The sequence below is a fragment of the Poeciliopsis prolifica genome, unplaced genomic scaffold, assembly GCF_027474105.1.
Source record: "Poeciliopsis prolifica strain line A6 unplaced genomic scaffold, Auburn_PproV2 SCAFFOLD033, whole genome shotgun sequence".
Lineage (NCBI taxonomy): Eukaryota > Metazoa > Chordata > Actinopteri > Cyprinodontiformes > Poeciliidae > Poeciliopsis > Poeciliopsis prolifica.
The window spans coordinates 6,172,501-6,278,617 of record NW_026562408.1 but is presented as its reverse complement, the minus strand read 5'-3'; the positions used below and the strand labels follow the sequence as shown (position 1 = coordinate 6,278,617).

The 106,117-nt window shown below is 37.7% G+C and overlaps 1 protein-coding gene across 1 annotated transcript; it reads left to right on the top strand.

Moving 5' to 3' along the window:
* Positions 1 to 18,955: 18,955 nt before the first annotated feature.
* dchs1b (dachsous cadherin-related 1b) lies at positions 18,956 to 105,840 on the top strand. The gene is made up of 29 exons (XM_055051393.1): positions 18,956 to 19,398; positions 35,051 to 35,890; positions 35,980 to 36,177; positions 36,438 to 37,211; positions 82,137 to 82,319; positions 83,635 to 83,866; positions 84,358 to 84,594; positions 85,498 to 86,550; positions 86,733 to 86,920; positions 87,404 to 87,500; positions 87,606 to 87,763; positions 90,117 to 90,557; positions 90,831 to 91,126; positions 91,272 to 91,387; positions 92,930 to 93,169; positions 94,492 to 94,617; positions 94,723 to 94,932; positions 95,552 to 95,808; positions 95,892 to 96,098; positions 96,185 to 96,581; positions 96,676 to 96,789; positions 96,903 to 97,114; positions 97,237 to 97,388; positions 98,059 to 98,189; positions 98,299 to 98,585; positions 99,345 to 99,486; positions 99,575 to 99,746; positions 100,515 to 100,924; positions 101,005 to 105,840. Exons 2-29 carry the CDS (start codon positions 35,069 to 35,071, stop codon positions 103,047 to 103,049), a joined length of 9,897 nt encoding a protein of 3,298 aa, XP_054907368.1. The 5' UTR covers positions 18,956 to 19,398; positions 35,051 to 35,068; the 3' UTR covers positions 103,050 to 105,840.
* The last annotated feature ends 277 nt before the right edge of the window (positions 105,841 to 106,117 follow it).

The window sequence follows — 106,117 nt, the reverse complement described above, 5'->3', positions numbered from 1 at the left end:
TTGACAACTTTATATCATGTCAAAGTGTAATGTCTTTATTGTTGTACCAAGAACAGACATAATAACAAAAATGTGGGGCATGTGGTCACTTTTGTGCGATACTGTAAATATCTTGCTGGACCTACCTAGTGCATTTCTATTTGAAATGACACAAAAATGCTAAATTGTGAAACAAATGTATTTATCCTGTCATCATAATGAGCTCAAAAGATTTGAGGTTTAGTTCAGAGGGAATAAATAGGGACGCAGGGGTTTCTACTTACAAGAAAAATTAGTTACATCTAAGTACGGAGTCCAGAAAAATGAAGAAGAGAAGACTAAAGATGATGTTGTCATTGAAATGAAAACCACCTGGGAAGTAAAATCACTTTAAAACATCTCTGTTGCCTGGAACTGATCAACGTTTTTGGCTGGGTTAGATTTGCTCTGCAAAATCATCTTCTCTCACACAGCAGATAGATGCGCAGAAGAAACTGTTCCAGAAAACAACAAAATGATCTATATTAGCATTTACACGCAAACAAAAGAATGCATGCAAGCATTGATAACACAAGGTATGTTTTGGTTTTGTGTTTTATGTAATACAATGGCAAAACAGTTTTAAAAGAAGTCCATTGAGTCCTATTTGTAGAGTGAAACCCAAACGTGTTTTGTTGAGAATTTGTCAGAGTCAGACACAAAATAGAACATAATTATGAAGAAACAAAATCAGCATTAAAGAACATTAATGAGCAAACAACATCATGGAGACCAAGAAACACAAACAGACAGGCCAAGAATAATCTTGTAGAAATGTTTAAAGGAGGATTAAATTATAAAGCAACATACAAATCTTTTAACATTTCAATCCAAAATTAAGAAAAAGAAAGCACATGGCACAAGTACAAATGTGGCAAAATATGGCTATCCAGTTACACAAACAGTTTAGGCAGAGCATAAATAAGAAAAGCAGCCAAGGGGCTGATTTGTAATTCTGGAAGAAGGTGGAGAAATTTGTTGACAACTATTAATTTTCCACCTATATATCTTACCTTTGCAAAAGAGCAGCAAAAAAGGAATCTAATGTTGAAGAAAACAAAATTAATCTCAAGATGTACAGGTTAGTTAATTATTACCTCTAAATGTGTAAGGATTAATTTTAGGAATAAAATGCATCAATAGATGTAGACTACCAAACAGGCCTTTGGAGAGACACCACATGAACAGAAAACCTTTTTGCATTATTCAGAGTAAAACCATGCAGCAATGTGACAGAAGGGCAAAATCAAAAGAAGACTGAGCCAAACCACAAACCAAATGAAGAATCTCATGAAATCACAGCTCATTGCCATCCTTATTAAACTGCAGTCATCAGTACCACTGAACAAATCCTGATAAATGAAACCTGTGGCTCAGGAAAGTGTTTCATATAGAATTAGAACGGGTGCACATTGCAAGTCGAGTTGCCATTGCACTGCTTCATAAGTGTGAACAAGAAGTCCTGTGTTTGGTGTCTTTTTATGGTCACTCTGAACACCTGGAACACAGTGTGAGGTGCCTGAACACTCTTCAAAGTACCATGTGCCTTTAGCAGTAGGTTCTAATGGTCTACAAATGAGGAGCCTGCCAGGCTTTCTCTTACACCTTCAACCCCCACATGGCACCCATATTTACTTTGAAACTCACACACACACTCACAGAGCTCTTAGCATTTAGCACAATGAGCTCTTGACTATCAAAGCTGCCTGTTTTCAAACTATTTTCCCGTCTTTGTTGCTAACAGTCTCTGATGTCCAGGAAATTAATCATTTGGAGAACAGGTGAGAGTGTGCTGTTCTGCTTTAGTGCCGATAAAATGTCAAAGCAATGTGTGGGAAACCCCAACTCATCGCTGACTTATGAGAAGGTTCAAAACCAACATGTTATTTTGAATTTTATGACCAGTCTGAGAGAAATATCAGATCTGAAGAAACCATTTGGATTTAGTTTTCAGTGAATGTTAGTTTCAGTGTCAAAACTCTAATCTACTTTCAAAAGATTAATTAAAGAGCTGAAATAAACTTTGAATTTTATTCAATGAAAAAGAAGATAGTTCTTTATGAATCCAGCTATGAGATTTTTTTTCTGGAAGTTTATCAGTAACAAAAGCAAACTCTTTGGATGACCTCATGAGAGAAACTTAATGTACTGTCTCTTAGAGCTGACCCATTTTCTGCTGGGATAAATCATTCCACGGTGATGTTATTGCTTCTATAATTTACACCAGTATCACTGGTGGAGTAGATTCTTTCTTTTTGGCATGATTTACATACCATCTGCATACAGGCTTCATATGCTTTCGAGATCTGTTTTTTTCAAAATCTATTATAAGATTACTGACATGTTTTCATGCAAAGCTGGAAGAAAATAAGCACACTGGATGTATTTATCTTATTTCAGTACAAACTGAGAGAAAAGAAATAAAGAGAAAAATGCAAGTTGTTGTTGTTGTTTTTTTGTTATTGTTGAAATACATTTTCTCTGATTAATAAAGGAGTCGATCCTGAAGCCTTGGATTCAGTTCTGCCATGAAACAGTTGAAGCAGATCTTTCCTCTGGTAGAATTGTTGTCTGGTCTGAAAAGGTTTTGTGGATTTGAAGAAGGCTTATGAAGAAACCCACATGGTATTTTGTAGGGATTGCTGGGTCCTTGTATATCCAAAGATAGAGCTACATATTCTTGTCACTTCCACCATATTCCTACAGTGGGTTGGCCTCCATGAGGGTTTCCACTTACTAGCAATCTAGTTTATAGTTGTCATGAACTGGATGTTAATGTGATGTGATGAAAATGAGGGTGACTAGTTTGCAAAACTCAGGGTTTCTAATCTTTGCTTTTTACACATGATGTGGTTCTGTTGGTATTTTCGAGCTCGCACGGCATGGGTTCACAATAAAGTTTGAGGTGGTGCCTTTTTTTTTGGATATTTTACAGGCATAACATGCATCCAAAAAGTTTTCACAGTGCTTCACTTTTTACTTACATAAATGTAATTCTTGGTTTTCTATTTTGAAAAAATGTGAAAAGCACGCAGAAAAAAAGATTAAAAAAATTGCATTGTCATAAGAAGGTATATGTATGTACAATTTTGAAGAAATTCGGAAACAGATTGCACCATAAAATGTGAACAACATGAAATGCTGTAAGTACTGAGTGTGCTATGTCTCAATAGTAATTGAACTCCTGGAAGTGACTCCTGAGGAGGTTGGAGAAAATATCAAACAGAGTCAGCCAAGTGATTCAGGCAGCTGAAATCAGCTTCCTGTGTAGTGACCTGTTTCAGGTTTACAGATAGAGTGATGAGCTCCATCTTCTGGGGTAAGTTCAGTGTAGAGTTGATTCTCCTCCACATCAAACAGAGTTAGCTGAGAGGAAATGTGCATTCGGACCTTCCTCCTCCTCACCGCTCTGAAAAGGCTTTGTGGGTACATCCCATTGGGATGAGACATAGGAGACATCAGCTAACATGTCCCTTTTGGTTTGGGACTGACTAGAGAATGCTCAGAACTGGAGCCCTGGAGAGTATTGACTTATAAAAGCCATGGCTTGGTAGTGAAAAAGTGTAAGACAATATATAGACTATTTGTAGCACATTGTAATGTGATGTGTGGCAGTAAGACATACTTTTTAAAAGATAAGCAAAACCCAGAAATGGAAGTTTCAACTGGTATTTCAAATTATTAAGGTTTTAGTTGTTTTTTTTCTCTCTGTGTGGATTGTACCACCTTATTTACCTGATACTCTGAATGATGGCCCATGTGTGGCCCTGTGTCTTTCTCTGCTATTTGTTCACATGTGAAGCTGATTACTCTCAGTACTCTTTAGCTGATAGGATTCACATGGTTTCAACACATGATTGAGTGTTCAGGACAGAACAGTTTCCATATTTTTATTTCATTAAGGGGATAATTATTGGGTTGACTTGACTTTAGTGACAGTTGTAACCACAAGCCTCTGTCATTAATTCAGCTCTGGGAAGATTTAAAACAACTTTCTGGGCCTCCAACACACATGTGTGAGCTTGACAGAGTACAAACATTTACGGTGATGTCAGCCTTGTCATTACACCCAACTGATTAATAGCATTCAAGGAAGAAGACTTAAGTTAAACAAGCTCAAGTGGTTGTGAATTAAATCTGCATAAGAAGAAAAAACACACAAAAAATTGATTTTAAAAGATTTGCAACATTATGTTTTATTTAAAATCCCCTTTTTCTACTTTTAAACCAATTTGTCAGACACAGACAACAAACTCCTCTAGCTGCCACCGTTCCCAGGCATTCATGTCTGATCTGAATCTGTTTATTATTTCGTACAAGGAACTTCCAGCCTCTCCATGGAAACTTTTGCTATCCCTCGCAATTTTCTGCCTAATCCATAGTCAGATTGCACTAAAATAGGCCCGTGAGCTGTGATTACAGAGCTCAGAAACCTGTGGTCTCTGTGATGTGGACAGCCGGTGGGTATCCTAAGCAGTGCAGCAGATTTTCTGGTCACAGCTGCAAGCACACTACCTTGCCTTTTCATCTAGGTCTATCTGCATGTTCAGAGAATAATGGGAAACACAGTGACCAGTTGATCCCCAAACAAGTCATGCACACATTGGGGTGGGAAAGATGGGGAACTTACTCATAGTGAATTTGAGTGTGAGAGTATGAACAGAGCAGTACTTACTTATTAGCCTAATGCATGGAAAATTTGAGAATTAAACAGTGGTTGCCTGGAAGAGTGACAAGTGAACCCCCTTCACCACAACTTCAATATTCCCAAATCCCTGCATCCAGCTCCTTGACACACTTCACCAAAAGGAAAAAGTCTGGCTGAGCGCAGGGGAGAGATATTTTAGAGGAAAGTATTAAGCCAGAACTATATGGAAAATGAAAAAAGAAAAACAGCAATTAGTTCAGAAAAAAAGGACTAGCAGCATTCAAAAGCACAAACAATAAGAGAAAGTTGCCAGATGAAAGCTGTGTTGTAAGTATTGCTTAATCCATGACTATCAGGTTTACAGATCACTTTGGATGACTTGCACATAACAAAATAAAGCTATTGCCTCGCAGTCAAAAATGTTGGTATACATTCTTAATGCAACCATTAATATCTAAAGCTAAACCTAGAGCATTCCCTAAAACACTCAAAAAGTACACCATGTCTGTTTTCTTATGAAGAATTACCTGAAACAAAAGAAAATGTCAGCATAGCCACATTGCGCCAGTTCTATTTCTCCAAGTGCCTCTTAAAATACAAAGTACTTTGTGTCAGTTGGTTGGATCTTGGATTGTTTTTTAATTTGATTTGAGTTTAATTATTATTCCCTATTACTTTCTTACTTTAATTAGCTTAGTCTTGTTTCTGTTTTTCTTTAGTTCATACCTTTCTTGGTGATTGTAGTCTTATATTTATTTCTTGCAACTTGTTATTCTTAGTTACTCTAGTTTATTAGCTACTCTAAACTAGCGTAATAAACTTCAGTTTTGCTTTAGTGTTAGTTTCATTTCCTAGTCCCTTGTGTACTCTACCTGTGCCACTCTCTCTATAATTTTCTGTCTCTCTGTCTGTCTGTCTCTCCCTCTTCTCAGTCTGCCTTTTGCTCTCTTTCCTCACACCTGCAATCAGTTAGCTAATCAGCCCGGGTTGTTCCAGCGTTCAGTCTCCTTTTGCACCTTTTCTCCTCTCTCTCTCCTCACCGTTTCCTCCTGTTGGGCTTGTTAGTCGTCTTTTCCTGTCATTTTTCTGCTGTCCTTTTTCCTTGGATTTATGGTTTTTGTTCTTCTCTGGCACCCTTAGTTCTCCAATTTTTGTAAGTTTGTTTTTCATCATCTTTCTTTCATTAAGTCTTCAACACTTCTTGATATCTCAACCTGCTGCCTTAAGTTCCATCAACAACACATAACATGACAGTCAATGTGAACAACGGCATCTTTTACCACTGGACATTAGCAGAGTGATGATACCACTTTAACTTTTTTGTGCACATTTGGAAACAAGTTTGTTTTGTTGTAATTTTGCCAAGTATACTCTAATACCCCTAACTCCAGTCCAGCATGGTCAACTGCCTTTAAAAGTAAACAAATTGTAAATTGAGCCATCAGCATATATCCAGCTCTTCTTTAGCCTAACTCAATAGTTTAGACCAAAAAAAGCATCACAGAGATCAAGGAATAAAGCTAACAGGTCAGGGTTAATTTGTGGAGTAATTTAAAGCAGGATTTGGTTACTGGACAAAAACTCAAGCTAAATACAAAACAATCATCCAAAAAAAAAAAATTATGGAAGAGGGTACAAAAGATTAAAAACTGAGACAGATTTAGATCAAAGTGTATGTGTTAGAATGACCCTGCCTAGATCTATATTCAGCTCTCACTATAATGGAAAATTGCTGTTCACAGATCCTCTTCATTGAATCTGACTGAGATTGAGCTATTTTGCCAGACATTTGGAAAAATTCTAGGCTCTGTATTTGCAAACTGATAAAGATGTATCATAAAGTAATGCAGCTGGAACTGCAGCAAAGGAGTCTCTGCAAAATGTTACAGAAATAGATTATATACTTTCATTGCATAAGATTTTGCAAACAGTGTGCAGTTGTAAAAATTTAAGAAAGATTAAGGTGTGAAAATAACTTTGTAATCAGACTGCAGCTCCCTCGTTACTTTCTTATTTATGTTTTGTACTCTGGCTTTATCTTATTTTAAAAGTCCAAAAATACGGGTTTGAAACTAATATATATATATAACCAAGCGGAAACGGATTTGTTTTTCTGTTGTACAAACTACAATTTTAAACAATTTGAAATCTAGGCCACACTGCACTTTGGAAAACTTAGCTTCTGTGGTTTAGTCCAGTTTAGGGAATGCACACTGAAACAATAAACAATTGCAATAACATAGAATTATGGCTGTAAATAAGAAAATACCTCCCTTGTGTAAGCTAATTGCTGGTAGCTCATACAGAGACCTTTGAAAAGTCCTGAGCCTCATTCCAAAAACACTTTTTATTACTGCCAACTCCAAGTTGAGTACCTGAACCAAGAATTGTGCAAATGTAGTATTAATGATTTCCTCACCAGTCAAACTGGTTTACAGTATGCATTTAACAAATGTCTTACAAGCATCCAAAGTTTCTGTCCGTCTGTTTTGAATCAGAGCTGTACTTATTGGTGGAAAACGCTCAAGACTTGGCTCGAACCTTAAGTGCTCTTTTTGTCTCTGTGAAGTGAAGCATAATTGAAGAAATATGTCATGTAGGACGGGTGTTTTGATGACAGAGAAGGCGTTGCGAATATCTTATTCTCACAGACTGCCAAGCTATGGTTGGAGAGACTTTAAAAAATCTCAGGATGAATTCACTGGGCAAAACATACTAAGGACGGGTTCACATCTTTGTAAAATATCAAAATATAATCCTTCATTTGAACATCACTGTCAAGGCTGAATAAGGATTTATGTAGAGCCATAAAGATCAGTGTTGACTCCCTTCAGCCTTTATCTTTCCTTTTACTTTGAACATTGAATAAAGTTAAAAATAGGAGACAAGATCAATTACCTTCAAATTAAGTTTAGTGAGATAATTTTGAGAAGAGTTGCCGTCAGTGGAAACTCTGACAGACCCACATATCTCTTTAACAGTTTCTTGTTCTTTTGAGAGTGGAGCCAAAAGTTAACCTTGTTTATCTTTTTTTTTTTTCGTTCTCTGAACTTACTTTTTTAAACATGTTAGAAAACGTAAGTTCCTCTGAGTGCATGTCATTTACAAACCATTTGATGAGAGAAGAAGCAACCCAGATCAGATAGAGTGCACAAAGGGAACATCTCTACATGCATTAACACAAAACTGATTATTTAAATTTAAATGATGCATATGAGTTGCATCAGATGCCTTGAGCTGAAATGTGCTATACAAATAAAATTTGATTTGATTGATTTGACCAGATACTTGTTCACAGACCTAAAGAAGACCTAACGACAATTCTCCCCATACTGTGGTGATGGGCATCTACAACACAAAAATAGATCTTTCTGAAACAATTTTCTCTTGAGAAATAAAATCCACTGGGTTTCTATGTTTTAAACTTGGAAAAAAAAAATTGTGTTAGGCGACTCTTTTATGAGTGCTGCCTTGGGCAAGCTCTGCCATTTGTAAATATTATGCCCTGTATACAAAGGCCATAATATTGGTGTCATTAGAGAGTTGGGAGAGCAGGACATTCTCTGAGAGATTAAAACTCAGCTGAAGACAGCAGCTCCAAGGAGCTTTTCTGGAAATAGGTGGCTCTTTGCATGTGCAAGCGTTTAAGCCAGGGGTGGGCAACTCCAGGCCTCGAGTGCCGGTCTCCTGCAACTTTTAGACTTTTAAATGGCTGCTCAGGGAGATGCAAAGATTTTTCAAACACATAAGAAATGATCACTTAAATAACACTTGATTTGTCTTACTTGATTCCAGACAAGGCGAGTAAGTTTAATATTGGAAGACGTGGATTACATTCGGAGATTCCAGTGATTATAAGACGATCTCTAAATAAGCTAAAGTAGAAAATATAAAAAGGACCAAGAGTGAACTCAGGTGGGCTGAGAAGGGCATTAGACAAATGCTGTAAATATTGTTGATCTAATATGATGATGACTTGAGCTAAGGACCCAAGTGGATAGTTCTAAATTATAAGACACAAGCTAAGTGTTGAGGAAACAATGAAAGCATTTCACAAAGATGGAGCTTGATTAACTTAGTCACCATTGACAATCGGACATTGAGTGAGAGTTATGCTGGTTCATTTGGACTTAGATGTAGGTCCTTTCTATAATGAGCAACTTGGAACTGGAGTGGGGAGAGAGAAATGGGAGAAGATGCATGAAAAAAACAAAGAACCACCACAGATTATGACCAACTCATGTCTGGAGGAGATAAAGATCAGGGGGTGAGATTTATTGAGTTCTAAACAGGCACACACTACATCTGAACTGCTCTCTGTGTTTGGGTTGGCAGAGATTTTAGACACCCAAATATGTGGTTTCAGTCCCAATCCAAATAATAAAAAAATTCAACAGCTACCAAAGGTGAAGATACTGAAATCAAAATATAACTTTTTATTGTTTAAAACTCCTGTTGTTTTTAAATGTATAAACAAATGTGATTTTTGTCTTAGCTTTCTATACCCTGGTTACAAATACTCCCCAGTTTAAACATTTCTTCAGGAGTATTGTGTATGCATATATGTGTATGTGTGGCATTCATGGTGAACTAAGCACCTTATCTCCCTTATAGGAAGATATTTGCTGGAAAAAATTTGAAACGAATGAAGAAAAAAAAAAAATCAGTCAAAAAGACAGACAATAAAACAGTTGGAAGGGACAGAATTCCCAATCCAGGATTGACCTCAAAAAGTCTCTGCATTCTGCCATAACTATAAAAAAAATTGACTGCTAAAAGAGTTGGTGTCGATTTAAAAATTTGTCTGGACTACAGACACAAAGTGGATTTGATTTCTTGACCTTCGATAGTTTGTTGGCAGCAAGTTTCTGAGTATTCCATTGTCCCTATCATAAGGTAACACCTAAAGTAGCATACTAGAAAAACACTCTTCCTCAAAGTGTAATACTTAGTAGTAGACAGAAAACTGTTATTTGTATAAAACTATTTGCAGCTTTGTCCTTGGAGCTGGTTCTAAACCCATGCCACACTTTCTAAATCTTATTTGTAAAAAAACAACAAAAAAAGGTAAAACTTTCTTTCCCTTCAGAATTGTTGTGCTGAGTATGCAGAAAATCAAAATAAATATTCATCAGAGCTTTGTTTGAAATTTGACACACAAATGATTAATTTAGACTTTCTTGTCTTGATAAGACTATTTTTTTGGCTGTAAACATGGCTGTTTGTGAAATCTATGTAATGCAGATTTGAAATTGTAACTTCTGTTACACTGCGATCCTGTGTGATGTGTTGCTTCTCTCAGAGTGGTGGGCAAGTCATAATTACATTTGGATTAGATGCGTTGAGTCAGTGAACAGTGTGACAGCCATTGCAGGATGTGCTTCTGTTCCGGTGGAGTCAAAGGTGAACGCCTTGTTATCGTCATGGGACAACACTCCTCACACAGGAGTAAACAGGAAGCAGCTGATCCAGAAGGCCATCAAGACTGACAACTTATCTCCTCTACGCACTTGACCTTCTCATCTTCCTCTTCCTCAGAAGTCTCGGAGGGTTGGCCAAGGTTCGAAAGTCCCAAAATGCATGCATCACACACGTACACATATAGGCAAAACTGTAACTGTTGCCCAATAACACAGTAAATTTAGTTTTGGGGAGACTTGGAATAATAGATTGAGGAAGGGAGTGTGCTTTGTGTGTGGGAAGGCGCAGACCATTCACAACAGCCAAGTCTATAACTTTCTCTGAATACAATGAAAGATCAGCTCAGCTAAAAGCTAAAAAAAAAAAGGAAAAAATTGTAACAAATTAGTTTTGAGCTCCTCTTTCTAAAGATGCTTATTTTCTCCACTACCTCAGACTTCATCACTGACAATAAATCCAGAGCATTAACAGTAATTGTTATTAAAATGTCACTGCAACACATCTGGCACAAAACACCCCTTAAATCTGTCCTCGACGAGTGTGTGCTGAGGTGCAAATCACGCTTTCCCACGATGCCGTGCATCCGCAGGCTAAAAAGGCTGAGGGGAAGGAAACAGAATGGACGAGCATTACACGCACTCACACATCTACACACACGCCTACACGCATGCACATGTAGGATCCTCCTGTGCTGTGGGCACAGGAGTTGGCTCATATTTAGGAAGTTCTCAGCATTAGCTTCTTCCTGTTTGTTGGACGCTTACAAGAGGAGCACAATGTTGGGTAGAAAAGCTTTTCAGCAGGTATTCATGCTGTGCAATGAACCAGTGAAAAAATCTTAAGGAGAAAGTATTCCAGCAGCTGTAGCTGGTTCTCTGAAAAGAAAAAAATTGTAACAGGGACATAGCAGCTTGTTTAGAGTAAAGAGTAAAACAGAACAAAAGCTCTCGGTTTGGATTCCATGCTGGTCCAGCTATCACACACCACACATTTACAGTGTGACATTAATGAGATGAACACAGCTGCTTTACCATGACAAAATAAAGGCTTTTTTGTGGAAAACATGCATTTAATTTCAATTGTATCAATACATTACGCCCTCTTTTGATCCTTGCCAAGGTTTTATGGCATGTAAGTAAAAAGATTTCCTCTTAGTGTAAACAATTTTAGGTCTCATATAGAGGCCGTCCTGAGGTGATCTGTCTGTCTGCTTTGTGAATTTGCTTTGAAACAATAAAACATTCTGATAGCAGCAGGAAGAGGGAGGAAAGGAGGTGACATGCAGAGACAGATTAGTGAGAAAGGGGGAAATAAGGGTGCAAACGTGGAAGGCGAGATCTGCAAATATTTGAGTCCAACAAAGACTGGAAGCTAAATAATGATTAGAATAGAATTAGATGTGTAGAAAAAATGCTTCGAGAGACTTGAAAATATCCATACGCCTTTAATCATTTCAATTTGTTGTCACATTGCAATTATAGACCTTAATGTTTTTATTGGGACACAAAGTAGTGCATAACATTATATTTTTTTTCAGTTTCTTAACAAATAAAAATGAAAAAAATATTGATATTCATTTGTATTCAGCTTTCTTTATTCTGACACCCGTCAATAAAGTCCAGCGCAACAATTTGCCATAATAAAGACTTTTTTTTTAGCCAAGTTGCTCCTATTGCAATACAGCATTTCTTCTTCCAGGAAGGGTTAGTCAAGATAACATAATTCTAATGTAAAACAAACCAAAATAAACATATTTATCACCAATAAAAGCAAAAATAGAACAATTACAGATAGGTCAGGGATATATCTGTGGTGAAGTTCAAAGCTGGGTCAGATTATAAAAAGATATTCCTATGGAATATCCTAGAGCACTGTTCAATCAATCATCCAAAATTGGAAAGAGGGTGACACAACTGCAAACCTACCAAGACATGGCCGTCCACCGAAACTGACAGAGAGGACAAAAAGAACATTTATCAGAGAAGCAGCCAAGAGGCCAGTCGTAAATCTGGAGGAGTTACAGTGATCCACAACTCAGGAGGGACAATCTGTTAACACAACAACTATTAGTCATCCACTCCACAAAGCTGGCCATTGAGCAAAAGTTGTTAGAAGAAGGTCGTTATTGAAAGAAAGCCATAAAATTTTTGTTCACAGTTAAGAAAAAAGGTTCTCTGGTCACTTCAAAACTGTAAGGCTTAGCCTTCATGCTAAATATTGTGTATGGGGCAAACAGTACTTGGAATAACACATAACTTGAAAGACATCTTCCCACAGAGAAACACAAGAATTTGGAGGCTGCAAATCAACATGAAAGCAGCAACCCCACAATAAATCACAGAGACGGTGGCAACATCATGCTGTGGGGATTCTTTTCTGATAAGATTCAATGGATGTAAATAAATATGGAGAACAAACCTGAAGAACATGCTAGAGGCTGCAAAACTTTAGACTAGATGTAGATCTTTCCAGGATGACGACAATCCCAAACATACAGCCAGAGCTACAAGAGGAGGGTTGGATCCTAACGGTATCTGTAAGAATGGGCCATCAGTAGGATTTGAGTTCACACTTAACTCCGACTGAAAATCTGTCAGAACTTGACAACTGCTGCTCATAGATGCTCTCTTTTTAATCCAACTGAATTTAAACTACTTTAAAACAATAAAATAAAAACGAGGCAAATATTTTAGCGTCAAGTTGTGCAAAGCTAGTGCAAACTCTAGATGTAATTTTAGTAAAATCAGGAAAATTGACTGAAAAGACACATATAAGGACACAGCAGACTCTTTGTCTTTTTTTTGTTGAAAGCTTGAAAAACTCCACTTAAACTTAAACTCCACTTTGTGTTTGTCTATCTTACAAATCCTACTAAATACCCTTTGGTTCATCTTTGAAGCTTATTTTTCAAGGCGGTGTATGTGAGGTGCAAGGGCAACACTTACCAACAAAGGCGAGAAACAGTTAGATGGATAGTGTGGCGTAATCTGTCTTTATTGTACAAAACCTGGAAACTCGTCAGAGGAACTGCTCCTTTATCAGTCCTGCATGTAAAAGTGCAAGGGGCAATAACAGCTGCAGCAGAAAATCTAAACTGCTTCTTGCCCCTGTTCACCCCTTTCTCACAGGATCATGCAGAGGATAAAATTCTCAGCAAATGTTGGGCTGATGGAGCAAAGCTTTGTTCAAATGAAGCTTGAAGAAATGGAAACAGGCCATGCACTGACATGGGTTTTCAAAAAGTTAGTGCGGTTGAGTCAGAGACAGACAACTTCTTACATCTTCAAAACTCCAGTTATATAATAGAGATTGTGTCATTCAAAGCAGCACATGAAGCTTAGAATTAGCATAGAATTAGTGAAAAGAGGATTTTGTAGGGTGAACAGCTGTCATGACTGGATATAATTTTTCTTGACACAATTCCTTATGCAAAGTGTTTGCCAAGTACAGTTACAGAACAAAATAAAATTACATGTCCTAGTCTATTTATCCACAGACTCTTTTCCAGAAATGGTTCAAAAGCTGTAGGAGTTAATACCCATGTAAACAATATGCTGTTTAAATTCAGTGAATGAGTTAAAAACCATTCACAGGAAGCCACACATAGCAGGAAATCTGGCTCCAAGTCCTAAAATTAAAGCTGAGTGTTTGTTGTTAGTATAATTCAGTGTTTCTTAATGTCTGGCTTTCAATCTGCATTTTGAGAAATAAAAAATGTAGCACAACGCGCCAAAGGTATTGCATGGCATAGATTAGCCTTGCGTCATACATTTCTAGACTTACATTTCCTGGACAGTTAATCCTTGCTGGCTATTTTCTAAAGTAGAAACACAAATGTTCATTGATTTGTTTACATATATTTAAAGAGAGGTCTGGCTAATGGATTAAAAAAAGCAATGGAAGGAATGAAGAAAACTAAAACAAGTAAAGATTCCATTTGGTTCATTTTGAAAGCAAAATTTATAGAAGGGTGCTATTCTAATACTGATATCAATTGTAATCAGCTGTGAGCCGTCAATTTAGCTATAAAAATAGAAGCCTGTTCAAGAAATGGTTTTTAAATGCCAGATAATTACAAGGAGGGTTTTACTCCGTTGTAAAAGTCAGGTAGCAGATTTGCAGTGTTACAGAAAATCTGTTTGAATGAAATAGACCTCATTCAGGCTTTCCAGTAATATTTTGGTCATGGGAAAGGAAAGCCTAACCAAACCACCCCCTTTTTCCTCTTTTGACACAGAGTCACAAAGCAAAGCTGTGACCTCATCTCATCCCGCTGCGCAGGAAAAGGTGGATCAGATAGCTGGGGCCGACACCTAAATAGATTCAGGGTTACATTGGACCATTGGGAGAAACAGCAACAATATTAGAAAGTGATGTAGTCAAACCATTTTAAATCTTTTTTTTCATTAGCACATTGGAAGGCTAGACAGGTTCATAGTGAGTTCAGAAAAAAAGACATAAACATGCTCTTATTCTCTTCTGTATCTGTTCCAGTGAGATTTTCTATTGGAAGTGCTCAATGACCAGACTAACTCCTGGAAGCCATGCAAAATTGTTAAAAAAAAGCAATGCACATCTTTTAAACACAATATATTGAATAGTTAGTTATATGTGTGCAAAAAATGTCATGAGGTAAATATCAGCAGAAGTGCAAAAAAAAAAGAAGCTATTTTCATTTACTTCTGTGAGTAGGTTTTTAATGCATGGCAGCCATTTCAGATTTTTGAGAAATCTCCAACTTCCCCACTCATAACTTCCAGGAGCTTCTCCAGTATATTTTTTCCAACAACAAACTAGGAAATTTAAATTTCTGAATAAAAATGGAACACTTAATTAAATTGCATCAATCAGTCTGTCATGGTTTTGGGCAGCTTACTGACCCACATTTAGGAAAACTCTCCAGAAGCGGACGGAATAGGTAATTAAGATGTTATAAAAGAACAGGAATTTGTGGTTCTGAGCTTGACTGGTCACTATTTCTTCCAGGAGATGTCAGTGGGAGAAGAGGGGAAGATCTTTGCAGTGGATAACAAAGATAAATCAGACAAGGTATTGGCAAATATCTTACCTTTAATGAGATTCTTGGTCACAAGGAGGGCAACTATGCAAGTCAGACATGACCATATGTAAGTGTGGAACATAGACTGAAATCTATGTTTCAGTCTATGTTTTCTTAACTTTTCTATGAGTTGAAAAAAAATAAGTTGAAGCTCAGCCTCCACCCTGCAGAGGTGGAGTGACAACTCATAGGAAAATCATCACAGATCAGCTTCTCTGTCTCTGTTAAAGAAAAAATTCTCCTCAGCATTACACCTCCACAACAATGTTTCATTAGTTTTCTAAAACATGACAATTTGGAATAGTTAAAGGGATATGGCATTGTAATTCCTAGTAGATGTAGCAGAAAAACAGAAAAGGTCTGTTCTTTCTTGTTTAGCACCTTTGAACTTTATGAGGCTATTAAGAATCAACCAGTGTGCATTGTATGACAATCATTACGGCTGCATTATTGTTAAGAAACATTTTGTCAAAAGAAATTTGTCCTCTACTTTTAATAATGATGCATTTCAACATTTCCTTCAGTTCACTGAACTGGCAAACATTTAATTTTCTCCCATTTTACCGCTTTGGTTCATGTCAGAGTCCTCACAGAGTTGCAGTCAACTGTAGGAGAATGTTTGTATAGCAGAGAAAGTCAGCCAGGAAGTTCAGCCAGTATAGACAGGACCCTTCATTAGATCCTAACAATCCATTTCCAAAGGTCCTCACAGATTTTAGCCCTACTTCAACCACCATGGCACATTTATTTCTGCTTTTGTAAATGCTGATCAAAATATGAGATATGTCCAGCATCGGTAATCTTGGTTCTGGACATCTTTTCTAGTCCGGGGGACTTCTTTTTCATTATTATATAACTTTAGCTAGGTTTGTATGAAATGGGTAGAGTTGTAATACATTCAAATCTTATTTAGAGCAAAGAATGTAAATCAGAAATGTTTTTTAATACAATGCAGGATAGTCCTGATCAGATTGTCAATTATTGAGATTAGAGGGGGGAACTAATGAACAGAGGCTAAACAGGAGCCAGAATAAATCATTGTTCACTATAAATGTTTTTGTGTATGTGTGTGCAATTATACTGTATGTCTCTCTATATTACAGAAAGTCAGGAAGAGGTTAGATATATGGATGTGTGGAGCACTGATATGAATCCTGTACTGGTCTCCTTCATCATAGGGAGCCAGCCCAAAAGTTTCACTCCTTATCCATCTGTTCTCAGTTAAAACTGTGTCACTGTCTCTGTGGCAAATGTTCACACAACAGCTGACACTGAGCAAATTTATAGATGCATACATTTGCACATCCAAAAAGATTCATTTATTTTTCTTTTAAGTATGAAGTATGAAGTATGAAGAGCCTCCTGTTGTCAGCACAACAATCTGAAATTGTTAGATAAATGTATTCGCTTTCAGAGCTCCATATTCAGGTGATCCAACAGCACTTCTTATCACCCTAATAAAGATTTTTGAGTCACATTTAAATTTGCCATCAATAAACTGCAAAGAGTAGTAAAAAAAATCAAATTTATTACATAGCAATCAACCCTGAGTCTTGAAATAGTCTTCCATCAAAAGCAGTACTTACTAACATTTATAACTCCACCCTTCCTTTTATTTATTAAGTTCTAGCACCTGAATCCAAACCACGAAGTTGGCTTTGGTATAAAGATATTGTGTAATTACAACATCATCAACTTATAAATTTCCCTTTTCTCTTTTGCATATAAATATCCTTTTCAAATGGTAACAACTTATCCTGGTCTGGGAACAAACTGGGCCTCACACATAGTTAAGTGGTTAATATATGCAGTGTCTTGCTGTCATGTCATGGCCGGTGTTGTAACACTCAGTGGTTAAAGATTTAAATGCTTAATTTCCCCCACACTGCCTGCAACATATCATCTGATGGAACGTCTCCTAGAAAAATAAGAAACAAATTGACTGCTGTCCTTATGCTGCACCTCTAACACCCATCTTCAGACCCACGCCCAGTGCTAAAATCCTGTATATGGTGTCACCCTCCTCCTCATCTTCTCCCTCGTTCTGCCTCAGTGAAGAAGTTAGAGGCTTGACCTAAAATCTGGGGTGATGAATTACTCCCATCCTACTGAATCTAGTAGTCTAAATAGTGTGTCTCTGCTCAGAGCTCAGCTTTGGCTGATCTGCTGTTTCTGCTTCCAGGTTCTTAATCTTATAACTATATAAGGTATTGCAATCTCTGTATTGGTATTTGGATTGAGCTGTTCTTGGGGTTTTTAAATACGGTGGCTTGCAGGAATATTCATATCACTTGAAAATGTTTACATTGTCACGTTGTAAGACAGGTATAAATATTAGCCTTGTGCTTTTGGTTGTACCTTTTCAGTCAAGTTGTTTAAATTGTTGCTAGTGCTTTAAAGCATAGATAACAAATTATTTGACGAATGAATAATAATAATAAAAAAATCTATCCTATTATCAATCAACCAGTCGATCAATTGACCAGTCAACCAACCAACATTGTAATTTCAAACTTCAATGTATTTTTTCTGGATTTTTATATACACAAAGAAACTCATCATTGTGAAGGAAAAGAAAAACTATATCTAATTAATTTTCAATTTGTTTCACAAATAAAAATCTGAATAGTGTGGTTTGCCATTGCATCCTGTCATATCTTCTTTGTTATCTCTAAAAAAGTGCAATCAAGTGCAACCAATTGACTTCAGAAGTCAACTAATTAGAAAACAAAGTCTACATGTGTATTTCATCTCATTAGATAATAGTAAAAAAAAACCACTTCAAAGATTGACTAGAAGAAATTAGTGGAAAAAAACATCACAAAGATCAATGAAAACAAAAAAATTAGAATAAGTTGAAGGTAGGCTTAAGTTTTAGATTGTTGTTCTCAGTTTTCAATGTTTGGAAAGAGTATGATAAAACTACAAACCCATAAAATAATGTCTGGTCATCTCTGGAAGAACATCAGAGATCTAAAGGTGGAAGAATCTGTCAATAGTGCAACTTTAGAAATACACTAAGCAAAACTAGCCATCGAGAGCTGAAGAAATACACTGTAAAGAAGGGTAAAATACGGCTCATTTACAGTGGGCCACAAGCAATTTCAGTGTCGCAGGTCAGGAAGAAGGTGCTCTTGGCTGATGAAATCAAAGCTGAACTTTCTGACCTTCACGCAAAGAAGGTGGTGGAAAGCTAACACTGCACAGCACATGGAGGGGGCAGCAGCATGGTGCAGAGGTTGGATGGAACAGAAGTTCAATGTCTGGGGTTCTACCACAAAATACTTAGGCTCTTAGAATGGCCTAATCAAAGTTAAGAACCAAACTGAGTAAACAATCTGTAGCTAGAGTTGAACACTGCTATTCACATATGATCTTTGTCTAACATATGAGATTGTGTTGAATTTCAAAGCTGGTAGATTGATGCCAAAAACTAGTTAAAGCAACTGCCATCCATATGCTTAGTTTATTATCCTGTAACACAAAAAGGTTGACGACTAATTCCAGTAATTCATAGGGAGCTGGAGCTCCTTTAGAAGTGCAGGCACCCTCTTTTGTCTCTACAAAGACTACTTCCACTGAATGGAGCTGGGGGGCACCAAAGTCTGCTCTCTCATCTCTCCACTGTATTCAACAGCCTTCCTCTTGCCTCCCTGTCCTCTGTTCCCCCCTTTTGTGTGTGTGGCTACCCGAATAAATTAGCGGTCGGTAAACGAGGGGAGGATGTGTCGGAGGAGGGGACGAAGACGAGTATAGGGGGCTGGGCCTTGTGGCGGAGGAGTCGGCTTTCAGCAAGAGAGGTGCACAGCTCCATTAAGCGGCTGTGAGGGACTGGATGCTGAGAGAAGGAGAAAAGGGTGAAATAAAAACATTTAAGACAGGCGGCAAGATCCCGGCTTGAGCTGCGCAGGAGGATCTCTGTCTCTCTCCTTTTTTAATATTTTGCTGCAGAGCAAGAAGAGGCAGATCAGCTTCCCAAATGATCCAAACGCGCTCACCTGACAGAGAAAGAATCTTCACCGGTGGAGTAGCCTAACCTGCTGTTCTGTTTGGCCGGATTAGACAGTCTGTGGAATTGGCACACTTGCCGTCTTTGTGTGGATGTTATCAAATCAACCCCAAAAAGCTCTCTCCATTCAAGATTTTGCCTGGGCAGATTGGCTCTCGTCTGGGGGGAGATTGGAAACCCGTTTGCATACTAATCAGGTTATAACCGGAGCGCACATCCACAGCCGGATTGAGTCCCATGAATGTAAGTGACTCTTGTTTTTTCACCTTCACTCTATTTGCTGTTAATTTTTTTCTGTTGGGACCTAGAATTGAAATAAACTCTTGATGGCTGGGCGGGGGCGTTAGATATTTCCTTATAGGGGTTCATCCTGCATCTTCACCTTGCATGCAGAGCTGGCAGCTGTTCAGGCTGCTGTGCAAAGCCACAATGTAGTAGAGGGGCTATAAAAGCAACTCAAGATCAGTGGATCATAGTGAAACATTTAATATTGACCTCAGGCAGCAAACAAATTGAAGAGCATGATTCCTGTTTTATTGAGACCTCAATGGAAAAATAAAACAGTCCTGGCATGCCAAAGAAGGTTATTGGACCATATGGAAATATTTGCTACCACTATGTTGATTGTTTTTTCTCCAACATTGGCAGCATTCAGTGACCACACATTACAAAGTTGCTCAAAGTGTGTCAAAACTTGATTGGATACTGGATGCATCGGTCATTCAGCCATAAATCAGAATCGACCAATTCTCACTTGAAGGTTTCAGATCAGTGAACCACTGGTTTAATAAAGAAAAATCTGCTCTTTTTTCGTCCCTACACATTGAATGCATTAAAACTAAGAAATTCCAGGTTTTAAGTTTCAAAACAGATATGGTGCACTTTTTGTCACTAATCATATATTTATGTTTTTGAAAATGTGTGATCAGCAGCTCAGATTGAAAGGAAAACTGGCAATGTATGAATGTTGGCAACAGAAAAGGCTGATTGGTGCATATCTCCTGGAGATACACAAATCACAAGAGGAAAGAACTAAAAACAAAAGTCTATAAAGATAAACTACATCTTTATAGACTGAAAAAGCAAGACATTGAGAGAGCTTTGACTTTGTTAGGCTTTCTGAAAAACTGATTCTGACTCAACTTAATTTTTCTTTTGTCATAAAAATGTATTTATAGCTGCCCAGTGATGTCTGTATGCCCAAAACCTAAAAATGGAGAACCCAGGGTTACATTTGAGTGCCTGACCACAACAGTTAGGCATATCTGATGTCAGCTTCACTTAATTCCACAGCTTCTGCTTTTCTGCTGCTCTGAAGGATACAGACGTTTTTCGCATTGTTACTCTATACTTTTTCAACAGTTCCTGCACGCTCCAGCTCAGCAGTCCGCTGGCCTCGATGTCAGCCTCTGGTCTGCATAAAAACCACAGCGAGTTTAGTTTAGTTCTTTTTTTTTTTTTTTTTGTGGAGTGATAGGGTGTGCAAGAAGGACGGTTTCTAACATGAACCATATGGATATCTAGTTGGTACAGCAGTGACTGTATAGGGCCTCTGTACAAACAACTTATGGTTCCTCTTATCAGCAGCTTAGAGGAGCAGACTTTTCTTTGTATGAACATGATTTGAACAGCCAAGTATGTTTTCTCAACTATTTCACCGTGAACTCATTTTGGAGTTTAATTATCAGTAATATTTTCAGCCAAGATTGCATTGCAGAGTGATTTTGATGGGTTGGTTTTGAAGTCTGGTAACTCAGCTGTCTGCCTGGGCCCCTTTTTAAAAGGTGGTTTTACTCATCTACATCAACATATCTCAAAAGGATTTTGAAAATAAATGTCTTTAATGGTGTCTGTATCAGCTTGTCAAGGCAGAGAGGTCAGTTCCTTCAGTTTTGAGTCAAGTCCGTTTAGAGTTTATCAACAGAATAAACAGTCTGCTGTTTGTCTTGCACTTTCTGTGGTTCTGCATTGCTGAACGAGTGAGTAAAGAGTCAGATGGGGTCACAGGCTTGATTTTCAGCAGGGCCAAGCTGGAAACTCACACACTTCTGTGACAGAAACATCTGCTGAATGACTTAATATTACAGCTTTGAGCTGCATCACATCCATAATAGCTGCAACTTGGCATCAGCCTTGATTTGTTCTTTGGATTGTATTTGATGAACAACATGAATTAGATTTTCTGTCTGAATCTTGCTGATGTATACAGGTAAAGTTTGTTTGATGAAGTTTGTTTGATCACATAGATTTCTGTAGTTTCAGTTTTATTGTTTGTGCTTTTTGTCACGTTTGGCTGATGTTTTCTTGCATTCTCAAGCTGCCTTGGGAGTTTACTTGGAATCGGAATACACATTGCAGATTGCACATTTGCCACCCACTTTGACACTGAAATTCCATGAGTGTTGTATACAGTTTAGGCCACCACATAACCCACATAAAACGTACAAATATGTATTTGCTTGAAGTGTTTTTATCATTCTATATCATGACAAAGACAAAACAACTTCTTACAATACACAACTCACAGGAAGCAATGTGTAAAATGAAATACATACGAAACGGTCATGTATGAAAGCTCTTGTGTAAACTCCAGACATGCATCAATTAACGTTTAGTGACCTTTATTTGTACCCATTTTTGCGAAACTTTGCAGATAGACATTTATTAATTTAGGAGCTGTAATATGATATTGGAACAACAATGAAAATGTATGACATACTTGATGTGAATGGTCAAACAGGGTTGACATCTTAACCAGTCCTGAGCTTTGACTAACCGTTAGAAAGTAGTGTTTTATCTTAATCTTGAAAGCAATTGGAATGGATGATAATGAAAAAAACATATAAGCAGGATTACATTGGTCAATGCACTTGAGAAACAGTAATGTGGTCTGAAAGGTTATATTAACTGTTACATACTGAAAGTCTTGCTCTCTCTCGCTATGTTACAGCCTGCAGTAATTACAGACATATCTCAATTTGAGGTTCCTCTGGACATAATTTAAAATAGTTACTAATATTGGAATTGGTAACTTTGAGTCTTTTCCTCTAAGTGACAACTGCCATAGTGAAAAGTGCATTTGTGCTACCTGGACGCATTTGTGTTGCATTCAGTGACTGGCAAAAGACCTGACTTTAGAGTTTCTCTCAACAGCTGATTTCTCGGTGCATCTCTGGTAAAATCTGCCTTATCTCTCTTTGACATTGTTGCCAACGAGAAAAACAAAGGAAGACGGGAGGGAAAAACAGAAAGCATTTTCATAACAGAATCCCACAGTTTTGGACCGTTAGTTTAGTTGCACTTCAGAGTAGTTCTTTTGTGGCTTTAGGTTTACTCTTGAGGCATAACCATCTGTATACAAATATCGGAAAGTGACTCAGAGACTTCCCTCCTTCTTTCTCAATCACACATACGCCTGCACAGTAACCACAACCCTAACATTACCTCACCATTATATTCTTAACTGTGAAGCCTTCTGAACGCATATCATTCAATTCCTTCAAATGCAACTACAACTCAGTTAAAATGAAGCAAAAATAAATATTAGCATCTTCTCCAGTAGATTATGCCGTATATTACAAAACGGTTAGCTCTACACTGGCAAATATCTAGCAGATGACAGCCAGCAGAAAGCAAACATGAGGATTAATGGCAAAAAAAAAGAGATTGTCTCTCCTCCTCCTTTGCTCCCCAAGTAGCCAATGGAAATATTTACCCTTCATCTTTCACCGACTGGTTGATGCTGAACCCTGAGGACTGTGTTGGGGTTTAAAAAAAAATTTTTTTTATTTACCTCTCACCCACCACTTTAGACATAACACAAGGCATAAACTCTATATACTGTGGGGGATTTTGATGCCATTCTAATTTATCATGCAAAACGTGGACCCTGAACCAGTGCTTAGCGGATTTAGGGCATTGTGTGAGGAGAAACGAGCCCTGAGATGTTTAGTTTTCTGGAAAATCACTTTGTGTCTGAGTCATCTGGCCACACTAAAGCCGGACAGTTATTAATAGCTTTACTAGTAGAAAGGAGATCCCAGCTGATAAGGAATCTTTTTTTTAGATTTCACTTTATAACTTTTATCTCTGGGTTTTTGTTGTTTTTGTAATAATCAAATGAACGTAAATCATGGATTTAACACTTGTGATTACGTTTGCAACACCTGAGAATAATATTTGAGTTCCTAAAATGTTTTATGTTGTCTATATACTCTTACATATGGTGTTGAGACTTATTTCTCCATGACTCTGGAGAAGATATTACAGTATGCCTTAGCCAGCCAGGCAAAGGAAATTACTGGACTCTCCTGTTGGATGCAGAGTGGAGCTGGAGCCCTGAGACAGTACAGTCCAATTTCTGTTTGTTCTGAGGCCCATTTCTGATCTACCTGCTGTTCATTACTCAGCGTCTTTGTCCTGGCTGAAGGGATCCTTTAAACTGAATGATGTGCTGAGTTGAAATATGGCACACAATGGACCAATCAAAGACATCTGGTCAGGTGGAATCTGTAGCTGTCATGAGCTGTTCATTCTAAAAAAGCAAAATTTTAGCCTACATTAAACTTCACTTTTACCACAGTTAAACTTTTGGATGTCAGTTGCATGCCTAGTGTTATTCTGCTAATGAAGAGTAAGAGAGGCTATTCTGAATCTGTATATTTCAACGGAAGTGGAAAAAAAATATTTTTTTATATTTTGATAATGTAATAGCAGACAAAATCAAGCTTTGAGGAAAATGTGCTTTGAAGAGGCAGATGACTTATTGGAAATATGAGGAAACCACAGAACAGTTTGTTTTTAGTAAGCTATGCATGACCGTATATAAACATAGTTGGTGACTGTGGCCCAGTGGGTTGAGTAGTTGTCTTGAAATCGGAATGTTGTGTTTGCTTCCAGCTTCTTCTTGTGACATATCAATGCGTCCCGGGTCACTTTACTCTGACTTACCAACTGATTTGTGTATTGGCATATGTGTGAGTATTTGTGAGTGTGGCTGGGTAAAAGTGGATGAAGTAGAAAGCACTTTGAGTGGTCTAGACTAGAAAAACAGGCTAGACAAAAAAACAAATTCAATTTTTCATAAACACATAACTATTGCAAGCTATTGCAAATGTTTCTAAAAATAGGTTAAATATGCCCACTTACAAAGCCAAACCATGCAGTTAGTAATGTCAGAATATTCACTTCAACTATAGACTTTTCCTCTGCTGCCAATCTTTAAAACAGAAAAATTTGGTATTGTTTTACATGTACTTGTTACACCTATTTCTGGGTGAGCGTACTGTACCAGGCAGAAACAGAAAGCCTGATACAAAAGGAAGTCATTTGCTCAATGTCTTCCTTTCGGAGCCAAACTAAAGGACTAGTTCACTGTTCTCAAAGAAGTAAAGATGAAGCATGTGATCATCTCTACTTAAAAATCTAAAATTTTCAACCAATAAAGTCTGAACTGGATACATTTTTATGCAAACTCAATGTTTACTAAAATATTATGTGGATGTTCTTTTTGCCATTGGTGTCTCTTTACATTAAGAAAGCATAACAAAACTTGGACTGAATTTGTCAAAATTGATTCTTTGGAACACCAGCAGTGGGTCATGAAACCTTTACTCCACTTATGTAGAAATATCATTTAAAAATTTAATAGCAGTCAACCTTTCTTTTTTAATGTCTTTGGATATTAATACAACTTCAGGAGAATGGTGTAAGTTAACTTATCTTTCATATGGTAAGGGTTTTATCGCTGAGAATTATAATCTTCTGTTTATTGATTATCCTATCATGAATCTTAGCGCTGTGTCTGTTCACTTTAATTACCTTAAGAGATTCCTGCTTAGAGCTTTTTATTAAATCTTTTTGTCTGAGTCCAAGATGAATGCAGTCATGTGGCCATTTAATTTCACACTTTTATGAATGAAGCTATGTGCTAATGTCACAACTTTGATAAAAAGAAAAAAAGATAAGAATGTGGCTCTGGTTGAATAAAGATGATTTCCACCTGGTTGCTAGATATACTAAAAAAAGTGACTCTGCTCAGAGGGAAGAGGAGAGAGCTTGCCTGTGAAGCACCTCATGTGTTTTTAATGAAGTTAGTGAGATGATCTGAGCTTCTGAACACTTCAAACACTTGCACAGTGCTGAGAAATGTGTAGTTCAGGTAAAGCAGATTTTTATATATACTAAGGGACTTGGATATTAGTTGTGTGGCATGCAAAAAACAAAACAAGGAAAGATGCAAAAGTTTTTGTTTCGTGATACAATTTCGCATCAAGCAAAAAATGATTCATTTAAAGTTTCAACCACATTTGTGTGTCTTTTCATCATGATTTTATATTGTCATATTAACTGAGGTGTTAAACAAAAGCAGACAGGCTCAAACCCCAGACTTACCACAAGAAGGGAAATAAAGTAATATGATACAAAGGCATTTTCTTAGAGAACAGCTGCGGCGCGCCACTAACTAAGGAGTTGATGGAGAATTTAATATCTAGTAAGCCAAGTAACTGTCTCAGTTTCTGACCCAGAGTTAAGTAATTGCAGTTCTTGATAGATTTCCCAGAACTGTCACCCCCAAAGCAGAAGAAGAAGCAGAAATTAAGCTTTTAAGATTTTTCTTCTGACGATACTCACCTCCTTTCACCCCAACAATTAGCCAGCTGGCAAACTCCTCAACAAATTATCTTATCTCTTTGATTATTATTTATGCATTTTCAGAAACAATAACATGATCTGATCCGAATATGGCTGGCTTGCTACTTGGCTGTGTCACTGATTATTTCATGAGATGGAATGCAGAAGCAGATTAGGATAGGTTTGTTCTGCCACGTGTGGTGGAGCTACGACATTGGATCTACTGTTTCCCTCTTCCTGATATTGTTGTGGCTATCATCTGTGTGTTTTGTCTTTGACCTTTTCCTCTTTTAGCTTGATAATTAATGATTCATGTGGTGTACCGTGTTCACGTGTTGTAATTTTCTCATTGTATGTGGAGGAAGAAAGTTTATGGCTACAACTGTGTGTGGAAGAATTAATTTCTGACAAAATTCCTGATCTGTGAAGAAAACAGACATTTTAAAGCCAAGAACAATAATTAGGTGAAGGCTTGGATGATGTATATAAGTATTTGTGGGCTTAGTGGTACATAGATCTGTCATTATTATTCTTTTCTGCCCATTGTTGGAGACCACACGGTTTGATCAAACCGTTATTCCTAGGATTTCTATCGCCTAATATGTGGTTTCTTAGATTTTGAAAATGGGCCCACAATCGGCTGATAGCTCTTAGATTGTGTAGTGTGTGCTGGGCATTACACTAAGGAAATGAGGAAGAGAGGGTCAGTGGAAAGCACCGGAGTTGAGACTTTTTTCATTCAGAAACGATAAAGCTGATAATTGAAATGAGGTCGATAGTTTTACTTTGTCGTGCGATTAATTGATTTATTGTTTATCGCGACAGGCCTAGTGGTACAGACTCTTAAACAAACAGTAATTACAACAAATACCACAGTACTAATATAACCATACAGCTTAATTTTCATCTGAAACAAGTTGACTAATGAGGTAGTTGATTGTACATTTTAATGTCTTCCACATTGCTTAGTTGCTTCCAGTCAAAGTTTTTCCTTCCCCCTGATACAATGCAGAGTTGATGCTTTCCTCCATAGGATACAATTCAAAACTATTTGCTTGACAAGCTGTAAGGACATATATCTGAGCTTCAACATTGGTTCAGTAATATTTGACATCGACATTGACATGGTTCCACTCAACAGCTTTGCCCTTGTGGGATATTAAGCGCACTTGAATGGGGACGGGTGGTGAGTGATGATCAAAAGCAGCTGCTGATTCACCTTGACGGCAAAATTTATTTTCAGCAGGTTACGTTCTGTATTTTCTAAGTTATTGTTATCACACATTGGATGGTTTTGTGGATAAAAACACAAGTAACACATATACTCAAGCAGCCCTGACTCTGGAGCACTGCAGAACTTTGACTTGGTCTTAAAGGTTAAGAGGAAGGTGAAGAACCCCCAGCTGTGTTTTCACTTTCTCTGCGGCTTCACGAATGGTTCACAAGTGCGTTATTTATGTCTGCGCGTGAGAGACAGCATTTGTATGCTCTTGGGAGGACCAAGTTTAACAACGTTTTGAATCTGTGGCTGCTACTGTGGAAAAAAAAGCAAGAGGTTAAAATAAATCCCTGGTTAGAGTCAGATAATCATTTTAGGAATCATAATTCCAAAAATGATTATTTGGAATTTGTAAAAAGTAATGCTTCAAAACAACAGTACTCCAAGTACATCTATAGTTTATGTGTACTTGGAGCTGCCGGCGCTCCTCTAACTAAGGAGTTGATGGAGAATTTAATATCTAGTAAGTAACTTACTAGATATTAAGCCCACTTGCTTAAGTGGGCTTAATATGATTTATATTATAAATATTTATTTTATTGTTATTATTACTTTTAAATAAATTAGATCATTTAGTTGCATGGGTATCACAATGCCTCCATCTCACTAGACTAGAAGAGTAAACATAGATGGAATACCCGTATACCAAATAAAAAAAAAAAAAGTTTACCAAAACTTTTCCATCTTACAGTTCCTGTGGCTTACAGTGGTTTCAACGAGATGACAGAAAGATGTGGAGTGATTTTTCCGCAGCACTCCATGCTTGGCAGTTCCAGTCTTGTTAAGCAGCACTATTGGTCACTCCTACACATTTCTCTTATTTGTGAGATAGGAAGTGAGGAAGTCAGCTGTTTGGAAAGTCATGGGATTGAAAGCAAAGGAAAGCCACCTGTCGATATTGTGTGTTTTTTTTAAAGGTGTAGTTTGTGCTAAAAAGGTAGAGATGCATATTTAGTAAGCAGCTGATAATATGTTTGCTACATGATAGTCCAGTCAATTAACTGGCAAATATAGCTAAATATACTCTCAGGGATATTCTATAAAGAGCAGGACATAAAAGGGACTCATATAATTCAACTAAGCACTTTTGCAATTCCTTTTACAGTATTCTAGGCTTTCTGTTAATTTTCTACCACTTTGTAACTTGAGAAAAAAGAAACTAAACCTTTTAAACAGACTGGCTGTTTCAGATGATTCAACTTTGAATTTATAGAAACACCTGAATCAAACAAATGGTTCATCAGCAGGCCTCCATACGCCTTTGCAATATCAAAGGTGTTGTAATTTGAATATTCAGCAATAGTCAAATTGCTGAATAATAATTCAGCAATTTGATTCAAGTATTCTGGTGGAATATAAAAAAGAAAGTCACCACTGTCCATAAACTGTTTTGCTTGTCCAACCAGCTGTGTTTTTGCTACCGTACCTTCTGTTTTTTAGCTGTTTTTACCCCTGAGCCTGTACTTTATTTGCCCTTTTTACTACGCAGTGAAATAGCATGCAAGCCCATCATCTGCAACAGATGTTTTGTATTTTGTAAAGAAATATTTCCATGTTTAAAACTGAGAACGTATTGTTCTATCCAAATACTTTTATATGTTGGATACGTTTTGAAATAAGCAGAAATACAAGATGCAGCAAGACAGGTCTGCCTGTGTTTTCCTGAAGTGTACTGCAGTGTAGCCTTTACAATTGTAAACAGTGCAGTAGTTTTATATTTATCTATTTCTCATGTTTTTACTTTTTTCTTCTTCTTCTGGCCTGGCTGGCTGTTAAAATCTGGGACATTTTGTCTCTGGAGACTTGGTTTGTGACTGTGTTTGGATTCCTGTTTGGAAACCTCTGTGAGAATAAATAGCATTCATTGTCACAGGTTGTGGTGACATCTTATTAGTCAAGATTCATACACCAGTCACCAAAGCCTTTGAAATGGCAGCTGCCTTTGGTAGATTTCTATTTGTCAGTAATTTTGTTCATTCATTTGAAATTTGTTTAGACAGGGTATAAGTTGTTGCTTCTTGAGACATTTTAGCCTTTTTACCACTTTGTACCTGATATTGACAGACCTGATATTGACAGACAGGCTTGAGTTCAATAATGTATTTACTCTAAAAGTCAGGTCAGATCTAGCTGTGGCTAACCAAAAATGTGGACAATTACATTCATTTATTGACTTTACATGGGAGGCAATTATATTTTCACATACGGTCAGGTGGCTGTGGATAGCTCTTTCCCCTGATCAAATCTTCATTTAGAAACTTAGATTATCTTTCACTGATAATAAAATGTTATTTTGTTAACCTAAACATTTACATGTGTCAAAAAAACTAAAAACAGAACAAATATTTGAGAAATAAATACTTTGTCACAACTACCACGTACTATGGCAAGTATCTTACAGTATTTACAGGAAATACATTTGCTTTGACAATCTGTCAACTTTGACATTTCACATTAAATGGGTAAATAAATTAATGATCACTCTGAACTACATTAATCATGTGAGCTATGAGGTGGAACTACCCAGAAAGCAGTAATTAATTTAAACAGACCTTCTTTAGACTCCTCCAGCCTCCTTGACCCAGATACTTTATGTTCCCAGCTGACGTACTTCCCCTGCCTATAGTATACGAGTTGTATGACATGTCTCTGAACTCAGGCCTGCATTAATATTGATTCTGTTTTGTACTCTGCATGCATGTATATTTCAGCCAGTGTCTAGCTGCCCAGACAGTGGTGTGCAGCTAAAGAAATTGAGGGTGATTCTGTTTTAATTAAGCCAATTGTGCAAACAAATTGAAACTGATATGCAGCTTTGGTATAGAAATGTAATTAGAGGAAATGTGTGTAAATGTATGTAGAGCAAAATATGCTTACATACACTCACACATGCATGCATACGCATGTACAGAGCGACAGCTGAGGTTGGAAATTAGATGTCTATATCCAGATATCCAGGAAAAGGCAACTAAGGAGGTGATGGGGTCACGGTTGTCGACCCCTTACGTACACACTCAACCCAAACTGCATGAAAACTGAGATGCAAAGCACTCCACGATGTACCACCCCCCTGTACTCCACCACAGAATCCTTCCTCCATCCGTTTTATTGCAAAGCTTTCTTTTAAGCACCCTGCACCCGGTTTCATCACAGCATCACAAATCCTCAGTCATTCAGTCACACACTTGTCAAGAAACAGATTTTTGTTACACTTTTAAGTGATGCTAAAACAGGAACCTCGGATCTCTTTACATTGTACTTTGGCTACATTGGAAAATTTTTATGTCTTAACATCTACAGCACTTAGCAGGAACATTCATACTCATTGGACTTCTCACATTAAAGTCACACACAGTTTTATGTATTTTATCGGGACAATTGACACGAAGTAGCACATAATTACAAAGCCAAAAGCAAAGTACACTTGGTTTTCAAATTGTTTTTTTTTTTTTTTAAAAGCTTTTGTCACCTCTACTCTGACACCCATAAACTACAGTCAAATGCAACCTACTGGATTCAGAGGTGAACTAATTACATGTGGCTTCACCTGTATAAAATGCATTTATCTTGTTAAGCCCTGTGCATTATAAAGATATTTGTAAGAAGAATTGTTTGGTCAGAATAGACCAAAATTGATTATTTTGATTTACTTTTAAAATGCTGTGTTTGTGTAAAAAAGAAAAACACTGTACAATACCCTGAAGACATTTTTACCATGTGAATACAATGGTGGGGGAGGCGTCATTCTGTGGGGACTATTATGCTTAGCAGGAACTGGAAAACTGGTCAGAGGTAATAAAATAAGCAGATAGATTTAAGAACCTGTTAATAAAGCTGCAGAAGACTTTTGACCATGCTGGAAGTTCACCTTCCTGCAGAACCTGAAGCATACAACCAGAGTATTAATGAAATGGTTTCGATCAAATCATTACATCTTACAATACTCCTGTAAAAGTTCAGAAATAAATCCAATTGGGAATATTTAGGCAAGGCTTGAAAGTTGTCTTTATCAATACTATCTATCCAATCTAGCTGAGCTTGAGCTGTTCTGCAGCAAGGAATGAGATAAAAATATTACACTATAAGTTGGTAAAGATGCTAAGATTTGCAGATCTGATGACAATGAGTAGTTATTTGTGAAGGTTTTGACCAGTGTGGGAAAAATCAAATTTGTGTAATGTATATCAGACTTTATTTGTTTAAAATTCTACTAAATGGTTGTGCTATAATTTGTGTTGTGTCAAATACAACTTTTTTGAAATACAAATCAGTTTGTAGATGCAATTTAGCAAAATCTTAAAATGTTTGATAAGTATGAATACATAAACTTCTGAATCCAATTTCTGCTTTTTAGGTCTCGAGAACATGTTTTCCCATCATTTTGTTATGCTTTTCACTTCACCATCCCTCTATGTTTGGTTTGTGCTTGTCATCACAAAACCATCTAAAGAACTGGAATATTTAGAGGGGGAGCCATTCCTCTGAGCAATTGTGGAACTATCTGAATAAATCTGCATGCTGTACCATTGAAACCAAAGCAACTGGGCAAAGAAAGATCGGAACTGAAGAGGCCATCTTTGTGACTTTGCGTCCAGTTTAACTTGGCTGTGGGGTAGCTGTGCCGTGCCCAGCAAAATCTGTTAAATCAATTAGAGGGGACTGGCGGAAAAAAAGGAGGTGGAGTGAACATTTCGGGGTAAAAGGGAGATGAAGCTGTTCCTGACTACTGAGATACGACAGGAAAAACGGCAGTGTTTTTAGATGGTCGTGTAGTGAAAACAGTATGGTTTGCTAATATTTAGTAACAGCACTTTAGAGTAGAGGATGTATTTAAGGCTTTGAGGGTTGCACGCGGCGGCGAAGGCAGATTATGGAGGAGTAGTGCCAGATATAATGTGGCTGAGACTGCATGGAGCCCTCAGTGGTTGGTCCTATTGAGGGTGGGGGGTCGCACATGAATTTGCCTTCAGATGTCATGGCCATACAAAATCCCAACACGCCACAAATTTAAATTTAAACTTAGGCATCATATAGTTCTTCACACCTTAGCTTAAATTATTGATGTAAACCTTTTATAGGTTGTAGAAAGATTAAAGAGTACCACTAGAGGGAGTAAATCAAGTGCTAAACTTTGACTCTCCTGTTTAAAGTGGTGTGAGCTCCGAGCGTTTGTTCACTCTGTTTCTCATCAGATCATGTTTTCCAGAGTAAACACAAGTGTATTATAGCACGTGTCAAAGGGGGGAATGATGTCATTGTCCGACTGGTCATTGACAGTGACAAATTGCAGTCATGTGATATGTTCGCAAATATAACCTTTTACTGACTCATGTGAAGTAACAAGGGAGAAATTGAGGATGTATAAAAGTGTGTGCACAAACACATTTTGGAAAATACCCTTTTTGATTTTTTTTTCCAACAAAAAGGTTTGCCTTGCACAGCTCTGTGGTCCCTAAAGACAATAAGGCTGTCAGGCCAAAGCAAACTGTAATCACTCCTTTTTCTGTTTTGTCCTGCATCCAGTTTTTCCACTTGTTTTCTTTGTTCTTTTCTTTACCTTTTCCTCCCACTCGGCTGATTGTTCAGTGCTGTGGGTTAATTTCATCAGAGCTTGGTCTCATAAAGCTTGAGCTCTGACTCTGAGTTTCCCCAGTCAGCGGCGGACTTGAAAGACTTCAACACACCCTAATTGTGTCTCTCACAGATCTTCTTTCAGCTTCTCTTTTTCCTCCCACTCTTACTTAGGACCTGCTCATCTGTATGCATGCAAATGTTGCCATCATTGCTTTTGTACATAGCGAGCAAGCAAGCATGTGACGCAATCGCATGAGTTGTGCACAGTATGAGCTCTGCGCTCCTTTCTTGTGTAGGAGTGCAGCAACTGTCCAGAGCAGCCGTCTGGACCAGATGTAAGGGTCATAGACTGCATTGGAAGGGGTCAGTATCAGTGTCCCTCTGTCTGTCCCAGTGGAGCTATAGCCTTTATTAATCTTTCCTCCCCAAAGTCCACATAAACTACTGTAGGACGTTGGGTAGGAAGACGAGCAAGATAACGATAGGATTCATTAGATATAAAATGATGTATCTTGTATTCTTTTTTGCCCTTTTTATATTCAAATCAATCTTTTAGGATCCATGAATAAAATGAATAAGATTATTTTTTACAGGGAGACAGTGAGCCACGATTAGCTTTGAAAAACCACAGAAAAATGTTCCACTGTATGCCAATTTTGTCTCTGATGCCTGAAACTGCTAGAGCTAAAAATGCATAAATTTGGAGAGGTGCAATTACACTCCATCCAATCATTTAATTTTAAATGATTCTGACTTCTCTTTATATCTTACCATAAGATATAAATGTCTACAACTGTTGATTTGAAATGAACACTATGATATTGTGTATGCTGTTGGTAATTGCAGTAATTGTGCTGAATAACAATTTATGTAAGTATTTCAGAATAATGTATGAGCAAATACTCCAGCTGCTACCAGCCTGGCTTTTGCTTTGACGCTGCAAGACATTCCTACAGTTAACTGTCCGGATTATGCACACGCTTTGGGAGTGATTATCTGGGGTGAATATGGCTGGCCAATGTGGGCCAACACCCACCACTTATAATTCCCATTTTAGTCTGCTACTGCTGTTTTCCTGCAGAGTTTTTTTTGTAAAATATTTCTAGTAGAAGCAGGACTCCTTCACTTCCCAGAGAGTATTGACGTTCAGATCAATGTAGAATATTTCTAAAGCTGCACCCTTTTGTGGTCACACAGTTTTTATGAAGAAATTATTTGACACCCTGATGGATCTCCCTGTTGCAGGATGTTTTAAGCAGTTTCATGCTTGATAAATCTCAGTCTATAAATACAGGCGTAGCATATGTAAACATAATTTAGAACGTAATCTAAATATTTGTAGACCTCATCAAGGGTAAGAATATGCATCCATCTAATGAAAGCTGCTTTAAACTTCTGTAGACTTTTCGGAGCACTTATGAGGGTATTTTTTTCTTAATTTTATGATGGCGTGCAAAAACACTGTATATATGTCAAAGCCGGGTCACTGCCATTTGCAAATAATTATTGATGTTTGTTTTAACTTGCTGGAAGCTCCAGATGGTGGCTTTAATTATTTACTGCTGCAAAGCTGAGTCTTAGGTGAGTTTTGGATGGTGTTTTTGAAGCATTGTAGTGAAGTATCTGTCCATGTGCCAAACAGGAAGACACATCCAAGGCTCTGGCATGCCTCAAAAACCAAAATCACACTTCTACATGTAGTTTCTGATAAAAGATTTTGACTAATGAGATAGAGCTGCCATTTAGACATGAAGGATGTTATTTTTATGGGTGTACTCATCTTTTATGGATTGGTTAACTTAAATGCAGTGATTAAGTTGTTATTTTTGTATTTTAAATGGCTGTTTTTCTCCAATTACTGAAGCTGCTACAGGCTAACATTTCTAATGTATTGAATGGAATGTCTGGGAAAACCTCATTAACATCCTAAATATCCCTCTGGATATCATTGTGTGATGTAGTAGATACTTCACCATGTTCTCACCCAGCAAGAAAAAAAGGCCATCCTCAAGATAAATATACTTTATGGCTCTGTTCTCAATGTGGTTGAAGCTTATGTGGATCCTGGACCGAGTTAGAGTTCCATTTTCATGCTTTTTTCAAAGCCTCAGTGATCCTGCTGAAGAGTTCTTTCCTAACATTATATATGTTAGGAAAAAAGCTGAAATTCATCAGAAAACATCTTTAATATTGGTTCCGGACTGTAAAAGTGTTAGCGCACTGTCAACCAAGGATTTAGAATCCATGCTGAGGTTTGAAATATGGAACATTTTTTATTTCTTTCTGTGCTGAAAGAGCTCAGCAAATTTTCCAAGATGTTTTAAAATGAAACGAAAATAAATTAAAGTGCAAACATTTCTTAAAAACATGTGCTTACATACATTTCTCTTCTCTTCTCTTCCATTCCAGGTATAACAGAAACCAGCCATGCCAAAAACAAGTAAAGGGTCTAGATGTAGGGCTCAGGTTGGCAGGCCCTGTCTGCTTTCAAGCATTGGCCAACACAAGCTCCTTTTTTATGTTTTCATTATCCTATTTCAATCAACACTTGTTTATGGAGCACTAGAACTCCAGCTGGATGAAGGGCAACCAGCAGGGACCATTGTTGGTGACATCAGTGCAGGGCTGCCACCTGGAGAAACAGCGACTCTTTACTTCATCTCTGACCATGAGGGCACAGGCGTCGGCAGCGACCTTCACATTGATGAGACCACTGGCATCATTACCACTGCACGCAGCTTGGATCGAGAGGAGAGAGACCACTATAGCTTCATTGCGGTGACAATGACTGGCATAACTATTGAGGTGTCTATCACTGTCAATGATGTCAATGACCACGCACCTGTGTTCCCCAAAAAGAAATGTGTTCTGAAAATCCCAGAACACACAGCAGTTGGGACAAGATTTTCCCTGGATCCTGCCACTGATGCTGACAAGGATCAGCTGACTACCCAAGGCTATACTATTCGCGAGGGCAATGTTGGCCAAACATTTAGACTTGAGACCAAGAGAGGTGCGAACAAGGTTCTTTATCTAGACTTGGTGGTCAATGGACTTCTGGACAGGGAGAAGCGCTCATCGTACACCCTGGTGATAGAAGGCTTTGATGGAGGCTCACCAAGAAGGATAGGATCTATGACTCTAGAAGTGACAGTGACAGACATCAATGACCATGCACCAGTCTTTAATCAGAGCAGATACCATGCAATCATCTCTGAAAGTCTTCCACAAGGGAGTAGCATTTTACAGGTCAGTTCAAGTCTTTTTAGTATCTTAGCTGTTGACTTAAACTAGGTGGACAGGGCTGCTTTCATGTTTGACCTTCTTTGTGCTTGCAGGTGTTTGCAACTGATGAAGATGAAGGTGATAATGGTTTGGTCCTTTATGAAATCAACCGTCGCCAGAGTGATCCTGACCGTTACTTTGTCATTGATCTTAAGTCAGGAGTCATCACTCTCAATAAACCACTGGACTTTGAGCTGAAGAGAGTTCATGAGCTGGTGGTCCAGGCCAAAGATAATGCTAGCCAGCCTGAGGTAATTCCATTACAGCTATCCACTGCACTGAGCATTAGGTACAATAGACAATTTTTTATTGTAGGTAAAAATGCAGATGCTTATTGGTGATTATTATTGATTACAATTATTTTTTGCTGATTTATTTAGCAATTTTGTAACAAAAACAAAGAAACTGTAGAGTATAGAAATGTAGCAAATGTTTACTGGTTCTATAAAAACAAACAAACAAAAAAACAATTTTGAGAAAAAATTGTGATCATGCTTTTACATCTTCCCAGGTCACCAATGCATTTGTGACAATTCATGTCCGTGATTTCAATGACAACCAGCCTACAATGACCATCATCTTCCTCAGTGAGGATGGCTCCCCGAGAATCTCAGAAGGAGCCCAACCCGGCCAGTATGTAGCTCGGATTTCTGTCACTGATCCAGACTATGGAGAGTATGCTAATGTCAATGTCTCCCTGGAGGGGGGCGATGGGAAATTTGCTCTAACAACCAAAGACAGCATAATTTACCTGATATATGTGGACCAGATCTTGGACAGAGAGGAGCGGGATTCCTATGATCTCAGGGTGATGGCCACAGACTCAGGCACACCTCCCCTCAGAGCAGAGTCATCTTTCACCATCCAGGTGACAGATGTCAATGACAACCCTCCACTGTTTGACCAGCAGGCCTACAGACAAACGATTCCTGAGGTGGTCTACCCAGGATCGTTTGTTCTTCAGGTAACGGCCAGGGACAAGGACCAAGGTCCCAATGGAGATGTGCGGTACAGCTTGCTAAAGGGTAAAAACTCTCGCTCTGATTGGTTTTCAATTGATCCAATTACGGGGATAATCACCACAGCAACAGCTCTTGACTTTGAATCAGAGCCAGCCCCCAGTGTAACTGTTATTGCGATGGATGGTGGTCGGCCGCCACTGTCTTCCACAGTGAAGGTAGATATCGTGCTACAGGACGTTAATGATAACACGCCTGTGTTTTCCAAGAGTTTCTACAATGCTTCAATCAAGGAGAACACCTCAGCTGGAACATGCTTCTTAGAGGTAAGAAAAGCAAGAAGTTTACTTTGACCCCTTGGACATCTTTGCTATCTTACCTACAAGTTTACATTATGTGTCGTCTCACCAATATAATATTGTCCTACTTATAAAGGTAAAAAATCCTAGCATAAATGTCTCCCTGGTGCTCTTATCTTTTTGTTAAGTTTGTCCTTTCTCTTGCACCATCTTCTTGACGTTTATATCTAACACAAAAACCTGATTTATACATGAATTTAAAGCTATCTGGAACTCATACTTGCATATGAAGTAAAACACAATTACAAAGCTCCGGTTCAAAGGTTGTCTAAGAGAATGCTCTATGTCTAAGGTCTAAATTATTCATTCAGAAGCTATTTTAGGAGGAAAAGATTTATAAAAGGAACAAAGAACAGCCATTAAGAAAGACAAGGGAGTGAAACCTTAACTGAATTCCTGAAGCTACTGCAAGCAGATTTACTCAGTTCTTGCATGTCCTTTCTCTAACCCCGTGGGGTAACCATGGTATCCAATCCAGCTGCATACGGTGAACTCTAAGAATCTGTGCGTTATCTCGCTGGAGATTTTCTTGCCTTCCTTTCATCACAATTCCAGCAGCTCATGTATAATAGGAGAACTTCTGTGAGAAATGAAAGCTCAAGCCTGTTTGTTTCCAGCCAGGTCTTAATGTTGCATCATGAACTGTTTAGACAATCTGTTTTTACAGGTTGGTTTTGCTCCTCTGAGAAGCAAAGGGAACAGAAATCAAGAATGGGAGTTACTACTGATTCTCAAGATATTTAAAGAAGCCCTGGTTGTTGGACTGGATTCACATAAAATGTTCTGATCTACTAATCAAACTATTTGAACCAGAAGTGAAGTGGTTATTTATTTATTTTTTTTTACATTCGTTTTGGTTGCTTTCACAAATGTTGTCTGTGGAAATCAGTTTACTGGCCTGCTCTGCCAATGCATAGCATTTTTGATATCAACTCTGTAGTTGTGATAGCCAGCCTGCTGAATTTTTTATAATTCTCACATAAATCATGTGATCCCCCAATCTAGCTGTTGCAACCATCTATCCCTCCTAGCCTAAAGACATTTTGGCATTATGTTCTGATGTAATCCTATGCCAGACATTATGGGTGCTTTTTTTTCAGGAGACTGCAGTATGACTAAGATTTCATGTGCTCATTCCAACACATTTTTCAGGGTTTCCTTTTTCTCCTACCAGGCCAGGAGTCTCTGAGCAAGCGTCTCCCCGCAAGAGTTGTGATTTGCATCATAATGGCAGCTAATGTTAAATTTCCTTTTTCAGTTAGTGGAATATTAGGCTGCTTAGAAGAGACACACATGACATTTACACCTGGTGTTACAGGTAGTACTACAGTTTAATAAATCTTTTTCTAAATTTTTTTTCAAGAACTGTACTGTTATTGTTAATTGTGTAATTTTGGAGCATTCCATATCCTGTTCTGTCAGTTAAGGACAAATTGAAGATCTGGGTCACCTCAGTTTACTTTTTTGTGGATGTTATCTGAAATAGGCAATTCTGTTGTGAGCTATTGTCACATTCCCGGGGGTCAAGACAAATGTGGGCTGTTCTCAGAATTGTACCAGTATTTATAGAAGATAGCAATCAGTGTTAGGATTTTGAAATGATCATGGCTTGACTGCCTTGGTCTGGGGTTTGGACGGTTATATTAAACAGGGTAAGCTAGCCAGTATTTAATATCTAAGCAAGAAAAAGTGTTATCAAAAAAATGTATGGGTTATGCTGTTCTTGTTTTGATTATGGTTCGGTTCCAGGTTTTTCTATGGCTTTTCTTCCTTTTTTGTTCCATTGCTGTTTCTCTTAATATCTTTCTCTGTACATCTCTTTTTTTATTCCTTCTCATTCTTTGCTCAGGCATACTCACTTCCACTCTGTGCATAGGAAGTGTCTTATCAGTTTGGCCGCTCCAGTAATCTTTAATGTGCCGGACTGTTTATGCAGCCACAACACAAAGGGGCTATTTATTTTTCGGTTTCCTTGCTTTCCTTTTCCTTTGGTTCCTTCAAGTATTTCCCAGGCATGAGAGGTTACAGAGCCTTGATAGTGTGTATGGGAAATATATTCTTAATGGCCACTTCCATAATCTGAGGTGTTAAAAGGCAGGAGAACAACCAGAATTTGAAGATGTGAATGAAAAATTGCATTCTTTAGAAAGTTGCATATTTATTGTATTTACATGGAGTAGGAATAGTTAGATAATCCATAATTCAATTCAGGTGTAATTTAGAGTACTTCAAGGTGATTATAGAAGAATTATAATTGGCATCGTGATGCAAACACCCACCTTTTCCCTGCATAGCTATTTGGCGTCCTTTAAGGTAACTGATTTACTCTCCTTAATTTTGAATAGTGGTACAAAATAATTTGCAGCATTCTTGTTTTACTTTGAAAAGGTTTGTTCTAATAAAATCACAGACATCATTAATAACACCATTTGTGGACTTCCAATTATTTTGAACAAAAATAAATACAGACAGACAGATTTCTGTTAGGAAGGAAATCCACCACCATCAGACTTTACTTTATGAGTTGCAAGCTTGATGAAACTATAATGAAAGAAAATGGAAAATTACGTCTTATACAATAAACAAGAAGGTGAAATCAAAAGAGGCAAGTTATTGGAAATTAAGCATGCAAAATCAAATTGAACAGCTCTCATGAAAGCATATGTGCAGGTGCATGTCTATATGTCGTGCATCTGACTGGATGTAGTTGTGTACACTCCTGGGGCCAAGTTTTAACTTTCAGCAGGTGATGCGTCTCCTCTGTGATGTTCAGCATGTGGTTTTCAGGTCAGGCCTGTTAAACAGCACTCAATCACTCAGACAGACACACAGATGTGCTCATTTGGGAGCACATCTGAGGGAGGGATGTTTGCTCGTTAATGCTGCTGTAGAATGTCACCGCGGCAGTTCAGATGGTTCACCATGTATGTGAGTAAAATGCAGTTCCACTGTTTGAAATGTGAGTGATCATAAGCAATAGGAACCAAATGAGTCAGGGATTATCATTATGTGGCTTTGGATGATGCAATTTTCTGCTTCATCCAACCCTGACCCTAAGAATAAAAAGCTTTATTCACTCTTTATACAAGAGTGAATAAAGCTCTGGTCGGCATTAGAAACCTGCCTACAAAGATTTGTCAGCCATTTGCAATGAATTACAAATGTTTTGGTGGCTACAAAATATTTTGATGACATTCTAAGTACAGATTGCACAACATCTGCATTTAAATGTGAAATTTCGTATAACTCTCAAGAACAAGGTTGAGACATGTGTGTGACAAAATTCAATGTAATTGAACCATATTTTAGTGACCACATATGACATTTTCTTTTATTTGCGAAATGAAAAGAAAAGCGATTTCAGCTGCGGTCAAATGTTCTGAGAATGGTGGAAGAAAACAAGTAAAAGCAAACATATGGAAGTGTTTAGACACTTAGATAAAGTGCAAAGTTATTCATACCTCTTACATTTTATGCATTTTGTGACATAATCTTTCATGTATCTATGGGAATTTTATATGAACATCTAACACAAAATAGCGATAATTTGTAAAGCAACAGGAAAAGGTTTCCACAATTTTCAACATTTTTACAAACCAATATACGAGAAGTGTGTTTTGCAATTGTATTCAGCCTACATAAGTCATTTCTTTGAGCTATCATCATTTGGTCCAATTGAAGATACAGGTCTTTTGAAGAACAACCAGAATCTGAAGATGGGCAGATGGGTTAATAGGAATTTTAGCTTTGCATGCCTATTTACTGAGCTATTTTTATTTTCTTTACAAAACAGCTTAGACTCAATCGGAACAAATAGAAAGCATCTGTGAACATAAATGATATGTTCAAGTTAATATTAGTTTTTTTGCCATAAAAAGGATTTAAAAATAAATTTAGGTCTCTCCTAGACAGAGCGACTTATTCCATGTTTGCTGTGTGTCCTACAGGTCTTTTGGTCAAGCACTTCTAATGTTTTTTTTTCTTTAAATAATGGCTTTAAATATGACTTTCATGAATGTCATATTTGTAGGGTACCTGACCACCTGAGCTACAAATCGTTACATCTCCTCTAGGGATTCTATTAGTTTGGAAGCTACTTTTCATTGACTTTTCAGTCAATGAAGCAGGATGGCAATATGTTAGATTTGGAGTTGTGCAATGCACTTTGCATTTTTAAATGATAAATTGAACAAAACTGTGTAAGATGTTAAAAGCATTTTTTTTAATATCTTGGTCAACTTTATTCTCAGGTTAAATCTAACTTTTCAGTAAAAGTTTCAGGGATTTGTTAGAGAACATTTTGTGCAAAAACAGGAACATGAAGACCAATAAATGCACCAGATAGGGCAGGGATAAAATTAAGTTGAAATTACACAAGTAATCTTATTTTGATAACCCCTGAAAGCCATGTGTTTTATTTGATTATATATAAATCCATCAGATAAGCATGTCGCGCCTCAGATTTTTATGTGTAAAAAATGTTTTGAGATTTAAAAAAATATCTTTTACAAGAATCTCAGTCTTGTTTTATTCTGAGAATACCACTTTTTATATGGAGTAATACCATCTGTTCTGCCTCATCCTTAATCAGTCTTTGCTGTAGTTAAATTAAGTAAATCATTGCAGTACGAGTTTGTAATACATGCACATACCCTTGCATGTTTATTCTATTCTATTTGTAAAGATACACCAGAAGAACTGAGTGAACCCTAATGGAAAAATTTTGATTCCAGGTGATTAATATTCTTTTTATTTTGTTTCTTAAATTGTGCCCATTGAATAAATTTGCTGATGTAAGTCTAAAAAAGCAGCAGAAGGTATTGAACAAGAGCATATGTGCATATGGTGTGAAGATGAAGGAAAGGGAGCTTACACACAGGAGAGAGAAAAATTTATTTTGCCAGGTGGTGTTAGTCCTTCTGAATCTCCCACAAAACCACTTAGACAAATACAACACCCTGTTCTGTCAGAGCAATCAGCTCTTTTGGTGTGACAGCCATATTCAAAAAACATTTGCCTGAAGTCTCTGTAGCCCCCATATAATGGAATACTAATGATACTTAAAACAAACTCACATATGCTCTTGAGACTAATTGCATTTGTTAAACCCATATCAATGGAGCGGGAGACGTATGGTGATGCATTGAGAGCAGGGAGGTTATTCATCTTTAGCTTCCCGTAAGACTCAACTGGTCTCCTGCTGGTGTCGTGCGGAATCTGGGCCCTCTCTTTGGAAACCAGAGCCAGAACAAACCACAGTTTGCACTTGGAGTTTAGACAGTCTGTTGAAGCCCAGAGTCACAAAACACCCACTTTGGACTTTATTAGGCTTAAAAATGTGTTGGAAGATAATATTTATTGTCCAGTTGATGTTTCCAGTCCTGCTTGCTTTTGTGAACTGCCAGTTGGTCAATAAAGAGTCGCCATGCTTTGTTTAAGCTTTACCTTTTGTGTGTTTTGATTTATCTGTTAGCATCTTCTCCCTTGGGTCAAGAGCTAAGCGAAGACAGGTTGTGGTTTGCAGTGATCCCTGGAACCAAATGTGTCAGTAGGATCTAACAGGTGATAAATGTTAACAAATGGCAGGGTTCACACACAAAGAGACACCACTGTGATGGAAAATTTGGGGAATCATTCCATGCTGCTAACAGCTGGCTCTGTTCTGACATGCTTTGGTCTCTGCGGTACACATATTGTCAATTTACCCGACTCATTCTCACCAACTCACACATCTCCTAGGTCCGGGCTATGTTGACAGGATGTGTGTGACAAGGGATCAAGACAGTGTGTCTGCTATGTGAGCTATTCTCATAACATCCATCATCACTCAGTGTGAATTCATCACCTGTTTGCTACTGGAGACTCAGATCCCAGAGAGAAAATCCATTATGGTTCGGCTGAGCCTGTGAAATTTACAGATAATAAGCTTGGCTTTATGTTCAAAAGCTGATGTAATATCTGTACTTAAAACTTACTTAGACATCCCTATAAATGGTAAGCCTTGAGTTTGTGGTTTCCCTGTATAGAAGCCCAGATTTATTGATGACTCAATTATGGTTGTGAGGTGTTTGGCTGTTTTGATTATTTAGTGTGCCTTGAGCAAGACAGTTAAAAAGATGTCAACATAGTAGTTTTGTTTAATGCAGCAGCTGTTTTGTCATGGCAGATCGTTAGCAGAATATTCCCAACTGAAGCTGGATTTCACTTTTTCAATTTTTAATCCAAATAATCTTCACATCTTAAAGACCTCCAACCTTCTTGGATATGACAGTTGTTCTAACCTGGATATTCTGTGGTTATGACTATTTGTACTTTAAACACTTTTTACAATTACCGGTTGTTCCCATACCTACTAAGACTGGAATCTACTCAGAGGAGCCTAAATAGTGAAAGCACACAACATTCTTTTTCCAGTGTAGCGACTGGTAAATAGCCCAGATTTTCCACTGATCTCTCTGTTAGATTCATTTCAGAGGTAATTGACTTCAAATGTTTAACTCTTATCAAACAGCTTTCTTTTTGCATGGAACATTTTTCAGCTCTTTTGTGGAAATGCTTTCAAAAGCAGTACTTTAGTTCTATATCACAAGTTGTTGAGATATGCCATGTTTCAAACCTATCAATGTTCATTCATGTGTGATCTGACTTGCCATTGCCTCTGTTGAGGGGATGGCCTTATGCCTCATTAAGCCCAATACTCTGTACCATATGGTAGAAGGAGCTTTCCTTCTTTCACTGACTTTTTCTCTCTATATCTCCATTTTTAACTCCCTTCTCTTTCATTTCTTCATCTCACCTGTCATGGATTATTTCTCTGTTCGGTTTTTCATCTACTCACCCCTTCACCTCAGGTCTCATGGGCTTTTATTCTGATAGTTGCTTTGTCAAAAATATTTCTTTCTTTGTATGTTGTTTTTGCTTTTTGATTCATGTTATCCTAAGTATTGGTTTGTCATTACTTTTTTTAAACTCAGTTAAACTCTGGATGTCACTTTTGAGAAAATGTTAAAGTCATAGTAAAACAGCCGTGTAATAAAATTCGCATTTTGTAGAATTCATGATGTTTTCCCAAAATGAACCAATAAATTTAAAACAATCATCAGAACAAATTTATGGTTTGCCACCCACTAGACTGAGCCTCAATTCCTGGCAAATGTAAAATAGTCATTTGTTTCCGTCTGGGAAGGCCTGTTGTGGTATTCTGCAGATGACCATGGGCTGCCCAGATTTTGTGGCTGTGTGCAGTAATAAGACCCAGTATGTAAAAACATAGTGACAGTTTTGACAAATATGTAATAAACCTATTGTTTATGAAAGTTATCTACTGCAGCTTTAATCCAGTCCAGTTCTTTAACATTGACAGTCCTTCAAAAATAGCTCTAACCATTGAAAACAAAAAGCAAATTTAGAATTTGAACAGAGAGCACACACTTGTCATAATAGACATATTTTCTGTCTTTTTCTTTCTCCATATCTCTCTACACCAGCCTCCCTGCTCTGTTTTTGTTTTTGCCTCTTTAGCACTCACTTTCTCTTTGACTCAGTACTTCATCACTGTCTAGCTGCTTGTTGGTTAAATCATCCATTTTTCCTGTTCTCTGCACCCTGAGAATGGAAGGAACAACGTCAGCCATATAAAAAATGGAAAGTCAGCCACACAAAAAGGTCATAGTCTTACTGCAGTAGAACAGCAGGTGATCCCAAGGTTCTCTGCAGTTCATTAGGTCTTACTGATCTAATTTTCCGTCACACCAACTTAAGTTGCCATAAATTAGCATGCTTCCTCTGTTTCTCCATGTCGCATTTTCTTTTTTAACGGGTTCTGCAGTTTGGAGCAGCAGGTGGTTGGTCATTAAAGAGTGAAGTGAGGTACAATTGCTTTCTTCCCAGTGTATCAGTTTCTATCATTGAGAGATTTCAAATGAGAAGTTAGTGGGGGTCAAGAACAGTATTTTTCATAGTGTGACAGAACAAATGAATTTTTAAAAACAAGTTGATATTTGTGTGTATGAAAGTGTGTTCTACCAAAAACTCTGGCACCAGTTCAACTCAAGCAGTGCTGATAGTGTCCCAGCTTTTTTCACTCTGCTTCAAAAGGGACAAAGACAGTTCAGATATAGGTTCTAGTTTTCTCTTCTTAATCTTTTGTGCATCAGTCAGGCCTTTGTTTTTCCATCCCTAGTTTTTGTGAAAAGATTGATCTGCCAAAAGACATTTTAGCTCATTCCAATTTATCTTTAGGAAGCATATTAAAAAGAATATGTACATCCATTAAAATATTGTTTTCTGGCATTCTTGCCATGAGCAGCCAGTAATTCTTTACATCAGGAATAGTGGCAAATGCAAGATGTTGGGGAGAAGAGTCACTGTAAAAAATATTATTAATAACATTTTAAAACAAACAAGAAATGATAGCGTTTGAGTTTTAAACTGAATTTAACACCTCACATTAGCAATTAATGTGGACAGTCTGGTAAGAATGACTAATAAAAAAGACCTTTTTTTTATTAGAGAAAATAGATCCTTACCATTAAGTCCCAAATGGTCATCAGGATTTCCAACCCCATCTTGTTTTGCAGTAGTCTTTTCAAGTTTAGAAGCTCTCAGCCTGAATGAACTGCAAATATGTTTCAGCCTGTCCTAGAAATTCTTTTAGCTTTTCAGATTTCTGTGTTTCCTTTGACTTAATTTTTAAACCCCTCAATGGCACTAAGCATGGTTGTTGTTCTCACCATGACCAGCTTCTGCACAGATGACTATTGTCAAATTGGTGTCCAGATAACGATGCATTTTCTTATATATAAACAAGTGGAATGTGGAATTTCTGATTTTCAAATCAAGGTAAAATTTTCCCACTTGTCTCTGTGACTTCCTCCTCAGAAACTCAAATGTATATGGATGTTGAAAGAAGAGGAAAAGGGAGTAATATTTCACATCAGTCATGTCTTAATGGTGCCAAAAGACACAGCGTTAAACATATCTGATGTCTCATTCAGCTTTGTCTGTTTAACATCACAGAAATGGCAGAGAGCAATGAAGGATATTTTCTATACAAAATGATCCACATCACTCCTCTTGCCCTCTATATGTCACATCTGTCATGTGTACACCTCATACTGTCTTTTCTTCAGAATTTGGCTTTTATGAGAACAGTTCCCCCCACCAAGATGCTTATTTATTGTTCTAGTTAGTGAAAATTTCCACTTGCCTCCAGTAGAATATTTCACAAGAAATCTTTTCTAACCGCTCACCTGCCCTACCTAGACTTCACTGCTGATTTCTATTTGTTTTCTTCTTTTTCTATAAGTCCATTTAGCTCCTTGGCTGTCCAAGCACTAAAAACTGGCACTTTCACAGACATTTCATGGCATATTGTATGGGATATTAATATTTCTATTTATTATTAAATGTGTGCACAAAGGTTAACTGCAGCACAGGATGAAACCAGAGCATTGGCTTTAAGAGTCAAAACCACATAAAATAGGAAGCTTATTTCCACTGGTGGCTCTCATGCATGCAGCTGTGTGGTTGTAGGCAGCTGTGTCAGACAGGGATGAAAGTGCAACAGGAGTGGAAATAATTTTCTTTCAATTCAATGTGAAAATCTTCAATTGACTTGAATGAATAAAAGACAGATGACAATAACCATTATTTTGCCCCAGTGGCAGAATATTAATTCCAAACATTTTTATGAAGTTTTAATCTGTCATATTTCTTCAATTTTTGACAAATTTTAGGAGAAATTGTTTATATATATATTTTTAAATTGCAACATATTTCAGATACAAGGGTATCATTTGATTATTTATCTAAAACATGTACTAATTTTTCTTCGAACTGCATTTGATCCATTTCATGGTGGTCTTTTTCCTAATTTCAAGCAGACATACTCTAAGTCGTCATTAACAGGAACTAATTTTTCATACCCCCACCACCTTTCAGTATTCCCTTACTGCCATCTACACAGAGTGTAGCTCTTACAAGCCGTATGACAGAATTCAGATCACACATCACATGTTTTTATTGGAGTTGCAAAAGGACTCTGAGATGAATCTCTCTGACATGAAACAGTAGTCGCTATGTGACGTTTTAACTTCGTACTGATTACATTTACAGCCTTCTGGCGTGGCTGAGGTGTTGGCTGGGGAAAGGTAAATCCTCTCATTTATTTTCATTCTTGGTCTTGCTGCTGTATGTGATTTAACTTTTTGAGTAAGGATGTGTCAGATTTAATGTCAATTTAGGAGAACCAACATTTTTCTGAGCATGTGGCCCATTTTCAACTCAGTGGTTTTGAAACTGCTTCACTGTGGCCAAACACGCCCTGAGTGCACTGTGCAGTTTAGGAACCTCTTTATGCTACTTGGAATAAATCTCTTGGCTTTGAAATAACATGTCAGTTGTAGAGAATGTAGCATTTAAAAGCAATCCAAAATGTTGAAGTAGTTGCAAAAACATGATTGTGATTATGTTCCTGTTGAAATTATTAAAATAAATGATAGCAGAAAAGGCTGCATGCACCAACCCTCATTAGATGTCCATGTCTAGTGTCATAGTTGCTGTTTTTCACTAGAGTTTAATGTTTTCACATCCTGGCTCAGCAGTGTGGTTTCTTCGGCATCTGTAATGGGAGCAGTTGGAAGTTGGAAAACTGCAAAAGAATGTTTTTTGTATCAGTAATTTGTCTTTTTTTTTAAAGAAGAGAAAGCAGTATTTTTCTAACTTCAAGCTGTGTTGAGTTTCTGACTATGTACATGTCAAAAATAAAATTTCTCAAAGACATAATTAAAATTATAGATCAGAGATTTATGCAGTCTCTTTTAAACCAAAGAGAACCCCATCCCTGGGATCTAATATTATCTAGTTGGCATGACTAGCACAGTTACCATTACAAAATAGAATCTCCACTGCCCAAGTGTCTGCCCTTCAAAATTCACATCCTTACCATAAGTCTCAGATTTCCAAAAGGCTGCCAGCATTTGCAAATACATCATGTTCCATGACAGATGTTTGAAAGCTAAAATGACCACATCAAATCTGTTGTAATAACTTCCACACTGAAGAGTTTATTGTCAGCATACCTGGTAAATATTCCAAAGGTGTGTTCACCAACGAAAAAAGACTAACATTTTGAACTTTCAATTGGCTGGTGTGCAATGAAGGTCAGTGAAGGGAAAAAAAAGTAGCGGGTTACCGTCAGCAGCAGATTTGTTGATTTCTTCAATCAACACTAGGAATTTTGAACTAACCTCTGCAGGTGAGCCTTGCATTGAAATTTTATTGACACTCCTGTATTTATCGCATGACCAATTGTTCCTGTTAATGGACTGACTGAGTGATCCAGTCTTCCCTTGTGTCTATATTAGTTGCAGACATTTGTGTATTGGCTAGCATCTCTGTCTCCAGGGAAAGATCAATTTAGAATCCTGGAAGGAATTCATGAGTTGGTCAAGTGCTGTTCACACAAATAAACACACATTTCTCATCTACAAACATTTATGTAGAATTGTGCTTCCACACAAACACTGGGACACGTGCATGCTAGTTGACACCCACACCACTGGCTGAATGTACGGCGTATTTTGTATACAACTCCAGGGGACAATTACAGAGGAGCTGCTTGATTGCAAGGAGCTGAGAGTGCCTGCTTCTCTCATGCTGGATGTGAGGACTAATACAAATCTATCGAAGGGTATTTTCTATTCTTTGGAGCCTTTGTATCTTATCTGAAGGATTATTCTTCCAAGTCAGGCAGATGGAGAAAGTGAGATCACGGGAAGTGGAGAAAAGATGATATGCTGTAGTCTGCAATTGATATATACTTTCTATTCTAACAAAATGATGCATTCTGATATTAGATTGCAGTCTGAGTCTGAGCTTCAAGGACTCATGAGTATTAGACAAACAATTAAAATGAAGTACATTTCAAATATTAGGTACATAAACATAGATTACTACATTAAAGAAGTAAGACATTTTCTGTAAAACAGGTTTTACATCTATACTACTTTATATGTTCTCATTTTAAAATAAATCTGTCCTTTCTCAAATGTTACAAAAACACACACACACATGCATCATAGTTAGTTTTCGCTTTTGGCACCTACACTGTATTTGCTAGCTGGTTTTGGCAAGAAGACCACTGTCAACTGCAGGTGTGGGAATCATTAACTCCACTTCTGCTTTAGCTGTACCATCAGCACCCACCTCTTTAGTCTTGGCTCTCATTGCATCAGTCTGGAGGAATTCTTATGTATTCTGCTGTGGATACATGCGCTTGAGCAAGAGCCTCGCATGGTGGCACAATGTGAAGGTTTTAGTTCATTAGGCAGAAAATGGTCACAACAAGTTTAGTGAAAATTTATTGCTGTATGATTCACATTGATGATTTCTTTATAAGCTTAAAAAGTTATGAGTTAAGCAACATCCAGCTTTGTTAAATTACAGGCAAGGGAAACTGTTTTTTCCGTATCTGATTCACATAGTTTTGATTTATCATCAAAACCTGGCAACCAATTATGAAAAAAACAAACAAAAGATTCAGATCACACATCACACAAAGAAAGATTCTTCGAACTGCATTTGCATACACACACACACACATATATATATATATATATATATATATATATATATATATATATATATATATATATATATATATATATATATATATATATATATATATATATATATATATATATATATATGGGAGAAGTGATGCCACACCTTTTGTCTGGAGTGAGAATTACCGTAAAACAGGGTTTCACTATTTAAAAGCGAAGTAAACATATGTGTGCAAATCTATGTGTAGTTATCCTTAAAAATGAACACCCATATTTTAAAACTGTTATACTAAATTTACTAAATTTGAAGTCTCTAAAGGAAAAAACCTTTTGTGTGACATGTTCAGCATTTCTGAACAGAGCCATTTCAAACAGACAAATCACATTCACAAGACAATTTTTTGGTGAATCTTGATTATGAATACCTAGCTTTGTTTGGAAGTAAACTCCAAATTTAAAGGTATTTGATAATTTTATGGTGTAAAATTGCACAAGTTACTAAGAAAGGGTTTGGACTCATGGTCACAAAACATGAGAAAAAAAGGAGCCAAAAAATATCCGTATTTCCTACACAATCAAATTAAATACTAATTGATTCTTCAGACAACAAAGACAATGGGGTCTGCGAGCGAATAAGTGCTACAGTGCTGATTTTCAGCTTAAAAATGATTAATTTTCAAGTGCTTTTTGAAAGTGTGATTTCAAAACATAGAGCTGATTTGTTCAAATGCATTACAAAACCACAATAAACTACCTTAAGATAAAAAATGCCTGCATGTTTTCAGCTTAATCTCAGTATTTCACAATAAACCTGTGAAGGCGGTTTGACAAGAGATTAACTTGTCATATTCTGGTAAAAAAAAAAAAAAAGGGTCTGGAAAGATTCAACTCAGCAGATTTTAGACAGCATCGAGAGGCACATGAAAGGCATGGCTGGTGTGAAAAAGGATGAAGGCAAGAGGGAGCGGCGATGCTGATGGTTACCATGCCAATGAGAGACGTGGAGGGAGTAAAGGGGGAGGTGGTGCAAAACCAATTCATCACCGCTTCGCATTTGTGTAAGTGTGTGTGAGTTTGTGTGTCTGTCTCACCTCTAGCTGTCTGAGTGTGCCCTTGAAACAGTCTGGTTCTTTTTTCCACACCTTTCTTGCACACATACTGTTTAGAATAATTGATAAATACATAAATAAATAGAAAAAGTGGAACATTGCTTAGTCCCCAAAACAATGGGCAATGCTTGTGCAAATTGGTTGTGGGCATTTCAGACTTACAGGGTGTGTGACACTGCTGACTTTTTTAGTCTGGTTCATGTTTAAGCAAGTTCTCTCACTTTGTTTTTCAAAATGAAATCTATTACTGTGATGGACTACATGCAATTGATAAGTTCATAATGGCAGCACTGAGGGAACACCATCTGTCTTTGTGAATTAGAACCAGAGGAGTGCGGATAGAAATCTGTGTGCATGCAGAGAGGAATCTTCCACCATGGCGTATTTTTCATGGGTGTCAGAGGGAGAGTGGGGTCACGTTTTTACGAGTGGGCTCAGAAAAAAGCAGGCAGACAATCCTCGCATGAACACATACCCATGTGAAGGATGACCGCCGTTACTCCATGTAGATAGCGGGTGCACTTGCGCAGTGGGGGGATAAGTGTGATGGTTTTCAAACGGTTGCAGCCATCGTTCAGCAGTAACCAGGGAAACGAGACTCTCAGGACCACAGGGAAGCAAACAAAAAAAAAAAAAAAGAGTGGAGGGAGGAGGTGGGGAAGAAAGGGGAGACAGAGGGAATTACTCAGGACCAGGCTTGTTGTCCTTATTCTCTGATAAGCACACTGTTGGAATTGTTTGGCCTTGTCTAAACAAAGTAGCCAAATAAATACATTATTGAAAATTATATCTAAAAAAATTACACAGAAACCCACAGAATTTCAACTAATGCTGTTTGGGTCATATGTAGCATACATAAAGATGTGCTTATTTCTTGGTGTCAGGCCTATAAATACTTACAATTACATGCAGCTGGTTGAAGAATTACAATTTTCTGTGATTTAGAAAAACGGTTGCATTCCTAACGCCAAAATTTGTTCATATACTTCCCTAAAATCAGGCTTTAACGCTGCATAGTTGTCCATGTTGTATGAAGGATGATGTGTTTTGTTTGGATGTATGCAAGCTTTTGTGGCATAATTTCAGGCAGACCCTGAAAATGGATAACATGATTAATATCGCAACATGCTTCTTTTTTTTTTTTACAGTATCTGAAGTGTGGCTTAATGTGAGGTAAATAATACCCAGCCAGCTGCATAAGAATGCTGTGAGTTGGATTTATTTGTATCACCTTTAAAATGATGTGGTCTACTACAGCTTTGGGGTAAACTGAGGTAATGCCTTATTTCACAACTGTAAATGTGCTGTACTTGAACCACTTTGGCTGGCACAGCAGCAGCCCTGTGGTTTCAATTAGTGGAAAAGTCAGTTCACCTTTAGAATCATTACATCTTTCTGTTGTTCTTCTGTGAAGTAAAGATGCACATAAATCTGTAGCTAAATTTTGGCTTCTGTTTTTATGAAGTTGTTACCTGTTGATAATAATTAGTACCGATTCCAATCTCTCAGTAAGAACTACATTCAACAGCACTGACAATATGTTTTACCAAGCCATTATGCCATGTGTCTTTAATGATGTAAACTAGGACCATAGTTTTAACAACAAATACTGAAACACACACAGAAAAAAATGAAACTAAAAGAAAGACAAAAAATATGGGTATCAGCAAAAAAACAACAAAATTAAAATAATTTTAAAAAAGACTAAATTTTGGTTCTCCATGTTTAATAAGAATAAGAATAATTTCTAAACTTATAGGGGTTTCTCTGTGTGGATTTCTACATGTGGCTCTGCTCTAAAGTGACAATTCAGCTTGATTTGAGCTTTTTATCTTAAGCAGTTTCACATCTGGGTGTTTCAGTTAGCATAAAAAATGATCTTAAAGATACACACATGCTACCAATATCCTCAGCTTTCACTTTGGCTCCGAATGACACCCTTTGTTTTCATGATTGTCAAATTAAACATGTCTCCTTTTAAATGGGACATACACGGGCCAGCTGCCAGCTCATCTCGCATGAGAACAGAGGGTAGCCTTCATTCATTAACCAAACAGTCCCCTCCCCATTCTCCCTGGAACTGCTTGAAATCATTTGAAAAATCTTTTATATTCACACACATATGTGCATCCTCACACACGAGGAGTGAATGAGGGAAATGTCCCTGCAATCTTTTGTGTCACAGAGTAGGGTTAGATTGATGACCTCCCCCCATCTGGTAACAATTACCTCACAGACTGCCCCAATATCTTGCTTGTGTGTGTGTGTGTGTTCAAACTGGAGTAGTAAACCTATTCATGTCAGTTTATGGGACTTGGCTTTCCATGTGTTCATAGATGTGTTTATATGCCTTCATAATCCCAGAGTGACACTGAAAAGTCATTTCTATTACTGTCGTTTCTGCAAAATGCCAAAGCTGGAGACCGCAGCAAGGACTGGACGCTTTCTTTTATTCTCTGGCTAATTAATCATTTGAATTTCTCTTCGCAGCAGACCACAGATTCTTTATCCAGTCCCAATCTTTTGACGTACACTTTAGTCCTGCCTTCCTGCAGCTATCCCTGTTTATCATAGGGTTAATCAGGCTATCGGGTGCTCTACAACGCACACCACACCTATGTTTTGTAAAGGAAGGAATATTTAGCTTAATTAAGGCCTACTCCTCCATCCCACAGCGCATAACGTACATGATTACTGCTCAGGATTCAGAACTTTCTTCAAATGTAGCTGAGTTTTCCTTTATCTTCATTTATAACATAATATCTTTTTGATCTCTTCTTCATTTTTACTTACATTATTAGGGATTCTGTAACATCCCCAATATAGATCAACCTCTGCATGTTGAAATAAAGTGTTTTGGCCTTTTTTCTCTGTTCGCTATTTTTTTTGTGATTTAAAAGATTGCACTGAGGCTGACGTTTTCACAAGGTCAGGTTTGATGAATAGAAGAGATTCTGGCATTACTCTCCGGGTGTCTGAGATTGCATGCATGGGTGCAAATTTTATTTAATTTTTTTCTCTTTCTGGACTCTCTTCACGATGATACACACCAGAAAGCATTTGGCTGAAATTCTAAATCAGATATCCCAAGTCACGAGGGTAGGAGATAAAATGATGCAAGTGCCATTTAAGGATCAGTGCAAGAAGATGTACCGAAACTGTTTCGACATCTGTTAAGAATTTGAAATATTTAATTACAAAGTAAAAAAAGTTAGTACAAAAAGAAAAAGACAGACAATGCACAGATACACATGTGTCGGAGAAAAACTCATACTCAGCTTTTGTTCTAGATTTCACAGTTTCTCTGATCCAATATCTACGTATATGAGGTTAATGCGGTGCTGGTGGTCTGCATGGTCAGTGTGTAAGCTAGCGTGCTGAGTGTTACATTAATCCCACTTTGTTGCATATTGCACACTTCAGCACACATGTGCATACGTGCATGTACACATATGTGAATGCGTGCATGCACACACACACGCACACGCACCCCCCCCACACACACACACACACACACACACACGTACAAGCTGGACACAAACAGAGTTTTCACAGCCAGGATAACAGAGGGCTGTGACAATTTGACAGTTAATATATCCATCACTTTATCATTTTGTGTGAATGCCTTCACTTCATATTCACCATCCTGTCAACATCTGTACTCTTATTTAAACAAGTGTGAGGTTCATAAGAACAGTCCTGTACAATCGTATGCTTTTGGACTCCCTACTGGCCTCATTTCTCACAAATAAAACAAAAACACACTGTTCTTACTAGACCTCCATTTATTTTTCAGCAATTTCATTCAATCTCTTTCTCACATAGGAATTATATTGATGGAGGACATCCCTGTACACTTTTGAACTCTGAGTCAGCTGAAAAGGGGCCTCTTTTTGCAAGTTATTAATAAAGCCATCAACAATGAATTGACTCGATCACTTTCCAACTTTCACAGACAAAGGAAGGTGCAGGACTTTCTCCAAAAGTTCAGACAATCTTTCGGCACAAAGCATGGTGTTTATCTGCGTGTCGGTAAGAACCCATACAACTGCTTCCAAAGGGGTTCCATAAAAACTGAAATGTAGAGTGAGGAGCAATGTTCCTGGAGTTCCCACTTTTGGAAAATCTGGTCCCATAAAACTTCCTTCAGTCTTCATTTAGTTGTGTGTGCATCATTAAGAAAAGAAAATTGCTGTTTTGCTTTTATGTAACAAAACAGCACAGCATTGGTTAATCATGAAAAGTGGGGGTTTTGTGTCACTTTTTTATGACAATGCAGTGTGATGAGATAATTTGGCTTATAAAAGTGAAAACAAAATCATTGAAAAGGAACCAAGGAACACCATAGTGTAGAATGTCTCTTCAGCAAATTAATCATTTGAGCTCATAACAGCCAAAACTACTGAATATATAAACAAATTGAATGTGGGCCTAAAAAGATAAGAGATCACCGCAAATAAATTTTGTAATTTCTTTTCTACTTCTACTTGTGTTAGGGTTAAGATAAGGTTGAAACATAAAAACCTGCTCTTTCCATCAGTGTCCCCCTCCTTTTGAAGCAAACAGTAGCTGAGGGATTGAATTCATACCAAGTCAGGGTTTGTGCAGAGCTGGGCAGAACAGAATGCTTGTGTCAGATGTTCTAGGATTTCTCAGGTGTGAGAAACAAAGGTACATTTACATCTTAAAACCTTGGACCGAATTACAGTTGACAGTTCCATCTGTGAGTCTCAGCTGCAACTTCCATCATATTTAGGTTGGGCAAGCAAGGACTTACTCTTCCATATGTGAAAAGAAGTTTGCAAAAGAATGCTAAGCAAATCTTTGACTGGCATGCAGGAGTAGATGGGCCAACCAAAATAAATAAAAAAAACAGCATAATTCTTCTTTGTGACAGAAAGTGCATGGTGAAAAATAGATGCAGATTTGCTTGACATGTTCTTTGACAATAGAGAGCATTGTTTTTGGCATGTATCTAAGTTTAATAAGGCAGTGCTCGAAAAGAAAACAGAAGAAACAAAATTATTTTTATTTGCAGTTGGTCAATTAAGAAAAACAAAGGAATCTGAGATCTCCAAATATAAATATATTTTCTTGAACCTTCTAAAAATCTTTCTGAATTAAAGGAGAGGAGTAATTTTCCTAAATCTCTGACCGTTTTGGAATTATCTTTTTTGTTATTTTTTAAAAAATAACAAAATTAGATTTTATTTCACCCTTAACCTCGATGACGATCAAAAACTTTCAACATCACACTTGCGTACATTGCAGTTACACTACTTTGAACACAGAAATCCTGAGGGAAATTCAACATCCATCCATTCGTCCATCCAGACATGCAAAAAGCAAAGACAGAAATTTAAATTCTAAAATATGTCTGTCAATATTTAAAACTGTTTTTCCTGAAAAAAAAAAACGATAACCACATTTGGTTTAAAAGTTAAAAATCAACAAAGAAAAAGTATTTTAAAACACTTGGAAAGAACAGACTATGCCTTGTAGCATAACACATAAAGAACAAGAAATAGCTTATTAGATTAAAATTAGATTATGCTTTAAAGAAAGCAGAGAATAAGTTGTAGCTACAGTTAAAACACTAAAAGCTTGAATATCTGCTTAATGGATTAACCCTAACAGTGCTGCTTTTCAGTAATTCCTTAACTTTTCTTTCTTTTTTATAAATGTAATTTTTACTTTCTCTAAAATGCACAAAATCCCCAAAACAAACTTATTTATCTTAAGAGTTTTCTCTTGCCACCCTGTTGGTCTCTTCTCTCTAGTTTGGGAACCGCCGCTCCGTGGTTATTGACACCTTGAGGAGAAACCAGACAGGTTTAGGAGTTGAGAGTCAGGCTGGGTTAGTGAGCAGACCACAGAGTCAGGATGGAGGTAATGCGAGATGCAGACTATAGAAGACCTATGGAAACAGAGACGCTCATTTATAGTCCAACTATAGAGATTTAATCTACACCATTAAATTGGCCAGCAGCGTCCCTCAGCTGGTCCACTCTTATGGGAGTTTTCAAAGAGAACTATTACTGTGATTTACCGTGAGCAGCTTTTATATAGTCCATGCTCTCAGTCTCCATATCGGAGGTCTGTTCTTTTTCCTATTTTTGCTCTTCTTCACTCTGTCGTTTTTTTACTCATTCACTAAGCCAGATGTACAGTTCATAACTGAAAACATTATATGCAGCACGTCCTGCTGTATGTTTATGTATGCAGTAAATCTTGGAGTCTACGTGGGCACACAAGGACCTTTGTAACGTTTCCCCTCAGGGTGTCTGAGGCTTTGGTCTCACTTTCATGCAATCCACCTCTCCCTGTTTTGCCTTCAGTAAAACTCTTCTGGGTTTTTCTCCAATGATCAGTTACAGCTAATAATATGAGGCATGCTGCTTCCTCAGTCCCCACACAATCCCTTCTCACCTCATCTCCTAAACAATTTGGTTGGTGGTAAAGTTGGCAGCAGCAAACTTTGCACCTAATTCCTCAGCCATGGTTTTATGTGTGCTTGAGTGCTGCTGGTTATTGGTGGAAGGTCAACACTGTGCTGCATCTCCCAATGGCACAAATCCTGCAGTGTTGATATTTTATTATTATGCTAATGACATCATTATTTGTGTCATTTTTCCATGCCTCATGATTTGAATTGCACTCTTCGAACACTCCTACGTGTTTCTTTGCTCGTTCTTCCTGCTCGTTTATTGAATGGTGGGAAAAAGTGAATTATCAACAATGATCTCAGCACTGCCACACCGTATTGGCCATTTGCCATGTAGTTTACTACTGACCTTTTTGTGGGTGACTCAGCGTTGGATAAATTAATTCAAAGGTTGGTTTGAATCTGCACAGAACAGAAAGAAAAGAAAGACCAGATTTGAGAATATTTACTCTGTCTCATGTCTTGTCTCTAGAGTATTTGTGCCACTGAGTTGGTTTGCTCAGTAGCACAAATACTTAGCAAACCAAATAATAAAGCTTTTGTTTGGTGAGCAGTTCTACATTCAATTTCTTATTTCACTGATATGTTTTGTCTGACTAAAAGTAATAATCATGTGTTGAAGTTGCTCAGCCAGAGTCCCGACTTCAATTTGGTCAAGAATTTGTGAAGGGAACTAAAGTTTAGGGTGACATGGAGGACTTTCAGCCACAAAGACTTGCAGGTGACTAGAGATATATTCTCAATGTACTCGTGGAAACTTGCGAAAAGCTGCCCAACCATTATAAGAATAATTGACTGTTGCAATACTAAATGATATTTTTCATTGGTCACTATTTTCTTGAAAACTGATACTTCCTCTATGACCAATCAGAAACAAACTCCTTGTACTTCTTCATGCCCTATTTGCCAGAGTATAAAAAAATCTTAGTTTAAATTGCATGTGATTAATCACAAAAACAGCAACATTGTTTTGGTTAGAATCTAAACATTGGCAAAAGTGTACTTTTTATCACCATAAAAATGTACCAAAAGGAAAGATTCTAGAGCGGGTTAGGGCAGTGTTTATTAGAAACACAGTCCTTGTTGCATAATCTGCATTTCTTTTAGCTTGGAAAGTTGCAAAGTCTTCCTATCTCCGTAATTGTGTGCAGTTTCAGGTTATGAAAGGTTTTTTTGAATGGGTCGAACTTTGATGATATTTTTTCCAGAAAGAGAAAAAAAGTGTGAAAAGGTGCAGCTGATTCACACCTAATACTGGCTTTTTTGTCATTTTGATTAAATGGCCTCATATTTTTTAAGAGGATGAACATGTGCTTGTGTTTCTGTGGCCCTGCTGAGGGTCATCACAGGGTTAAGAGGCTTGTTGCAAAGTCTATAGATTGGATCATGTGGAATGTGGATTTGAATGTGAGGAAGAAAAGGGTTTTCACTCATTCTTTTCTGCTAACTAAACATTTTTGTCAGAATTTTCTTGTTTAAATAAATAAAAAAAACTTTTTTGAAAATAAAAAAATGATCATAGGACTGCTGATCATAGGCTTTTCCTTGTGCTACCTTTTCTTTACAATTAACATGATGCAGGACGTCGTCTCCCTTTCACCAGCTCGTACTGAATGAAGGTATACTTTGTCAGAAAAGCAGCCTATCAAGTTACCGGTGTCAAAAAGCTGCGCGCAGGCTCAACTTCCAATGTTGTCATTTAACACTTGTGTCAACCTGACGCCAGGTCTGCCTCTGCTCTGCTGCTTGCATTTGAAGTTTCATGAAGTACATAGTGTAAATATGGATCAGACAGTCAGCCAGTTCATCTGTGAGCAAAAGTGTTTGGGTTTTACTTATATGCAGTTTGGTAGATCCTGTAGAGCCTGTGGTGAGTGGAGTCGTTATAACAAGAGTGGCTTACATAACTTCACATGTCAGGAGTTGGTGAAGGTCCAGCCAGTAATAGCTTATATATAAACAAATTACATGTAGTCTTGAGTCAATTTATATGTATACGCACTGTAAAAACAGAGAGCTTGATAAATGAATTCCCATAAGAGAGACAAGTGTTATTGATGAAATGTTGAAAAGAAAATGGCATTTACCTTTTTTAAAGAACTAAACATGTGAAGACGAAACACTGATATGGTCTGGTCTCTGTTTTTTCCTTGTCCCGTAGACAAGGGATGAGCAAGACGTCCTATGATTGTAGAGTAGCTCATAGTGTGTTTTATAATGTTTCATGGCTCCTTGAACGCAATTCTTCTCTCCACCCACCCACACACACATGCACACATGCATGCACACACTTTACAGTTGTTTCTTTCTCCCATAAGGTTGTGCTTCACTTTGTTGCTTTAATATTTTATGCTTCATGTAGCCCTGGTGCCAAAACATTTACTGGCCTATTGATCACGTGCCAGTAACAAGAGGCTGTTTAGAGGACCACCCTCCCAAAACCAGACAGAGTACTTTAAAGCACCAGTCTTAGTTGTTAGCTGTAGTTTCTGTCTCATAGTTCTTGTACATCACTTTGTATGAAATCTTGGCAAGTCAGGCTCCAGGATTATTCCCAGTCTCTCTGAACTTAGCCACTCTGGAAATCATTATCCAGAATAACTGTTGCTTCAAAGACTTTCTCCCTCCTTAACTCTTAAGACACACCATCCAATTTAGGTCTTCTAGGCCTGAGTCACGGAATAAGAATAGGTGTTTTCTGTCAAGAAAGTAAGGCACCCCTTTTTGAAACCTAAGATGACACACAGACAAAGGTATAGGAGTAAAGATTTTAATTAAATTAAAATTTTACTACGGCTCTGATCTCGTGCCTCATTCTCTAATGCAAACAACTTGTAACCCTTTTGCAAGGCAGTATATTCTCTGACTGGAACAGAAAAAAATGAGAATTGCATCTGAATTTAACAACTTATGTTAACTAAATATGTTATAAATAAACAAGATTTAAATCACTCTTAAAATACTATGCTTAAAAAACTAATTTGCTTACAGGCATGCATGCAAAGTCTTTCCTGTAACTTCCTTTCAACCTGCAATGCTCCTTTCAGAGGTCTAGCACTTGTGGCTGGTTGTGTGATTACAGCTGTATGAGTAATCCAGATGTGTCCAGCAGTGGGTCTGCTCCTCTAATGAACTAATGAAAGGACTATTTCATGTTAGCCTCTGTCTGCAAAGCTTTTCTTCTTTATTGTTTTACAAAGCTGTGGTCAGGGTCGGTCGAGATTGCTTCTCATGCCTAATCCCTGACGCCTCATACGGTCTGCTAGACAAGGCCGGGTGCTTGGTTATGTTGGTGTTTAGATACGCAGTTATTCTATTGGTGTGGATGGTAAAAGTACATTTTAATCATCACAGTCTGACTGACAAGAATACGCTTGTTGCCCTTAATAAGCTTTATTCCAGTGTACAAAAATAGACAATCGGTTAAAGCAGAGCAGAAAGTGACCAGCAAAACACTGGTTGCTTGAGGGAAGTGTGTCATCCATGTCTGCTCTTTTTTAAATCTGTCCTTCTGGCTGTCTGAGAATTTGGGACATTGATAAGGTTTTTAAGCTCAGCTTAGATTTTTAAATCAGTAAATAAACCGTTTCTAACTCAAATCTCTTTATGTGTGTCAATGACAGCATGAGATGAGAGGAACATGTACAAGAACAGTGAGACATGCTTTTGTCTCCTGGGGTGATGGTGAGAAAACGGGGTTAATTAAATCTGTAAAGCAGAGGTGCAAAATGCATGTCAGCAAACATTGCATTGTTGAGTCAGAGCAGAATAAGTGTTAGTGTTATGTGAAAGCTGTCAATGAGTCGGGGGGTCTGTGAACCGTTAAAGTTTATTTCAGACTGTGAGAAAACCAATTTGCAAAGTCATGAAGTCATCTTTGACATACCAACCAGAAACAGGCGGAATCAATTTTATTTTATTTTTTTGTTATAGTTATTAAACCTTTATATTGCAGGACAGAAAAAACACATTGAGATTAAAAACCTCCTTTTTAAGAGAATACTGGCCAAGATACAGCAACAAATACCACACAAAAGTGGCTTTTCGCAGACACACGTTAAAAGAAAATGTCAAGCTATAACAAACAGGTACATGTTGTTGAATTTGCCTACAGAACTTTTAGTTTAGATTTCAAATTAAAAGGTATGCTTTAAAATATCAAGTGTTAGCTCTGGTACCCTCATTTTCAACATTTAATTTGGTTTGTCCCTGGAGTAGAAGGATTTGGGCATCGCTTCCTTTTTGTTTTTGCTTCAGGTGCATCGTTTGAGTACAAAAATGTCTCATTTAATTCATAGAACTAAATGAGACTTTAGTCCTCACAGCATATAAAAATTGTGCATGTTTTTTCTGCATTCATTGTGCATGCCAGTGTCAGAGATTAAAGTCTGTTTTAGGTCAGAAAGAACTTTTTTCACAAAAAATCAACTTTTTTCCTTTGCCTTATGTTGAAACTGGTAGATCTACATATGATAAAACAATATCTTTATGTAGTGGAAAACAAAACAACAATTTAAAGGAATCTTAACTCTAGTGAATGAGAAAATAACAGTTTACCAATGCATTTTGAGTAGGAGCTCAGGGGACAGAAATGCACCCAAATTTATCTGGGACCTTGCTGTTAGCATTATTTGAAAAATAAGACATTGAATTCCTGAGATTCTTTCAAAAAAAATTCCAAACTGAATTGGTGCTGATGTGTGTTCTTACTGTACATTTTGTGTGATGTTAGTTTGTTCTTATGTGATTTCTTCAAATAGACTTCCAGCTCCTGAACATATCGCCTTGAGCAGAGCTTCCGTTTTTACTCCAAACAATAGTAGAAATTTCCTGGTTTATCGCATCACTTCCTGTCTCAGTTCTAACACAGTCTTGTGTATCAATGTCCGGTCACAGACACAGTAAATACACCCCAAAGATAAAAAGTTTTTAGGTAAAAGGTGAAATATGAATAAGTTTATGTTTTTCTTTACATAAATCAGTATTTGTGTTCACGCCATAAGAAAGAGCTCTGGTTCCTCATCCCATCTTGCTTGTCCCTGCAGGATGCTAGTGCATATTTCTCTTTGGGTTAGAAGTTCTGGAAAGTTTGCTAGTCCACCACAGGGCAACTTGGAGACACTCATGTAACCAGTAACACATCTTTTAGTTACAGGTAACACGAATAAAAGGTAGGCTTAATTATTGGAAATTATACACTTAATTTAGGACCATTCAGAAGATCTCAGAACGCCTAGAGGCCTTCCTGAGGCCTATAGAAACTATAACAAATCAAGCTTGTGGATCCTGCCTTATTTCTCAGCTTGCTAGAACTCCAGATCTTGATAATACCAAAATCCTGACCAAACTCAGGCTAGGCAGGGAAACTATTGTCAGTCCTCTGCTCGACTGGCTGTACATCAAATACCCAGTCTCCTCACAAGGTTTACTTAAAGCACAAGGTTAGCATGCTTTTTCCATTACTGTAAAGCTGCTACTGGGTACCTGCACTAACTTGGAAAAGCAAAATAAAGACGGTAATCAATATGATGAGTGTAAGTTACTCAAAACCACTTATTCTATTGGTTGTTAAACTCTGTAAGATATTATAGTTTTGACATGTTTTTAATTTTCAAATTTTAATCATTAAATGTTATGACTTTTAAACACAAGTTTTTATGACACACTTCTGAAATGAAGGGTTTTCTTTAACACTTAATTATTTTATGACAGATTTTCTAATGTGGGTTACACTCAAGACAAACAATCCTGTACACACATACACACGCATGCACTCACACCTAAGGGCATTTTAGAAAGACCAATTACCTAGCAGTCATACCTAGCTCTGTTTCTCATTATGTTTGAAACATTAAGCGCCTCAGTATTGCTTTTCCAGTGTACATTCTGCTTTTGGTCAAGCAAAGTGGCTTCACTGTGACTACTGAATGAATGATATAGTTCTCTTTCCCACTATTTCAAAAACTTTAATGATCTTATTAACTTCCTTCTTTTCCATGATATTGTTTTAAGTTCATTGTCATGCAAGCAACCAGGTAATTATTAGCAAAACCCCCATTTTTGTTTTTCTTTTATCTTTGCTTAATCTCCAAATATTAAGTGATTCCGGTAAGACTGAATTACTCTGAAGGCTTTGAATGCAGTGTCATTTGATACGTCTGGCTGAGAGCTTGCATTCAGCAGCTGCACACTCTGATGAAGGCCGTGAAAATTGTGCTGCAGGATGTGATGCAAGCAGGTACAAGTAAAAAAAGGCCTCACTGACTAAGTCCTTTTCCTTATCTAGCTCTCCTTTTCAGTTCCAGGAGTGATGAAAGATCCAAGTCCAGTACGAATTGAAGAAACTTTTATGTTAAACTGAGTTTGCTTAGCATCTTTTTTTTTTATTAATTAATTTCAGTTAACTTGGTTAATTTGTGTAATATGAATGTTTTGTGTTGCCATATAGCAACAATAAAAATGCAACAGACACATTTTAGCTCATGTTTGATGAAAAATGTTACTGAGCAGTCTGGAAAATAATGTGTCTTTTCACAGTTTGTGGCATACATCCATCCATCCATTTTGTTGGTACCATGAGCCCGATCCTCTTAGAAATATCTGTTATCAGTGAACTTTTGTGTTTCTAAAGATTTATTTTATTCAACTCACTGGGCTAAAGTGTGTCCCCCAGCACACTGGAATTGTGTACTTTCATTTGTGTCATGTTTCACAGATTGTGCTTATAGCCCTATGCTGTACAAGAGCTGTCGAATCCTTACACAATCTTTCAGGTTTGATTAAAAAAGAAAATGTCTCATCCTGTAATAAGAGGAGACACCTTAGTCAGGCACAGTGATGATGGTGAATAACTCAAGGCAAATTATTTTTGCTGCGTCTGAGTGTGTGATGCCCCACTTAACCTTTCTTTGTTTGTTTTGTTTTTTTCCTAATTTGACACTGAGCAAAAAAATATTTGTGGGTTTCTAATGATGCAGCAAATTCTTTACCAATTTATCAAGAAACAAGAATACTTTCACCATCCCCGCAAGGAAATTGCTTTATCCTAGCAAAACAAAACTAATACAGTAAAAATGTAAATAGAGTAAAAAATAAAGTAAAAGTACTGGAAGGCTAATCATTGTTATTTAACGGCCAGTTGCCCGAACTTTTAAATTTTTGGTCTCAGCAAAGAATATTGCACACGTTGTCTTTGGAGCTCACACTAGTAGAAACAACTTGTCAATAAGACAATTAAAAGGCAGCAGAAAAAAAGAACAGAGTAAGACCTAAATGATGGAAGTGAGTTCGACAAGACATCTTAAAGATGAGAAGGAAATGGAGAAATGAGAAGGAGAAAGCCTTTAAGGGAAACACCCTGTTGAGGTGTATATGGTTTAACAAGAGGGAGGCTATCCATGTAAGGCGCCATTGTACATTTAAAGTTGGTGGTTAACTTGGTCTGACAGGATTGTTTTGACAGGCCCCTGAGGGAGCAATGGTTTTGGGATGTGAAATTTACAGGCGTGTGTTGTTTTTACATCAATGAAGCAGTTACTGTCGTTTCCGTCACTGAAACGGCTCTGTTTTCATGCTTCTTTCAAACTGTAGGAGGAAGCCCTTTGTCATCTGGAGGACATTTTTCTGCATGCTCAGTGAAGCCAAAATTAACCTTAGATTAATATTTGCCACTGGAGTACCAGTTCTTTTAACTTAGAAAACAAAACCCTGTTCATTATATACTTGCTTTACCTTGCAAAATTATTCACACCTCAGGAATGTTTTTTTTTTTTTTTTTTGCATTTTGTATGCTACACCCACAAACTTTAAAATATTGTATTTGGATTTGATGTAATTGGCCAACACAAAGTAGTGTGTAACTGTGTAAAAGTGTAAAAATTGAGTATAGCTAAAAACTATGTTTTGTTTACTTGTAGCATGCTTCCTTGTTAGTGTCAATCATATTTAAAGGAGACAGGGCCAGCATCAGTGTGCTGAGTCAACACCAGGTAATAAAACATGACTCCACTATATACAACAGGGACCTCTTGCTTTTATCCACTATCCAGTGTCTGATGTTGCATCTTATTCCATTCCCACCTGACTATATTTCTGCAGCCGTATCAGTTCCTCTCTGTGATTCTCTTTGCAAGTGCTGAGACGTGCTAAATGTGACCCCCCCTTTGAGAGGTAAAGCTTTGCTGGCTAAGGAATGATGCTGGTATCTGATCTTTGATGGTGGTGGTGGGGGGATTAGTGGTAAGAAGAATATCATAATGAGGATCCCTCTTGGAGGTCAAGTAAGTGTTTTAAAAAAAGGCAATTATTGACAACAACAACAATAATGGATTGAAAATATTTAGTTATGAGTGTCTTTTAAAATAAATTCCAAACGTTTTAAACACAATCAGAAATGTGACAATGTCTAGCTGTTGACTTTTAACCAGCCAACATCAACTAGCTGATCCTGGTTGTTCTTTAACATCACATTTATCCAGAGTAATTTTGAGGCTTCTGCTTTTGGCAGTGTCTCCCACACTGAAGAGTGTTGTTGTTAGTGCCTTGTACATCTTTCATCTCACTTTCTGCCTAACCTTCCTCCCATTTCTAAAGCCAAATCTCCCAACATTCCTTAGAGCTTAAAAACCCCCACTTCCCTCATCTTACTCCAAGATAGGCTTGGTGTGACCAGCCACGTGGTAGCTGTGACCAGATCATTTCTCATTATTCTGTGGCTTAGTGCATCTCACACAGTCCCTCCCACAATGAACCCTTTGGCTTACTGTGCTGGAGGTCTCTTTACCCTGTGTCTTTGGGCTAATCTCCCATCTAAGTCTCAGTAAAGCTTCTCAACCCCTTCACCTGGCTGTTTCTTTATCAAAATACCAAATATTTTAAATACATTTCAAACGTCTTTTATGGATATTTCAAACAAACATAGTGTTTCGTCGTCCCTTTTCGTTTGGCTTTCTTTACCTTCTGTTCCATTTCTCAACAACACCACATTAGTTCAGCTCCCATGTGTCCTTCCTGTTCACCTCTCCTCATGCATGCTTATTGTTCACACTCACACTTTCACTTCATGTCATCACCTCGTCTCTCTCTATCATGAACATTTGTGTAATCTCTCTTTCATCCCTGTAAGTCTCGCCTTCTCTTTCCACCGCCTTCGTTTTTTTTGCAGTCTGAGACAGCAATGGTGGGTCAGTTATGATTTATGTGGCGCATTGCAACTGCTCATCTCCAAAGTCCTGTGTCGGACTCCTCATAATTAATGTCAGCATACAACGGTAGAAGAAACAGATTTTGGTCAAATGAAGCTTGGTGTGAAGGAACTATTAAAAAAAGGACAAATTGCAAACATTAAAACAAAACAGAAAGGTAAACAAAATCAGTAAAGTCCTGTTCAGTATGTGACACCTGTTCTCATGTGTTTTTGTGTCTATCATGGAATTATTCCGCTGCTGTTTTTTATTCTTTCATAGTGAAAATAGGGAGTTCTGATCCTTTTTACATGAACTGTGGAATGTAAAGAGCTTGTTTTTTGTTCTTGGGAGCGATGAGGTAATCAGTGTTTTTCTTTTGTCTACCTTTTTGTTTTTTGTCATGATGACATCAGAGGCTGTAACTAATTCAGCACAGTAAATGTAGGCATTTAGATACAAGCAAAGGAAAAGATGGAGTGAGGAGGGCCTAGCAATTAATCATTTCGTTGAATCTCATTATTTCTTTGTTTGAAGCCAGGGAGGCAGCTCGGCTTTAAGTTTATCTACATTCCAACTTATCTCTGCCTTCGTTCCAGCAATTAAGATTTTCATTTTCTCAGCATTCAGATAAAATAACTGTCTAAGCTCTCGGCATTCCTTTGAAAACCCACAGAGCGCTTTTATAGTTTTATTGCAGAACATAGACATAGTTAATGTCCTTCAGCCTTTCTGTTGAATTTGTTTTTATTTGGAATGAGACCTTATTAATAACAAATACACAGTTTATGTATAGTTAAAAAAAAACATTTTTAAAATCTGACTCTAAATCAGTAAATAATTTTCTGTTTTAGGTCAGTTAAGATTACCAAAGTTATTTCTATTTCCTTGGCACCTGAATAATGAACATTTGTGTAATCTCTCTTTCATCCCTGTAAGTCTCGCCTTCTCTTTCCACCGCCTTCGTTTTTTGCAGTCTGAGACAGCAATGGTGGGTCAGTTATGTAAAAAAACATATGAGCTATTTTTTCAAATTAATTTTCATTTAATTTATATGCAATCGGATTACAAGGGCTTTATTTAATTAGGCGATGCCATTGCCTAATTAGTCAAAATGAGGCACACTTGTGAGATAAGCAAAGATATAAGGAAGAGACTTATGTACCTCCAAATGTCTTATTCACAAGTGAATGGGAATGTCCACTGAGCATAATATGAATGGGCTTTGGTGCCAAAATGTTCACGTTTGCAAACGATCAAGGGAAGATGCTGGCTGAAGAGTGTAAGAGTGTCACCGTCCACAATGAAACAAGCCGTGTACTGACATGGGCTGAAAGGCCTCTCAAATACCTTTGAGGCCACAGCGAAGAAGCCATTGCTCCAAAAATAACATAAAAGACCAATTACAGTTCAGTAGTAACACAGGGAAAAAGAGCTTAATTTTTAATACATGTTCTGTGGTTTGATAAAACAAAAATTTTAATGTTTCACCATGATAACCATCATCACCATTTGGAGGAAAACAATTAAGCTTGCAAACTCAAGAACATCATCCAAACTGTGAGTATGTCGATTAACATGGGGCCTGTTCAATTTACTACATAGATTGAAACCTCAGGAAATTTAATTAAGTGGAAACATTGAGACAGCATCTCAACATATCCTGGAAATTAAGCTTGTTCCCAAATTGGTCTTTCATATGGACAGTACACGTAAACATACCACTAATTTAGTTTTTAAGTTCCTTAAGGACAAGTCAACATTTGTGTAGTACTCTACACAAAGCCTTGATTTAAAATCCATAAGAAATGTGGAGGCAGAGTTGAAAATGGGTGTGAGAGTAAAACAACCTTAAAGCCTGACTCATTTACACCCATTCTGTCAGGAGGAATGGGCCAAAAATCCATGAAGCTTTTGTGCAAAAAAACATGGAAGGATGTTCAAGACATTTGACCCTCTTCATAGAAGTTGGAGAAAAATTATTTCAAATATTACAATATATCAAAACATGTATATTTAAATAAAGCTTTGAACACAGTTTAAAAAGATTTTCTATGCTGGTATTTAAGAAAAATAAACTATTTTGGTCATTCAAACTGATCCAACAAAGCCAAGGTTTGGACAGATTTAGTTAGTTAATGAGGGGGGGAAAAGGATATCTGCTTTTATTCATTGCGTTTAAATATCTGGTTTCAATTGCATCTACGTGCTAACCCACTTCACCCGCTTTTCTAACCCCCTGTCTCTTCCTCAAGCACACACACCCCTCTCTCCCTCTTTTCTTTATCCGTGCCTGATTTGCTCCCCACAGGAGTTGGCTGGGTCTTTGACCCCAGCGCTGCATCATGCATATCCAACCTGTTTTTCTTGGAAATTCCAGTTGGCTGTGCTCCTTGTGGAGGATGGGGTCATAATAGTAGTGGAAGAGTGTGCTTATGTATGCTCTTGAGCCTCTGTGTGTCTTCAGTGGACTATCTACGTCATCAATTGGGTTTACGAAGTCTCTGTTAGCTCTGATGTAGCCTCCAGAGTTTGCTTTAATCTGCTAGACCTCCTGCTGTTCAACTGAAATCACTGCCAGAAGTGACTCTTTCATTACGTCAGAAATACCAGTGACAGATAAATAACAGTCACCCACTCAGAAGAGCAGTTGACTGTAATTCTCTCATTAGAAATAGATGAGAAAAGATGAAAAATGTGGAGAGCAAGTAGAGAAAAAAAATCAAAGAAGAAAGACAATTTAAGCAGCTTTCGACATAACAGTTTATCCACAAAATAACTTGACTCCACTTCTAAGTATGGTCAAAATTCAGACAACCTGGATTTGGTGCTGCACAAAGTGTGATTTAACAGGTGTTCTAGGAATTAGGACTGCCTTACTCTGCACTTCCTCATGATAAATTCACATGTGCAGAGTTGGGAAATTAATTTAAAAAGGATAAACCTGTTTTTAACCCCCTCAAGCTGTCTAACAGCAGACTGTCTAAAGCCATTTATTCCACTATTTATACTATTCACTGCCTTATGTAATATGCAGTATTTGTAATCGTTGAGCATTTTTAGCATTTTGTCACAACACAGCTACAGACTTAAATGTGCAGCTGTGATATTGAAATTTTATGTGACAGACCAACATAAAGTAGTGCATAATTATAAAGTGGAAGATCTTGCCAGAAATTTACAATATGATTTAAGTCTGGGCTTTGCCTGAGGCCTTCTAAGGCAAAAATATGCTTTGATCAAAACCAGTTGTCTTCCTGCTTGAAAGCGAACCTCAGCCCCAGGCTCACGTCATTTCCAGCCTCAAACCTGTTTTCTTCCAATGCTGCCCTGCACATAGATCCAGGAACTCTTACCAGCTCCATGCCAAAGAAAAGTAACCCGACAGTCTGATGCTGCCACCACCATAGTGTTAATTTGACCCCTAAAATGAACTTTGTCCGCACATTTGTCAAAAACGTAACACATTGTCAAAGTCCTGATGTTTTCTCTGAGATCTCTTGGTCTAAATGATTTCTTTATGATGAAAGATGTTAACAAAAAGCATAAACTTTCATTCTGTTGATACTGAACAAGCCAACATGAATTAGCATTTTAAAAATATAGTCTTTTAGTTGTTTTGCCATGAAGGACAGCATTGATTTCACTGAACATGCGGTTTTGACTTATAATGACTTTTCTCTGGAACCTTTAGAAGAATCAAATTAATCAATGAAACTCATTAAGATGTCGAAGAGTTGATTTGAAGTTAGCCCTTAGCACTTGTGTGTGTGCGTGTGTATTTTATTTGTTTATCGCTGTGAAGGCTTTTAAGGCACTGACACGTCATGTGCTGTGGCACAACTTTTAAGACACAGAGGGTTTGAATTTGGTCTAAAATAGTTTAACCATCTAAGAATTAAATTTATTCCCCATGTTCAGTCATGACTTGTCATAAACAGTGCTGCTAATGAGCACTAAGGCAAAAACCTCTGCCTCCACATCCACAACCTATGACCCGCGTCTGACTCTTGATGTGGTTCAGTCTCAGTTCAGTGAGGGACTAATCCAGTTATCGTAGAGGACTGTCACCCCATCTGCTCAATCAAGTTACTTCAATTGGTAGTCAAACATCCACTATTATCAGTTGCTGGTCTTCACTGCTTATCGTTGGAACCTTATGGAACACATGACTGCTGTCACTACAACAGATTTTTATCTGTGACCTCATACATAAAGATTGAAAATACTGTGTCGAAAGGGAAGCAACCATATTTCCTTATGTTTGTGTTTCTTACCATTGATGAACTCCCAAACATTTGTAATTAACAAGCCTATTAGATCAGTTTATTAGCTGTTTATGGAGAAAAAATTGGTTTATAATAGAATAAAATTTTTAGCTTTAGCTTTTTTTTGTGTTTTTTTTTTACAAACACAGCACTGTATAAACTGGATTGATTAAGAAGCACTGCTAAAAAATACATAAGAATTGTCCAAACACAATTTTTTCTTACTTTTTTTGTGAGGTGGACATATGCAAAGCTAAACAGATGATTTTCACAGTTTGTGGTAAAATTAAGGAATACCAGATGCTAAGCTTTTTATGACCTCCCTGAGGTAATGGATGGAAGATTTTACAATGAACAAAGGGAAGAAGCTACATGGAAAACACAAATAGGGGCTTTTTTGGAGAGAAAATACACATCTGTTGGGATCTGTTATGTGATGTATGCTACTCTTAACAAAAAAATGACAAGATATAAATTAGCATATTGTTTCAAATGACAAATCTCTTTTATAGTTACAGTGTTCTGCTGCAAATACAAATAAATTCATATTATTTGTACTATAACTATTCCCCACTTGCACAAGAATAACAGGTGTCTCCATTGCATTCAGACCCCATCACGGGTGACTTGCTAACCACCCACACACAAAACACACATGGCGGCTCATCTGTTGAGCAAAAGAAAAGCACAGCTGGAAACGGAGCTCCCCTTTGACCCTTTACGACTCGCATTAATTTTACCTTTCACACACACATGACTTGTACGTGCTCCCATGCACCCTTTTCAATTACATTCTCTCTAAAGCGAATATTGTCAAATTGGAATCTGATCTGTGTTCCATAATCATTCTTGTTTGGATGGGGCAAATTTAGTCTGTCCTCAATAAACACACTTGATACTATGAGCCTCCTCCATGGCCATGTCTTTGTTTATAGTTTGAGCAGCACAAAATATATCAATATTTTACAGAAAGTCTGCTGGCCTAGAAGCTTTTGTCCCCATCTGTACTCACACACTTGGTTTCAATCAGATGTAGTTTGGTCCCTGTGATTCAATTTGAAATGGGAACATGTCAGTATAGAATCCCTTAACTCAAGTTTGCTAGATTTATTGTTTTTGTTGCCACTGGGTACAGATGGTAATAGGTGAATGATGTAATAAGTCTTTGAGTTAAAGACTGCCATCTGGCAACAGATGACAGCTCTGCAGGAGTAAGAAACAAGGAATGTTTGTGGTAATGACAAAACATTTTTTGGAGTTTATCTCTGTGGGTCTGCCTTTTTTACATGTCTTATTCATGGCTTCTTGTGGAGAACATTGGAAAAATATGGTGTTTTTTTCTCTGGCATTGTGCTTACTTAAAATGCTCAAAACACATTTTAAGAGAAATTAAAGAATATGTTTTATAAGGAAAAGTTTAGCCTCTGGTCAAAAGGCTCCATCTTTGTTTCCCTTGTTGACCAAGATGCTTGTGCACCTGGTCAGTGATGGACAGCAATGTACTCCTCTCTGTTCATTTCTGAAGTGGCCTCAAGCAATGGAACTCACCTGTCAGCTGCTCTCCCAAGTTCTCGACTGATGGTTTATCACTGAACTGTACTCTCTGCTCCCTGTTCCTAAAAGGATTATTTTCTTGTCCTTTGTGTTTCATGTGTGTTCATTACCTATAAATGTTTTAATGCAATAGCTAGATTATTGTCCAGAGAATAAATATATCTGCAAGTACCCAAAATCTTTCATATGATATGTTGCGGCAAATAATCCAAATGCAGAAAACAGGCAGACATAGTAATATGAGAATTGTTGATTATTTGAAGCCCAAAACTTACATAATGAAGAACTGTGACAATAAAGAAGTGCAGAACTGAAAGCCCAAAGCAAAAGCGTGGAGCTCAGCATGCAGGTTGCCATTTAGCATACTGACAAAAGATGCACATTCAGCAGAGAATTGCTGATGACAGAATCTGCTTGAGACCAGTTTAAATCTCCAAGGGAGCTATGATCCCCAGAGAAGCTGTCATCAAGGTAGATAATTCAAATCATTTGCATTGATCTCATCCTCTCTCAGGTTTTGGCTGTGAGACATGGATCAGTCAATACCAGCAATCAGAACTCCCTTCTGTTTCTTCATATAAAAACATGAAACACTTTCTAAATCTTGTAAAACAGTTGCCAATTTGCATACATACTACATAATGAATGTTTTTTTTGTTTGTTTGTTTTTTACCTCTGAATCTTATCTGAATTTAGTCATTACTTTATTCTATTTATGTAGAATTTTAACATAATCCAGCATTGACATTAAATATTTTGATGTTGGTTGGTAAATAGTTTACAGATGTATTCATATTTGTACTTGACAAAAGATGTATGAAGAAGATAAGTAATTTATTTTAGACTATTTATTGCCCTACATGAGATATTTTGCTTTTCTGTTTTCTGCATGTTAGTGTTTTTTAACCAGCAACAAATCCATTTTTCATAGAAATATTACTGCTGTGGTCTGAAAGCTTCAAAACTTTTTTTAAAAATAGCATTCCTCTGGTTTTTGATTCATAGAAGCAACAAAGCAGATTCCTCTCTCTTTTTATCTCTTTGTCAAACTTTTATTACACAAACCACAGAAATGCCCCCAAAAATGTCTATCTCCATTGCACATGTTTGCTAAAACATAGATGTATCTACTTAAACACATCTGTAATCTTTCTGCTTTTCCTGATGAGTTAGAGGAATTAAAATGACACAGGGCGGTTTCCCTGAGGCAACAGTGCACCTCTCACTTTTCATCATACATGCCCTCATTCATCCAAAAAGCCGCCAGCTTAGACAGTCTCAGACAGCAGACCTCAGTCTGAGGTTGAACTCCACTCCATCTGTGTGCTCTCATTCTTCCTAATTGCTATTTTCTTCTCATTCTGAAGGAAATTTAAAACTGCAACACAATGAGTGATAATTGTTGCTTACTCTACAGTACAGTAGTGACTTCTCTGCATCAAGGAAATATGATGGCTGAAAGCTTAACCGTCATGAATTTCAATTTTCTTTCTTATTTTAGGATTTGATTTACTTTTTGAGATAGTCTGATATTTTTAAAAGAGAATTAATCAATACGAGTAATTTTAATCAACCCCTCAGCTGAATCTACCCACTGTTGATCAAGGATTATTTGCAAGAGTGTAATGTTCTTTTCCCTAATTAGGTCCTTAAAGAGTCTCAACAATTGTGGACCATATTACGTCTGCTGTGAGCACACACAGGACCATTTAACAATTATGGCATAGTCTCTCTAGGTGGTAAATGTGTACATTTCCCCCTTATTGTTAGCACCTAATTTGAAATTCCCTATTAGCATCTGTGTTAGTAGATTGCCACAATAAAATTCCCTGGTATTTTCACACATGCCCAGATCTGTTACAGGCAGCTGTCGCACCAGTCAGAGTTCCCCCTTGGCCACAGACAGAAAGGCGGGGTTTAGATGGCTATTAATATTTCGCAGTACATCAGGAAAAAACTGACTGACCTTACCTCTAATCAGGACCAAGTTGATTCACGAAAAGTTTCTTTTAAATAGTTGAAGGGCTTGCAGCTTGAAATCCTACAACTCTGCAGAGATATGCAAAAGGATATCACTAGGCTTTACCTCAGCATTCATTCATACAACATCCTGCTTTAATCTTCCTCCAACTTCACATTTATTATTTCAAAAGACTTACTCATTCTGAGGGAGACACATTTTTGGTGAGCTCTGGCGTTACTGGTAACAAACTTCAGCTGGGACGGTTGTCCTGCTTACATTTTTGTGGGATTTTAGGCTTCACCATTATAATTTAAATCTGCTTGTCTGTCTGAACGGTTAAACATAGAGCAGCAGAGTAAAAAAAAGCATAACTTCAGAATGATTGGTAGTCAGTTGAGCTCAAAGCTGCCAATCAAAGTGACGATTGATGGTTTTAGACCAAGTGATGGGTTTTTGCTACATACTGTCAAGGCTTTTAAAAGTTCTCAAGAATTGCTGAGACATTCTGCTATATTATGCCAAAAATGTTATGTAATTTTCATGATATACCACAGAGTGACTGAAATTTTCTCTAGCTGGCTAAAAACGGCAATACGTCTCTCTCACGCACAGCAAATACACATGAATATTCTGGAATCGAACCACTTGCCAAAAAAACAAAAGCAAAAAAAAAAACAAGACAGCCCTTTGTGGAAACTAAGAGAGTAGCACCAATTAGTCTTATTATGGTGAAGCTATCTAAAGACTATATTTAATTGGTGGTGCATGTCCCTATTTCTGTAAAACCGAGCCAAGTGGGGCTTGCCAAACCGGACAAGTTGCAGGGTGGTGTCTGAAAGCACGCTTCTGTTTACAAGCTGAAGCAGGAATACTTTAATATAACATAATTAAAAAGAAATTAAAGGATTTTTTTAAAATAAATTATTCTATCAGAATGACTAACACTACAGATAATGAACTGATAATGCTGACTGCTGTACTTTGAAGCATTGGATGATGGCGTGGAACGCAAATGTGAATTAAATGAGATACTGTATAGCAAATTCTAATAGGGCTGCAAGATATTAGAAAATAAAAAATGTTCACACTATACTGCCAAAATGTCCCATCTCTCTAATGCAATATCCCGCATTGTTTCTTTCTATGAACTGAATGTATTGCTCCATTTCTTTTTTCAGTTTCTTTAGTGTAAGATGCTGCCCAAAGATAACTTTTAATCATACCCATGTTACTCTGCCTTAAAAAGAGCTATTTACTTTTCAACTACATATATTTCTGTTTTTGCTTGCAATAAACTACAAGCATTAGGGAGTTTTTGGCAACCATCATCCCTTATTATGTTCATTGATAATTTTAACCATTCTTTCTTCCAAATATAGAAATCCATCTCTCTTGCGTGGTCTGTTTCACCTCCCTCTCTCTCTCTTTGCGAGGCTTGATGGGCCTAATTATTTCCAGCCGTGAACTCCACATGAAAGACAACAAGCACTTGCTGTAATAGGGTGCTGAAAGAACGAGCGCGAGAGAGGACAGAAAATGGGCAAGAGTCTTTAGACAGAAAAGGGGAGTTCAGCAGAGGAATGGAGATTGAGCGGGTTGGGAGATGAGGCTTTGGTCCTTCTAGTTCCCATCTCAAGGTCTCGTGTTATCATTATCCCTGGCCTTTTGCTCCTCTGCCAAACTATTCTCCCTATTGCTCTTTCCATCTCCCACCTTCTCCTCCAGTCCCTCCTTCCATGTCATATATCTTAACTGTACCCGAAGTGCCTGAATTCATTGGCAAGAGAGAAACAGAAATTAATCTGGAGTTGTCGGAATGCTATTAGGAATGCTGCTCACTGGAGAGCAAAGGAATGTGTGAGGGAAACATGAGTGGGAAAAAAAGGTAAATGAGTGCTTTAACTTTATCCACTTGAAAATGTCTTGTTTTGCTGATCAACCCACCCACACTCTTCATTCCTTTTGTTGTGAATAAGTGGTGTCTATTTGTTCAGCATACATGGATTCCATTTTCAAACTGCTGTATGATCACAGCTATTTAAAACTGAAAAAAACAAGATAAATAAATACAGATGTTTCAGCCTAATCAGACATTTCTGATCATATTCTAAGTCATTAGACTTTCAAATTTATCAAGCTGAGATCCAATCATGTCTAGTAAGACTATTACTCCAAATTCCGACCACCCTTCTGATGCTGCATGCTTTCAGTTGTCCAAACACTTAGCAATACCAGAGAAGAATTGCTCTGGTGTGTTTATCTGGTGTGATAACTCATGCATGCTGTTTTCCTCCTTTCATTTCATAAATCATGTTGACACTTGCCTTGACCAATGCATGTCAGTTTTGTGTGCTCTGCACCTGATTAATAATCATCAAAATTCCACCAAAATTATTTGTTTTTGCAATTGTGTTATTATTATTTGAATTGCACATTTTTTCTCTCTTTTTTCAGATATTTACAGTGGTCAATATCTTAAATTCTTGTATAAAATAACATGAGCAGGTTAAAGAAAATCCCTGTATAACACCAGTGGACAAAGCTGATTTAAAGCCAGTAATCTCTTAAAGATGATTATGAATTAATGCTTAGATTATATGAAACATCCAATCACAGATTGTGTTTTCCTGTTTGGTAACCTATTTATTTTAATTTGCCGTTTGTGTAATTTCTCTTTTTTTTCTTTTATTTAAAGATTACATATTAGAGCACCTACACTCAAGTAATTTTTTAGGTGTTATTTGGCAATAATTATCAATGCTTATTTGCAGCTAAGAAGTGATTTCATTATGGCAGATATGGATAATGTGATTGACAAACAGAAACTGAACATATTTTAGTAATCATTACCATTAAAATTCCAGTTTACATCCTAGTATAAGTCAAAAGACAGTCAAAAGACAGTTATTACAATACTTCTCTATATCATCCAGGTCAAAAAAAGACATATCCAAAAGACCCACGTTCTGCTGTTGTTTTCACACAAAGTTATGTAAGCTTTGAGTTGCAGGACAGCTGCAGCTGTGTCCGAGATGCTGTGGATGAATTTACTTTGACAAAAAACAGTATTTCACAGACAAACAGCAGAGCACAGCAAGACTTATCTGCACCGGCTCCAACATCTGGTGAAGATAAGAATGGAGAAGTTGAAAAAGAGCCGCAATAGAAAATTACTTCAGGAATAAATTTGTTGAATGGGTAAAACATAATAAGTACAAACATAACAAAGAAGAAAATTTCTTTGTTGAAATAATGGCAGAATTATGTTATGTCTCTTGTGAGATTTGAGAAATTATGCAGTATTTAAAAATATATGATTTGACTATTTTTTTTATGGAAAACTGTTGGCAGGACAAAATGGTGAACTAGCTGATTTTGAGTTTCTGACTAGCCATTCACCAAGCTAAAAGTCTGATGATTTTAGTCACCAATTGTTATTTTCAGCTTCATTAGTTATTAAACTTAAAAAACAACAATTTAATGGGCAATCACAAGACCACAGAGAAAGTACAGTGGTGGAGTTTCCCAATGACCACGAAGGGCCTTATATGATTGCAGCAACATCAATTATGCTGCATACTTTGTGCATAATGGTCCAAGGTCAACAAAATGGAGGTTGACGTTTTTGGACTATGTCACCAAAACCTTTGAGAAATTTTCTCTTATTTAAGCTGAAGTGTAGATAGATGACATTAATAGTTTTGATATTTCTCTCTAAAGCGAGATCTAAGAACTTGCTTAAGCATGGCTCATTTTAATGGCAGTTTCTCCAAGCAACAGAGAAAAGCATGAGCTAACTGTATACCATGCTAAAAACCCAATGAGATTTACATGTTGAAAGGAATGAGCTTAAGTCTGAGCTTGCTTTGCTCTGTGCTTGTCTGCTTACCTTTCTAGGATCTCGGTTTGGTGAGGAATGATTTTGCACTCTGAAGTCTGGAAGAGTTGTCATGTGATCAGGGTGCAGGCTCCTCTGAGTCTAACACACCAGATTTATGAAGACTTGTTAAGCCTGAGCTCTTTCTAGATTACCTTCTTTTGCCTTTTGAAATTTACATTTGAGCTGAAAATACAGAGACAAAGTTAAGTGTAAGCAGATTTTGGTACCAAATTAAATGTTCCTGTTGGCTTGTGCAGTTCAGAATGAGTCTTGCAATGCTGGTGCAATGCTGATAACAGGAATAATTTCTGCATGCTCCTGTTCCTGGTTTTCATCTGGTACTGATTTATAAATGTTGTACTTTGTCAATATGGTCATGGATTCGATGCTTAAAAGTTTTGCTTAGACTGCCAAAGTCTTCAATCAGCCTAACCACTGCTCTGTGTGCAGTATACTAAGAAACTGCACTGAAATAATTACATCTTTTGTCATAACTCTGATGGCTTGAAGGCTAAATTTCTTGTCCAACTTTATGTTTCTTTTGGATTTTTTTTTAACATGAAGAATCTGTAACATTAAAGTTTAATGTATGGAGAATTAGTGTCCTAGTTTTACTCCAGCAGTGTTGCAAGTCCTTTCCCACGGATGTCTCAGTCTACAGAATTACTTTCAAGCTTTTTCAATTTTTTTTATATATATAAACAAGGTGGTGTTTTTGCTATGTTTAGTTGGAATCTCCTTTAAAGTCAGAGGTGACAATGAAGTCACTTCATGACCAGGTGGACTGTTGTGGGTGTTAAAATCCTTTTAATTAGATTAAGTGAAAAGGATCCTGATCATATGTGGGTGGTGTGTGGGTAATCTAAAGTCATGCAATACTCCATCACCACAGGTGGCTAATCCATCACAGACAGCTAGGAGGAAACGACGAACACTTAGACAAAAGTCAGGATCGCAGAAGATAGTGTTAGTCTCAACACTGTACTTTAAAGGAAGTTCCACTAATGATCTCTAAGCCCCAAACATCCAGTTCAGATCAATAAAGAAAGTTGATTCAGAAAAACCAAATTGTCTAGCTTTGGCTAGAGCGACTCAACTCCCTAAGAGATTGTCCTAACAGTCCTGATTTAACTTGTTTGTGAACAACTCTTTCTGGGTCTCTGCCTGTCTCCAGCCAATGGGTGTGCATAATGGTGAAGACGTGTCGGTGGAACAAAAGGAAATATCCCATCGGATGTTTATGTGTTTCTCTGTTGGGCTCAGAGCCAGGGTGGATTCAAATCCAGAACTCAGTCCTTCAATAAAATAAACTATTTTTTTTATTTCTATATTTATAGGTTTAAAAACAATGCTTATGCTTGTAAATCAAAAATTAAATCAACACCTGGTTCTTTTCCATCTATTTTGCTAGTATCAGATTGGAGCCTCATTTACCTGCAGAACTGCTGTAACTATTTGTGGCCTAGAGTCAATGATGTATGTTCATCTCCTCATTCTAATGCTTCATTAACACTTTAGAGAGTCATCTTCTCCTAAAGATTCCTGCAGGGATTGAGTTGTTACCATGTCGTTGGCTGATTTGTCAAATGTTATAATATACAACTGAATAGTGTTTCTCAGAAAGTGGCCAGTGAAATTATGTGTCTGAAAGGGGGGCAAATTAGGGGTTTAGTAAAGGAACATCAACAATATTTATTGGAGACTTTAATTCAGTCAGATGTTGTTGAAAGTAAAAATACATAATGAAAAGGGATCATTTTATACTGGTAAATCAAATGCATTTCCTAGACTACAACTTCAATTAAATGTTCATCAAAGGCATAATGTGCATGAAACAGACTTCCGGAAAGGGGGAAAAAAAAGAGAGAAAAAAACTAGATAAAATTGAAACTGCAGGTTTAACAGACATAATTCCCAGCTGTTGACAGCTATGACAGTGACAGTGAAGGATTGATGTTATCTGAGCTTGCGGCTCTTGGCTTTGCTTCAAGATTTCAACATCTCAACAAACGAGCACCAAAAACACCACAAAACTACATTAAAAAGCCAGACCCTTGCTGAAACACATTTCCCCTTTTGTGTGTTCCAAAGAAATCATTGTTATGGAATTTCTGAGTGTTTTTCCTAGATTTGTCAGGACTTCTGTGTATACACAAGGGAAGCTTTTAAGTTTACCAAGTAGAAAGAATGATTTGAAGTGAACAATAACAAATGGATCAAATCAGGTCTAAGAAGGCTCATTTTTAATAGAAATGTACAACAAATGGAAATGAAAATAATTTAAATGACAAGTTAAATAGAAAATTGATTGAAAACTGTTTCAGTCCAGGAAGTCATTCAGCGGTAAAAATAAAAAAGGGTCCAATAATTTGCTAAATAATATGTGGGCAACATTTTCATGAGTTTCTCTCCAAATTCAGAAAGACCAATGTTGCTTGCTGAAGTTATTTAACATTGATCAGTTTTTATTTACTTATCACACTTTGCATGCCAATAATGTAGTGGCATTTAATAGAAACTCACATCTGACACAGTTTGAGCTTACAAGAAGCTAAAGATCAGTTACTGTTGGAAGCATTTGTAATGACGGATGTAAAAATGAGGAGTTAGAAGAATGTGGACTGAACTCACATAATCAAGATTAAAAATAATAATACCATCACGTAATTTCTTAATATCCTGCAGCTGTACTCTGCTGTGAGATCCCTGGGAACTCAGAGGAAATGTTGGGAAATCAGACATAGACTCTAGCTGCCGTCACAACACTGGGCCACATAAACAGCCCTTAATCTCTCCCGGTATTCACCTAAGTATGGAGAACTGGATCTGAAGACATCTATCTTCAGAGCTAGTTTCTCTATCTCTAACACTCAACCAGTAGCATTTCTTGGACACGTGACCAGTACCTCACATAGCCAATGCAGAGATGCAGACAACAAGCAACTATCAAAACACTATAAAAATGGTTATTATAATTATTAACAACATTGCATTGGATTATCCAGAGTATACTCCTATAACCATTTAGATAACATGCAAACACTCCATGCAGACCGGATTTGAAACCTCGACCGTCATCCTGTGAGGAAATGGTTTTAACTACCAGGTCTTCCTTTTGAAGATGAATACTGATAGTTTTTAGTCAACATATCCTGTGGAGATAATGTCTTTATCGGGAAAAAGACTTGTCAGACAACTGACAGCAAGAAAATCAGCAGCATAACTCCTAAAGAAAGTTAGACCTTCAAACTTCTAAAAGCTTGCTTCAACAATAGGCATTTACTTGCCACAACTTTTAATTTTAATTTGACCATGGCAATACTTATGTAAGTATTTTGGCACTTTTATGTGCCAAATAGGAAAAAATAATTAAACTGTGTCCTCAGCTGGAGCCCTATTTTTTATATTCTGTTTGCGTGTCATTTAAAAAAGATTTTTTCATTGCAGTTTATGCCACTTGATCATCAAGTGTTGAACTGATTTTCATGTCTGGACTCAAGACACCCAATAAAATAAATTCTTGTTTTGAAATCCCACATTTCACAAAAGAACAAAGAGGAAATGTATTTTTATTTTAGATAAATTTTCAAAAATCTTTTTACATTTCCGACAAATCTGGGATCTATAATGGAGTGCAATAAAGTGGATTACTTGCACAGATGCTCTTTTTATGGTGTTCTGGAAATCGTAGTAAGTAGTGCCGTGATATGTGATATTTGACCAGGAGCACTTGTGCATGCCTATGAGATGACTGAATTATGGTATACTATTGTGATATGCAAATGTTCTCTGTTTGTGGATTAAAACTGTGACACAGGAAACATTTCTTTCACCCAAATATTTCTGTTTTTCAAGCATGATATTGTACAGCATGAACAATTTGACACTTGTGTGCTTTTCCTAAGTGGTGTGTCTTTTCTATCAGATGTCGGCTACAGATGGGGACCGAGGTTCTTTTGGGACCATTGCCTACACCCTGGGTTCAAATTCTGGAGGCACACTTCCCTTTACCATTAACAAGGAGACGGGCCAGCTATGTACCAGCACAGCTCTAGACAGGGATGAGGGATTGGACAAGTTTGATCTAACTGTGACAGCAACAGATGGAGTAAGAGCTCATTTCCTCTATGACTATTATATTTCTAGTATTGAAAATTACTGTGATATTTTAATTTAAAACTATAAACAGTGCTAGTTTGCACATTTTGCCAAGCTAAAAACACTACTTCTTGACTTTGTAGCATGAATACGTTAATGCTTTGTTGAATTCTTTCTAAGGCACAAATCAACCAATCTATCAAAACGCTATTAGTCTAATAGGAATAATTTGTCCCTCTTCCATTAAGCAGTAATAACCAAATATTTAATAACAAATATTTAGAGCTAAAGCAAACTTTCAAAAAGTTAAATAACTGGATTTGTTGCAGAAGAAGATACACATCAGCTGACATCAGATTTCTTGTGACAAAAGACAATCTTTCAGCATTAAAAAAAAAACTACTTTTGATCAATTTTGATGTAGACAAATCAAAGATGTGTCCCACTGCGCTAAAATAAATCTCATCAAAGTGACGGATGTCAGAACCCAACTTGTTGTTCCTTGACTTGAAGAATCAAAGGGAGCAACGGGATGGCAAAGCAATCATTGAAAAACAGGAAATGCAGGAAGGGACGGGGATAAAGAAAAAAGAAACGAGCATTTCAATATTAACTGCTTCCAGATAACTTTGAACAGGATCTACTGAAAAAAAAAGTTTAGTCTTGATTGTTCCCATCTGGTTAAATACATGTCAAATAAATTGAAATCAAAAGAGGCCTTAAGTGGATCACTTTTAAATTACTTAAATTTAAAGTATCATTTAATCACTGGATACATGTGAAACTGGATCTAATCTGCAATTTTTGTGTAATTAAAAAAAAGTAATTCTTGTGTATCAGAAAATCACTGCATACCCAGCATTCCCAGCTCTATCCACACAGTGCCTATTGCCTTTGTCTCAGGTATCTCTTTTTTTTATAATGGCCTCGTAAACTAACCCTGCAGTTACAGTGTAAACCCGTTACTTTGCTGACAAACACAGCATTTGAAAGGCTCCATATTTAAGGGATTGTCAACAAAGAGCTCATCTCTCTGGTTTTCTTTAAAACTGCTCAGATTTATTGTTGGAGTTTTTAATAAAAGTCTTGATTGTTATCAAGGCACACAAAACAAAGCAAGTAGTATGCTGTCTGGGGTGATGTGCTAAGACTAAAACTTAACTAAAACTTTATTTCCCTAAGTTTAACTTAGGGAAATAAGGGAAATTAGGTGTAATACGACAGAAAATGCTGTCGTATTACACCATGTTCTTCATGAGAACTGTTCTTTTCCTACATATATGAATGCAGAAACTGTTTGCTGAACTATTGTTTTATTTATGCAGGGTGGTCTGAGCTCTGTGTCTCGTGTGAGGGTCACTTTGGTGGACATCAATGACAACCGGCCCACCTTCTATCCAGTTGTGTACACGGTCAGTCTCAGTACCCACAGTGCCCCGGGTACATCCGTGGTGAAGGTGACAGCCAATGACCCTGATGCCGGACAAAACGGCAAGGTGACCTATCGCACTGTTCCTGGAGGGGGCTCCACTTTCTTCACTCTCAACAAAGACACAGGTGATTTTACTTTATGAGGCAGTGATGAGGCAACAATAACTAAACATTTAAACAAACTCCCTCTCTGCATTTAAACTTCAAGACAGAGGAAGACAATATAAAGAACTCATATTTACATTAACTGGATCAATTTTGATGCAAATGCACTTCAGTAATTATATCTAATTGTCAGTGTTACTGTGATTCTGTAAATGGTTTGGCATTACGAATCACATCCGTATAATTTTCTTACTGAAGACAAGAATAAACAACCAACCAAATGAAAAACATCTTAGCTTTAAAATGCTGACCATTTTTGAATTTCGGCTTGCATACTGTATCAAACCGAGCCAAGGTATTTCATTTTATCTTCATTATTTGTTAGATTTTTTAAACACCTAATTCCAGGAAACATAAAACAGTGTACTGAACATAAAACAGTTCATACAGTTGACTCAAGCAGAGTTGATGAGATTGGAATTTCCACTTTTTTTTATTTTCTGTACTTGCAGGAGTAATTTCTTTGTCCCGTTCCCTCCATGGTAAATCCAACACGGTTATTTCCATGGTGATATCGGCCGAGGATGGCGGCGGTCTAACAGCACCAGTTAATGCCAGAGTCAACGTGAGCGTGGTGGGAGGTTCTGTTGCCTCTCCCATTTTTGAACAGGCACAGTATTTCTTCACGGTTTCTGAGGATGTTCTGAGAGGCACGGCGGTGGGAGTGGTCCATGCTGCAACAAAAGCAGGTGGGGATATTAGTTAAGCATTTTTTTAATAATGTTATTGTTTGTCTTACTCATGGTGATTTATTTTTAGATTGATGTGTACTGAGTGAAATACATGGTTCTTTAAAGGATCTTCAAAATGATATAAAAATTATGATCAAATTGGAGGTCTAATAAAAAACAACTTTAAAAGTGTGAACTCTTAAAATCCCAACTCTACATTTTGACTTTTGAATCAAATACAGCTTAATAACCTAATTTGTATGATTTAATTATTTTTCAGAATTTTGTGATTTTTATTTTATTTTATCCACTGACTTTACATATTTGTTAAATGTGTGTCTATGTCATGGCAGTATATTTTGAGATAGATAATCTTTGAAAAAATTCTCCCTGTTCTCTTGTTGGCATCTTCAGAAAAGTAGCACTCCTGGTCAGAAACAATCAATCAGAAGCAGGAGGAGGGTTTTAACGCTGTCAGTCATGCACTGCTCACACCCTTCCACTTGCTTTCAGCAGTGCTACAACTCCTGCTACCGCAGAGCCTGCAGTAAATGTGCAGGCTAGTTAGCACAGCTACCGATGATGGCAGATAAACAGTTTTTCTGCAATTCTTGAGCTTGTACGCGCTTACACTGAGCAGCGCGCTCACAAGAGTCCCCAGAGAGGAGACAGAGGAGATAGATCAGCTGTTTTATATTATACTGTCAGGACATAGTGAGTGCCTGAACAAAATGTAAAAAAAAGTATATGTTTTATTTTAAATAAAATTTACCAGCTGAGGCTTTAATGTGATTTTTGTATTGGTATCTCTCTTACATTGCATTTATGATTCATGTTATGCTGCACTTTGGTGCAAGTTGCTTGTTAAAAAGGGTTATATACAGACTTGACATTGACCTTTAACATTGCTTTCCTTTTCAGGTGTTTCTAAAGGCATCTTATACTCCATCTCTTCTGGAGACCCTGATGGCTACTTTACAGTGGACAGCACCTCTGGGACCATTCGGACAGCTCTTCCTCTTGACCATGAAACCTGCTCCAGTCTTGATCTGGAGATCCAGGCATGCTCCGGTTCCCCTCCTGCCTATGCAAACAGTCATGTTCGAATAACTATTTCAGATGTCAACGATAACGCTCCCATCTTTCTCCCCTCTTCATCGGAGTCCCTCCTTTTGCCTGAAATAACCAAAATGGGAACAGTTATCTACCGTATTCAGGCCACAGACAAAGACTCTGGTCACAACGGTCAGCTCAGTTTTGACCTCATCTCTGCCGGGGCTGCAGGCAGCAGTGGCCAGAGGACATTTGGTGTTGACCGGGGCAGCGGGGAGGTACGCTTGATTGGAAGTCTTTCGTATGAAAGTGTCCCACGCTATGATCTTCAGGTGATAGCGAAGGATGGTGGAGCACCTCAGCTCAGTTCCACCTTCACTCTCGTGGTCCACATCCAGGCACAGGATGCACAAGGCCCCACCTTCGACACCCTCACCTATAGGGTGGAGCTACGGGAGAACACGCTTCTTAACACACGTTTCCTGCAGGTTCGAGCCCTCAACAAAGAGGCTTCAGGGAATTCTGGAAGCTCTCCATCTCCATCCTCAGTATCCTACCGACTGAGGCCTGATGGTGATGCGGCTGGATTTGGCATCATGCCAGACACTGGATGGCTTTTTGTCCGTAGCTCTCTGGACCGAGAGGTTAAAGACATGTTCCTTTTGACCGTCTTAGCTACGACAGGCCCTGGTGGAGCAGGGAGGACTGGCAGCGCCACTGTCAGGGTGACCATAACTGACGAGAATGACAATTCCCCGAGGCTGAGCCAGGAGAGAGTGTTCCTGGCAGTCCGAGAGAATTTATTGGCAGGAACCGGGTTTGGGAGAGTGTCTGCGACAGACAGAGATGCAGGATTAAATGCTCGACTCACGTACAGACTGCTCCACTCAGACAGACACTTTCAGATCAACTCCCAAACAGGTGACAAGAAACATCACTTAATTTTAACAGTTTTAATTGGATTAACATAAAATCTGTATTACAGCAAACCTAAAGTAACTGCATATTAAAAGCTACATAATTTTCCTTCAGAACTTAATGACCAGTAAAATCTTAATGAAACCATTAAATTGCTGTCTGTGTAATTTTCCGTTTTGCTTCAGGGGAGATCAGCACCCGCCTCGCCCTCGACAGAGAGCAGCACTCGAGTTATCAGCTTGTGGTGGTTGTGCAAGATGGGGGCACTCCTCCTCGAAGTGCCACAGGCACCGCTCACATAACCGTGCTGGATGAAAATGACAATGCCCCCAATTTCACTCATGCCAGACCTGATCGGGAGTTGCTATTTCAGGTGAGAATCAAGGGAGATGTGTCAATACATGAGACATACAGCTACATTATTTCTCTTTTCATAATTGACAAATTCTAAATGCTGTATCAGTAAGAATTATTTGTATGGTAAGTTATTTTTTGTCGTCTATACCTTAACATTGCTTACAGTGTGCACACTAATTTTTACTTGATCTACAGTGTGAAAAAAAAGGTCTATATTCTTTTCTGTTTTGGGCATTTCAGTTGCACTTAAGTGCTTCACAAAGTAAAGCTTTTTTTGTATTAGACGAAAATAATAAATATAAAAAGTGATTTCAGATTGATGATTTCATTCATTATTGGGAAACCAACCTAGAGTTCTTTGTGATTTGTGGTACATTTTTCTTCTAAGGTAATCACTTAAACTTGAACAAACTACTATATGCACATGTTAAGTGTAAATCAAATATAAGGAAGTGTTTCTGAACTAGTTTTGTTTGATTTTTTTGATTTTTTATTGCAGGTGACAGAGGGGCTTCTATCAGGGACTGTGGTGGGGACTCTGTCAGCTAAGGACCCAGACGAAGGGGAGAATGGTACCCTGCATTACTCTTTATCAGGTAACTCCAACGTGGTTAAACGCTGATCCAGTGACCACTGCAGTTCTATAACAGAGCAGTGATGACATTTATTTATTTCTGTTTTATCTGTTTCACATTCCTAAGGACCCAGAGCAGAGCGTTTCTCCTTGAACCCCACCAGTGGTGAGCTGAGAACTGCTTCCCCTCTGCGATGGGCGGACAGAGCTGAGTACGGCTTTACCGTGACCGCTGCTGACCACGGCACTCCAGGCCTCAGTTCAACTTGCCAAATCCGTATACAGGTATACATTTTTGTTTTCTGGCAAAATTAGTCGAAATCAAGGGAGGAGCTAAAGCACTTTGTTCAGAGCACAACGGGTAACAGTTTACCTCACTCTTTTTGCTTTCCTTGCTATAGAGTTTTATGAAAACGAGCGAAGCTGAACCCATGCCTATGTAAATAAAAGCATGTATCAAATCTAGTGTGTGTTTCCTGATTCGGAGGTCATGGAGGTAACAAAGTCCAGGGTGAGAGGGTGATGTTGCGCTCTGGGAGTGTGCTGGCCTGTACTAATTTCAGAATTCTAAGCAGTGAAGGTCAATCCTGCATATCAACATACAATATTAGGAATTCTGCTGCAGGAGAAAAATGTCTTCAAGGAAAGGGTGGTGGCGGTTTGCTTTCACTGTAGAGCTTTTAGCTCTTTGTTTTTCTGCCTGATGTGATTTCATAAAGGGAAAGGATGCTAATTGCAGCAGGAGTGCTTGCCTCAGATTTCACTCGTGCGCTGCTTGTGTGACGGTGTGATTAGACAGAGGGGAAACAGGCACCTTGGAATCAAACGTTCCCAGATGAGATTTGATGAGAGCCAGCTGCAGTGAATCATACAAACAAAAAGGGAATGTGCACCACTGTACAGTAGCAGGGAGCAACACATGCATGCACACGAACATCGTGAAACACTTGTTGTGGATGTCCGATACATTGATTTTGGGATAACATTTTACAAAGTAGTGGATAAAATGAAACATGTTAAGAGTTGCACACTATAATTAGTGTCGCACAAATACTGGATGTCTTGAAAAAGCACTGTAAATCAGTAAACAATGGTGGGAACCTTTTGTCTTGATCTGAGTCATTTAGGAACAGACATCAGCTGAGATAACGTCCCTGTACATTTCTTTGTTAAAATCAATATTATGGATGTGCTTGAGAATTCAATAGCTTTAAAGTACCTGTAAAATAACAGATCAGTATCACTTTGAGTAAATTCATTTTGTGATTGTGTTCTAAATATCAACATCATTATTGTTCTGGATGCTGCAGCTGTTTTTCTTGAAAGCAGCACATATTTTGTCCCGACAGAATTTCTAAACATTTATCTCATTCAACATAAACAGTTGAATCTTTTATTGATTTGCGTCTAACTACAGTTGACATTTTTCCATGTAAAACCAGTATAGCCTTAGCGTGTTTACTCTTTGTTTTAATATGGCTTGTTTTTTTTTATTTGGGTCACAACATATGTTTGTGTGTTTCAAGTTAATATTGTAGACAGATAAAGCAAGCAGCACAGATGTATAGTATAAATAGTGTTTCTCTCTCTTCATAAACTTAGCATTTTGATCTGAAAATTCTAAACTTTATTGACTGGAATTTGAGCTTCTTGTTATGTAACAATTCTTTGCACCGACCAATTTCTGGGGATAGCAGGTCACATGACACAATCAGTCAGGAAGTCACAAATATCCCATTATTATCTCTTATATGAACGTTAATGTAAAGTGTTGAAATACAAATCACACTGATATCACAACATTCACCAGTAAAATCCAGTTTTCTGTTCAACTATTTTGAAAAATGTTTTTTGCCAATCTTAATGGCTTCCATGCAAGATGGTGATTTTAACCCAGGCCCATTAAATACCCATCTAGACTGAACAAAGTTAATAATGGGCCCACACACATGTTGCCCTGTGACACGTCGAAGCTGTTGGAAAAACTAAAATGTATCACTTTACTAGAAAAGTTTATGTGATTGAAAAACAGCCCAGAACATGGAGAATCAAGAGTCTTATCAGTGTGTTCAAGCCTCTTTGGTGCACTGTTTTTCTTTTTAGCACAGTCTGAGGTATGTGGAAGTTGCTTATTGCTTTGCTTTATTTGAATTGAAGTATTTACAAGTTTTCCATCAAACCTTTATCCTAGTGTGTTAGTTTACAGACATTTTACTCCCCAGATGTAATCAAATTGCTGCAGGAGGATTTGCTGGACATTTTCCCTCCATGTACAGTGAGAATGCCCATGAGGGTTGTTGAAATTATAACAAAAACAAAAAAAGCAGGCACCAATACATCTCAAGTTCACGTTTAGGGATGTATGTGCTTACAGCTGCACTGTCTCCTGAAATTTAAAAAAATTCCAGTCTTGTTACATACAACAGACTTTGCCTTGATGATTTTCTCCCATGCTTCATTTAAATGATACATTGAAATGTTCTTAAGTTTGTTTCAGTGTGTTTTGGCTCAACCTCTCTGTTGATTGGAGGAAATAGTTCCATGCGATTGCTATCTGAATCACCACTATTAGGTAACTCAGTTGACAGCAAATACTAGAAAAACTTGAGTTGTTTCACTTTATCTGTTTTCATTTCAGGTTCTCAGCAACTCCAGGTCGTCCCCAACACCCAATGTCCTTTCTATGACCCTGAGCACTGTTGAAGGCACTGCTCCTGGCTCCATTATCGGCTCCCTACGGTCACCTGAACATCAGGATTTTACTGTGCAGGAAGGCCAGGTGACCTACCTGGTGGTGGGAGGAACCGACCGGGACGGAACCTTCATGGTGGACCGCCTAGAGGGCGATGTTTACCTGGTGCGCGAGCTGGACTATGAGAAGGGGTCAAGATACACTCTACACATCGAGGTGTCTGATTTCTCTCAGGCATTTCCAAGCAGCCATCTCGTCAAGCTCGACATCAACGTTCAGGATAGTAATGACCATGCTCCTGAGTTTTCAGAAGATCCAGTGACAATTGTGATCCCAGAAAACATAGATCCAGGGGCTTCTGTATACACATTTCAGGCTGTGGACAGGGTAAGACAATTGTTGAATTGTTAACCTGATACTGGTACATTTGGGTAGCACAAAATAATGTGCTCATATTGTATGTTGATTACAATGAGTGAACGTTACTGTCATCTGTAACAGCAGTTATCATCAGTAGTTCCTCTGACTTTTTGATTTTTTTTATGTCTACCATCTTATCAACCTGCAGTGTAGCTATCTCATTTTAGTACTGAAATGGTTTGAAAGTTCTACATTGAATTAGGTATACTTCATTCAATCTTAACATTTTGTGTTGTATAGGATGGCAGTGGGCCCAACAGTGAGCTACATTATTCCATTGAGCATCACTGGCCTGACACATCTGACCTCCTGGTCCTTGACCCTGTTACTGGCGTCCTTACCTCGGGGAAGACGTTAGACCGTGAGACTACCCCGTCCCTCTATCTTGTGGTGCGAGCCACAGACCAGGCAGTGAATCCCTCTCAGCGGCGCTGGGGCTCGGTCACCGCACGGCTGTTTGTGACGGATGAAAACGACAATGCTCCAACATTTAGCTCTCCATCTGCAGTGAGTGTCATGGAGGATCAACCAGTGGGGTGAGTTTATTTTCAGTGGCTTCAAGCACTTTTAACACTTTTCGTTCAAGTTCAGATTGTAAAAGATAAGATTACTTTCTAAAACGTTAAAGTTACTCCTCTGTTTTTGTTGTGATTTTAATTTTGCTTTCATCTTCACCAACAGGTTTGTGATTTTGTATGTGGTGGCACGCGACAAAGATGAAGGAGAAAATGGAAGAGTATCTTACAGAATCCAAGCAGGCAACAGTGCCGGTCGTTTCACTCTCAATCCTAACACAGGTAAACTTATTTTAAGTATGAAACTTCAAACAAAAACAAGACAATGTTCCAGAGACAAAAAATTTTATGCAAAGATTGTATTTAAGGTTTTCAATGAATAGAAGAAAAAAAGCTGAGATTCATTTTCCTCATCAAACAAATAGCAGGACTTCTTTCCTCTCTGGTTTGTGAACAATAGTTTTATCCTGGATATGGATGAGAAAACTTAGATAATAAAAAATACTCACTTAAAGTGATCCATCTGAACTTCTTAAGTAACTCTCATAACTTAATGTACTAGGGGATCACTCAGTCCTTTGAAGAAATGTTTTGCATTTTTAGTAGTTTTCCAATGTTTATTGACATATTTGTTCATGAAACAGTCTTCATTTTGGCAATTGGAATGCTGAATTGGAATTATATGTTCAGGCTTTGACACTTCATATCTGAGGCTGGACATTGGTGGCACACTCAGCTCTGACTGGGATTAAGAACCATAAAACAGACACTTAATGCAACTTCCAGATGGAAGAAAGTCTTGACGTCATTACTTTTGAGTATCTGTTGGGTTGATTTCACTTCTGGGTTGTGTGACGCTAAGTCTGGAATTATTTTGAGATGTAATAGCCGATTAACATGCATTGTGAAGAGGCTTGCCAAACTTAATGGCTTATGTAGAAGCCATTAAGTTAGTAATGACCATTACTAACTTATTAGACCATTAGACTGCTTATTGCTTATAAATGGCCAAGCTTGCTCTTACTTAAGTTTTCTTGTTGATTTTATGAAGTGCTCTGAAAGGTTTTTTTCTGGTTGCTCACATAATACTACTTAAAAATTTATATTTGTAGAAAATTATTTTTGTTACATGAAAGTCAGAGTATAAAGGCAATACTTAACAGCTGCAAACAAAAATATCGGCCTGAATTATTTGGTGGTCTTTCTTATAAATTGCTATTAAATAAGTAAAAAGGAAAGGGCGTGAAAAAACTAGGGTCATGATGACCTATAGAAGTCCATGGTTTTTCTGCATCTGCCTTTAAATGAAACAGACAAAAATCCTCCAGGGTCATTAGAGTCTCAGTGCCCACAAAGACGTCAGCACACAGTGAATCCTTGGCTTGTTGTGGTATTTATAAATTACACATCTCGCAGGCACTGAAGCTAAACTTTACACAATTCTGTGTAAAGTACAAACACACAAATGCAAACATGTACTTTATATTTCCTCTCACTTTGGCTGACCCTTCTTTTAGTTGGTGGGATTGCAGTAGGGCTGAGGGATGGAGACAGAAAAGCGAGGAAAGTAACTGAGCCCAGACTCTGAGCACTCAGGTTGTAATTCACTGATCTATGTGAATTAAAGTGATTCACATAAGTTACACACATTCACACACCAGATGGTGCCTTGCAGATTTAAAGATGAGATTTGAAAGAACTTAAAAGTGTGTAAATTAAATAGCAATTTCAGTGGAAAATCTGTTAAGGTTATAAAACTTTAAGGTAAAGTAATACTTTTTAAGGAGTTCTAATAAACTATTTTATACATTCTTTCTGTTGCAGGCTCCCTCTCTATTCTTAAAGCCCTGGACCGGGAAGAGCAGGAGGTCTTCAATCTAACCGTCGTAGCAGAGGATCATGGGATACCGCAGCTCTCCACCTCCCAGGTGTTGTGTGTGCAGGTTATTGATGTGAACGACGAAGCGCCGGTGTTTCATCAGGCTGAGTTCGAGGCCCAAATAATGGAAAATCGAGGACCAGGAACCACTGTATTTACTGTAACGGCCACAGATCGAGATCAAGGTTTGCTGAAAGAGAGTCTATGATAAAAATAATTATTGTTCTGACTTTTTAATGGGTTAGAGATAGGCTACTGTAGCAAAAATAGTTTGCATATTCATAAATACTGAGAGAAAAGTGTTGAATTACTCAAATGTTGCAGTTACAGGAGCTTTTAGGCCTTGAAAAAAGTATTTGTATCCCATTTTTGTGATACCACATAAAATGTTTTTGTATCCATCCCACCACTGAGTTAGTTAGAGACAACGTGAGCTGCTGAAATTTAACTGCTGAATCTTTTTTATGCTATAATTCTACCTTGCATATCTAGAAACTCTTGTTTTATTTTTAAATTCCACCTAACAGAATAGATCAAGTTCAGTCAGATTGGATGCAGAGTGTCACTAAGCAGCATTTCTCAACTGTTGCAGATTTATGTGTGGACTTTTCTAAAACAGAATATGGTTCCCTCTAAGCCAGATTTGTCAAGCTCAATTTCCACATGGCATATCCTGCTTGCAATAGAATTGTGTCCTGCCCACAAGATAATTTTATATCTTTGTTCTTAACTCACCAGTGGAATACATAATGCCACAACAATCAAACTATGGATTCTTTAACACACCATGACAGCAAGCTTGTGGTTCAAGTAGATGCAAATAGGGCAAATCTTCATGGAGTTTGCAGAAAGCAGAAATGAAATGTCAGCTCACTCAAGGCAATGCATGACTCCTTGGGTTCTGCAAAGTTTCTGCTCTTCATTCCCGAGACGATGTCACAGCTCCAACTAGTACATGCGTGTATGAGGAACTGTTATCAGATGATGGTGTTTCTGTGTCATTATTTTAGCTACAGCACAATAAAAACACCAAACATCTGGCTCCAAACATTGATGAACTTGTGGCAAAAGCGATGCCAAATATCTGTCAAAAAATGGCTATTACTGTTGTGTGTGTTCCATTTTTTCTGCTAAATGACATGTTTTCACCACTCTATTATATATTGTGCTATTGCTTTCATGTATTTTTTTTATACTGTTGGTCCTTTCTGATTTTATTGGAACTATGACTGATTAATGGTATTGTCCAACTGAAAGGAAGTGTTTTACAGCCTCTCGCAGACTTTATTCTAGGACTTCTCTGCATTTAGCTCAATCAAACCCGATAACTCTAATCAGCTTACCTGATCAGAATGAAGCTGTGCCAATTATATTTTTGAATTATAGGTTCAAAGCCATACTTCTCCCCAGTCAGCTGTAGCCTGTATTTCTTGATTTTCATACTGTTTGTTCACTAATGTTTCATGTTTTCATAAATATTTTATTTGTTTTCTTGTTTTTATAACAGGTTCTAATGGCCATATAACATACGGAGGTGTTACAGAAGATGGTTTTGTCATAAATCCTTTAACAGGAGTCATCACCACAACAAAAGAACTTGACACAGAAGTTCAGGATCATTACACACTCACTGGTAATCAAAACGTGTTATTTTACACAACTGCATATGCCCTATTATGTAGAAAAGCTCCCGGCTTTGTGTATCAGCATAAAGTGTCAGCTGACAATTTCTCATCAGTGTATGCCAGAGATGGAGGACTTCCTGCAAATTTTGCCAAAGCTGTTGTCCGTGTCGAGGTCCAGGATGTAAACGACAACATTCCTATATTTGCAAAGTCGTTGTATGAACTCGAGGTGCCAGAAAACCAGGATCCTGTAGAGCTTTGCTTTATCAAGGCCTCAGATCCAGACTCTGGTCCTGGTGGAGAACTGGAGTACAGAATTGCAGGTGAGAGATAACATTTTGTTTCTAATCTTAGACAGTGATTTAAATGATAAATTTTTGTTACATACAGAATTTTCTGTATGTTTCTTCAGATCATAATAATGTTTCAGAATGTGTCCAAGCAATGCTTTTTATTTTGAGGTTTTTTTCATGCTTGAAAGGACCAGGCAATTTTTTTTAATTTGATATGTCTATATATCAGCCCCATTTGGACTCACCTTCTTCCAGAACTAACGCAGCTTAAATGCCTGTTGATGCATGTTCAACATAATACAAGAGAACATTTTGGAAGTACTTTTTGTCATCTAGTGGCCAGTGTGCAGACAACATCCAGTTTTGATTTTACAGTATTAAATGATATCTGAAAAACAATCACATCTGCCCAGACTAGATGATACAGAAAACTATGTTACAGATTATGTGGACACTATAATCAGTAACAACATAAATCAGTTATTTTACAACGCTATCATGTTCAAAATGAATAAAATTGTAGCTGGAGCTCAACTTTTTGTGTGACCGCACAAAAGGTTCTGAGCTTTTTGGATTACTTAATTATTAAAAGATCAAAATTCCATGTAACACAAGACTTTGCTGATGTTTTTCTCTATCATCATTGTAGCGGGAGACTTTGAAGGAGCCTTTCAACTCCACCCTATCACTGGGGTTCTTTCCACCTCACGCGGACTTGACAGGGAGACAATTGCGGAATATAATTTGGACGTGGTTGTCAAGGACCGAGGAAGTCCTCCTCTCAGTGCTACTGCCACAATTAGAGTGAAAGTGTTAGATGTCAATGACAACAGCCCGGTTTTTAAAAGAAACAGCTATAACACGGAGGTCTCTGAGGATGCCTCAGAGGGTTTTCAAGTTCTACAGGTAAGACAGATGTTTAAAAAATAATCAGAGCTTCAAATGAACACTCGTTTATTATTGATGAATAATTTCTCCTTATTTTGCAGGTGTCAGCAACAGATGCTGATGATGATCTTAATGGGAAGATCCTGTATTTTCTTAGCCAGGAGGCACATGGAGCGTTCACAGTCGACGATGAGACTGGTCGTATCACCACGTCAGCACCTTTGGATCGGGAAAAATTTGCATCATACAGCTTTCAGGTGTTTGCTGTAGACATGTCTCCTGCTGTGCCCAGGAACTCTTCTGCTCAGGTGAAAACATTGGTGCTGATGGTGACCAGTTGGTAGACTCACACAAAGATTTTAAACTTTTAACTTATGGGACATTTACTCAACAGGTGATGGTCACCATTCTTGATGTCAATGACAATGCTCCCTTCTTCGTACAAGACCCGTTGATCATCGAAGTTTCCAACAGGCGTTCCCAGCGTGTTTTAGCCACTATGAAGGCTGAGGATAAGGACTTTGGTGCAAACGGTTCTGTGTTTTATCGCTTTGCCACATCTGTGAAGGGCTTCAGCATCAATTCACTGACAGGGGAGATCCAGGCCACTGAACCGCTAAGAGACCTTACTCAGGCTCAAAGAACCTTGATAGTGGAGGCTATGGACCAAGGGAGCCCTGCACAGTCTGCACAAGGAGTGGTGGTAATTTTTGTAAAGGAAGTGGAGTACAATGGCATTCGGTTTTCAAGGAATGCTCGAGATGTCAGCATACAGGAAAATGCTGCAAAAGGTTGGGGAACATTGTTTGGAATCAGGGACTTGCATTGTTTGTCAGTTTCTCTGAGCTCACAGTAAGTAATGTTGTCTCTGATTCACAATTCTAGGCACAGCAGTGGCTCAGACTCAGGCTCACTATCCTGATGGCACACATATGGGGATCAGCTATAGTCTCTTTAGTGGAAACAAAAAGCAGGTTTTCAGTATCAGCTCCTCAACAGGTGAGATTGTCCACTTTGCTTGAAACCTATTGGTGTATAAAGCTGTCCCAGTTTGAGAATCTTCTCTATCAGTCTTGTTAACAGATATTTTCTTTTTACCATCTGTCCTTTAGGGGAAATCTGGGTACAGAGCTCCCAGGGATTAGATTTTGAGGACAGTCCCCGACTCCGTCTTGTCGTGAAAGCTGAAACTGTGTCCTCAACATCATTCATGGCGATTAACTTGGTGCTCCAGGATGTCAATGACAACCTTCCTCGCTTCCAGTTGCAGAATTATGTTGCCTACATGAAAGAGGCACAAGGATATGAAATGCCCATTATACAGGTGTCTAAAAGTCATTAAAGTTGACTTTACATTACTAACTCTTACTATGAGTATTAGACCCACTGACAGTTCTAGAAGTTAAATAATAATATTTTAAATTCCCTCGTCAATTATTTTCCCAGGTGGTGGCCGAGGATGTGGATCAAGGGCAAAATGGTCAGGTGACCTACTCCATCCAGTCATCAAGCATGAGTGGCCTGTTTAAGATCGACCCGATGACAGGAAGCATCACGACAGCTGCCATCATGGACCGAGAGATCTTTACAAAAACCAAGTGAGGATCAATTATTAGTCCTGATAAACATGCACAAAAACAATTAACATACATCTTTGCGGAATACATATTAGTGCTGCACAATATATTGAATATTAATTGAAAAAACATTATAAGTGTTTGCACACTTATAATGTTTCTCTTCTTGTTTTTCACCCTCCAAATTGTTAGACGTCGATAGGCTTAGGTGTGTTGCTAGTTTGCTGTTGCTATTTCCGGACTAATAAAGTTGAACAGATATAAGAAATCCGTAAAATGCATGTTTTGTTGTCTTTCTCATTAATTTGTTTGAATATGAATATACATGTCGCCCTCCATGAAACAGAAGGTTATGGAGTTCTTCCCAGAAGTTTTGAGACACTCTTTTAAAAGCAAACAGATGCTTTTATTATATTTTCATTTGAATTTTTTTGTGGTTTGATTAATTGTAAGAAATGATTGTTATTGTGAAACAAAGAAAAGTCTTCAGGGAAATATATTTTAGCAATGTTTAATGTAATGTTATGCTACTGCAATAAAATATGAATTTTGTTTTAAGAACTATTACACAGCCTAACCATAATGATGTGACTGAGTGCTTTGTATATGCATATTCATGTTCTCTTCGTAGTATATATTTTAATATCCATAATATCTTTGTAAAAAAAAAAATAAAAATCCCAACTCACAGGCTCGTAGTTACTGCAACAGACAGAGGAAATCCAAGATTGGCCGGTTCAGCCACACTGACAGTGGTGATTATTGATCAGAATGACAACAGTCCCACCATCCCCTTACCTCAGGAGGTTCGCATCCCAGAAAGTGAGTATTTTTAATTTTTAAACCATCTCTGTTTCATGTTCATTATGTTCATCATGAAAGTACAACAAACATATTCATGCCTAATTTCTTTAATACCCTTTCTTGTCAGATACATTAATCGGCACAGAGATTACTCTTGTGACGGGCAACGACGTTGACTCCAGTCCTGCCCTGTCCTACTCCTTGCAGCTTGACCCAACAGCTTTAGGCAAATTTGGGATTCACCGTTACAGTGGAGGTGTATCAGTCACTGGCCCGCTAGACTTTGAAGAGAAAACATGGTACACCCTAACCGTCAGAGCCACAGACAGCCAGCACCACACTGAAGCAAACATTACAATTGTGGTGGAGGATATTAACGACAATGCACCTACATTCACTCAAGATCTCTATCAGGTAGGATGACCTATAAAGAAGGGAAATAAAATGTCCTTTATTTTTACTTTTGTATGAATGTAAACTCATTGAATTCATTGTTTTTAATGTGCACTATAAATTACATCTGCATGAGGAAATGCACACGGTCATACTTTTCTTTTACATTTTTGACCTCTTGACACCTCTAAAGACTTGACACCATAATATATTTTACACTAGAAATTGTCGCTGCAGCACACAGCTTTAAAACTGTTGTAAAAACATGCAGGCACATTGCCTGTGTGCACACACTGTGGGCGATAAAAGTTAACTGCCTAATTTTAACTGGTGAAAAGTTGTAGAGATGAGCCTATATAAACTGTGTCAGGAAATTACCTCAACATTAGCACACTCCGAGGAAAAACAGGAATTATGCTATGATATGCGCTTTTCCTCATCTGTGGGGCTACTGCCTGTTGCACTCTTGACTTGGATTCAGAGGATTTATCACAGTATTTATGTAACTGGTTTCCCTTTTTTGCCCTGTGGTGTAACTGTTTGATTCTCACTTCTTCGCAAAAAGACAACAAATCACATTCTCCTGAAAAAAGGTTTTTAACATGTTCACGTTTGTGTTTGTATAGGGAAAACTTACATGTTTTGTTAAGTTATTTGAAAAGTCTTTTTTTTTTATATATTTGCATGCAACAAAAAGCTAGGGCTGTCAATTTATAAATTCAATTTATTTGTTTACTGTTTATTAATTAATCAACTCTTAAATCAATCATTGCTCTCCAGATTACCCTGCCTGAGCACACACCACCTGGAAGTGCAGTTATCACAGTAACAGCAACTGACAAGGACTCTGGGGATAATGGAAAAATCACATACAGAGTGATGTCATCCACTCAGGAGGGTTATTATATTAACCCCAGCAATGGTAAGAATATCTAAGCTTGTCAGTTTTCTATATTAGTTGATCTTCACTGCTTTTTTTTTGGAGTGACTAGATTGACTTTTCTGTCCAGGAACCTTGTTTATCAACCACCGAGCTGAGTTTGACCCTGAACGCCCAGCAGTAAACATTGTCATTGAAGCTCGAGATGGAGGCTCACCTCCACTCTCCACTCTTACTACAGTCCAAGTTCAAATATCTGATGTCAATGACAATTCCCCTGTGTTTCACCAGTCAGAGTACAGGTTAGTTAACATTTATTTACATGTGCATCTGAATAAATCAGAATATCATTAATTTATTTCAGCAGCACATAGAAAAACCTACTATAGCTATTTCATATTATATAGAGTCCATCAAAACAGGAAAATATATCTTAAGTATTCATTTCTAGAATTTTATTTATTTATTATTTTTTGCTTATTTAGGAAAAATCCAAATTCATTTTCTCAGAAAAGTATATTACATCAGACTAATAAAATATTTAAAAGAGAAAAGTTATTGAAAAATATACCCACATATTGTAAATTAAATGCAGTCAGTACTTGGTTGGGTTTGATTTTGCCTTAATTAATACATGAATGCTGCATTGCATGAAGAAAATCAGCTGGTGACATTTCAAGGGTGTTCAAGAAGACCAATTGTCCTTATAGCAACTTTCAGCTCTTCTACATGGTTTGGGTCTGTTATCTTTTATCTGCTCCTTTATCTAAAAATACCTAGAATATTTTTATTTTAATATTTTATTTATGTTTATCAGCTTTTCTGCCCAGACAAATGCAGTAATACTATAAAAAATGGCAGTTAAGGCAATGGCACACTCATAAATAATACTTGTCTCACAATCTTTCCAAGGCTGTGGTTGTCTTTGTTTTATATATATATATGTTTTTTTCTTTTTACTTGAATTACTGGGATAAATTAACTTTGTAGCAATATTGTGTTGTATTAGTAAATCTTGAAACATCTTGGCCTTGTTTCAGCATTAATTCTTGATATTTTTCTGTATGCAGGGCTACAGTTTCTGAAGACTCCATCCCAGGGTCAACAGTTTTGACCTTTGAGGCCTTTGACAGTGACCTGTCACGAGAAAACTGTGGCTTTGACTTTGCCATTGCCAGTGGAAATGAAGGAAATGCATTTCAGATTGAGAGCAGCGTACGTTTCCTGGAAGGACGGGGATTTCAGACAGTCGGAACTCTGCTATTGGCTGAGAGGCTTGACTTTGAAATCAAACCACTTTATAACCTCACTGTGGTGGTGTCAGACCGAGGTGTCCCCCAAAGGAGTTCTAGTGTTGCTGCAATGATAACCATCACTGATGTTAATGACAACCCTCCAGTGTTCACAAGAGCAGAATATACTGTGTCACTCAGCGAGGGAGCAGCCTCTGGGACTGAGATTATACGACTGACTGCAACAGGTGGGCAAATGGTTTATATTCTTACCTAATTTAGTTACTGTTCCTTCTTTTCAATCTGCTTCTTCTGTTTCGATTTGCAGACCCAGACTCAACTCCCAATGCTGAAGTCCAATATACCATTAGCTCCGGAGATGAGGTGAACCTATTTTCCATTGACCAGTGGACTGGAGCCCTTAAGCTTGAGCAAACACTTGACCGGGAACACCAATCTATGCACGTTGTCATTATTCAAGCAACAGATGGCAATGGCCATTTTGCACTTGCTCCAGTCATTGTTGAAGTAAAGGACGTAAATGACAACCATCCATTCTTTCCTGTGGATGTCCTAACAGCCAGTATTCGGGAAAACCAGCCAGCAAACTCAGCGGTGACTGTTCTCCATGCCATAGACCATGACACAGGGGTTTTTGGCCAACTGAAGTACTACATGGTGGAGAGGTCTGGAAAAGGAAAAGACAACTTTGTTGTGGACCAGAATTCAGGAGAAATCCGAAGTAAATTTACATTTGACTATGAAAAGATCAGCTCCTTCAATTTTGAAGCCTTGGCTATGGATTCAGGCAACCATTCAGCAACTGTAACTGTACAGGTGTTTGTCACAGGTGAAGATGAGTATGACCCACTGTTCACTTCCAGTGAATTCTCCTTTGAAGTGCCAGAGGGAGCCAAGAAAGGCCAGAGCATTGGCCAGGTTAAAGCACAGGATGAGGATGAAGGAGTGGATGGTGTTGTTCTCTACTCTATCACTTCCAACTCACCATATTTTGATGTAAACAAAACTACTGGTGTGATTTTTCTTAAGTTAGATAGTTCCGGTAGCAGCAGCAGTGGATCAGGCCGGGCTAAACGGGAAACCAGGGTTATGACCCTGGATGTAAAAGCTCACAGTCCACTTGATGCCTCTCGCTCTACGTCAGCCCAGATCTCCATTGACGTCACTAATACCAACTTTGGCTTGGCTGCTGATGTAAACATACTGCTCATTATTATTATTGCTGTGTCTCTGGGAGTCATCATATTACTTGTAGTTTTGGCTGTGGTAGTTTTTCTTGTCAAGTCACGCAGAAGGAAAAAAGATCAAAATACAGAAGACAGGACGCTTGCATCAGGAACTGCCTTAAAGAAATTGGATCAATGCACCTCAGGGTCTGGAGGAGACAATATTTACCACCGGACTTTGCCAGGTTATGTTGCTGATCAGGGAGGAGCCGGTGGTGCTCCCTACCCTAGAGGAGGCTCTTTGGACCCCTCTCATTCCAGTGGTAGAGGATCAGCTGAGGCAGCAGAGGATGATGAAATCCGGATGATTAATGAGTACCCTCGCGTTGCCTCTATTACCTCGTCTATGCAGGAACACATCTCAGCCAGAGGACCAGATTCTGGAATTCAGCAGGATGCTGACCAACTTTCGGACATATCCTGTGAACCTGCAGCTTTGGAGGGAAGCACTTGGTTCAAAGGGAAGAAACTGGGTGGCAGTCTGAGTGGGACTTTGCTTTCTGGCCAGCTCCCAGTCTACAGGGATGAAGGAGGTGGTTACCTAGGAGTAGGTCGTGGTTTAAATATTTCCCTCCCCAAGGATTATGCCTTCCCTGAGGATGGTAAACCATCAGTTGATGGTTCGCTCACTGCTATTGTTGCAAGTGATGAAGAGCTTCGTGGAAGCTATAACTGGGATTACCTGCTCAACTGGTGTCCTCAGTTCCAACCTCTTGCAAATGTCTTCACTGAGATTGCTCGGCTAAAAGATGAAACCACTCAGCAAAATCAGAACCCTCGCCAACCCTTTCAACCCAAGCCCAAATTGGATCCCAAACCTAGAATTGACCCTCCTCCTCTCATCACCTCAGTGGCTCATCCAGGGGCTATGACAGTGCCCCCTAAAGTCCCTGTAATTGGACGGACATTCCCCCACTTGTCCTCTCTTCGCAGGTCTCCTATTAGTCATGAAGGATCAATTTCCTCAGCAGCAATGTCGCCAAGCTTTTCTCCGTCCCTGTCACCTTTGGCTGCTCGGTCTCCAGCTGTTTCTCCATTCGGAGTCAACCAAGGGCCTTCTGCATCAATGATTAGCACCAGAGAGCCTTCACTCGAGCAAAGTCCTGATCATGAGATGAGAATATGATTGGCGCTACTTACAGAGGGATTTAAGACTAATGTCATGAACAAAGCATGATATCCCTCTAAATGTTCTTTTGAAGAACATAAACTTTTCTGATAGAACTGATTTCATCATAAGAAAAAATGTTTCACAAATGCGCTGATCAATTTTGGTTTCAAACATCTCTTGGACAAACACTGCACATTTACCGAGTTTAATACTTGGGTTTGTTATTTAGACACTTGTCAATGTTGCAGGAATACACAAACGTGAAAACATGCCTGGTTTGACAAGACCAGCCAAACTCTGTTATTTTTAAAGTGACATAGATCTCCATGAACTGAACAGGGTCAGGAGGTTGGTGTTTCCACTGACAAGCCCCTAAAGTCAGAGATATCTTAGTGTGTAAATAGATAGATAGATGTGCTGTTTTTCATGTTTACCTCACTGGCTGGCCAGAGAGCTGAGGACCCTCTCTTTGTGTCAATGAACTTTTTTACACTACAGTATTAAACTTGTGTTGTGTTTGCTTTTTAAAATGGCTTCTGGACATGAGCAGAGACACAGTGATGGACCTGCAAAGGCATCACATAGTGGACATAAATGGAGATTCCCTCCAAGTCAAAGAACACTTGTTTTGATTTTATTTTTCTATGAATATATGATTTCAGGTCTAATGTTCTGCATTGAGAGGTAATTGTTTTGTGTATTGCATGTATGTATATTTGTATGTATCTTTTACATTTTTAGAGACTCTTGTGACAGCTGTGAGAGTGGAAGATGTTTTTGTACAATTATTTATATGAAAATACAGACTTTTTGCCACAATTTGGCAACAGGAAACCAAGCACAGCTCAGTTTGATCTGTTTCTGACATATTGTTCCTTTCCGATTTCTTATTTTGGTCAAGTTATTGATCAGCCCAACTCCAAAACAGTAGTCAAATGAAGATCATCAACACAAACTTAGCACAAAAAATAAGAACATTTGTGTTTTCTGTTTTTTTTTTTTTTTTTTTTTTTTTTTTGCTGTTGTTCTAACTATGTTGTTTGTAAAGAAATCTTAGTGTGTAAAAGTCTGTGTCTTCTGAAGAGATACCACAATTAAGCAGAAATGCATACATTTTCCTTCTAAACATGGCACCTTTGAAAAAAATAAACAGGCTTTTAAACAAAATAAGATATTTTTCCAAACATCATTGTTACAAAAACCTGACAATTTTGTTATTTTTTAAGCTAAGTATATTGTGTGTGCTTGCAGAGGGCGGCACATTCCCACTGTCATTCAGGACATCTGAATTTTCTGATCACCTATGTGTCTTTGAAAGAAAGTGCTTCCTCAACTACAGTCTTCACAGCCATTAGGCTATGAAGGTCTACATCTCAGCTTAGTGAAAAGACAATGAACGAGCTGAGATTTTTACCTGAAAGATGGTGTTTTTTTCCACAATAACAGTTCATTTGTTAGATTGAAAGCTGTTTCTTAAATGTTGTCATGAAAAACAAAAAGCAAAATAAAAACACAACTGAGAACTGTTTTTAATAGTTCAAACTTCAAGTTGTCATGAGGTACATCATGACAATTTTCTAATCCACTACATGTTTGATTCTCTCCCTTTTGTTTTCCTTTTTGAATAACAAAAGAGTCTTGTTCATGAGTGACACGAAGAATAGTGAAGCTCTTGACTTACTATTCTATGAATGTTTTTATCTCCACTTAAGGAAACCAGGTAGCTCAAATAACCTTACTTTGTAAAGAGGCTGGGTTTCTCCTGCAAAAAAGGTGAAGAACTTGATTGTCTTAACATGTCCAATCTGTTGCAATGAAAACTCTCGGCTGAAGTAGTTTGAGGATTTGGTCACAACTAGAAAACTCTTCTTGGATTTTTCCCAGTCTTTCTGCCTGGGATACCTCATTATCCCCCAGAATGAGCTGGAAGAAGATTTCAGGAAAATCCTTCTTCTCAGAAACAATATTTATTCAAGACATTTTTGATCAAAATATGTAAAAGCCTGTTTATGATATATATGAAGCAATATATTATTGAAAATTACCACAATCAATTGAATAGTTTTTTCTTACTGCTTAGAAGACAAATTGTGTTATGTCTATGTGAGTCTTTTTTCAAGACTCACATTCAGTAGATCATGCAACACTTTCTTGTATTTATTTAACACTGTTCTCAGTAATATCTCTTTAACTCCACTTCCAGACTCAACTCCCAGGTGGTGATACAGTAGCACTGTTTTTCAAGGCTGGAGATTGCACTTTGACTTTCAAAGCAGAAAGATCTGATATTAAGCAAGCTCTAACCCAGGCCTAGTACAGGAACTGCTTTAGTGGAAAAATCAAGTTGAGCCAAACAAATGGGAAGCAAAATCCTCAGTCCCCAATGAATGTTAAAAATGTTGGCAAACAGTGCAGTATTCTTGTCTGTTCTACTTTCAGGTTTAATGCATTTTGTGTTGGTGTTTCTTGCTGTAAGGCATATCAGGGGCAGCTTTTAACTCTTCATTTCCATTGAGACCATCTAACCAAATTTCATTTTCTGGACGTGCCGTTGTTTCCAAAAGACGTTTTCTACCTCTTATTTGTTCATCATAACTCTGCATGTTCTCATGCAAAGCAGAAAGCAGTGGCTGAAATGCTAAGGCAATTTTATTACTGCTCAAAAACATTTGTGTTGGTAAGCTTCAATTTAAACATGGATGCCAGTGACTGATGAGTGGAGAAATGGCCAAAAGAAATAACAATGAGACAAGCTGTACATGTAATTAAAGCAAATAATAAATTCCTACTGATCTCTTTTGACAAACTGGAGTCAGACCTCATCTTTGTAGTATATAATCCAAGATTACTAGAGAAGATCTGTTACAAAAGTTAATCAGACTTAAAAGAAACAAATGTCAAAAATAAACTGCAAATATCTAGTACATATGTTAGGTCAAACTATGCGTGCATTTGTTATAGACATATTTTGAACCTACAAAATACATTTTTGAATAAAAGAAAATGGAATTTAAAAACTAAATTCTTTGGAAATTAACCATTTTCACTGATAAATTAATTGGTAACTAAAATAATTACTTGTA

Coding starts and splice junctions, on each gene's coding strand:
- dchs1b (XM_055051393.1), top strand. CDS start 35,069: ATGCCAAAAACAAGTAAAGGGTCTAGATGTAGGGCTCAGGTTGGCAGG. Junction 87,501..87,605: donor CCTGCATTACTCTTTATCAG/GTAACTCCAACG, acceptor CACATTCCTAAG/GACCCAGAGCAGAGCGTTTC. Junction 99,487..99,574: donor TTATATTAACCCCAGCAATG/GTAAGAATATCT, acceptor TTTTCTGTCCAG/GAACCTTGTTTATCAACCAC.